This window comes from Microtus oregoni, unplaced genomic scaffold, assembly GCF_018167655.1.
Source record: "Microtus oregoni isolate MIOR12 unplaced genomic scaffold, Mior012 000005F_ref0000423, whole genome shotgun sequence".
In the NCBI taxonomy this organism is placed as follows: domain Eukaryota; kingdom Metazoa; phylum Chordata; class Mammalia; order Rodentia; family Cricetidae; genus Microtus; species Microtus oregoni.
Genome location: NW_024543064.1, coordinates 12,198,623 through 12,337,261, shown reverse-complemented (window position 1 = coordinate 12,337,261; position 138,639 = coordinate 12,198,623). Strand labels below are relative to the sequence as shown.

Genomic DNA, 138,639 nt, shown 5'->3' with positions numbered 1-138,639 from the left:
CGTGCATGGCGGTGGGGCAGGGCTGCTGGTTTGTTGGAGAAACGTCAGGGGCTTGGGGCTTCTGGCCCAGAGGGGCCTCCACAAGCACCTGATGGATTTGCTTGCTGTACTCTTCCTCCCTCCACCTTGCTGACAGAGGCAGAGGCCTCCAGGTGCCGAGAGCCCAGCGGGAGACTTGGGAAACTTGGAAAAGCAGCGTGGACTATGCTGATTTCAGTCTCTGTCTTCCGCCCTGTTCCTTTTATAATTTGTCAGAAACATGACTGCCATGCCTGCCAGTTGTCAGGAAAGCTTGGCTGCTAGCAGTTTTCAACTGTAAAGTTTAAGTTTGGGGGGCTGGGCTAATAGAGCTTTGGGGGTTAGCGAGACAAGCAGGCATTAGCAGGAGTCTATCATTTTCTGTTCATTTGTAGCTGGGCCTCAGGTTGCTTTTGAAAATGAACCATTAAGGGGACAAGTTCAGAGCCCCAGTGTTCTATTAGAAAAGTGTTCACAGGAGACCCCACCCCATCCCCCGCTTAAAACTCACTAACACTTCAGACTTGCCGTCTGTCCGGCCTGAGTGCACCCCTCACTTAGGAGCTTCAGGAGCTCAACCTCTGAAGGGTTGGATCCAGGCACCCACGCTCTGAGTGCCTGAGTCTTAAAGTTGTACCCAGACAGAAATAAATAATACCCAGGGCGGGAGACACAGCTCCGTTGGTAGAGCGCTTGCTTGCCTTGCACAGAAAGCCTTGGATTCAATCCCTAGGGCTACTTAAACTGAGTTGTGGCGACAACCTGTAAACCAGAGGCAGGTGGATCTCTGTGAGTTCAAGGCCAGGCTGGTCTACCAAGGCCAAGGCCACCACACAGAGTAACCCTGCCTTGAAAAAACAAACAAAAGAAGAGGCAAGGCGTTAGATTTCCAAGGCAGCTAAAGAGACAGAAGATAGACTGAAACTGGCCTCCACAGCCTGGACTGTTTGTTCAAATGGTGGGGGGCAGACACAACAGGGAAAGGGGTGTCTGCAAAGGGGATGCTTGGGGTTTATACAGGAAGTTCGGGGAATGGGGAGTTAGTGCAACTTCTGAGGCTACATGCAAAACCCAGACAAGGCGGTTTTCTATTTAGACTCTGTCTCGACCTTGCTATCAGGATGTAGGTCACAGTGGGCAACTGAGTTGGGCAATGGCAGTGAGGGGAAGGGGATGGAGTTTCAACACAGGGCTTTGGTCTGGGTCGGGCAGGGTTTGTTTAAGGTTTATTCCAGCACAAAATCCTGCTGTTGTGTGGATCTCAGGCACAGGCTGATCAGGGCTCCCGGCTCTTCTAGCTCCGTGTTCGTTGGTATGTGCAGGTGCCCTCATGGCTGTAGAAGTTCAAAGCCTCGTGTAAATACTGCACGCCATCCACGAAGACGAAGCTGCCCCACGGCATTTGAACAAGAGCTTGAGCTTGAAAGACCCCAGTGCTGGGCAGTCTTTCAGGCTGAGGAGACCCTCCCAAGGAGCAGCGAGTCACTCTTCGGATGCAAATAGCAAGAGGCTTTATTAAGTACTTAAGTACACAGGTACCTGGGGCGACTTAGTCTTTCGGAAGACAAGCGCGCCTGCAGACTGGGGGAAGGTCTTTTTATAGGAAAGAGGGCAGCAGAAGCAGATTACAGAAGCAAATGCATCGTTAGTGGTCAGTTGGAATGGGGCCAGGGGCACAGGGGGTTTTTCCTTTCCCAGCACAGATGTATGGGAACAGACATCCTGTTAATTGATGTCCTGTCCTAATCTATGGATATAAAGATCCTGTTTTGCAGCCAGGGACCCTGACCTTACTCTGCACTTATAGTCGTACGTCAAAAGCTTTGTGAAATGACGTTACAGCAGATAAGCTGGGATCTTTCATAGGGGGAGTTGTCTCTTCTGTGAATTACTGATATTCTAAATTGGGCACGTATACTGACTATAGGCATCCTGTTTCCCTAAGCAACCGGGATGTTCTCATTAGAGCAGGCCAGCTGCGGGTTCCTTATCGCTTGGGGCCAGATGGCTGACCGGCTGACCGCGGATATCTTGCCTGGCTTTTCCACCCTTGCTTTCAAGTCGAACTTCCCTGCTCTAATTACTTGCGTTGCTCCAAAGTTTAAGCCTTGCAAAATGGCATTACTGCTGCTTAGTGAGTGGGGGTCTTTCATTCCCCCCTTTTTTTTTTTTTTTTTTGGATTTAATCATAAATTTATGTGTTCAAAGACCTCTACGTCATTCTGCTTTAATATCTGATATTGCTGGGAGAGTACCATGGTTTGGATAACTGAAAGTCTGTCTTTTATAAATTGCACCAGGCGATTTAAAATGTAAGGGCCGATTGTAAAGATAAGAAGTAAAATAAGTAGGGGCCCAGCTATAATGGAAATTAAGGCTTTTAACCATGGTGATTTATTAAACCATCCTTTAAAATATCCTTGTTGAGAAGATAGTAGAACATCTCTAGGGTTTGCAGAATAGCTCTTAGCAAAACTATCTGAATGAGGCTTGAAAGTAACTACATGGTAGACATTGTGAACCACTGTAGACCCGAGAATAGCACCCAACATTGTGCTGGCAATAATAGTCTATTGACTACAAAGAGCTTAACTCAGCCCTAAGAAACACATGGATGCCTTTTCCTAAGAGGCAAGTTTAGTATTATGAAGACAAATCTCTTTTGCTGTAGACACCGGGAGTGTTGTTCCTCAGCTCCAGAGAATGTGCCGGAGAAGTCAGTTTCGGTCCAGCTGGCACCACATGGCATTTACGAGTTTCCATTGCATCCCGTAGCATCAGCTTTATCCAAATGTACAGGGTTGTGTCCATTGTGAGAACTTTAACAAACAATGAGAGAAAATGCAATACAGGATGACAAATGTTTAAAACAAAACAGAAAGCCCTAAAGCCAGAGGACAGCCAATGAGGACATAAATATCTTTTTGAGACTGACCTTACCCAGGCTTCACATTTGTAAGTACAGCATCAAAAAGTTTTAACATCCCATTGATATCTATTTTATTATATATTAAATTACATCTGTTTACCTTTTGAAAGTCATATCATTTTATAACCCCATAGATTAAAACAAGATTTTCCTGTAGAAAAACAAAACCTGTCAAGAGGTAAGGAGGCTTTAGGTGTGTTTGCTTCTCTCTGCAGTTATCTGCACAAAACGGTCTGATCTGGAAAAGTCTCAAACTGTACTAAATAATTCCTGTCAATAGGTCCCAGACACACAAAGGAGGAACAGAACAGAATTGTCTTTTGCTTCTGCTGTCTGATATTATGCTTTAAAAGACATTAAAAATGAGCAGAGCCCTGTGGGTTTCTGACTTTAGGAAAGAAGAGCCTTAAAGGTGATGTAAGCCCATCTTACAGCAGATGTGCCTGCCCTGTGCAAGCCTTGAGCTCAGGATTCCATCATCAAGGTCAACCATTGCCGGCAGATACATGAGCAGCAGCTAACTAGCCAGGCAACAGAGCTAGTGGCAACGATGCCGGGGTGTTTTGAACCCAGAACAGGACAGGAGGGAGGGAGGTCTGTCCAGTCATTTTTGCTGGTCTCCAGGGCCAATTATATCAATTTGTTTTTTTAGAATCTTACTTATCCTATCTATCTGACCTGAGCTTTGAGGTTGGTAAGCTTAAGTTCCAATTGATCCCCAATGTCTTGGCCACACCCTAACTTGCCTGGGCAACAAAGGCAGGCCTATTATGGGACATGATTATCTTGGCCATCCCAAACCTTAGGATGATTTTTTTTTTTTTTTGATCTTCTTAGCCATTACATTGGGTGTCTCAATCTTGGTCAATGTATGATGGCTATCTTCTTTGGCAAATGCGTGGCCTCCTGGAGGCTCAAAATTTCCGCAGATGTCAACAGTCCTTTTTGTCTGTATATTGCTTTATATATATATATATATATATAGGTGAGGGCAAAAGCATACCTGCTGTTAGTATAGACGTTCCCTCTGCCATCTGTAGAGCTTGTATCAAAGCCACAAGTTCAGCGTTCTGGTCGGGCCACCATCCCTGAAGGGAGGCTACTGGCCCAGATCATTTGCTTCCTGTCCACCAATGTTGCCCCCGCCTTCCGCTTACCTTCGGTCTTCTGTACCTGCTTAGCTCGGACCGCCAGCCTTGTACCCCTGGCAAGCTTCACCCTCATTTTCGGCTCTGCCTGGCACAGCTTAGCCTGCCATTTTGCCATTCGCCTGTCCTTTAGGCAGATGCTGGTAGGATCCATAGTCCATCGACGTCAGCCCAGCACAGGAGCAGTAGTCTGGCACAGGAGGGCACCTGTGGTAGCATGGTGACTGCTGTATCGCAGTCTGACATGGGTGAGGGGAGCAAGACTGTAGAGTGAGCAGTCAGGGCTCATGCAGGCTTTAGAGCAAGCACAGCATCAAGGCAGTTGCTAGGAGGTGAGGATTTCTTCAGCGGTGAAGGCAGGAGAGGTGGTCGTCCTGGTGAGGAGGGCGTGGTAGAGACAGAGGCAGACAAGCAGCCTGTGTCTCCTGCAGAACTGAAAACAGCAGCGAAAGCAAAAGTCCCTCGTTTGGTCAACAAAAGGCTTTGGTCATACATTCAGAAGTGACCAGGGAGGAACGAGTCATTTATTTATCTTTTTCCCAAATTTATAGTTCGTAAGGTGTCCAGTTTGTATTCTTTACTCAGTTCCAGTGTCCCTCTTTATCTGTCTTTGATCTTCTGTTGCCCAGGCTCCTAATCTGTCTGAGTCCTATCTTTCTTTTGCTTCCCGCCTCTCTCTCTCTCTCTCTCTCTCTCTCTCTCTTTTTTTTTTCTCTTTCTCTCTCTCTCTTTCTCTCTCTCTCTCTTTTTCTCTTTCTCTTTTTTTTTTTCTTTCTCTCTCTCTCTTTTTTTTGGCTACTGCTGTCTGCTGACCTTCAGAGGTTGGGTAAAATGCCTGTAAACTTTCATTAATCATTTAAGGAACACAGATTTTAACTGGCCCCTGGAGAACCTCTCTTATCTCGGCCGAATTAGTGGGGTGCCTTGCAGCCCCCGCCTGAGATTTGCCATGAGCCCAGCATTTTGACTGTCAGTTTCTCCCTTTAGAAGAATGAAGATAGATCCATATTTTTCTCTATGCACAAAACTGAAATCCAAACAAATTAAAGACCTTAACATAAAACCAACAATATTGAACCTTTTATAGAAGGAAAAAAGTTTAAAATTTATTTTAGCAAAGGATATAATCAACAGAACGTAATATCAACCTGTAGAATGGGGAGGTATCATGAGACATATAAGGAACTTAAGAACTTAATCCTCATTAGTACAATTACGTCACAGACCAAAACTGTAAATTCTCAACAAATGAACTTGAAGTGACTGAAAGATATTTAAAATTTGTTTAAATACAACATCCTTAATCATCAGGGAAGTGCAAATTAAACAATTTTGAGATTTTATCTTATTCTTGTAAAACTGACCAAGATTAAAAATATCATTTGACAATTTATGCTTACAGCTACTTTGAACATTAGCATGGTGGACTTTCAAAATTAGATAACATATTACCTTAAAAACTTAGCGACATCCTTTATATTATCATTGACAGAATCTGAAAACAACTCAAAATGCACCTTTTTTATATTAATAATAAATGAGAATCTTCGCCATGTTTTTTTTTTTAATAGCCATAAACATTATAAAGAGTCAAAAGGACCATTTTAACTCAACCTCATCATTTAGTAACACCCCCTTTGCCATTGTAGTGGGGTGAGAGGCTTTAGCAGATCTTTGTCTTGTGGGGCAACTCAGGGCCCCCACCTTATCACAAGCATTGTGAGCAGACAAGTGTTAAATTCAGATCTAAACATGGGCTGGCTTAGAAGCTCAGCTGGGCTGTTCATATGGCCCCGGCCCTGTGCCAGGCCTTCTACAGCAATAGTTCTTGAAGACAGTGTAGTCCTGCATCCATCTAAACAGAACTGGGAATTTACTTTTCTTCTAGACACACTGCATAGTAGTTTTTTTTTTTTTATCACAAGCATATTATTTTAAAGTGACTTAATTTAATTTTCCCAATTTTTAAACCAGAGGCTTTTACCTGGATGCAGCACATGATGACTGGTATAGAGCATCCCCAGAAGACAGATGTTATTAGGGCTGGCAGGCCCTTTTAATGTCAGCTTATTTCATTAGCTACTACTCCTGAATCCACATTTATCATTTATCAACAGCCACAGGGAAATTTACTTGCAATCTCTTGCCCTACTGCCAAAATGGAAAGGTCCAGGTTCTTTAGGGGACCTTTGCTTTTTAATAGGGTATCCGACCCCAGAGAAATAGCCTACTGCAGGTTCCCAGGCTTAGTTCTGTGACCCTGGCGCTAGCACCAGCTATTTCCCCTGGGCAAGGGCCACAGATCTTTAGTACAAGGTTTTACATGGCATTTGCAGATGGGGGGCTGCCATTCAGTCTCTAGCACCTTATTTTCTAAGGAAAACAAGCCTTCTCCACAGGGAACCCCACTGGGGATCCTCCCAGGACCTGGCTTCAGCCTCAGCTCTGTCCACAGTGAGCTCCTAGTTGTATAGCACAAGCTTCCCACATCCCATCTCTATACTCACAGCAATCTAGCAGCTTTTCTCTGAATGGGATTCCAGAGGCCCCAGGAGGCATTCCCTCCAGGGAACTTGTGAGGTCAGGATTGGTCCACTCAGTTCCTCTTAGCCCTCACACTGCCAGTAGCAGCTGGGAAGGCCTTTGCATTGGCTGTAGGGGGAGGGAACACCTTGGACTGTCTAAGGCAGCCCTCCTCCCCCAGTCCTCCCGTGCGGTGCTGGTGGACTTCAGGTCAGCAAGGGAGGACGTCATTTTCAGCACAGGGATTTCAGGGGGGCCACGGCTGCCCCCTTCTCTGGCTCGGGCCAGGGTTGCTGCCATGCCCCGCCCTGCGTCCTGCTGAGAGGTTTGCTCAGAGCTGGAGCCAGTTGCCCCGCCTAGGCCTGGCTCCAGGCTGTGCCTCAGGAGATCACAGTCCTGTTCCCTCCCCCCTCGCGACAGCAAGCAGGGCAGTTCAGCAGCAGAGCCTAGAGAAGTAAAGGAAGGGCAGACTGTCTGCATTTCTTTTGGATTTTCCTAGAGTTAGGGTCAAAGAGATGGTTATTTACTGCCCCATGGTACCAGATTTAGACTCGAGTACAAACAGATATACAAAACAAAGAACATATTAAGCACAAAAATACACAGACAATACAGATGCGCTGGCGCGGTTTCGGCATAATGCCGAAAGCAAAATTTCAGACGGAGACTCTGAGGATCCGGATTCCTCGTCTCCCAGAAGAATCACGTACCCTTAGGACTGTGGGGGTGCCCCGAACAATCCTATTCGGTAAGGATTCACAGAGTTACCGATGGGCCAGGCACCACATCCGGCCCCCAGATGCCTCTGAGACGTCTCCCAGGGCTACGGTCGGGAGTGAGAGCCCGTCGGCTCCTCCGCGGTCCGCCCGATACAGATCTAGTCAGCCAACTAGTACAGAGTCAGTCGCAAGCGCAAACACAGAAACACCGAAGCACAGACATTCACGGAAAACAATCGCTGGCCAGCTTACCTCCCGGTGGTGGGTCGGTGATCCCTGGGCAGGGGTCTCCAGATCTCGGTGGAACCTCCAAATGAAAGACCCCAGTGCTGGGCAGTCTTTCAGGCTGAGGAGACCCTCCCAAGGAGCAGCGAGTCACTCTTCGGATGCAAATAGCAAGAGGCTTTATTAAGTACTTAAGTACACAGGTACCTGGGGCGACTTAGTCTTTCGGAAGACAAGCGCGCCTGCAGACTGGGGGAAGGTCTTTTTATAGGAAAGAGGGCAGCAGAAGCAGATTACAGAAGCAAATGCATCGTTAGTGGTCAGTTGGAATGGGGCCAGGGGCACAGGGGGTTTTTCCTTTCCCAGCACAGATGTATGGGAACAGACATCCTGTTAATTGATGTCCTGTCCTAATCTATGGATATAAAGATCCTGTTTTGCAGCCAGGGACCCTGACCTTACTCTGCACTTATAGTCGTACGTCAAAAGCTTTGTGAAATGACGTTACAGCAGATAAGCTGGGATCTTTCATAGGGGGAGTTGTCTCTTCTGTGAATTACTGATATTCTAAATTGGGCACGTATACTGACTATAGGCATCCTGTTTCCCTAAGCAACCGGGATGTTCTCATTAGAGCAGGCCAGCTGCGGGTTCCTTATCGCTTGGGGCCAGATGGCTGACCGGCTGACCGCGGATATCTTGCCTGGCTTTTCCACCCTTGCTTTCAAGTCGAACTTCCCTGCTCTAATTACTTGCGTTGCTCCAAAGTTTAAGCCTTGCAAAATGGCATTACTGCTGCTTAGTGAGTGGGGGTCTTTCAAGCTCAGTCTGACGTGGGTCAACCTGAACTGATCCCTGTGGACGGGGAGTTTCCGAGCACCCGTTTGCTTAGTCCTGAGTCACTGTTCACCCTGACCTTATTGCTAGGGTGAGAGGAAGTGGCAAGGGCCCTGAAGGTCAGAGAATCTGGTACAGCCCAGCCACGCTCTGAGGACGCGTGGCAGGGCAGCGGAGTCCCAGGGGAGCTACACAGGACCCGCTGAAGTCGAGCCAACGCCTCCCCAGCTACTTGGGTCCCGACCTCTGATTGTCCCTCTGTGACCCCTGTGAGAAACAGAGACACACACCCCACAGTGACCCCTGTGAGAAACAGAGACACACACAGCCCCACACTCTGTAACAAGAGCCCTGGACCGCAGGCTAGCAGAAGCCAGGCAGTTTAGCTCACAGCTTTGCCAAGGCCAGAAGCCCAGGCGGCAGGTGCAGGATTGACAGCAGAGAAAGTATTTAAACCCTGAGGCCAGCACCACCCCCACACACACTTTCCTCATTAGCTGGGTAATCAGGGGGCACAACCTTATGGGGCCACCTGAGTCTCTGCCACTTAAGTTTGTGTTTTCAGCAAGGACTGGGCTGACTTCAGTCTCTGTTTATTTTATGGTTTGTCAGGTGCATGACTGTCATGTCTGCCGGTTATTAGGCAAGCTCGGGTACTAACAATTTTCTACTGTAAAGTTTAAGTTGTGGGGGTCTAGGCTAATAGAGCCTTTGGGGGATATCTAGGTTAGCAGGCATTAGCAGGATTCTCTAGTATTTTCTGTTCATTGGTAGCTGGGCATCAAAAGTCATTTTTGAAAATGAACCATTGGGGCCGGCATAATGGTGCACGCCTATAATGCATGTGCCAGAAGAGGCAGTCGGGTCTCTGTAAGTTCAAGGGCAGCCTGATCTACAAAGAGAGTTTTAGGATAGCCCAGTCGGGCTACACAGAGAGACCATATCATTCACATACACACACACACACACACACACACACACACACCACCAACAACAACAACAACAACAACAACAACACACACACACACCAACAACAACAACAGACAAAAATAAACAAAAACTACTGTCCCTTCACTCTGCTAGAGAGACTCCGGAGAGGTAACGGGGACACCAGCTAAGCTGGAGTCTCTCTGGAATGCAGGCAGAGTGACAGGTGTGTGCCCCCTCCTTCCCTCTCCCCCAGCGCTGCCTGGATTGGAACCGTGACATCCTCAAGAAGGAGCTGGCACTGACTGAGAGGGACATCATTGACCTGCCTGCTCTGTTCAAGATGGATGAAGACCGCCAGGCCAGAGCTTTCTTCCCTAACATGGTGAGACCCTCCGGCCCCAGCCCCTCATGCTATGCCCAGCCCAGCCGGGCACAGCCGGTCCAGAAAGGCCCAGTTGAGTTGCTGTGTGATCCCACCTCTGCCACTTGTCCTCTCTGAGGCCCTCCCTTCTCTGCTAGGGATGGTAGGCTTAACCTTGCTTTCTCACTAAGTGTCCCCAGACCCTTTAACAGATAGGCAAGTTCTTTGCAGAAGGTCACAGCACAAACAAGGTTTAGCTCAATCTGGGCCTCAGTTTCCCACTTCTAAAGGAGGATCCTGATAACACCTCCTATGTAGGTCAGTAACAGGGATCTGGGGTCTTGACCCCTGCAGGCAAACAGCGGCTGCTCCCTAAACACTCCCTCCCTCCCAGGTAAACATGATCGTGCTGGACAAGGAACTGGGCATCCCCAAACCTTTCGGGCCCCAGGTGGAGGAGGAGTGCTGCTTGGAGACACATGTTCGAAGTTTGCTGGAGCCCCTGGGCCTTGCCTGCACTTTCATTGATGACATCTCTGCCTACCACAAGTTCCTGGGGGAGGTGCACTGTGGCACCAACGTCCGCAGGAAGCCCTTCACCTTTAAGTGGTGGCACATGGTGCCCTGACTGGCAGGGGCCCTGGCCTACCCTCCTCCCCTGTAATCACCAGGTCCTTCCTGTGCCCCCAAGTCCTTCCCTTTCAAGAAGTGGGTGGGATTGGGGGTACTTGTGCCTTGCTGTCCCTGGAAAGGGCCTCGGTGTCCACTGGAGTTTCCCCCCAGTAAGCCCAACCATCCCCCCTGAAAATTGCTGGACACATGGCTGGTGTGCAGAGCTCTGGCAGGGAAAACCAGATTTCAGCAAATCGTGTAGCCAGACCGTTCCTCAAGAATCCTCAGCCTCTACTCTAGATGAGAATGAAGGGAGAGAGAAAGGAGACCCTGGGGTGATTGGCTTTCCCAGCACCTGCTCTTCTGTTCAAGGTAGACCCCAAGGACGGGACCAGGGTCCTGGTATACCTTGAATGGCACCCTCACTTCACGTTCGCCTCCCTCGGGGCTTCGTGGTGGCTCCCTCCAACCACTCATTCCTCACCATCTTCCTGCACACGCAGAGTCCCCCGCCGCCTGAGGGTCCAACCATTCTGCTTAGAATCTTCTGGAAATAAGTCTTAGCCGAAGAGAGTTCTTCACTCACTGTGGATGCAGGCTGCCCTCCCCAGACTAGCATCCGTGGTCCAAAGTTCAGTATGTAAAGATGCTCTCCCCTGTTTCTCTTGCCTGGTCCTCAATTCTCTGACCAGTCCATGGGCCCCTCTTCCCACCATTCTGCCTATTCTGGACCCTGTCCCCTCCAGACAGCTACATAGTTTCTTCACCACCAGCCAGATGTAGGCCTCCCTGGAGCTTAAGAAATGACCTATCCCTCCTCTCGAAGGTTGGCCTCAATGTCTAAGGATGCTGGTCAGGCTCCAGCCTCAGCCATGGGTTCTCGGCCAGCTACTGCTCTGGAGGTAGAATTCTCCAGCACACTTTCCAAAGTCCTTCCATCCAGACACAGGCAAATGTATCCCCTCTGCTTCAGTTAGAAAAGCCCCAGGAGCTGGAGAGGCCCACAATCAAGAGTGCTTGCTGCTCTTGGAAAGGACCCAAGTTCGGTTCCCAGAACACATAACTGTCTGTAACTCCAGATCCAATGGACACAGTAGCCTTTCTGGCCCCTGAGGGGCACTGCACACCTGTGCACAAACTCATATACATACATAAAAATAAGATTTGTAGGGTCTGGAGAGAGGGCCCAGTGGTTAAGAGCACTGGCTGCTCTTGCAGAGGACCTGGGTTCAGTTCTCAGCACCCACAATGGTGCCTCTCAACCACCTCTTAACTCTGGTTCCAGGGGATCTAATGCTCTCTTCTGACCTCCATGTACTTCTGCACACTCAGGCACACACACATATGAGTAAAATAAATAATATTTAAAAATGAAAAATAAATTATTTAAATAAAGAAGGTCCTTTAGGGCCAGGAATATAAGAAATATTAGTTCTACTTTGAAGGGTTAAACAGCCCCATGTTATAACCGAAGAAAGGGTTACCGTCTTGCATTTTTAGGGGAACAGGATTTTTACCTTGGATTACTTCCTCAGCTATGCAACCAACATGGGTTGCATGCTACTGAGCAACAGGCACAGACTTGGGCTCCGACAGCACAAACTAGCTATAGACTTGGTGTGTCCCCTTCAAACAAAATACACCTTTGCTGTGGTGTGCTCTTTAGAAACACTTCCCCATGTACTGAAGAAGCACCCAGGACACCAGTCACTGCCTTGAAGAAATAAGGGTGTCTTCTGTAAACAGAGCCCCCTTTCCGTCCAGCTGGGCCTACAGCACCATGTCAGGTCAGGCCCCACAGCCGCCAAAGCTGGGGTCAGTGGTCCCTGCCTTTGAAACACATGCCCTTCTGAGGGAGCTGATCTGGGCAAGTGGAGTTTGTCATGTGTGGTGTTCAGTTAGAGGGCTTTGTGGCTTTTATTTTTATCTATGGTAAGGGGAAGTGAGTGCCTCCCTCGTGGAGGCCGCTTGTCTTTGTAGATTGTGCTATGATTCTCCCTGGCAGCCATGGCTGTTTCAGAACTTTCTGGAACTCCTGGACTGAGACACTGCCTGTCCTATGACACTTACCCACCCAGTGTGACTCCCCCCTCAGTGTGACTCCCCCCAGTGTGACCCCCCCAGTGTGATGCTCCCCTGTGGACCCCTTGCTCTTCCCCACCCCCACTTTAACATAGGCCTAGATGCCTCTGGGCTGTACCAGTTCCTGTTTCAGGGTTGATTTTGAAATATTCTGTGGGGGGCAGAGGGATGGCATGAAGATGGCAAGAACTAGGCAGTTTCAACTTCTTGGAAAAGAAGCCAAGATGGAGGCTGCAAAGTATTTGGGAAGGAGCCAAAATAAAGAGCAACAAAATGATCCATCCACGACTCTGGGTGTGGTGTGCTTTTCGACTTCCTAGGCACGGTCACAAGTGAGCCGAATCACAGGCCTCCCCTCACGGTCATAAAACTCCTACTGTCCAGGTCTGTGAGTCACAGGGCCACTACTCAAGGTCATGACCAATATCCACAGTGCTATCATCATGTTTTAAAGGCGAGTTTAAAGATGCAGATATAAGATGAGCATTTGGGAGCCAACAGTTTGATAGGAAGATGTCTCTGGGAGAAACGGGTCCAGGAACTGGGGAAACAGAGCATTGGAAGGGAAGAAGCCAGCAAGGATGTAATTTCAGGGGCTAGTTCATCCCAGTATCCCCCCCCCCCCCACGCTGTGAGCTCTAGTGTGCCCATGGCCCCTAGAAGCTGATCTCCATGGAGCCCAAGTCCCTCTGCATCTGACCCACAGGGCACTAACTCTGATACCTTTGGTACTTGATGAGCAAAGCCACCAGCAGCCCACAGAAATATCTGAAAAAGGTTGTGTCTGCGGCATTAAGAACAGAGTGGGGGAGGGGGATGGCTGGAAAGATGGCTCAGTAGTTAAAAATCACTTGCTACTCTTCCAGAAGACCCGGGTTCAATTCTTAGCACCCACATAAGGTGGCTTACTACCACTTTTGGCCTCTATAGGCACCTACATGCACATGTGTATGTGCAAATAAATTATAATATAATGTACAATAATACATTCATGTTTAAAAAGAGCAAAGTGAGACCCGTGAGATAACTCACCAAGTAAAGGTGCTTACTGCAAGCCTGGCAACCTGAATTTTGTCTCTGAAACTACCATAAAGATGGAAGGACGGAATTTAGTATACAAAACTGTCCTCTGACCTCCACATGCATGCTGTGGCACCTGAGTCTAACATACACAGTAATAATAATAAAGATTTGGCTGGGTAGTGGTGGTACATGCCTTTAATCCCAGCACTTGGGAGGCAGAGGCAGGCAGATCTTGTGAGTTCAAGGCCAGCCTGGTCTGTGTCGCAAATTAGTTCCAGACCAACCAGGGCTAACCAGCAAGCCCCTATCTTGAATAAAAATAAATAAATAAATAATGCATCAATGAACAAAGTCCCCACACTTAAGTGCTCACTGGCTACAAGTGTCTATATTGGAAGGCATGTTTCTAGAATCTTCTCTGCCAGGTTTAGCCCTAATTATGGAAAAATGTACTTTTATCAAATCCCTAGAGTCCATGGCTGTAACACAGAAAAGAGATGCGCAGAATGAACATCAGCCCTTTTCCTTCCAGAAAGTCTTCTTGCCCTAAACCCTGGCTATCACCGTGTCAGCAGGGCCAGCTTCTCTCTCAGAAAGGCTGAGGAGGGATGTGTGCGTCAGTTATGTCCCTGGTACCCTCTATCAGGATGGAACTCCCACCATCTTGTGGAAAGACAATCATGACCCTCACCTCTGCCCTCTTTCTCCTCGTATGCCCAGAATAACTTGATTCTGTATTTTAACGTCAAAGGTTGTCTTGCAGGGAAGAGGAGGCACTTGTTCTCAGTCTTCTTTCTCATCACCGTTTGCATGGGTGTTTTGTCTGCATGTATGTCTGTGCACCACATGCACGCGTGGTGCCTGCAGAGGCAAGAAGAGGGAGCTGGTCCCCTGGAACTGAGTTACAGTGGTGAGCTGCCATGTTGGGTGCTGGGAATCTAACCCAGGTCTTCTGGAAGAGCAGCCCTCTCTCCGGCCCCAAGGCCATTTTTATTACAACCCTGGTCGAGACCCAAGAGATTCTCAACAGTCTCAGGCCCACACGTCAAGACCCACCCCTTCCACAAGCTACTGCTCAGGGAAAGTGGATTGGATGTCTTTGCCTTTCTGTTTCCTATGGGTGGCTATTCCGGGCATTTGGTCTGTGCTCACAAAATACATCGGAACGAAACTGAATCATCTGTTCAGATGCCCACAGAAGAGGGAAGGTCAGTTTCTTCCCTTTCTAGAGTTTATCTCAAAGATGCAAGGAGAAAGACCACTGACCTAACTAATCATGGCCAAATTAGCTGGAGCAAGCAATTAATTGAAGCAAGCTTTTTTAAAAAATGTGTATACATGGGCTGTTTCCCTCTAAGGTGGGGTTCAAGAGGTCGTCACTGGACATGAGGAAGATGGAGTTTTTATAGCTCAGGAGTAAGGATTTCCAAATGGGGGAAATAGGCTGGGTTACAGGAGCAGGACATAGCATAATAAACTGATCACAACAACCTCTGAAACAAAGACATGACTGCAAGGAGGTCGTAACAAGGTGATCCTAAAAAGGTAGTCACGACAGAGAGTAGTCATGAAAACCTTTTGAACACAGGTAGTTTTGCAAGATGGTCATTACAGCTTTTTGAAACATAGGCATAGCCACTTCCTGGAACAGGCAGCCCAGTACCTTTCGTAGTTAAGGTTACAGGTGAGGCACAGCCCAGTCCTTGAGAGACAGAGGTTCAATCACAAACAGGAATGAACCTAGTTTGTCTTTACCATAAGATGGTTTTTAACCCTAATATGCAGGCAGGCTGGTTTTCATCACTTATTTTCTGCATATATATATATATAATTATATATATATATATAATTTATTTCTACAGACCAAGCACAGATTTATCAGGGAAAGTGAAAAAGAACTCTCTAAAGTGGGAGGAGTTCTAAGTGAGAAATATGCTTTATTGTCTTCTTTTCCTTTTTGGTATTGGAGATCGAAATTTAGGTTTCAACATTCTAGGCAAGGGCTCTACTCTACCACTAAGTGACACCCCCTCCAACTAACTTCCCCTTTTTTCTTCTTTTTCTTTTCCTATCTTTTGCTTCTAAGATAGGGTCTCTAACCCAGACTAGCCTTAAGCTCCCTATGCAGCCAAGAATGATCTTGAACTTCTGATCCTCCCGCCTCCAGCTCTCAGGAACTGAAATTACAGACATGTACCACCATGCCCAGCTTATGCAATGCTGAGACCTGAACCCCAGACTTCATGCATGCGAGTCACATCCCCAACCCCAAACACTTCTTAAACACGTTTTCTTCTTGAGTCAGGGTCTCACTATGTAGCCCAGGCTGGCCTCAAACTTTCAGTCCTCCTCCCTCAACGTCTCAATACATACATACATGCATACATATAAACATATGTATGCATGTATGTATGTACTCCTGTATGTGCAGGTGCCTGTGCACGTGTGCACATAAAGGTGAGAGGTCAACCTCAGTGTTGCTTCCTAGCAAGTGCCCACCAGCTTTTTGAATGAAGCAGGGTCTCTCACCAGGACCTGAGATCAAGTAGGCTAGGCTAGCTGGCCAATCAGCCCCAGGGATCTACCCGTTTCTGCCTCCCCAGAGTGCTAGGATTCTAAGCATGTGCCACCACGTGCTGAGGGTCAAACATGACAAAGCCCCAAGGCCCAGCAAGGAACAGAAAGGTGACAGGCTACCCAGTGTGCAAACTGCCATGGCTTCTGTGGAAGCATACATTTGCATTGTGCACTGGTGACAGCAGCCACCTCTGGAAAAAGAAATGTGACCAAGGGGATTTAAACTTTGTCTATATTGCTTGGATTTCCTTACACATCAGGAACTGAATGATGTGTGTTTCGGGTTTGTACGGCGTTTTGTGCCGGTGTCCTTACCCATGTGTGTGTGTTGCAGGTCAGAGGTTGATGTCAGGTCTTCCTCAGTCAGTTCTTGACTTTTTTTTTTTTTTTTTTTTGGTTTTTTTCAAGACAGGGTTTCTCTGTGGCTTTGGAGCCTGTCCTGGAACTAGCTCTGTAGACCAGGCTGGTCTCGAACTCACAGAGATCCGCCTGCCTCTGACCTTTTTTAATTGCATTTATTTATTCCTTTTGTGTGTGTAGGTGTGTGGTTGCGAGGGTCAGAGGACAACCTCCGTTGGAACTCAGGTCTTCAGACTTGGCACCAAGCACCTTTATACTCTGAACCATCTTGTTGATCTTCCAATTTACTTTTGAGACAGTCTCTCACTGACCCGGGAGGGGCTGCTTCTGCTGGACTGTCTTCCCAGCACCCCAAGGTCTGCCGGCCTCAGTCCTCCCCAGTGCTAGGATTACAGGTGAGTGGGCACAACCAGTCCCTGCTTCTGTGAGTACTGGGTATCAGAACTCAAGTCCTTATGCTTACATACCCTGCCCACTGATCACCGCCCCCCGCCCCCCCTACTGTTATATGTACTTTTTAATGATTGCTATAACTGGCTGAATTCCACAGCGTATTTTTTCCATTCAAATCTCCCCCCCGCCCCAGCATCATCCACTTCTCCTAATGATACGTAGCTCTCTTTTCTTTCCTCCGCTCAGCTGGCTTTCCCAGCCACCAGTGCAAATCGAGAATTCCTTTAGGAGTCCAATCCTCCTCCTTGGCTGGGGACTGATCATCACCATTCATTTCACTAATGCACAGAGAGATTTAGCGGCTTACTCGAGGGCACAGAGTTGGTGGTCGGTGGAACAGCTTGAGCTCCCAGACCTACACTCCTAGTCTCCCTAAAAGGCAGATTTGCCCTTGACACTCTCATGGGCTTGTTCTGCTTCTGACATCCAGCCACCATGCGTGGCTCACCATCCTTCATGTTTACATTTCACTTGCAGGGCTCGGTCTCTGATTTTTAAGACCCTTTGAAACTTCAGGTTCAAACGGAAGGAGGTGGATGCAGCGCAGTGTGAAAGTTTGCGTTTATCTGGAAGATCAAATAAACTGCTGATCGGAGAGTATACTGGAGCAGCGGCAGGCAGGTGGGAGGGGCTGCAGAGGCGGCAGGCAGGTGGGAGGGGCTGGAGAGGTGGGAGGGGCTGGGAGGTTGCAGGCAGGTGGGAGGGGCGGGAAGGCACAGAGTGGATGGGTTCTAAATGTTTGTGTGTACTTGGTGCTTGGTGGGGGGACAGTCCCCCCAGAAGTCCCTGGGCCACTTGCTAAGTCCCAGCAGCTGAGCTGACCTAAGCTGTGTGAATTGCAGGTCCAGCTGGAGCAGGGGTGGCTCGTGACTCTTTGCTCCAGGAAATTAATTCCATAGAGACAGCTCGTGAAATGGGAGACGCTTGTAGCCCTATTGCCTCACTCCCACTCGAAGAGCATATTTTGAGAAGTCTAATTATATGGTAGGGTTTGTACAGGATGAAAGAAAGGGGGTTAGATAAAGCCTTTTCTAAGGGCAAGTTGGCAACAGCTGTTAGAGTGCTGGGCAGTGCTGTGGGCCGGGGGTGCCCCCTGGAGGTGGAACACAGTGACTGCAGCCACCACTTTGCCTCCATGGACCCTGAGCTCACAGTCCAGACACAGAGACTCGGGATATGCTGCCCATCCAAGCTGTGTGACCTGGGTAAGTAATTGACCTTTTGTTGAGGCTCAGTAGCCTCAGAAACAAATGAAGACCCGTCACTCTCACCTTGTGGGCTTGTCGTAATGCTTATGAAGCAAACAGAGCCGAAGCGTTTGCTTAGAGATCAGCACCCAGGAAATCCTGCAAGTGTGGATGCTGTCAGTAGAGGCAGCCTCCCAGTACCAGCATCGTGAGCCGGGCAGCGCCGCCACCCAGTGGCTAGGAGAAGGGAAAGGGCTTCTCTGAGAGCCTGGCAAAGGAGGGAAAGGATCAGGACAGGAGGTGGGGGAGCTGACATTTGCTCTGCTGTGTCACCTCTGGTTCTGGACCTGCCAGCTATCATCTCAGCTTGTATGAGTGCGCCCTAGAAGTAAAATAGCCCAGACAGAGAGCAGACACTTTCCTGAAAGAGTCAGCCTCTTGCCAAGCTCAGAATCCACAGGCCTGCTTGGATAATTGAGCCAGAGATAGAGCTTTCCCTGATGTAGCCAGAGGGAGGCTCCAGGGTTGAGGGGACTCAGGCCCAGCCTCTCCACAAGGAGTACCCTGCTTAATGGGGTGTGGGAGCAGGGCATGGATTGAATCAGATGGAGACCTGCGTGTTGATCACACAGACTTCCTTTTTCTCCATCCCTGACCCATCCAGGCTCTCCTTCCTTCTATTCTGTTTCCCAAAGAGGCACCCGATGCCCTGATGTACCGTGAAGTTCCTCAACACTCTTTCAAGAGCTAAGCGGCTAAGATGCAAAGGAGTCAGGGAGAGGCTTGGGTTGTCGCTCACTGTAGAGCCTGGCCTGCCACAAATTTAGATTTATTTACTTAATTTTTATGTGTGTGAATGTTGTGCCTGCATATATGTATCTACATCACATGCATGCCTGGTGCCCCTGGAGATGAGAAAAAGGCATCAGATCTCCTGGACTTTGAATTATAGATGATAGTGAGCCACCAAGTAGGTGCTGAGAGCTAAACCCAAGTCCTCTGAAAACGGAGCAAGTGTTCCTAACTGCTGAGCTGTCACTCCAGCCCCTTGTTTTGTTTAGTTTGAGACAAGAGTTTCTCTGTGTAGCCCTGGTTGTCCTGGAACTCACTCTATAGTCCAGGCTGGCCTCACACAGATCTGCCTGTCTCTGCCTCCCTAGCGCTGGGATTAAAGGTGTGCACCACCACTACCACCCGGTTATAATGAACTTTGGAAACCATCATTAACTAGGGGAAACCCCACCCTAGTCATCGCACTGCAAACTGTGGTGCCCAAGTCTCCACATGGCTTCCTGCTTTCCTAAACACCCAACCTGCCCCCTCAGTCTCTCTGCTCACTGCTACAAGAAAGCAGCTCACTTCTCCTATTCCTCATCCCTTTGTTCAGCCAACCCGCTCAGCTGCACACCTACTGCGTTCTGCATCCCCAGCCAGGCACTTTGGAATTGAAGACAAATTTGTTCATTCCTTGTTTGTTAGCCAGCTGCTGCCGTGCTGGCCACTGAGCCGGGCTCTAGACATGACCGTGAACAAGAGACACAGCCTCACCTAGCCTGAAAACTTCTTGCAATCAACACAGTCATAAAGAATTCAAAAGCCAAAGAGAATCTAAAACAGATACTATGATCCTCTGCTAACAAAGAAGGGGATCCTAAGTTTGAGGTCAGCTTATACAGCCAGACCCTGACCCCAGACAAAACAAATAAAGAACAAACTCAAAACAGGCTTGGAGATAGCAATAAATTGGGTGAAGAAAACAAAATAGAACAAAGAGGCCAGGCCTTTACAATGTCCCCAGCTGGGTGTACAGATACAGAGGTAGGACATTACCAAACCAGGTATAAGCTGGGCTGGTGGTCTGTGGATAGGATATTTTGTTGGGAGTGGTCAAGGAGTTATTATCTAAGGAAGGACCAAGTTGGATCTGAATTTTCCCCATGACTGAGAAGGAGGAAGGATCAGGCAGGTGGCCCACATCTGTAACCCCAGCACTTGGGAGGCTTGAGAATTCTGGGCCAGCCTGGGCTAATAAAGAGACTTTGTCGATAGATATATAGTCAAGGAAATAGGACACTCCAGATCCAAGCTAAGGAGCTTCAAAGAGAAACAGAGGTGACTACAATAGATATATAGTCAAGGAAATAGGACACTCCAGATCCAAGCTAGGGAGCTTCACAGAGAAACAGAGGTGACTAGCAAGGAAGGGTGGACAGATGTGACTAGAGGGGCCACAGGGGCCGGAGGCTGTGGTGCAATGGATGATTGCTGGGATGTGGAAGGAAAAGTGGGACCAAGGATGATGCCAGCTTTTCACCACGGATGCTGACAGAGGGTGGTACTGATCAGAGTGGGTGTGGGCATCTTGGGCGATGGGGGGGAGTGAATCATTTAATGCTGAGTTTAAAGGGGATGGGGACTCCCTTCTTCCTTTCTTTTCTTTTTGTTTTGTTTTGTTTTGTTTCTTCAAAACAGTTTCTCTGTGTAGCCAGAACCCACTCTGTAAACCAGGCTGGCCTCAAACACAGAGATCCACCTGCCTTTCCCTCACGACTGCTGGGATTAAAGACATGCACCACTACCAACTGGCCCCCTTTTTCTTTTCGGAGGGTTGGGGAACAGGTTCTCACTATGTAGTCCAGGTTGATCTGGAACTAGCAATCCTCCTGCCTCTGCCTCTTGAGAACTTAGAATGCAGTCGTAAGCTATCAAAACCCAGCTTGGCATTTACGTTTGCTTCTGGACTCAATTTCTAGCCCTGGAGGAGGAGAGAGTTCCTCAAACAGAAGTTCCTCCCTAGGCTGCCCCCATTTCCTCTTATTCGGAGACTGTCTGAAATGGGGGCAGTCATTCTCACCCCACTGGGTTGTCAGGAGAGCCAGAGGAGACTGTTGATGTAAACACATTTGCAGGCGATGAGGTGAGGTTCTGTGTAAGCCCGGGGCGCCCATCAGAATGACTGATGAAAAGCAATAGATCACCCTCCAAATGGATGGCAACCAACCAGCCCCCAAGCCCTATGCTCTTGTGGCAAGGACAACTTGGGAACATAAGTCAGAAGTGGACCACGAAGACCTTTAAGTCCTGTAGCACATGTGCCTTTCCGGAAGCCCAAAGCTCAGGGCGGAGGTAGAGCCGCCCAGGAATTTATTATCCCTCCATAACACTGAGCTTCCCAAATCCCCATGAAGCCCAGGAATGATGTGCCTGTAGAGTGTGTGGGCACACTGGCACCAAGAGCCCCTCCATAAATCAAGGTCTCACATTTGTTGGCCCCAGACTGCTTTTGCCAAGGTGACCTGGGCAAAGTGAAAGGATAGCCACTCATGTATGGGTGGTGTCTGTCTTTGACATGATGGCTGAAAATGGCTAAGGGGGGCCAGTTCTCTAGAAACATCGCCTTTGACGCTCTGGAGGACTTGCAAAGAAAGGGACGGGTTTTCTACAACCCCAGCCAATTTGGGTGACCCAAAGGTCCTCTGGGGTAGCCTATCCCAGTGCTGAGCCAGCTCCCTGGATAGTCAAGGTGACCTCCACCTTGCCGTCCTCTGCACAAGACAGCCACATCAATCTTGGAACCTTAAATCAGCTAATTCAGGCCAGGACAGAGGTGGAGAAGGACTTGTCCAAGGTCACATAGGCTTAAGGGAAGCAGTTAAGGCAACCTCCTGGAGCTCAGACCTCACCACACCCCCTTTGAGGAGGCCACCTGGCAGAGAAGCCAGGTTCAGGTAAAGGTCTCAGAAACTTGGCCCCATGTAGCCATTCCTTCTGCCATCTTAATTTCTCCAGTGGCATCTAAATGAGCTGGAGTGAAGAAATCAAAGACTATAAACAGCGCTCTTCCTTTGCCAAAAGTGAGCGGGGAGAAATGAAATCATTCCTTCTGGAAACGGGACCAGCAAAGTCACTGGATGGCTGAAGAGATCAAGTGACTTGGACACCAAGATCACACCTGCCCAAGGAAGTCAAATCCCAAGTCAGAGCGACTCTGAAAGAATCCATAGAAGATGCTCGATAAACGGTTCAGATGAGTAAAGGAAACTTAGAAAACAAACTCCGGGCAGTGCTCAGGGGCGAGCATGTGCAACCAGGCGTGATGGCACTTGTCTGGAAGGCCAGCACTCTCTGAAGTTCAAGGTCATTCTCCTGAGTGGACACCCTAGGCCACATCACCCAGCTTTTCTACTGTCATTGTTATCCAGGAATTAGGTGAGTGCCTGGCTCATCCTAGAGCCAGGCCCCAGCTACATCGCCTTACTTACTTACTTTTTGGTTTTTGTTTGTTTTGCTTTTCGATACAGGGTTTCTTTGTGTAACCTCGTAGGCTCTCCTGGAACTCCCTTTTTAGAACAGGTTGGATTCGAACTGAGATCTGCCTGCCTCTGCCTCCGAAGTGCTGGGATTATCACTACCAGGTGCCCCTTACTTTCTGATTGCTTTGGTTCTGTTTTTGAGTGTTTTTTTTTAATATTTATTTATTATGTATACAATATTCTGTCTGCAAGTATGCCTCCAGACCAGAAGAGGGCACCAGGCCTCATTACAGATGGTTGTGAGCCACCACATTTGAACTCAGGACCTTCGGAAGAGCAGGCAATGCTCTTAACCGCTGAGCCATCTCTCCAGCCCTGTTTTTGAGTGTTTTGAGGCATGGTCCCATGTATCCCAGGCTGGCCTCGACCGACCTCGCTACGGCAGCCAAAGACAATCCGGATGCTCCTCCTGCTTCCACTTGCCAATTGCTAGGATTCCAATCATGCGGGTTATGTACATATTTATGGATAAATGGATGAGTGACACCTTGTTGAGCTGGCCTCGAACTCACAGAAATCTACCTGCCTCTGCCTCCCTACTGCTGGGATTGCGCCACCTTCGCCGGGTTGAAATCACCACCTTGAACAAAATTGGAAGTCTCCGCCCCATCCAGGCCACCGTCCCTCCGGCCCCTTGGACTGATAAGGTCACCCTAGGAACCCGAGGCCCAGAGGACGAGCTGCCCGCTGACCGCTACTGCGCACGCGCGCTTTCCGTCGGCTCGCCCGGGACACCGGAAGCCGCCTCCCATTCGTCGGCTCTTCGGCGGCTAGCGGGCCTCGGGGTGAGATGCCGGATTCCACCGCGGTGTTCGACGGGATGCCGGAGGCTAAGGGGTGGGGCTGACGTCACGAGCAAAGATGGCGGCTGCGGTCGGGGTCTCCTTGAAGCGCGGCTTCCCGGCTACGGCTTTCGGCCGAGTCGGCCTGCAGGTGAGCCCCGGGGCTGTGGTTCACTGGGGAACCGTGCCCGTCACCGAAGCTGCCCTGAGTGGAGAGGCCACGGGGAGGCGGAGGGAGCCCGGGGCCGGGCCTCGGGGGAGGGCGGCTTACCTACGCCCTGCCCCGGAGCATCCTGTCAGATCTCCGTCTGGCGCCGAGTTGCTGCGCTGCCGGAGGGTCGGGGCAGGGCACAGGGTGGATTAAGTCGGCGGAAAGGGAGGTCAGGGAGGGCATCTCAAGGTCATATGACCAGCGCCCGGTTGTTGGTCTCCTACTTCAAATCCAGAAATTAGGACTTGCTCAGCCCTGTGTGTAAGGGGGGCCTGGGGTGGCACCCGGGAGGCCAGGTCGCGCTGCCAGGGTAGGCTGGTCTGGGTCGGTAAGGCTGGGGAGCCACGCTCCAGACCCTCGGGACAGGAGAGGTGGAAGAAACGACCCAGCCCTGGAAAGGCTCGGAGCCCGGCCTGTGGAAGCCTGCTGCAGGCGAGACCCGGTTCCATAAAGTGTGTGTAGCGGCTCTGATGTCACACCGTTGGCACGGGGTGACACAGGCAGAGCCCGGGGCTGCTTCTGCTACTGTAGTAGCTGTCACAGGTTGGCCCGCACGCCCTGTATCCTCGGGGAGCTGCACCCTGCAGGCGTGCTTTCTCAGTGGGAGCGTTTAGAAGGGCCAGCCAAGCGGCCTCTGCTTCCAGAAGGAGCTAAAGATTGGCGAATCCCGTCCAGTCTGTTGGCTCCTCTGGGCTCCCGGACAGAGCCCTTTAAAGGTGGGCAGCCGGAACTCTGAGCTTCTTAGAGATTTGAAAACCGAGGCTCCCCATCAGCTTATCCAGGGCAGTTTTTGTTTTGTTTTGTTTTTAAGTTTGGTGTATGAGTGTCTGCTATGTGCCTATCTGGTATCCAGGGAGATCAGGACCTAAGTTACAGGTGGTTATGAGCCACCATGTGAGCAGGACCCCTGCCCCTCTCCCAGCCGCTGAGACACATATCCAGCCTTGTTGTTGGTTTGGTTTGGTTTTGGACAGGGTCTCTAAGCAGCCCTGGACGCCCTACAGTCCTAGAACTCAGAAATCCCTCTGCTTCAGCCTCCCCCATGCTGGAATTCAAGGTGTATACCACCATACCTGGCCCTGCAACAGAACCCTGGTGTGTGGTCAGCATATAGAAGTATTAGTTCCTTCTCTTGACTTTGCTGATCTCTCTCTGTCTTCTTAAGTGCCTGCTGTGGCAGCAGGACACAGTCCATACTCCACCCTCTTGGAAGCCCGGCTCTCTGCAACCTACTGGATGTGACCCTAACAAGCATTCATTCTGCATTTCTCTTTCTTGTTTGTTTGGAGACAGTTTCTCTGTGTAGCCCTGGGTGTCCTGGAACTGGCCTTGAACTCAGAGATTCCCCCTGCCTCTACCTGCCAAGTGCTGGGAATCAAAGGCGTGTGCCCCCCCACTGCCCACCTCTTCATCTCTTCCTGAGTAGGAAGGGTCCGGAGTCAGGTGCACTGGCACACACCTGCCATCCAGCACTCAGGAGCCTGGGGCAGCAAGATCAAGAGCTTAAGGACATCCTCGGCCGCGTGTGGAGTGCAAGGCTAACCTGGGCTACTTGGGACCCTGTCTCAAAGAACAGTAAAACAGTGCCTGCCAGAGCCTCAGGCTGATGTCCTGGGGATTCAGTTAATGATTCTGTGTCTGTGGTTGAGAATCTCATACATGAGTACTATGTTTACATCATTCCCACCCCTCCCTCTCCTCCCATGCTCCCTGCTCCCTCTCACATGCATGGCTTTAATTGTCGTTGCTAAGCATATGCAGAGACACATACACGATCTCTTGAGTCCATGTAGTGTTGCTTATACATACGTGTGTTTAGTGTTGACAACATGGGATTGGACAGCACCAGTTCACATGCCAGCATAAATAGGGGAAATTTCACGCGGCCTCTTCTCTAGTTGAAGAGCTGTAGGCAATCCGTCTGCTGAGAAGGGGTGCATCCGTTTTCTCAAGGAAGGAGAGGCTCCTGATGGGTTTTCCAGTTAATGATTCCCGGTGACCTTGTTCACCAGCCTCTTTCCGAGTTGCTGAGGCATCTGTTAAGTTGTGAGAGCCCCACCACTAGGAGCAAGTTCTAAGAGGGGCTTCCTAGAAGGAACTGTAGAAAACGGTCGGTGATAGGGTTTCAGGAGAGGCCTTTTCCCACCTTCCCCAGGACAGTGAGAAAGAGAGGTGTCCTCCCTGTGGGAAGGTATATTTATTCATATTCCCGAGGACCCCACTCAGCTTGCTGTGTTGCTTTGGGCTCGTGTTCTGAACCTCTGTGTGTGGCCTGCACCCCCAGACTGCAGTTCTGCCTGCAAGTGTTTAACTGTGATGGGTTAATAGCGCTCCTATTTCTTCATCTGGACTGTGGACTCCAGGAGGGCAAAGCTCTGCTTCTTTGCTCCTGGGATCAGTAAGGTTTAGAATGCCCATCTGCCAGTCAGAATAATCCTAGGCCTGAAAATGCTGCCAGTGTTGAAAGGCAGAGACCGTCTCCTGAGCTCTGCCAGGAGTTTGACTTGCTCCTAGTGAAGTAGGTATCAGTCCCACCCTCCCCTTTGTGAAGGAGGAATGGGGTAGATTAGCTAAGTAATTCTCTGAAGAGCACACAGCTCAAAGGTGACAGGGCACATTTCAGATACAAGCCTGCACCTTCAGTCTGTCCAGGCCTGGTGTCCTTCCTAGCCTCACCCACCTTCCCTCTTGTAGCCGTGTAATTTGTCTAGTTTCAAGCCTGCCCCTTAGGAAGCCAGAGGAATAGCAATAGCCCTTCCATGTGGCTGCAGTTCTCCCTTCTCGTCTGTCTGTCCGGTCACTCATTACCTTGCTGCAGTCCTGGGCTGTGACGTTCATCTCCTCCAGGACTGTCTAGAACATTCTTCCTGTGTTGCACACCCACTAGAGACAAAGACTGAGTTGCAGATGTGTTCGCAGTCACTACTCCCATGGGAGACTTGGTGCTTTGGCCCACCTCCCTGTCCACGCAGTCTTCTTTAAAAGCAATGGCGGAATTTATTAGGAAGAGCTCTAAGAGCTGAGGAGAAGGTTTGCTGCGTGAAAATGCTCGTTATTCAAGCCTGATGACCTGAGTTCGTCCCCAGAACTCACATGAAGGTGGAAAGAGGGAACTTACTACACAGAGCATTCCTGACCACCACACGAGAGCACATCCTCACCACCAACTTCACACACACAACCATAATAAAGAAAAGGTTTTTGTTTTTTTTTTTAAAAAAAAAAGCTTTATTATAGATTTAGACATCCACATTAGGGGAGAAAAAGGCTAAAAAAAAAACACTTTGAGTGGACACAGGCTTCTCGAGAGAGTCACCGTCTTCTCTTTCCTATTACTGGGGATTCAGAGTGGGGCTAACAAGACACCAAATGTGCTGATGTCCATCCTGTTCTTTCTCACTTGTTCACCAGACCCTCTGCTAATTCTCCCCTCATCCATACACAGTTGATTTGTCCTCTGCCAACATCATTGTGCTCAGTGCACGAGCATGTGTAATTTATCCTATCTTTCTGAAAACCACAACTCCAGGACTAGAGGTGGCTCAGCTGTCAAAAACACTTACAGTTCATTTCCCAGTGTGCATGTTCTGTCACTCAGAGCCACCTGTCACTCACAGCTACCTACCTGTAATTTCAGCTTTCACAGGTCCATTGCCCTCTTCTGGCCCCCACAGGCACCATGTGACACACACGCTGCATACACATGAATAAATATGAAATAGACTAGCATGGTGGCGCACACCTTTAATCCCAGCACTCAGAAGGCAGAAGCAGGCAGATCTCTGTGAGTTCAAAGCCAGCCTGGTCTACTAGCAAGTTCCAGGACAGCCAGGTCTAGATGTGAGACCCTGTCTCAAAACAACAGGATTCTTGCTGATTCATAGCCATGGGTGGTGACCCACTTGGAATGTGGAGACTGGAAGATCAGGGGTTTAAGGTCCTTGTCTACATAGTAAATTTGAGGCGTGTCTGGGCTATGTGAAGCCTTATCTAAAGGGAAAAAAAAAAGGCTAAATAAATCTAAAAACCCTATATCAATTTCAGTCTAAACCTAGTCCCTTTTGAAAAGTGTACCTGATCAAATGTCTTTGTAGAAACAAGTATTTAAATAGGAGAAAGGTGACGTGAGGCTCCATTGCAGGTAACCTGTCATCCCAGCAGGCCTGGAGGGAATCAGCTGAGCATGGGGGCTCTTACCACCCTCTGAGGGTACTGGAGAATTCGCCTTCCATACTGTGGGACCATAACTTGGTGTGTAGTATTGTCTTAGCACTCAGGAGCAAAAGCTAGAGGCTTGCCACATGTTCAAGGCCAGCCTGGGCTGCACTGGAGCGTGTTATCTCAAAAAGACACACACATAAAAACCAACAACAAGCAACCAAAGCCAGGGATGGTAATGCCCACCTTGATCCCTTAACTTGGGAGGTGAATGCCGGAGAGTAGGAACACTAGGTTATTCTCAGCTGTATGGTGAGTGTGGGCCAGTCTAAGTGTAAAACAAAAACAGCCGGCCCCTGCATTAGGCAGTTACGTTTCTATAATGCCGAGGTTCACCTCAAACTGACTGTAGGGCCAGCAGATGGTGGTCCCTGGGTGCTACAGAGTGAGGATGGCGAAGTGGCTGTGGTAGAACGGACATCCAGGTGTTTCCATCAGGAAAGAAGCTCAGTGCTGTTACAGATGCGTGTGGTCTATAATTTTTCCAAACTAAAAAATCGTCATGTGTTCTCTATTTTGTGTATGGGGGTCCACACGTGTCTAGGTGTGCATGTGGGGATCAGAGGACAACCTGTAGGAGTCAGTTCTCTCCACCATTATGTGAATTCTAGGCGTATAACTCAGGTTGTCAGGATGGTGATAAGTACAATCTTACTGACCTGTTTTTACTTGTATTTTTAGTTATGTATATATGTGTGTGTGAGTGTAGTTGCCTGTGGAGTCCAGAAGAGGGCGCAGAAGCCCCTAGAAATGGAATTACAGGTTGTGAGCAGTTTAACCCTCCGGTCCCCCAGGGGTGTGTGTGTGTGTGTTTGGGGCAGAGTCTTACATTGTATCTCCGGCCATCCTGGTTGGCCTCCAACTCACAGAAGTCCACCTGCCTCTGCGTATAGAGCGTTGGGATTAAAGGTGTGCTTTTATATATATATATATCTCAGAGGACATTAGCCAAGAGTGACTTGCAGCTGCAGCGAATGGGTGGAATGGGGCTGGGGTTTCTTCCCAGGAGAAAACTTCCCTTGGTGCTTATGCAGATTGATAGGGAGGTGAGATGTAATTTTCATGTTTACTTTCTTTTTTTTTTTAAGATTTTTTTATATTTTTTTAATTAAAAAAATTTGCTTTTCATTTTATATATTAACCCGCTTCCCCTCCCCCCCACTTTCTTTTTCTTAGGGGTGGTGGTGTTGAAACAGTATCGTGTAGCCCAGGTTGGCCCTGAACTCCTGATCTTTCTGCCTCCACCTCCTAAGCTTCAGGCCCCTAAATGTATTTTAAGCCTCAGGTAGGGGAGCATTTTTTAACCTGCAAACCATAAATGCCCTAGCCACCTTGAGACATGTCTTGTATCATTCTGTAGACAAATTGAGACTTGGTTTATAATTGATATTGGCTCCATCAAAGTCCTTGTCCCCTCCCAGTAGCAGGACCACAGAAAGCTTGTGGACTCTGCCTCGTTTCACCTGCTGATAGGGGACAGGGCTTCAGGGAGTGCAGTCAGCGTCTCGGGTGATTGACACAGTCTGCACTGCAGCAGCCTGTGTGACTAAATAACACCGTTTAATGAGCCAGCTTGGGTGTCGTGTACTGTTTAGCGTTGGCTCAGTCCTTGCTAAGCCTGTGTCAGAAGCTGTCTGTGCACAGAGGCCTGCACAAGGTGTACTGAGAGGTGTAAATGTAACCTGCCCACCTCCAGGGGTGTGTCATGTGAGGAGAGGACAAGGCTAGGGATGGAGCTCAGTTCTTACCAAGCATGAGGTTCTGAGTTCTCGTCCCAGCTCCTCAGACAACCGCAAAGGTCCACACCTACAGTTTAAGCACTCTGAAGTGCAAGGTCATCCTCAGCTACACAGTGTGTTCAGAGCCACTTGAAAACCCCTTTCTAAAACTAAAGGGGTCAGGGAGATGGCTCATTGGTAAGAACACTTTATAAGCCTTATGACCTGAATTTGGCTCCCCAGAAACCACATAAAAGCTGGGTGTAATGATGCGTGTCTGTCAGTCCACAGCACCACATGAACTGGGCATTGTGGGGCATGCCTGCACTCCCAACAAGAGGAGTAGATCCAAGGCCCTGTGGCAGAGGTTTCATTCTGCTGAGGTGGTAGGGCCATCACGGGGCAGAACTTGTTTGTTCCCTAAGTTTATTATGTGTTCGGGCATTCTTTATCTTGTTCTCCTTACCAAGTTTTTTGGTTTTTTTTCAGTATGAGTTTTCCCTGGGTTTAGGAGGGATGCTTTCTTTTCTGCTTCTTTCTTATTTATTTATTGGTTTTTCAGACTAGGTCACTCTGTGCAGTATTTCAGACACGTTTTTGTCTCACTGTCACCTTAAAATAAGTTCCTTGGAAACAAGGCTTTGTTTTACTAAATTCTGTGTCTCTATGCCCTGAGCCATGGCTGGCATAGCAGCGTGCTTCACCCAGTAACACATTTATCATGCCAGCTAAGTGGAAAGAAGTATCTTGCATTTTTAAATGTTTTTCTTTCTTCTTTTTCTGGGCTTTTCAAGTTTCAGGCCTGCCGAGGGGCACAGACAGCTGCTGCTGCAGCTCCCCGAGTCAAAAAATTTGCCATTTACCGATGGGACCCAGACAAGACTGGAGATAAACCCCGAATGCAGACTTACGAAGTTGATCTGAATAAGTAAGTGTCTGTGCCAGCCAGGTGCTTGGTAAGGGAAGGTATGCGTGGTTCATGGTCGGGTCTGGTTTGTGGTGCCAGAACTGAACCCAGGACCTCATGTATGTTACGTTTTACCACTGAGCTATGCCCCCTCTCTAAAGGGGAACTCATAATTTGATATAGGGACATACTTTTCAGGATCTAAGAGTCATAAAAACCTGATTTTCTAATGTTTTGGAATCTGTCTTCTGTTTTTAAAGTCAGGTAGATGTCTATTTGAGAAAGATAAACACCAGATACCAACCACTGAAAAATTCCTTCCTTGTGTTTCTTTCTTTTTCTTTCTTTCTTCCTTTCTTTCTTTTTCTTTTTCTGTTTTTTATTTTGAGAGAGTCTTACAGCCCAGGCTGGTCTTGAACTCATGTTATAATTAAGGAAAGCCTTGAACTTACGATCTTCCACCCTCTACCTACGAAATTCTAAGATTATAGTTGTGAGGTACTGGGGTTTAAACCCATAGCTTCATGCATGCTATAGAAGCCCTCTGCCAACTGAACTACATCCTCAGCCCCAAATCACACTCATAGGTAACTGTTTTATTAAGGAAAAAAAAATATTGCCAAATAATTAGAGATAAACCGTACAAATCAAAACTCAGTAAACCAGACCAGACATGGTGGTGCACACCCAGCATTCAGGAGACAGAGACGAGAGAGAGACAGAGAGAGAGAGATACAAACAACAAAACAAAGTAAAAAGTTTGATTCCAGTCTGGTCTGCATGAGCCACAGGACAGCCAGAGCTACATAGTGGGACCCTGTCTCAAGTAAAATAGATAGAGACAGACAGACAGACAACAAAACAAAACAAAAAAAAAACCCACCTCAGTATGTGGCTAGTTAGGCATTACTGCGTTTCCTTTCATCAGACTGACCCCAGGGAGCAGGTAGGAATGACCTGAAGGCACTGGGAAGTGACCAGCAGTAAACAAAAATATTGGGAGAATGTGGACTCCACTATGAGCTGCATAGTTTTCCTCCATGAGGTCAGGCCCCAGCGTGCGTGCGTAGCAACAGAAAGATTAAAACTAGGGGAAGCAGGAGACATGGAAAGTGCGGGGACCCTGGAAAGAAGTGAAGAGGAATCTCAAATTCTGTGTGCAGCCTCTTTCCAGTGCTTGGACCTGCTGTGTTGGTCACCTGCTAAAAACAATGAGACATTAATTAACACTCCTCAGTAAAATCTGGTGGGATCTAGGATTGCTAATTATATAAAAAAAAACAGTGAAGGAAGCAGACTGGCTAGGTATGGACCCAGACCCATAATCCCATCACTTGGCCAGTAGAAGCAGACCAGGAATTAAGGTTATCCTCAGCTACATCGCAAATTCAAGGCCAGCCAGGGCTACCTGAGACCTTGTCTTAAATGAACAAATAAAAACAGACTTAGAAGCTGTGAAGATGGAGACTCACAGATCGATGCTGTCAGGGAGACTCATGCAGGGCCAGAGATGTTAGATTCCCTGGAGCTGAGTCACAGGCAGTTATGAGCTACCCAACATGGGCGCTGGGAACTGAACTCAGGTCCTCTGAAAGAATGGCATGTGCTCTTAACTGCTTAGTCATCTCTAGACTGTTTCATTTTCTTTTATTATCTTTACCATATTTCTTGTGGTGGTTCTGTATTATTTTAACTACCAAATCAAGATCTTGATTTCAAGGCCAGCCTGGACTACCTAGTGAGACACCATCTCAAAAAAACAGAACAAGAGAAGAGCAGGCTGAGGAAATGGCTGAGTGGGTAAGAGTGGTAGCTGTGCAAGCATGAGTCTGGGTCCCAGCACCCATGGAGAAAGCCAGGCGATGCTTTCCTCTATTTCCTGGGGGAGCAGACCCAGGCTGGTCCAGGTCTGGGGATTGCTGACCATCGGCCTAGCTGAAAAGCAGCCGCTCCAGGTTCATTGAAAGGTCCTGTCTCAAGGGAATAAAGTAGAGCATTAGAGAGAGACTCTAAACAGCATCCTCTGGCTTCCACATGCATACACTACACACACACACACACACAAAAGAATAAAAAAAATAACTGCAGTAATTAAACCTTTAAACAAGTAAGAAATAAAACTGTAGGAAGGGGGCTGGAGAGATGGCTCAGTGGTTAAGAGCATTGCCTGCTCTTCCAAAGGTCCTGAGTTCAATTCCCAGCAACCACATGGTGGCTCACAACCATCTGTAAAGAGGTCTGGCGCCCTCTTCTGGCCTTCAGGCATACAGACAGAATATTGTATACATAATAAATAAATAAATATTAAAAAAAAAACTGTAGGAAAAAAATCTGGTGCTGATGTGGTACTGAATGGGTCGTGCATCTAGGTGTTCTGATCATTGTACAGTAGCGAAGGATGCTACCTTTGTGAATGCAGCTGAGGCCTTTTCTCTATCAGGTGTGGACCTATGGTGTTGGATGCTCTAATCAAGATTAAGAATGAAATAGATTCCACTCTGACTTTCCGAAGATCATGTAGAGAAGGTGAGCATAACTTTCGTTATCGCTAGACCGTGGCTGGGATTCTGACTCCGGAGAGTCTTGGCTGCCACTGCTGGGGACAGCCTGGAGAGCAATTGCAGCACAGTGAGATAACTCGCTGCTGAGACTAGTACAGCTTTAGGGGTTGCCCGAGTGGGCAGCAAGGGGATAGAGGATATGTACAGAGATGCTGTACATCACCTTCTTTTTCCTGGGAAATGGCTTCCAAAGTTTGAACTGTGATGCAAGTTCTGATTTCCCCTTGAGATCTTTGTCTCGAGGTTCCTCTGTCTCGTGGTTCCTGTTAGCTGCCATGAGCTCACTGGCAGCAGTGAAGACAGGCTAGCTGGCATTTTCACTATGAGCTCTTTGTTTAGCAAGAGGTGAGATTTTCTTGCTTGAGGCTCCTTGACTCTCTCTTGTCACGGGGTGACGTGCTGGAGCTGCTATTGAGACTGAAAGACAACGTCCTACTCTAACAGCTCTGCATTAGTCTGTGTATCTGAAAATATGTAGCTGAGGGTGTGGAACACTGGACTGGCAGAGTCGGGAAAATCTCTGAGTCTTTGAGATTAAGTTCAGGGCCAGCTAAGGCTACATAGTGAGACCCTGTCTCAAAAGAGGGAAAGAGAAAAGCCAGGCTGTGGTGGACACACCTTTATTCCCAGCACTCAGGAGGCAGAGAGAGGCAGATCTGTGAGTTCCAGGCCAGCCTGGTCTACAAGAGCTAGTTCCAGGACAGCCAAAGCTAAAGCTACACAGAGAAATCCTGTCATGGAAAAAGAGAGGGAGGGAGGAGTAATTGCTAGTGATAATGCAACAAAAGTAAAAATGTTTTAAAATATGATTTTAGGCAAAAATAAAATTAATTTAATAACAATAATTAAAAAGAAAAAACACAAAGGGCAAAAATCACATGGTACCTTGAGGTCCATGTGGCCCTGTGGCTGTGAAGCCCGTCTGTGAGCCAGAGCTGTTGTGTCTTCATGTGAGATGGGTAGGTGACTACATGAACTTAATATACAGGGGAGGGGGAAATGGGCCTGTGGAGTTACGGGACTCTGCAAGGACCTGTAGCAGGGTGGACACCAGAAGTCAGCCACAGAGGCCGTTTCCCTGTCTGTGCTATGCTGCTCACTAGCCGTGGAAACCTGGGGTAATCAAAGATGGAAGAAGCCAGCTGGGGCTTCAAGGAACTGAGGGTTTAGCTTAGTGGGTAGAGCGCATGGCCTGGTTCAAGTTTGAGGTCCAGGCAGGAAAGAGAAGGGAGAAAAGACATCCTGTTAGCGCAACTACTAATGGTGGTCAGTGTGGCCCAGAAGAAAGGATTGGGAGCCTGAGGTCACCTGGTGTCTCTCTCAGGGATCTGTGGCTCTTGTGCTATGAACATCAACGGAGGCAACACTCTGGCGTGCACTCGTAGGATCGACACGGACCTCAACAAAGTCTCAAAAATTTACCCTCTTCCGCATATGTATGTGATCAAGGATCTAGTCCCTGTGAGTGTCTGTGGCTCTCCCACCTGTTGGGGGTGGTGCAGGTGTGTCTTGCAGGGGTGGTGCTAGCATGGCCTGCCCTCTGTTCTCCAGAGCAGGCTAGGTCCAGGTGTCCCTAGCTACTGTGGTATATGTTACAATCAGACACTCCCTGTGTTCATGGCAAGGGGAATTCCACAGTATCCCCAGAGACATTAGGAACCCCCTTCCCAGGTCCACACCAGTGTGACCCATGTGTGTTTGAAGAATCTAAATGAGAGGTGACATGCCTGGAAATCAGTCCTTCTGAAGCTCAGAGTGTGGGCTTGTTTGATAGGGGTTTAGAACCCCAGAATTGAACTAGCCCTGGAAATAGAGGACTTGGCCTTAAGTGCAGAGACTTTGTGTGGAAGATCAGCAGGAAAGCAGCAGTAGTGGTCTTTGCGCTGAGCTCCCCTCTCTCTGCTGGCTTCCCTGACTTGGGGCAGCAGGGGAAAGGACTGCAGTTGCCATGTCTTCAGCTGGTGTGGCTAACACTGACCATGTCCCCTTCTAGAACCTTGATTTATCTCAGCCTCTGAGAGTTTGGTTTCTGACTATCATAGGGAGGGAAAGTGCAGTGTCTGAACTGACAGCAAGCTGACGGCCCTCCCTGGTAGAAGCTGACCTCTCTCCTACTGCCCTCTCCTTTCCCTCAGGACCTGAGTAACTTCTACGCACAGTACAAATCCATTGAGCCCTATCTGAAGAAGAAGGATGAGTCCCAGGAAGGCAAGCAGCAGTATCTGCAGTCCATCGAGGATCGGGAGAAGCTGGTCATTACTTAAACCTACTGTCATGGTTGGCGAGGGTGCTTTCCGGACGACAGTAGAGCAGTAGGGTGGAGGGCAGTTGTAGGATAGAGGCCCCAGTGGAAACTTGAGGCCTGCTCAGCAGTCTTCTCTGAGACACGGGGCAGGCTGCCAAGGAACTTAAGTGACCTCTGTGCTGCAGACTGCATGCTGGTTGGGAACCTGAACTTGTTCATGACTCTTAGGTCTGTGAGGGGTTATTGATTATCAAATCTATATGCACTGTTGTTGGATGCAAGGGCCCTGAACTCTGATCTAGCAGAGGTTTGCATTTCATTACAAGGTATTTTTTTATGAATCTATTACACTGCCACAAACCACCCTTTCACCAGAAAGCACACCACAGGCTGGTACTTTGTCGTGTGTTGATCCCTGGTCTCTGACTTCCTTTCTCTCCACACAGGATGGACTGTATGAATGCATCCTGTGTGCCTGCTGCAGTACCAGCTGCCCCAGCTACTGGTGGAATGGAGACAAGTACCTGGGACCTGCAGTTCTCATGCAGGTACAATGCTCCCTAACTCAAGCAGCCACAAGTCCTTAAGGATGGTGGCCTGCAGGCAGCTGTCTGTAGAGGGATGGTGTCCAGTGACATGCAGTACATCCAATGCCTTGCTCAGGTGGCTCTCAGCAAATCTGAGGTTTCATCTTACTACACCTTTGTAGCAAGGAGGACCATCCCAAAGGGAGGGACCAACTGGACAACCGGTGTGAACTGGATCCCTGGGCTGGGGCTGTGAGGCAAGGAAAGCATCTTGAGGGGCAGCTGCTCATCAGAAGGCAGGAAGGAAGCCTGCCTTTCAGATTTGTGGTCAGTGCTTTGAGAGACTGAAGCAAGTCGAAAGACAACTTCATGCTTCTCATTTTCCCATTAAAAAGGAAGTTAAAGGCTGTGTGACCACAGAATAGTGTTGACCATGCCATGTGCAGTCAGATACACTCAACTGTGCCGCTCGCTCGCTGTCCAGGATCTGAGTTGTTGGAAAGCACATAGGTCTCGGTAACACAGCTGGAACAGGTCCAGGCTGTGGTGAGCCATTGTGAGTTCGCTCATCTCAGGGGATGTGTTGATTGGTGGAAAATGACAAGCTGTCCATGATGGCTATGATAGCTCATTATGCCTGTAGTCCATGATGGCTATGATAGCTCATTATGCCTGTAGTCCATGATGGCTATGATAGCTCATTATGCCTGTAGTCCATGATGGCTATGATAGCTCATTATGCCTGTAGTCCATGATGGCTATGATAGCTCATTATGCCTGTAGTCCATGATGGCTATGATAGCTCATTATGCCTGTAGTCCATGATGGCTATGATAGCTCATTATGCCTGTAGTCCAAAGCCCTTGAGAGGTTGAAGCAAGAAGATGATGAGTTCAAGGCCAGGCTGGGAGCCTTAAAATAACAAACCAGCCAGGCGTCCTGAGGCATCCCTGTCAATCCAGCACTCAGGAGGCAGAGGCAGACAGATCTCTGAGTTCTCTAGGCCAGCTAGGGCTATACAGTGAGACCCTTGTCCCAAACAAAGCATCCATTTATTTGGTGGCAGGTTCTAGCACAGGCAGGTGCTATAAGGAGAGGGAAAAGCGTTTAGCGCAGCCTACCCTCACTAATTAGAACCTGGGACTGTGAAATGAGCCAATGCCGGTACCATGTCATTACGCACCGAGGTACCAAGCACAGGGTGGATCAAAGGCTCATGATGATCATGAACACACCGAGTTAGGAAAGAGTTCGGAGCCTTCCTGCATGGTGGGCAAGAACTACAGGGCAATGGCAAGGCTCCTACACTCCTGAGCCGAGCCCGTCCAGGCCAGCAGCTGACTCAGCTACCATCCCCCTGCCATGCTTTCCCAGGCCTATCGCTGGATGATCGACTCCAGAGACGACTTCACAGAGGAGCGCCTGGCCAAACTGCAGGATCCCTTCTCTCTCTACCGCTGCCACACTATCATGAACTGTACCCGGACCTGCCCCAAGGTATGGGTCGGAGTGGCACAGTCGCTGGAGGTGGAGAGGGACTGGAATCCCTGTTTACTCAGTTGGGACTTGAATGGCTCTTAGTCACATACACTCTACCAGGTCCCAAGAGGGGCAGCAGGTCTTACTTGTAGATGACAGAGATGTAGGGGACAAGAATGCTGCCAGAAATCAGTGCTGTGAGAAACAGAGCCAGGGTCCCTCAGCAGTATCACACCTCTGGCCACTGATCTGCTTGAGCCAGTGTGACAGTCTATCTCTTCTGCAGAGCTGCTCTGGGACTCATGGGACTCTGAGCTTTGGCCTCCCTGGTCACCCTCTTTCCTCATATGCTGTGCTTTCAGCCTTCCCAGCTTAGACCCCAGCACCTTCAGATCTCACATTTCTTTTGTTGTTGTTTTGTCTTGTTTTGAGACAGGGTATCTCTGGGAGTCTAGGGCAGTCAGGGAATGCTGTCTGCCATGGGCGTGTTTGCCTGCTGGAGTGAGCCATGCCAGGAGTCAGTGTAACAGACCCCTGTAAACATCAGAAGGGGGGGCAGGGCTGCCCTTGTGGGCTTGCTGGCTTTCGAAGACTGGATCTGCATGCCACCCCTCCTGAGAAGGGACTTGGCCAGCTCTGTTCCCTCCGTCACACCTTACTGACAGTCTTCTCTTTTCTCCAGGGTCTAAATCCAGGGAAAGCCATTGCTGAAATCAAGAAGATGATGGCGACCTACAAGGAGAAGAGGGCACTGGCTTAACCCTCACCGTGCTGAATGTGCCTGTCAGCTCCAACTTCAAACACCTGGATTCTCCAGGAAAACAGCATGTATAATAAACATTTTAAGAAATAAGTAGGTGTTACTCTACATCATTAGAAAAAGCAATCCTGTTCCTTTGCCTTGTGCCAGGGGCATCTTTGTTCTTACAGAGGACTCCAGACCTAAGCTCTGGTGAGGATAAGGGACCAGGGCTGGGGCATTGCACTCACGCTGCCCTTCTGTGAGATGGGACTAGTAGCTGCCCGCCTCGCCTGCCGTGGATTCCTGGTCTCGGTGGTGTTAGCTAGCAGGCATGTGCAGCACCCATCTTCAGTCTTCAGGACTACCTACTGGTCAGTTTCTCCTTGCCTTGGAGGCAAGGCTTGAGGTTTGTTGAAATAGGAGCGGCGGGGCTGCGTCCCCGGCACCCGGCCGCCTGCACGGCTAGCTTTACCCGAAATTATTACACAGAAACTATTCTTTTAAACACCGCTTGGCCCATTTCTATCTAGCCTCTTCTAGGCTAACTCTCACACCTGGACTAGCCCATTTCTAATAATCTGCTGTAGCCCACGAGCTGGCTTACCAGGAATGATCTTAACCTGCGTCTGCCTGGAGTGGGAGAGTCATGGCGACTCCTGACTCAGCTTCTTTCTCCCAGCATTCTGTTCTGTTTACTCCTCCCACCTATGTTTTAACCTATCAGGGCCAAAGCAGTTTTCTTTATTGCTTAACCAATGAAATCAACAGATTGATATATGACACTCCCACATCAGAGGTTCTTCCAGCACACAGCAGTGACCCTGACCAGCTTCAAGCTCACTGGTTCCACAAATAACCTTGAGAGACCTTGAGCTGCAAACCTGAGTTCCAAGCAGCAGTTGCCCTGGCCCTGCTGTTTACTACACGGGTCTTAGCATGCTGGGCAAACAATACAAAATGGATGGAAAGCACATCAGTAAAGGCAGGATTATAAGTTTGAGGCCAACCTGGGCTACATAGCAAGTTCTAGACCAGCCTGAGCTTCTTAGTGAGATCAAGGAAAAAAAGAAGGAAAAGTAAAAAGCCTTCAAATGCCCCTTGTCTTGTGTTCTGAGCTTGATTCCTAATGTGCACTCTCTAAAACCCCTTAAAGCCAGGTATGTTAGCTTTCTTACCCTATGACAGGTGATGATAATTCCATACGGCGTGTGTCGGTGAGCACATATGTGTGGCATTACCTTCCACCCCAACATTCACAACCACGGAATAACAGATGTAACCATTTTCGTGTTAAAAGTTACAGGACCCCATTACTTTTTGACTACGTTTCTTCACTGAGCCCCAGCAGACCAGACTAGAGATCAAAATAGAGTAGCTGGTGTCAGAGTTCCACGACACCTACCAGACAGGCCACAGAGACAGTGGTTCATTTCCCAGGCAGGCCAGTTTCAAGTGGCACAGTCAGTGGTAATCCTGACTGTAGTGATATCGGCTGGTGTTCTCCAGGCAGCCCCTTTCCATTGCTCTGTCTCCTGGTCCCACCTTACAAGAATGGTAACCTGACTGATCCAACAGAGGAGAGATCTTCAACTCCAAAAGGAACTCCTGCTCGGCCCAGGGGTGCATTACTCCCTGTGGAGTGAAGCAGCACTCGGTTCTAGAATCTAAAAGCTACCAGGCATGGTGGCCTGTGCCTAGGAGTCCCGCACATAGGAGGAAGAGGCAGGAAGATCTTGAGGTCTAGGCCAGCCTGGGTGAGACCCTGACCCAAAACCAAAAGGGCTGGAGTACAATTAATTCAGTGGTGGTATACTTCCAGGCTCCAGGTCCCACCCTAACAGTAAAAGGGAAAGGATACTCCAGGGCTGCGTTTTAAGCAGTAGCTGTAGACTCAGACCATCCCAGAACAAAGGCTTTTTTATATCATGAGGCAGGCAGCTAAGAAAATGTCTGACACTCCAGAGAAAGAGCCTTAGAGTATTTCTGAGCTGGGTGTGGGGCATGCGTCTAATCCTAGCCATTAGAGGCAGAGGCTGGAGGATTCTGAGTTCCATGAGTTTTGTACTAGCCTGGGCTACATAATTCTAGGCCAGCCTGAGCAACCAGAGACCTTGCTTTAAAAAAAAAACAAAGCAAGTGCTTATAATCCCAGCACATGGGGGAGTTCCAGGCCACCCTGGGCTCCATGAGATCTTGTCTCAAAAAAACAAAACGGGGGTGGGAACAAGAACCAAGCTTGGTGGTGGAACAAACCCTCTACCTGCTGAGGCAGGAGGTGAAGGCCAGCCTGGGTTTCTTAGTTCTAGGTCAGCTCCAGCTACACAGTGAGACCCTGTCTTTAAGAGAAAGGGATAGCCCAGTGGTGGTAGTGCATGCTTTTAAAATTCCAGCGGCAGGGTAAACCCACTTGCCCTGTCTGTGGACAGAGATCAGTTCAACCCTAATGGCCCTCTAACCCAGCTGGGAAGGTCACATTCCGGAGGCTCATGGGGATATCTGGATCTGCAGGGAAAGTGGTGCGGGAGGGTGAACTCTGTAGCCTGGCTGCTTCTAAGAGTTGAATCCCAAGGGTGAGGTGGCTCAGAAGGTCTGAAGATGTTTGTGTAAATGCTGCTTAGTCTGCCACTAGGTCGGAGGGAAATTTACATTTCACTGGTTGTGAAGGCCTTGAGCTGGTGGGGGCTGTGGTGGTGGGTGTGGTGGCAGTGGCTATTGTGGCTGTGGTGGTGGGTGTGGTGGCAGTGGCTATTGTGGCTGTGGTGGTGGTGGTAGTTGGTAGCTGTGGCGGCAGCTTTGGTGGTGGCGGTTTGAGACAGGGCCTGAGACTGACTCAGACTGACCTGGAGTTCACGCTGCAGCCTCTGCTTTTTACTTCCCCAGTCACAGGATTGCAAGCATACGCCCCCATGCCAAATCAGACTTTTCTTTGGTGCCTGTCCTGGAACTAGCTCTGGTCCCGAACGAGTGCTGGGATTAAAAGCTTGCGCCACCACCACCCAGCCCAGACTCTTTAGTGTATTTTTTAATGTGTGTGTATTTGTGCACACGTGTCTGTCTGTGTCCGTGCACATGTATGCACAGTGCCTGGGGAGGTCAGAAATTAGGCAGACTCCCCTGCAGCTGGACTTACACGAGTGTAACCTGAGTCTTGTGTGCAGCCCAGAGCAGGTGCTGGGCACCACACTCCAGCATTCTCCAAAAGCAGCAAACTGCCGCGCCATCTTTCTGAGCCCTTCTCTTTGATATTTTGAGATGAGTCTGGCTGTGTAGCTCAGGATGGCCATGAACGCACAATCCTCTAGCTTCGTATTTCTAAGAGTTGAGATTGTGCCCAGCCACAAGGACTTTCTTGTTTGTTGTTGGCTTTTTGAGACAGGGTTTCTCTGGGCAGCAGCTCTGACTGTCCTGGAACTTGCTTTGTAGACCAGGCTGGCCTCGAACACACAGATATCCTCCTGCCTCCAGAGTGCTGGGACTAAAAGCATGCACAGTCACCACCACCACCATCTCCCAGCAAGACTTTTAATTAAACTTAAGTCCCAAGCAGTATTTTGTCGTGTGTGTGTGTGTGTGTGTGTGTATAAAATTTACAAAGCAATACTATGGAAAGCTTCAAGTTTCCTTGGGACCCACCTAGCTCTTCTCAGCTTATCTTTGGACAGTTGTTGACCAACTGTGCCTCTGTTTTGCTATCTGTAAAATGGGATGGGTGGTATTCAGAATGCGACTGGGGTCTAAGAATAAGCAACAGGCATCTTGCTTTCCAGTAACACAAACACACCATACTCAGTGTAGCTGACTGGTCTGAACCATATATGGAACCCTGTAAGCTCTGCCAAGGCGCTTTAAACCCTTGCAGCCATATTTCTCATGGGATTGCTCACCTTAGAGCTTTTTGTCTCTGAGTTACTTTTTTTTTTCTTTTTGCGATACAGACTTCAAACTCACGACAGCTGAGAATAACCTTGAACTCCTGAGCCTCTTGCCTACCTCAGGTGGCAGGTGTGTTCTACCACACCTGGTTTCTGCTGTGCTAAAGATCAAACTATCTGCTTACGTGTGCTAAACAAGCACTGTACCAACCAAGCTGCACCCCCAGCCTAGTTTTTTTTGCAACAGGATCTTACTATGTAGCCCAGGCTGGACTCAATTCTCCCACTTCAGCCTCCTGAGTGCTAGAATTACCGGGCTTGAGGCACCTGAGCTCGGCTTCAAATTTCTGTCTTTGTTTGCAAAGCTAAGAATGTCCTCCTCCCTCCCCTTTCATTGACTGTTGAGGGTCCCAGGGACTCCTCTGTTCATCTCACTTCAGGGATGTCACTAGTTGAGAAAACACCCCTTTGTGGCAAAAAAAAAAAAAAAATCGAAACTAAAGAAATGGAGAAGTGAGGCTGTGCTCTGGGGTAAACTGGTCAGTGTCACTGGTTTCTCAGACTTCTGCAATGTGAACCAGGCATGGGACATCCCCCATGAGGGCCCCTGAAGAACAGTGGCCCCGGATGGAAGCTGTTGAATCAGGCCTGGCCCATGTGACTGGAAACTTAGCTGTGCTTATCTGGGAAGAGAGCCTTGCCCACAGGCCACCAGAGAGGCCGCACAGTGAGAGCCACTTCCCAACAAGGTGACTGGCGGGTGAGCAGGGACTGCCACATCCTCTGTGGTTTAGAGAAGTGCATTCCCTGGCACCTACCCTAGCAAGGAGAAGGCTAAGCTGCCACCAGCTTGACTTTTTTCCAGACAATTTGGGATGGAGCTGGGTAGTGTCAAGTGACTTCTCATGGTGTGTGACAGACAACCGGCAAAGGCCCGTCTGTCCCCACAGCCCCTAAACCTCCAAAGCTTCTAACCCAACTTGAGGATCTCATGAATGTACCTTGGCTCTCAGGAGAGTCTCAGAGAGGGAAAACGACTTTTATCCCAGCCTTTGGAAAAACGGGGCAGACAGATCTCTAGCAGTCCAAGGGCAATCAAGACTACATAGCTAGCTCTTGTCTCCATAAATAAGAAATGTTCACACAGCTAGACAGCAGCTGATGCACCAGGTCTTTCTCTGGCCCCAGGCCAGCCACTTTTATCACATGGCCACTCTCTGCAAGGGCATCTGGGCCAGCCAGGTCCAAACCTATACCACCACCCAGGCTACCCAGGCATCCAGATTCCCTGGAAATGTTACCTGCTGGGCATCAGGGGGCTGGGGTGAGGGACACACAGGCTCTGCATGATCACACAGCTGGTCCCTACTGGCAGTGTCATCTGCTAATAAAGTCTCACCTGACCTAGTAATGCCAGTCCCATGTCCCACATGGCCAGTAGGAATGCCCCCCAACCTGCTCCACCAGCAGCCTGCCCCCAGCTCAGTAAATGACGCCACTGTCCCCCAGCTGTTGAAGCCATACCTCTGGGCATGTCTGAGTCTCACCTTTCCACACCCACATATCTGGCCAACAAGTCCCGCCCACACAGCCAGTGTTCACTGTCATAGCTCCCTGCTGTCCCCACAAAAGCCCCTCCCACATCATAGCTTTGTACTCTTCTAGCATGTTCTGCAGTCACTTGTTTTGCTTGGCTGCCCTCGTGTTGATTTCTAGAAGTCCTCGGTGGACAGGGCCTGTTCCAGCTCCTAGAGCTCTCCTTGGCTTTCCATGAGTTCACAGGGACAAGTGGCTGATGCTGCAGCCCCAGGACTATTCTGGCCCCAACTTTCCCTGGCTTATCCCAGGCCTCTGACACACAACCTCTACCTCTGTGACTCCTGTTCAGAGGTCATTGACCCCAGGACCAGGGGACACTTTAGCTGTGTCTGTCACTCTGGAACAGTGTAAATGCTGTAGACAAGTCTCTCATCTGTCCCACCTGTGCAGGGATGCATGCAGGTCATACTTCCGGGCTCTTGGGCTGGGCCCTACGATCTCTTTGGCTTTCCAAAGGCCTGCTGTGCATCATCACTGCCAGCCTGTGTGTGGCACCTGTGTGGCCATACCTGATCACGGGAGTCTAAGTGTATCTGTCCTGTTCTGTCCTGTCCTGTCATTTCTCCCGGAGGATCAGGCTCTGTCTGAAGGGCTTCAGATGAGTGTTCTTATACACTACTAACAAGCAAGTATTGCTGCTACTGGTCATTTTACAGGTCAGAAGAAGCGGTCCAAGCCTAGTGATTTGGCTCAGGGGGCAAAGACACTTGCTTTTCTTCACATGGGTACTGTAGCACAAACATGACCCCCCCCCCAAATGCATACACAAGATGCACATTAATAAATGTGATGTTTTTAAGAAAAGAAAAAGAGACCCAGGGAGGTTAACTGATAAATCCGCTGTCACACAGCCTAGACGAGAAGGAGGCAAGCTTGACTCTTCATGAGTAAGGCTTAATTAACTATTATGGTGTGCACCTGGGGCTGTGTGTTTGCGGATGACTTCCCCTCAGTCTAGTCTCTTTCTGCTTGTCCGTTTTCCATTCATCTGCTTTGTCTCCGGTCTGTTCCACCTGTGTCTCCCAGCATGCCCCTCTGCCTGCCCACCTGCCTGTCTGTCTTTTTATCTATTCTGTTTCCCAGAATATTGGTTTTCTGTTTATCTGTTCTGTCTGGGTACCGTCCCACCTGTATCTCCCAGCTTCCCACGCTGCCTGCCTGCCTATCTGTAAGTCTGTCTCTCCACCTGACTGTTTTACTGTATGGTTGTTCTATCTAGGGGCTCTGCCTCTGTTGTCTGCCTGCCTGCGAGTCTCCCAGCCTGTCTTATTTCTCTCTATTTGTTATATCTAGGGGCTGTCGGTCCCACCTGTGTCTCCCAGCGCCTCCTTCCCCATCCACCGTTTGCCTGCGTGTCTACATGCCTATCTCTCAGCCTGTCCGTTTCTGTCCATCTGTTGTTGTCTAAAGACTGCGTCCTCTACCTTTCCCACTTCTCTCCGCCCCCTCATCCCCGCTCCCCATCCCCCTACACCCGCCTCCACCCACGCTGTTCCCAACATCCGGACCTCAGGCGAGCCAGACTGGGAACTACAAGTCCCGGCAGCCTGCGCGGCTGTGGCGGACGTGGGCGCCGTAGGGGGGCGGGGCTTGACGGCCGCAGGCTGACTGCGGTACAGTTCGAGCCTTCGTCGCGTCGTGCAGGTGCTGCCCAGCTCGGCCCTTCTGCAACCCGCCGCAGCGGGCGCCCCCGACAGTGCCCCGGGGCCTCGCACGCCGAGCCCAGGCCGCGGGCCGTAGCGGCCGGCGATGAGCGCGAGGAACCGAAATGAGCGCAGGTGAGCGGCTGCCCGGCCCTCCATTCGGGTCTCGTCCCCAGGCCCCCAGAGAGCCAGATTGAGGATGCCGCTGCGCACACCCTGGGCCAGAGGGTCTTTAGGACCGGGGGGCTACCCTCCCCACCCCCTTTGAATGCATTCGACCCCGAGTGACAGGTCCAGGTGAGGGACGCGATATGCACCGCCCTTGGGCCTCTGAGCAGTCACTCTTGTGTGCTGCATGAACAGCGTTAGGGAAGCAAGCTTTCTGCAGGGCCTGGATGGGAGACCTAAGGCACAGAGGCGTTCCTGACCCCCCAACCTCAGGTTCCCAGAGAAAGCTTGTCAGTGGCCAGGTCCAAGGACCACACCCTGCATGGTCCCCATGCCAGGCTGAGTGAGAAGGCTGGAACCAAAATCCCACCTGACGCAGTTAAGGCTTCCAGACCCCTGCTACCCGCTAGGTGCTAGCTATCGTGCCCAGCCCCCAGTCTCTGTCTTTCCCAGCACTGGCCCAGTGCACAGCCCCCCATCCTACAGGGAGGGAGGGAGAAGAATGGGGGGGGGGTGGCGAGCGGGCAGCTTGTGATAAGAACGCCTGCCCATCATGCACCAGTGTCTGCATCTGAGCAAAGTCTCTCTAGATTCCAGACGCTAGCCAAAGACCTCCCAGGTGCACACCCTCCCAGCCTGATGGAGGCTAGGAGCTCCTAGCCATGGGGGAGCCACCAGAAGTAGATGCTGGTGCCCTGGGTCACTGGCAGATTCGCAGCAGGAAGCTGAGTCTTCCGCAGGAAATAAGAGGTTCCCAGATGGCTTTGACTCTGGCCCCTCTGCCCTACAGTGCGGGTGTGACTTTGTATATGCTGTCTGTCGGTCTCTCTTGGGCTGCCTAAACTTGGGCTTTGTGGTTTGGTGCTGGGTATCAAGCCCAGGCTTGTGCTCTACTCTTGAACTAAATTGCAATCTTTGGGTCTTATTTTATTTTTTTATCCTTCAGAGATTTATTTTTAAAAATTTTAATAGTGTGGGGGAGGAGTGGTTACAGAAGGTTGTGAGCAGACTATACTCTTAACTGCTGAGCCACCTCTCCAGCCCCTTTTTTGAGATTGGGGTCTCACGTAGCCCAGACTGGCCTTAGAGGTGAAACATAGTCAAGGGTGACCTTGAACTCCTTGATCCTCCTGCCTCCACCTGTCTCTTCAGTGCTGGGATTACAATCATGGGCTACTAAATGTAGCTCTTGTTTTAAATATTTTATAAATTTTCTATTATCCTGTGTATATGTGCACCCACATGTGCTACAGTCCTTGTGTCCGGCTAGGGGACTTTTCCGCCATGGATTCCAGGCTGTCAGGCTGCCTTTACCTGCTGAACCTTCGCCACCCCTGCCCCTCCCCCATTTTTAATGAGACTCCCAATCTATGCTTTTCCTGCCGCAGCTGGCAGTGAGGGTGAATTAAAGGCCCAGTTGGTCACAGCCAGTCATTCCTGCGTCCTCACTTGAGGCCATGTGATTCTAAGCCTGAATCTCAACAGCTCTGTTCCTCGGTTTCCCCATCTTTGAGGGGAGCATTTCAACAGTCCCTGCCCCAGAGGGCTGAGGTGAACTGCTACGTTGCCACTGCTGCCAGGAGGCCCTCGGGCTGCCTTGGCTGATGAGGCAGCCGCAGAAGGACAGTTTAGAGAACACAGAGCCTGCGCAAGCCAGCTCGAGGCTGCCTGACTGGTGAGCTCTGGGACACCTTACAGGTGAGCTGTGCCTGAGCCTGGCCAAGTGCTTTGAAGCTGTCCTGTGTTCCTGCCAGACAGTGCACTGGGCGTGGCCCTTTCGGGCACTCTGGGGCTTTTCCTCAGATGTGACTTCCTCCTTCGGCAAGTTGCTTTCCCTCCTTTCCGAGCATCCTTGTGAAATGGTGTGTGTGTGTGTGTGTGTGTGTGTGTGTGTGTGTGTGTGTGTGTGAGAGAGAGAGAGAGAGAGAGAGAGAGACTAGAAAGGAACCTTCCAGATTAGATTCTGGGGACCAATGGTAAGGGCTCTCTCTAAGGAAGAGGCTGGTGTGGGGGAGGGCGCTAGGGGGAGGGCGCTAGGAGACTAACCCACCTCCCTGCTCTGTAGTGCGTGGGCGGAGTCCATCCATCCATTCATTCTCTCAGTCTCTTTGAGTGCTGGCCGCAGCAGTGTCTGCGTAGTCCAGAAACCAGTGAGGGAGGGTGATCGTGGGGACGGAGGAAGACTGGCCCATTTCTTCTCCTGACAAGCCCTTGGCAAGAGGGCATGTGGGAGGCCCTGCACTTCCATTTGTGAACCGCATCAAAGGCCGGCCATCCCTCAGCACTCGGTGGGTGGATTCAGGTCAGATGATCCACTCAGTGTTGGCTCTGTGACTTCTTTATCAGTCTGAGCCCCGTGCAGCTGGTGCCCCAAGGGCCTCAAGTCGCAGGAAGGAGCTGACATTCCCGGGCCAGGTTTCTGGCTTGGTGATGGGGGTCAGAGGAGACCACACCCTGGTGGGAAGCTTCCTGCCTACACCAGCCTCCTCCTGGTCTCCTCGCTCTCCCTCTGTGGCCAGCTGCACAGTACGTCGCTGCTCATGCTATCACTTAGAGACTGGAAATGGAAGCCCAGAGAGGCTGGGGCACCTGCTTTGTGAGTCACAGCTTGGCAGGGTGCAGTTGATAATAGAGACAGTAAATATGGCTTTTGGGCAGCGTGCCTCCATACACCTGTTTCCCGGCCGTCGCATAGAGATGAAAGTTGTGCCTGTTTGATGGTGTGTGTGGGAATAAGCAGGTGATTGTATCCTTGATAGGCCCTGTAGCCACTGTGGCCGAGGACCTGAAAGCCTCCTGCTGACCCTCCTGTCCTGAGTTCAGGTCCCCTCTGTGAGAGCCAGGCTGCTCCTTGGGGCCAAGGGACAGAAATGATGTTCTTCTTGGCTGGCTCCACCCTTATGCCAGGGTCTGTCTGTCCATCCCAGAGGTCAGTCCCTTGCTGGAGCACACCGCATCATCATCCATTGGTTTTCTGTGGAAGGTGGGAGAGGGCCCACTGGCGAGCCTCTGGTGTAGCTGTTTTCTGGGTCCTCGGTTTAAAGAGGACTTAGGTGGCACGGCACACATTGGTTCCTGGCTGTTGCTTGTTGGTGTGAAAGCCCAGGACTCAGGCCTCCTGACCCAACCGGCCTTTGTGCCCTGTTCCCATTCCTACGGTCCTGAGTGGGTATCCATCCAGGAGGATCAAGACCAGCTCTGGGGGCTGGAGAGATGGCTCAGCGGTTAAGAGCATTGCCTGCTCTTCCAAAGGTCCTGAGTTCAATTCCCAGCAACCACATGGTGGCTCACAACCATCTGTAATGAGATCTTGTGCCCTCTTCTGGCCTTCGGCATACACACAGATAGACTATTGTATACATAATAAATAAATATTTAAAAAAAAAAAAAGACCAGCTCTGGCACATGGGAAATGAACTCTTCCTTCAGCCCTGGTTGCCTTACCAAGATCTGTCTTTGTATGAGACCAATACATCCATTGTTTAATTATAAAAACAATTCCACTCTGAAGCCAGCCTGCCTGGGCATGCCTCCTGGCGCTCCCAGGTTCTTGCTGTGTGATCTTGGATGAGTTACTTCACCTCTCCCTTTCCTTTAAAATGGAGAAAGGAGGCCGGGAAGATGGCTCAGTAGGTAAATGCTTGCTCTGTAGGCTTGAGGCTCAGAGTTTGGATTCCCACACCACCGTAAAAGCTGGACACAGTGGCACACAACTGGAGGTGCCCTCTGGCCAGCCGGCCTAGACTAATTGAAGAGCTCTAAGTTCATCTCAGGGAGAGACCCTGTCTCAGATGAAGTCAGAGGAAGAATAATGGAGTAAGATTCCCAGTGTCAACTTCTCGAGTGTGTGTGTGTGTGTGTGCGTGTGCGCGTGCGCGCGTGTTTGTGCATGAGAGCGAGAAACAGTACAGCTGAGCATGTATGTGCACACACAACACACCTACACACAAATAATGAAAAATAGAATGGAGCTACACCTGCCAGAATTATTATATGATAGCCATGGGAAAATGGCTGGGAGCAGAGGCCCACACGTGATTAGCCACCAAGCCTCAAGCACAGGACACCTGCCGCCTGCCTCTGAACCACAAACCCAGCCTGATGGGTCAGAATTTTTTGTATTGTTTGGTTTGGTTTGGTTTGGTTTGGTTTGGGTTTTTTCGAGACAGGATTTCTCTATGTAGTATTGGAGTTTGCCCTGGAACTCATTCTGTAAACCTGCCTGCCTGGCCTTGAACTACTCACAGAGATCCTTCTGCCTCTGCCTGGGATTAAAGGCGTGTGCCACCTCCGCCCAGCCAGGTCAGGATTCTTTAAAGGTCTGGGAGAAACTGCAGAAGCCTCAGCCTACAGGGACCAAGCTGCCAAGAGACTGTGGACACTGTAGCTATAGCTGTTGGGAAAGGAAAAGGTCGACTGGTTTGGGTAGAAACATCTAGAAAGACTAGAAAGAAAGACTCCTGCCTTGCTGGGACCACAGCCTCGTAGGTAGGGAGTTAGACGGGAAGGAGGCTTCACCCCAGCAGCCTGGTGCCAGTCCCTATGTCTGACACAATCAGTGTGGACTTGATTCTATAGGGGCTCTGGACTCTAGGCCTGAGCTGGGCACAGGAATGAATGAGAACCCAGTCCCTACCCACAGGTGGCAGTGCGGAAGGGAATGTGGGTGAAATGTCATGCCCGACCGAGCAGCAGCAGGATACAGGCGTGTGGGGTAACTATGTGCCTCTCTCCAGCTCTGACTGGACACACGAGGGAGCGAGACACTCTTAAGAACCAACGGGCCAGCCAGGCGGTGGTGGCACATGCCTTTAATCCCAGCACTCAGGAGGCAGAGGCAGGTGGATCTCTGTGAGTTCGAGGCCAAACCTGGTCTACAAGAGCTAGTTCCAGGACAGGCTCCAAAGCTACAGAGAAACCCTGTCTCAAAAAAACAAAAACAATGCACCAGTCGGTTTACAGTGTATAGAGGTACAGAGTGACCGGAAGGAAGGAAGTCCTGGGGGTGTGGCCTGGTGCTGGAGTGGCTCACCTAGCCCTGAGAGGGCCAGGTTCCATTGCCAGCACTGAAAACCAGGAAAAGCAAAGAGTCCTCACTTCTGTTACTTTTCTCCTTCCTGTCCACAGACAGCAGCCCGCTCGTGGGCAGCACGCCCCCCAGCTATGGGACCCTGATGACAGGGACATCAATCGATCCCCTCAGCTCCTCAGTTTCATCCGTGGTAGGTAGCAGTGGTGGAGGAGGGGTACTCCAGTCTCCCACCGGTGTCCTGGCTTCTGTTCTACCCCCTCCTGCCCCCTGCTTCATCGGCTCTGTCGCCCCATCCACAGAGGCTCAGCGGCTACTGTGGCAGTCCATGGAGGGCCATCGGCTATCACGCCGCCATCTGGATGCTGGCCGGGATCCCTTGGCTGGTATTCCGCTGGAAGCCCTTGTGGGGCGTGCGCCTGCGCCTGAGGCCGTGCAGCCTGGCCCACGCAGAAACACTCGTTATAGAAATAAGAGACAAAGAGGTGAGCGGGACCAAGAAAGGGTAGCGCAATGCTGGGGTGCCTGGGGGCGGGGGGGGGGGGGAGCAAGCCTTCATCTTCCTGTTTGCACCTCTGCACCCCATGTGGGCAGTGGACAGAGGCAACCCTGGTGTGGTTCACTGGGTTCCCTTATGATCCTGTAGCTTTTTTTTTTCCCCTTTAGAAAATAACTTTGATAGTTTCCATAATCAACCCCACAAAAACAAGACCTTACCTAGAGCTGGAGAAGGCTCTAAATGGGAGCTTTAGTCAGGGTTTCTCCTGCTGTGAAAATCACCGTGACCCAAAAGCAAGGAGGACAAGGTTTATCTCCCTTCCTCTTCACATCACAGTTCACTATCAAAGAAAGCCAGGTCAGAGACTCAGGGAAGGAACCTGGAGCCCAAGCCCTGGAGGAACCCCGCTTGCTGGCTTGCTCAGCTCAGTCTGTTCTCTAGTACCATCAGGGACCACAGGCATAGGGAGGTCCTTCCCCCATTGGGCTGGGCCCTCTCATGCAGTCACCAAGCCAGTCTCATGGGGGCATTTTTCCCAGCGGAGGTGCCCCCACCTCAAATGACTCTAGCTCACGTCAACTCGACAGAAGACTAACTGGAATAGTGAATAAGGGCAATTCCTGTTTAAGCACTAGGACCTGAGTTCAAATCTCTAGCCCTCGTGTAAAAAGCTGGGTATGGGGGCCCAAGTGATTTTTACCTTCATGTCAGGGGTGAGGGAGCAAAGACAGCAAGATCTCTGGGGCTTGCTGACCTCCAGGGTCCAGGAGTGACCCTGTCTCAAGGAAGTGAGACAGAAAGCAGCAGGGCAAGGTACCTGATAGCCTACTCTGGTGTCTGTGAGCACACAGGTGCACTGCCACGCACGTGTATCTACGCCGCGCTCGGATGCAGAAAGACCATTGGATGTGATGTGCTGTCTCTCTAAATGGAGAGCCCTGTGTCTTTGGCCTTCTGCCCTGAAAGGGTCGGGGTGGGCTTTCTCGAGGCTGAAGTCACATCTCTGTGTTCCAGGGTAGCTCCAGGCAGCTCTTCACAGTCCAGGTGCAGACCGAGGCTCTTGGCGAGGGCAGGTGAGAATGCAGGGGTCCCACCCATCCCTTCCTGGGGAGGGGAGGTTTGGGCAACCCTTGGAGTCGCAGAGTAACTCCCAACCCTCCCCAGCCTGGAGCTGCCCCGACAGGCCCAGGCAGAAGATGGCCGAAGTCAGACAGCTGTGGGAGTGGTACCCGAGGACACATGGGAGGACACCACCCAGCTCCACGGGCAGAAAGAGGCAGTAAGTGGCCAGCTGGGCTTGACCTGGCCTTGCCCTTCTCTGGGCATCTGGGTCACACTGTGTGGGAGGACTGGGCTCAGGGTTCTCTGTATCCCTCTGGCTCTCTGTGGTCCCAAAGTTCTGGGATGCTATCAGACTCCCAAGTTTTCTCTCCCGTGATGCTGTCCCTGTACCCTCCCCACCTGCCTGTGGCTGCTCCTTGATGCTGGGCCACCTCCCACTGGCCTCTCCTCTCCCACTCAGAAACAGGTACTGCGCTATTACCTTCTCCAAGGCCAACGTTACGTCTGGATAGAGACCCAGCAAGCCTTCTGCCAAGTCAGGTAGAGGTCCCAGGGCATGATAGGGCTGGTCTATCCCAGGCTACTCTTGTCTGCCCTGAAACCTTGGGCGGTTCACTAAGCCCATCTCAGCTGGGAGCTGCTTCCTGTAAATGGGGGAGGGGGTGAGGGTACGTGTCATCTCATAGGGTCATTTTGGAGGGTCCACACCCCAGGCTCTGACTCCCATGGTGTGCTGAGGTTGAACCCTTAGAAGCGAGTTCCAGATAAGGGTGAGGAAGGCACTGATCTAGAAGGTGACCCCGGACATCCCTGGGGAAGTGACAGTGGAGGGTACCAGACCTTGTTACCACCAGGAATGCCAGGGATACCCTTGAGCAGTGTGGAGCACACACTTCAGGGGTGACAGACACGACCCTTCAGCTCCCAGCTAGGAAGGGTGTGAACTGCTCCTGGGGAGGTGGAGTCAGCCACACTTGGGTCTTTTTGCCCCGTACATCCTGTGCTCACACAGCCAGGACAATCCTTGGGTAAACTCAGGTGTTTGCAGGGGAAAACAGGCTCGACCAGCCTCTTTTGTAAGGTAGTGACAGGAACAGAACTCACTGGCATGTTCAGCATTACCGTCTCAGCCACCCACAGCCCGAAGAGGTGGCTGTGTCTACTGTCCCTGCTTTGCAGATGAGGAAACAGCACAGAAAGATTAAGTGACTTGCCTGAGGGTATCCTTGATGTCAATAATAGTTTTGTCACTGACCATAGAATGCCCATCCCCATTGCTAGTCTTCCTCAGGGAAGTGGTTTGTGGCCCAGTCATAGGATTTCAAGCTCTCCTCAGGGTTTAGGGTGACTGACAGGCCCTGACAGCCCTGGAGCCCCAACTTCTCAGCCTACAGAGGACAAGGTCCAGAGCGCAGGCCCTGTCACCCACACAGTGTCCCCTCCCCACCCTCACCAGCCTACTGGATCATGGCCGCACCTGTGATGACATTCACCATTCCCGCTCCGGCCTCAGCCTCCAGGACCAAGCCGTGAGGTGTGTGCTGCCCTCGCCCTGGGGCCCCACCTGTTCCCCTTTCCCACACTGCTGTCATCCAGTTGGACCTTCTCGGGACCTTGGCTTCCTTTGTGGAAAGTGGGGTCGTCGACACCCTGAGACAACTCGGTGGCTTCTCTTCTTACAGAAAGACTATTTACGGCCCCAATGTGATCGGTATTCCCGTCAAGTCCTACCTGCAGCTGCTGGTGGATGAGGTAAGGGGCCTGGGGTCCAGTTTATCCTTATCTGAGAAGGGGTCCGTGACAGGCAGTCCCAGACTCTAGTCTGCTCAGCCTGAGAGTTGAGGCTGGGGAGGGTCGATGCAGAGTGAGGCCTGCAGAGGGCTATAGCCGAGCCACAGAGTCGAGCACAGACTCAGGCCAGGAGGCCAGCGTTAGAGCTGGTCCTGCCCCAGGGCCCAGTTCCAGTCTGTCGTCTTGCTTTTTGTCAGCCCTGTGAATAAGGATAAAGACTATACAGTATGTCCTCCCAGAAGGAACCCCGGCCTCAGGACAGGACAGGGCACAGACATGGTCACACATAGCCGAAAGGACCACCTCTACTTGGAAGTCATGTCCTAACCTTCTACAAGCTGCAGCCTGATGCTCATGCGCTGTGTGGCTTTAGGCCACTGACTTAACCCTCAGTGTCTGTCCCTGCTTCCGGTGGTGGCTCCACCTTGTGGATTGTCCTCGCCTTTATGTGGCACTTAGAAAGCCTAGCAGGGATCTGACATGTCTGGGGACAAATGCCCTGTGCTCCTCGCTGCAGCTTGGGGAATGTCATAGGAACTGGGAGTGGGGCTCAGCAGGGGACTGGCTTGGCACTGCTTGGGGCAGCCACCCAGAGCTATCTGTGGGCTTCCCAGGGATGCAGTGTTTGTGTCTCTCTGCCCTCCAGGCACTGAACCCCTACTACGGATTCCAAGCCTTCAGCATCGCGCTTTGGTTGGCCGACCACTACTACTGGTATGCCCTCTGCATCTTCCTCATCTCGGCCATCTCCATCTGCCTGGCTCTGTACAAAACCAGAAAGGTGAGAGTGAGCGGCCCGGCAGGACCGAGCAGGGTAAACCCAAGGGGCTGCCATGCACTTGACTCTTCCCATCCCTCTGTCCTACAGCAAAGTGTGACTCTGAGGGACATGGTCAGGCTGTCTGTGCGGGTGCAGGTGTGCCGGCCTGGAGGAGGTGAGGAGCAGCCAGGAGGGAGGCTGGGCCTAGGAGGCAGCAGGGAGGCTGGGCAGCTGACCCTTACTGAACCCCGTCTCCCCACAGAGGAGGAATGGGTGGACTCCAGCGAGCTGGTGCCCGGAGACTGCCTGGTGCTGCCCCAGGAAGGTGGCGTGATGCCATGCGATGCCGCTCTGGTGGCGGGCGAGTGTGTGGTCAACGAGAGCTCCTTGACTGGTGAGTCCAGCTTCCCCAGGCCCAGAGCCCTTCCCTTCCATCCAGCCCTCTGTCTCACCAGCCTTAGAAGTAACAGTCCTGGCTTCAGCACTTGCTAACCATATGCCTTTAAACACTCAGGGCCTCAGTTTCCCTACCTGACAAACGTGGTTGTCAGTCACTTTGGGATAGGGTGTGGGTAAACTCTGTGTCAGCATCTGCTAGATGGTTGAGACTCTAAACCCTGCAGGAGAGTGTGGCACATGAGCCAGGGTCCCTGCTTGTGTCCCGTGTCCCTTCCACACACTCACACCACCACCACAGTATCTTCAGCTGTGTACACGGGCTCGTGATCCTGTTTACTTGTTTGTTTTTTTTTTTATATTTTTCGAGACAGGGTTTCTCTGTAGCTTTGGAGCCTGTCCTGGAACTAGCTCTTGTAGACCAGGCTGGCCTCGAACTCACAGAGATCCACCTGTCTCTGCCTCCTGAGTGCTGGGACTAAAGGCGTGCGCCGCCACCACCCGGTGATCCTGTTCAGTTCTGTTCCATGTGTCCTGGGTGATTGTTCACATGTGTGTAGCCCTCCGCACACTGCCTAGGAAGGATGGTGACTGATCTGCCCTGAGATGCCAACCAGTGCAGATGGCACTGCCAAGAGCAGCCTTACCTGTGCTTCTCTCAGTATCTATGAGATTCATGCAAGAGCCTGTCACAGGGGTTCACACTGTGATCCCAGCACTCAAGAGGTTGAGGCAGGAGGATGACTAGGTCCAGACCAGCCTGAGTTAAAAGTATGAGAGTGGATGGTTGTTTCCGAGAAAAGCTCTGGCCTAAGGTTGCCTGTCGTTCCTGTTTTTGTTGATGGTATATGGTGCCAACTGTTGAGTCCAGGACCTTACTTTGCCCTGTATCTTAATCTTAGTTACTTTTGGTTTTGTTTCATTCTATTTTTTTGTTGTTGTTGTTTTGTTTTGGCTTAGTTTTTGCTTTTTGAGATGGGGTTTCTTTGTGTGGCATTGGCTGCCCTAGTACTCTCTCTGTAGACCAGGCTGGCCTTGAACTTAGAGATCTACCTGCCTCTGCCTCCCAAGTGTTGGGATTTAGGGCATCTGCTCCTTCACCTTACTCTTTTAGCTATGTCTCTGGCATTGTGACAAAACACCATGACCAAGCCAATAGAACCTTGCTGAAGGAAGAAGTGTGCAATTGAGCGTATGGTTCCAGAGGGTTGGAGTCTATCAGAGGCTATGGAATGGAACAAAGGCATGGCGGCAAGAACATGAGTGCTTTTTGTTTTGTTTTTGCAAAGATTTATTTATTATGTGTACAGTGTTCTGCCTGCATGCTTGCACACCAGAAGAGGGCACCAGATCTCATCACAGATTGGGGGGGGGGGGGAGAACTAGAACAGTACACTGGCAATGGCTGGAGGCTTTTGAAGCCTGGAAGCCTACCTTTAGTGACTCGCCTCCTCCAACAAGGCCACACCCCGAGCTAATGGAGGCCATTCTCATTCAAAACACCACCACAGGTTCCGCTATAGTCTACCCCTGAGCTACACTCCCTCTACTTTATTATACTTAGTTTTCAAGTCAGAGCGTCACCAACTTGCCCAGGCTGGCTTTGAATTCACTCTATAGTCCCAGCAGGCTTAAAACTTGTAATCCTCTGAAAAGCTAGTGTTACAGCACTACACCCCTAGGTCCAGCTTTGGGCTTCATCTGTATAATAAACTAATGAAAGCAAACACAGTTGTAATCCCAGCACTCGGCGTACAGAAGCAGGGTCACCCCAAGTTAGAGTCCAGCCAGAGCTACACAGTGAGACTCCATCTCAAAACAATGACAACAACTACAAAATCCTCAACAAACTAACAAAAAAGCAAAAGGTGCCATGCCTTTAATTCCAGCACTGGGGAGGCAGAGGCAGGCAGATCTCTGTGAGTTTGAGCCCAGCCTGGTCTACAGAGAGAGTTCTAGGACAGCTCGGGCTACACAGAGAAACCCTGTCTCAAAATAAAACAAAGAGCAGAAGGACTAGGCACGGTGGCACAGACCAGTGACCCCAGCACTTGGGAAGTTGAAGTAGGGGAGATCAGGAGTTTAAAGTCATTGACTACATAGTAAGTTTGAGACTAGCCTGGGCTACATGAGAACATGTATTTTTAAAAAAGTCTGGCCCTCCATGGACTATCCCACACCTGCCTCATCTTAGGGACACAGTGAGCTTGGGCTGCTCTTGAGTTCCCCTAGAAATATGCCTGCTGTAGATACCGATGATCCTATCCTCACAGGAGCTCAACAATGGAGTCTCCTTTGCCAGGCAGCCTGCCCAGAGCTTTGTAGAGGTGACAGACACCCCCATGCAAATATCCTTAACAATTATATGTGAACTGGTTGTGACGGTGCTTACCTTTAATGCCAGCGCTCAGGAAGCAGAGGCAGGTAGATCTCTCTGAGTTCGAGGCCAGCCTGGTCTATGTGCGGAGACCTTGTCTCAAATCAAAACAACACAAAAAGTAAGATGTAACCAGCTGTGGTGGCTCACCCAGTAATTCCCAGGACTCATAAAGTTTGAGGCCAGCCTCATTATAATAGCAAGATCTCTCTAAAATCCACAAAAATATGTGGTAAACTAACTCCACACAGTCTTCCCAAACCCTGTCCCCCAACATGCATACATGCTGGCACTGGCTGGCCCAGCTCTCCAAAGCAGGCTCCCGATAACTGACTGTCTTCCCTCGGGATCGCCTCATGCCTCACAGTCCCAAGTCCTCCTGTCTGGCCTGCTTCCCTCTTGTTCCCCACCCAGTTACAGAGTTAAGTGTGGCTTCTGAGGAGTTGCAGGCAGCTCTTCCCGCTGTCGGCTTCAGTGGGAGGGAGGGCCCCTAATGGACCTCACACCATGTCCCCCCCAGGGGAAAGCATCCCAGTGCTGAAGACAGCCCTGCCAGAGGGGCCCAAGCCCTACTGCCCAGAGACCCATCGGCGGCACACACTCTTCTGTGGGACCCTCATTCTGCAGGCCCGGGCCTACCTGGGACCCCGTGTCCTAGCAGTGGTGACCCGGACAGGTACCTATCTGGAGGTGGGGAGGAGTGCTAAGCCCAGCACACAGAGGAGCAGTGACACAGGACAGGACAGGACCTGGAGCCCTGGGCCCCACCACCACCTCTGCCACTGTGATTCTGACTAGCCCACCCAGTCTGGCCTTTTGTCCCATCTTTGTCTTTAATTCTTAATTTTACATGTGTGGGTGTTTTGCTTTATGTTTGTCTGTACATATGCATGCCTGGTGCCTGCAGAGGGCATTGGAGCCCCTGGAACTGAAGTTACAGATGGTTGTGAGCTGCCATGTGGGTGCTAGAAAATGAACTTGGGTCCTTTGGAAGATCAGCAAGTGCTCTTAACCACTGAGCCATCTCTCCAGCCCTCAGTCCTTAACAGAAGTTGGGGCAGACTAATAAGCAAGCTTTGCAGTGTCTGTAGGAGACAGCAGGGGTCCTCCTGTGGGAGGGGAAGGGACTTGGTCCTCTCAGCACTGCTGGAATGAAACCACCCCCTTGAGAGGCTGTCCACTAATGCCACTTTTAAAATCCCTATGGGGCCCCAGTGGCCTGATGGCTCGCCTTTAATCCCAGCACTGGAATGGCAGAAGCAGGTGGATCTCTGTGAGTTTGAGGCCAACCTGGTCTGCTGAGCAATTTCCAGGCCAGCAGGGGCTAAATGGTGAAACCCTGCCTAAAATAAACTCCTGTGGAGGCTGTGCACTTAAAATCCTGGCCAGTGGGGAGGTGGAGGCTGAAGAATCACAAATTGGGGTCTAGCCTGGGCAATTTAGTGAGACCCTCAGTCAGAATAAAAGTAAAAAGAGGGCTGCAGGAAAATAAAAAGGTACACAGAGCACTGGCCTCGTGGGTGAGGCTTCAGTTCCCAGAACCACAGGAAGAAGATAATAATTAAAAAAACTATGGGGGCTGGGCAAGCCTTGTGAGTTGTCATCTGTGACCCCGATCCAGATGATGGCTGGCCCTGTGACTGTCATCACCCAGGATGCTGGTGGTGTGTGAGGGGTGGGAGGAGCTTGCCCTGACCCCTCTCCCTCCCTTGACTTCCTGCCCCCAGGGTTCTGCACAGCCAAAGGGGGCCTGGTGAGCTCCATCCTCCACCCAAGGCCCATCAGCTTCAAGTTCTACAAACACAGCATGAAGTTTGTGGCCGCGCTCTCTGTGCTGGGTGAGTGGGCTGCATACCTCACTCTGCTGACAGCCTCAGCCTAGGACTGGAATCCCGCTTACCCCTTGCTGTCTCCCCAGCTCTGCTTGGCACGGTCTACAGCATCTTCATACTCTACCGCAACCGGGTAAGCCAGGGGCCGGGTGGAGCTGTCCGCATGCAGGGCCCAGCCAGCCGGGCTCTGTGTTCACAGTGCCTCCTGCCAGGTGCCCGTGAACGAGATCGTGATCCGCGCTCTGGACTTGGTGACGGTGGTGGTACCACCTGCCCTGCCAGCCGCCATGACCGTGTGCACACTCTATGCCCAGAGTCGGCTGCGCACACAGGGCATCTTCTGCATTCACCCGCTGCGCATCAACTTGGGGGGCAAGCTGCGGCTTGTGTGCTTTGACAAGGTGGGGGCCTGGCTGGCAAGATCTGGGGAACTGGGCACTCCAGCAGACAGCCTGCTGAACCTAAACCTGATTCACACATGGGAGCATTTAGGGACCTCCCTCCACAACCATCTCATGCTTGACAGATCAAATGCCTGAAATCATATTTTTTAATTGTTTAAGAACCATTTTGGCCCTGCTGTGCTGTGCAAGTACACAGCCCTGGAGGTCAGTAGGGACCAGCACAGAGGCACTGTTGTGTGTGTTGTGTCCTCAGCAAGTGAGTCCACCGGCAGCACACGGTGCACAGTGGGTATCAGGGGAGCCCAGAGCCACCATGATGGGGCATGACCAGTTTCTCCCTCTGAGCACTCCCATGGCGAGGGAGGGCAGATAGGATGGGAGGAACAAGCGCATGGACACTGAGCAGTGGTGATCACAGGAAAGGACCAGGGGGCAGCGGGTGTTGACCCACCAGGGCCATGACCTGAGGGGAGGGACAATGGTCAGACTCCATAGGGGTATAGAGCAGGGACACAGGGTCTGGTTCCTATGGGACTTGCCCAGCTGGGGTGTGGGGACCAGCTCAGCAAGTGCTGACTCACCCGAGCACTCGGCACTGTCCCCCTGCAGACAGGCACCCTCACGGAGGATGGCTTGGACGTAATGGGGGTGGTGCCCCTAAAGGGACAGATGTTGCTACCACTGGTCCCAGAGCCCCGCCACCTGCCCCTGGGGCCCCTTCTCCGAGCACTGGCCACCTGCCATGCCCTCAGCCAGCTACGTGACACCCCAGTGGGCGACCCTATGGATCTCAAGATGGTGGAGTCTACAGGCTGGGTGAGGAGGCCAAGCAGGCTAGGCCCCTGCCGCAGGATAGTGGGGCCTGAGGAATGCTATCTCGAACTCCCTAGTGGTCTCTGTCACACCTGCGTCACTATCGGGCCTGGGAGAACCTTGTGTGCTTGCTATGTCCTGGCACCCCACTGCGTCCACCTTTTCTTGCTCACTATTGCCCTAGCATAAACTTGAAACCTGCTTCACGGAGATTTTACTAACTCCCAAGATCTCCCAGCAGCGCACCAGTGGGACAACCAGAGTGTAGAGTGGAGCCTGCACAGCTCCAAAGGCCATGTTAACTTTTCCCCCTCCAGTCATGAAGTACACCCTCAGTCTAGTCCTACTGTGTCCCGCCCCTCGACAAGGCCCTGGTTCCCAACCTCCTCTGTTTGCTCCCTAACCAGGTCCTGGAGGAGGGTCCAGCTGCAGGCTCAGCACCTGGGACCCAGGTCTTGGCAGTAATGAGACCCCCACCCGGGGGACCCCAGCAACAGGGAACGGTAAGCTGCAGGGTGAGGTGAGTGAGGCTTGGGACCTCAGGAGTGAGCCCTACAGCCAGCCCCTCAGCTCTTCCCCCACCCACAGGAAGAGCCCCTGGAGCCCATCAGCGTCCTCTGCCGCTTCCCCTTCTCGTCTGCCCTGCAGCGTATGGACGTGGTAGTGGCCTGGCCAGGGGCCACCCAGCCTGAGGCCTATGTCAAAGGCTCCCCAGAGCTTGTGGCCAGCCTCTGCAGCCCTGAGACAGGTGAAAGGGGGCAGGCCCAGCGTCCACTGTGGGGGTGGGTTCCAGCCTCTGATGGCCCCCCTGTGCCCTGATAACATTCCCTATCCCCACAGTACCCAGTGACTTTACCCAGGTGCTGCAGAGCTACACAGCTGCTGGCTACCGAGTTGTGGCCCTGGCTGGCAAGCCACTGCCCATTGCACCCAGCCTTGAGGCCGCTCAGCAGCTGACAAGGTGAATCCATCCCTGGGCTGTGTGGAGGGAGGTGCTAAGCCCAGACAAGTGCCCCATCCAGACACTGGGAGGGGGCATTGATTCCTGCCTGACCTCTGACCCAGAGCCTAACCCTGTAGGGACACTGTGGAGCAGGAGCTGAGCCTCCTGGGGCTGCTGGTCATGCGGAACCTGCTGAAGCCACAGACGACCCCAGTTATACAGACTCTGAGGAAGACAGGCATCCGTACCATTATGGTGACAGGTATTATGGCCTAGGGGACCTGTCCTGGGCAAAAAAAAAAGTTTCCCAGCATCCCCTGCTGCAGCATCTTTTCATAGTATCCATCACATGTCATTGTCACCCATGTTTGACAGATGAGGACAAATGAGTTCCTAAAAGCCAGGTGGGGTGTCAACCTGGGTTATAGCCCAGCCTGTCACCTGTTGGATCACCAGGAGGTCACCACTCTGGGTGTCAGGCTAGAAGGCTGTGACAACCTCACAAAGCAAGTAGGATTCCCATTGGAGTAACAGGGTCTTGGCTGACGGTCTGTCTGTCTCACACACCCCAGTCATGCAGTAGCTCCTCTGACACTGAAGGAACAAGTCTGGGGACGTGGCCAGATTGACCAGCCCAGCCATAGTCGACAGGTCCACCCGTAAGGATCAGGATGACAAGGCCCCTGGACAGTTTGACTCTGACCGTGCCTCATACTCCTAGGGGACAACCTGCAGACAGCAGTCACAGTGGCCCGAGGCTGTGGCATGGTGGGCACCCAGGAGCACCTGGTTATCATCCATGCCACCCACCCTGAGCAGGGCCAGCCTGCCTCCCTTGAGTTCCTGCCACCAGAGTTCTCTGCAGTCATGAACGGGGCTAAGGTGAGGCAGACTACCAACCCTGGCTGCACCATACCCAACGAGCCCATTCCATGTCACCTGACTGGGCCCAGCTTTCTGAGGAAGGAAAGCCTTACTGAGTTTCCTGATCCCTAGGACCCCGGCCAGGCCACAGGCTATCCCGTGGAGCTGGAACCCCAATCTCGTCACTTGGCCCTCAGTGGGCCCACTTTTGCTGTTCTTCAGAAGCACTTCCCCAAGCTGCTGCCCAAGGTAGAACTGCTCAGGGAGGGGCTTTGTGCTGCCCGCCTCTGCATGCCAGGCTATTCTTCAGTCCTTCCCTCTCGTACCCCAGGTCCTGGTGCAGGCCACTGTCTTTGCACGCATGGCCCCGGAGCAGAAGACAGAGCTTGTGTGTGAGCTGCAGAAGCTTCAGTGAGTACCATGTGGTGGTGTACCAAAGGGCCAGTGGGTGTGAGCGCGTCCATCTGTCTGTCCTGGTCCCCTCCTCGGGCATTAGCAACCCTTCACCTTCCAGAAGCATCCAGGAGCCAGGCATGCTGGCATTGGCTGTAATCCCAGCACTTGGAAAGCAGAGGCAGGAGGATTGCTACTAGTTCAAGGCCAGTGTGGAATATGTAGGGAGACTGTCTCAAGCAAGTAAAAACACCAGGGCTGATGTAGTTTAGTGAGTTCCAGGCCAGCCAGGGTACCCCGCAAGGCCCTGTCTCAATAATAAACAAGTAAATAGTAAATAGCACCTAGGTTGGGCTAGAAGTGTGGTAGAGTGCCCACCTGGCATTTAAGAGACCCTGGGGTCTATCCCAAGCATGGTAAAAAAACAGAGGTACCCAAGCAGGCTCCTCTGCCATGCCAAAAATAATTATGTCTGTTTACCAAACACCAGTTGGTTACTAGGCTGGACTCCCCGGGGTGTGGAGTAGTTCCACCGGCTCGATCTGCTCACCTCTTTCTGTCAGGTACTGTGTGGGCATGTGCGGAGACGGAGCCAATGACTGTGGGGCCCTGAAGGCAGCTGACGTGGGCATCTCATTATCCCAAGCAGAGGCTTCAGTGGTCTCTCCCTTCACCTCCAGCATGGCCAGTATCGAGTGTGTGCCCACTGTCATCAGGTAAGGCAGGCAGGGCTGTGGATGAAGGTGAGGTGGGGCCTGCCAGCAGCCTGAGCCTCCATGTCTGTCTTTGCCTCCTAGGGAGGGCCGCTGTTCTCTGGACACTTCGTTCAGCGTCTTCAAGTACATGGCCCTGTACAGCCTGACCCAGTTCATCTCAGTCCTGATTCTCTACACAGTGAGCAAGCGTCAGCAGAGCCCCAGACCCCAGGCCTGCACTCCACCCGTGTCAGGGAGAAGTCAGGGCGGTGTGGCTGTCTTTGCCTGCCATGGCTTAGGCAGTGTAGCTCATACAGTTGAAAACCCCTAGACGTGGGTCCCTGAAAGTGGAACCACTGGTGTATGCTAGTAGCTGTCTCTAAGCCCTGAAGCTCCCAGTCTGCAGGGGAGAATAAGGCAGAACCCAGGCAGGAGTGACACAGAGCCAAAGCCCGCCCCTCCCCTGCTCACAACATGCCCTGTATGCCCCCCACTGACTACAGAGGCACAATGGGCCAGATCCAGGTCACCTCAGTTTCTCTGGAGCAGAGACAGTGTGACCCCACAGGGCAGCCCCTCTGCTCCACCAGGCTGGGGTTTTGCTGTATGTAAAAATTCCACAGAACTTTAGACCCCAATGTCTAAAGGGGGCAGGACAGCTGCTTGTGTATCAGACTGGGCAGTAGATCGTTGGGAGCATCTTGGCCTGAGGTCCACCAGTGTCAGCTAAGGATGCTAGGCAAGAAGGATGGGACACCCTGGGGCTCGTCCTCAGCGTCTCTGCCCTCTTGCCTGCCACAGGTCAACACCAACCTGGGAGACCTACAGTTCTTGGCCATCGACCTTGTCATCACCACCACGATTGCTGTGCTCATGAGCCGCACAGGCCCTGCCCTGACGTTAGTGCGAGCACGGCCACCGGGGGCGCTGCTGAGCGTGCCTGTCCTTGGCAGTTTGCTGTTGCAGGTGGCCTTGGTGGCTGGCATCCAGCTGGGGGGCTACTTTTTGGTCATAACCCAGCCTTGGTAAGGAGCAGAATCCCTTGCAGCAGCGCGGCCCCTGCCTCTGACACCCCTCCCGCTTAACTTAACCCCACCACCCTGGTCCCTAGGTTCGTGCCTCTGAACAGAACGGTGCCCGCACCCGAAAACCTGCCCAACTACGAGAACACAGTGGTCTTCTCTTTATCTAGCTTCCAGTACCTCATCCTGGCTGCAGCCGTGTCAAAGGGGGCACCCTTCCGCCAGCCGCTCTACACCAACGGTGCTGCCGCGTGGTGGGGTGGGGCGTTGGGTTGAGGGGTGGCAGCTGGAATGCAGAAGGGACCCTGAGTAGAGTGTGCATTGGTGTGTGATTGTGTGTGTGTGTGCATGCGTCCCAGGGCGCAGCGCCATTGCTGACAGACTCCCCCACCCCCAGTGCCCTTCCTGGTGGCCCTGGCGCTCTTGGGCTCTGTCCTGGTGGGCCTCATCCTGGTCCCCGGCCTCCTGCAGGGGCCACTAGGACTGAGGAACATTGCGGACAGCTCTTTCAAGTTGCTGCTGCTGGGCCTGGTCGCCTTCAACTTTGTGGGAGCCTTCATGCTGGAGGTAGGGCCCACACGGGTGGATGCTAGAGAGGGATGTGGAGGACCCAGGTCCAGCTGTCTCTCTACACCATTCCCTTGCCCTCTGCAGAGCGTGCTGGACCAGTGCCTCCCGGCCTGCCTGCAGTGGTTCCGGCCTAAACAGGCCTCCAAGAAGCAGTTCAAGCGGCTAGAACGGGAACTTGCTGAACAGCCCTGGCCCACACTGCCCATCAGCTCTGTGAGGTAGTGAAGGCCTGGAGGGCATGCTGGACACTGGATCCCCCTGCCCCTGAGCTGAAACTGGACCCATTATCACCTCCCACAGCTCCCGAGTTGGCTGTTGTCACATTCCTGCCCAGACACTGCCTGGGGAAGTGTTCATTGTTGCCCCCACTTTAGACCATGCTGTGTAGAGATAGCAGTCACCAACTCCAGCTAGAGGCTGCTGTCAGTGTAGCAAATAAAGTGATTTTCCTGCCTTGGCTACACTGGTCTTCTATCTGGGCACTGTGGTATGTCCCACTGTCCAAGTCCCATGCTCATTGTTCTGGTCACACTGGACACCTGAGTGTCCATCTCATCTGACAGTCGGCCTCCCGGGATAGGTGGGATACGTGATGCATACAGACAGCTTAGCCTCTTATTCGTGCCATCTTGTACCCCACAATTGCAGAGTCAACCCCATTTTATAGATGGTGATAGATAAACTGAGGCTTGAGGTCACAGTAGTGGTCACAACTGGGCCTGACTTCAAGTTCACTATTTCTCACCCTCTTACCTCTGCAGAAGAGAGGTGCCACAGGCTTGCCTCAAGTTGGGGCCTATCTTCTCTGCCTGCCACTCCCACATCCTCGGATGTGTTTGTGATCTGGTTCCTCAGATAAAGCCAGGCTCTAAGCCCAGGTCTCCCAGCCAGAACCACAAGCCCTATCCCCTGGGAAGGGCGGATGCATCTGACTTCACCCCACCAGTGGGCTGCTGGCCAGGCTGCTCCGCTCTAGAAATGCAAGTTGGCTTGACTCATGGGCAGGAAGACAGGAAAGAAGGGCTGGTTCCTCTTCCTAAGCCTCCTCCAGCCTTGTTACTAGGAACCTGGTGCCATCCTCAGGCCGCACACAGCTCATGGAGTGTTGGGTCAGGCAGCAGTGAAAAGGTCAGGCATACACTGGCACCTGGATGTGGCTGGACAGAGGGCTGTGACGGTGGACAGAGCCAGTGTCTTGGTGTTCTTTGGCTGTGAAGAGACACCGTGACCATGGCAAATCGGGGCTGGCTTACAGGTTCAGAGATGTAGTCCATTATGGCCGGAAGCAGGCAGGCAGACATGGTGCTGGAGAAGGAGCTGAGAGGTCGGTATCTGGATGGCAAGCAACAGGAAGAGCACCTCTGGGCCTGGTTTGAGCTTCGGAAACCTCAAAGCCCATGCTCAGTGACTCCAACAAGGTCACACCTCCTTATACTGCCACTCCCTTTGGGCCTATGGGGACCATTTTCATTTGAACCACTGCAGTCAGGATGGCAAGGCTGGATAGTTTACTGACGCTCCATGGATCTACTGGGCAGGCAAATGCCAGGCCTAAGGGCCAAGCAGAGGAAGGGTGAAGCCAGCCTCACCCGCATCCTCAGGGCCAGGGGAAGAGAGGAAAAGCCACAGATCCTGGCCAGAACTTTGGAGTAGCTTGTCTGTGGGGCCTCTGTTTCCCCTTTTGTCAAGTATAGCGGCAGCATTTCTGCCAGAGGGGTTCCCTTCCTACCCAAATGGGATTAAGCTTGACAGTAAGGGACAGCTGGCCAACCACAGGGTTCACCGGTTTGTGGGTGACAAAAGTCCCTGCTACCCTGCAATAGACACACAGAGCAAGGCAATGCAGTTCACTCAGACCAGGTTAGACCAGGTACAAGAAATACACAGCACAGACTTAGTCCCGTGGGAGCTGAACTTGAACTCCCAAGATAAGAATTAGTGCCAGAAAAATGTCTCAATGGTTGGGATCCCCGGCTCTCTTCCAGATAGGATCTAGGTTCAATTCCCAGCACCCATATGGTGGCTCACCACTGTCTGTAACTCCAGTTACAGGGAATCTGGTGTCCTCACAGACATACATGCAGATAAAACACCAATGAACATAAAGTTTTAAAAAATCTTCAAAAAAACTCAGTGTTGGAAATGGGACACTAAAAGCAGAGAGAGACTAAGGGAAGAATGTTGGGGCTCCCCTGAACTGAGGCCAACTCCTGGGGTCAAATCAGCGTTGGGGAGCTGTGAAATTGGACTTGTGCATTCGTTGAATTTTATCTGCTCTAAGGTCATGCCTGACGTGCCAGGAGGAAAGGAAGGAGAGAGATGGAAGGGCGAAGAAAAGAAAGGAGAGAGAGGGCAGGAAGCAAGTCAGACTTTGTTTCCAGCCCAGTGACCTCTGGACTCCGGGTGGAGGGACTGGGATCCCTCTTAATTGGGGTGACCAGCCTGCTGGCTCATCTAGTACCAGGCCCAGAATCAGCGGCATTGGGGAAGGGCTGGAGCCTCGAGGGTGCGGCGTGGCGGCGGCGCTCTCTAGGACCCAGAGACTCCGGGCTAGGGGCGGGCGTGGGCCTTGGGGGCCGTAGGGGGCTCTGGCTGCGGGGCAGCGGGCGGGCACTCTCAGCCGCACTAGAGCACCGCACAAGGGCCCCAACAGGTAGGCGCGGGCTGGGCACGCCCAGGGGTGTCGGGGGCGCCATGCTCCACACTCCGTTCTTGCTGGGGAGGGGGAGGATTGTGGAGACCCTGGCCCCGGCGTACCGAGTAGATACTAAGGGGGCACCTGGCAAGTGGTGGGGCGCAAGATAGGATAGACCCAGAGCTGGAACTTAGGGGTCGTCAGAGATGGGAGTGCTGGGGGACAGGGCCGCTGTCCCCCAAGTGTTTGGGATGTGGAGGGCGGGGCAGGGGTCGGACACAGAGACAAAGAGAGACCGAAGAGGAGAGCCAGCTAGTGCCTCAGTAAGTTTCCGCCGCCGGCTGATTGTTCCCAGCTGTACAGCAGTGCTGCAGCATCTGGTGGGGCCCCCTTCGGGTCTGAGCCAGTGAGGGGGCTCCCAGTCCTCGCCCCCCAGAATCGAGGAGCCAAGGGGCTTAAGAAGGCCGAAGTAGTGGAAAGGGCCAGAGGTGGGGGTGGATCAGCCATCCCAACAGCTCCTGGCCTGCCTAACACGTCCCAAAGTCAACTTTTGAAGAACTTGCCTGGGAGCAATTCATTATTCTCTTCTTCATGCCGGGGGGGGGGGGGGGGGGGGGGGAGGGGGGGGGCGGGGGGGGCTAGCCAATGAACCCCATTCCCTGCCATATGCCCGGGCCCGAGTGCGAGTGTTGGAGAAAGGCTCGGATACACATTGGCAGCCATCCGATGCTTCCTAATGCCCAGGGCCTCGGGTGAATCAACAGCCTGTATGGAGCTGGTGGCCCCCCAACCACAAGGCTGTCCAGATTTTAAAAAGCGGGAATGTGAGGAGCCTGAGCCATGGTCCCTATGGGAAAGGATATATACTAGCAAGGGCCTCTGGCCCCCACCAAGGGCCACTTGAGCGAGATGTCCGAGATGGGCAAGGTATCAAGAAACCTCAGGGTTGGGGAAACTGAGGTCAGATACCCTGCTTCTGTCTTTCACTTGCTCTCTCCCCAGATTCCTACGGGGACCTACATCAAAGTTGGGATTCAAGCTGTGTGGAAGAACGTCCCATGGTGGGGTAGGGAGCCCTCTGGATGATTAGCCTGTGGGCAGCATCTAGAAGTCACTCTCCACTGACTAAGACAGGGCATAGCAAGCTGACTCTGTAGCCAGCACTGGAGGCTGGACTCACCCGGGAGTCCCTGGGTATTAGGGACTTTGTGCAAGCCCTGGACCAGTGCCCTCACCAAAGCTACACTCTTGTCATCCAGGGTCATGTCAAGGGTTCTGAATCCCTGGGCCACGCGACTTCGCCTCACCCAGTTAGCATGCTGGGAGCCAGAGATGCCCTCACCTCCTCTGGCTCTCCTCCCCAGGCTTCCTGCTGTTGCAGACAAATAGGCCTCAGTCTCGTGCGTGTGTGCGCGTCTGTAATGAAGACAGCCAGGTCTTGGGAGGCCTGGAGCTGGCAGGCATCTTCTTGGAGCTGGGAGTCCTGCCCAGCCCTGGCCGCTCTGGGGGCTCCTGGGGCCTGTATGCATGTGGTTTTCCTGCTGAGCGGCCTGCTCAGGGCCCAGGGGCTAATTGGGAGCAGGTGGCAGGCCTGGCAAATGCTGCTGAACTAGTGACTGTGGTGTTGGCTGGGCAGGGCTGGTACCCTAAGGATGTGCCTGAGGTCACTGAAATTCACACGGAACATCAGAACTCAGGGAGGTGATGGGCTTGAGGTGGGTAAACTCAGGGTGGGGTAAGTGTCCATCCATTTGTTAAGGGTTTCTTCCACTGCATAGTAAGTTGAAGCTAGCCTGGGCTACATGAGCAGTCTTTAGGAAACCAAGTCAGCCCTGGAACCTGATATAAAGCCTTCACCTTCACCCAAGCAGGGACTGTAGATGTCCCTCTCCACCTCCAGACACCTGGCTCTGTCTGTCCCCTGCAGACTGAGCTCATGGACAGAAATGTGCCATCCTGAGCTAGCTGGCCAGCATGCAGCTAGCTGTCCTTTCCTCCCCTCTAGCTGTCCTCAACGCCACCACAGCCTCCTCCCTCCATGGCCATGAGAGCCACCTGCCTCTTCCTGCTGTTCCTGCCTGGTAAGCGGCTGCTGGGCCAGGGGCTCTCATGTGGGACTTGGTCAAAACTCTGCTGTCCGGCTCCGAGTCCTGCTTCAGGCCTGCATCTCACGGCAGTGGCAGGAGTCCAGGCTCTGGTGCTAGATCCACGTGGGGCTCCATGGGTCTGTACAGACTTAGTCTTAGCCTTTGAGGGGTACTTATCCATCACATGAGGAGGTGCCAGACCTAGGAGTTTCATCCATTCCCTGACGTCTACTATAAGCTAAGTACTGGAGATGAAGCTGTGAATTAGGCAGACGCACCCGGCCCCCACCACATGGCCAGGTTAGAGAAGAGGCAAATACTGGTAACTTTCAGATGGTGTTGAGTGCTATGATAGAAATCCATAGCAGGGAAGGTGGGGCAGGGCTAGCCCCGGGAGAGCTGAAATGGTAGTTGAGGCCTGGAGAAGGCCTGGGGAGTCCTATGGAAAGCTCTGAGGCAAGCAGGAGCATGGGAATTCCTGGAGCAGCCATGAGGCCACCCAGGGCAGAGGGGCTAGGCAAGGGCAGGGAACTGACCCAGGACTTTTTGAATTTTGTTGAGCCTAAGCCTGGTTGTAGGTCCCTGGCCTAATAGGACTGCCACCTGCTTTCTCTCTGTCCTTCCTCTGTGGGGTGCCCACACATGACCCCTCCCCTCAGCAGGCCTGCTGGCGCAGGGCCAATATGACCTGGATCCTCTCCCCCCATTCCCGGACCATGTCCAGTACAACCACTATGGCGACCAGATTGGTAAGACAGTCCTCGCAGTGCCCGGTGCTGCCCTCCCATATACATGCATCAGCCAGACACCCATTTCGGTGGGGTGGTAGGAATCCCAGAGGCAGGTCCCTGGTGCCCCACTCTTCTGGGACCATGGCTTAACCTGACCCCCTCCCCTATCATGTTTCCTTTTCACTTACAGACAACTACTATGACTACCAAGGTAAGAGTCTGGGGTAGGATGGGCAGAACCAGCAACCCCGGTGGGGGTCTGTAGGGAAAGTGAGCAGATGCCTTGCCACCCACCCACCCACCCCACCCCACCCCACCCCACCCCACCCCCGCAGAAGTGAGTCCTCGACCTCCTGAGGAACAGTTCCAGTCCCAGCAGCAAGTCCCGCAGGAAGTCATCCCAGCCCCTACCCCAGGTAATGCTGTCTCCCTTAGTCCAGCTACTTGTATGCCTCAGGATGGGGGTACTGGCTTGCCCTGAATACCCCTGGCTGTCTTTCCTACACCAGAACCGCCAGTTCTAGGAGACCTGGAGACTGAACCCACGGAGCCTGGGCCTCTTGGTAAGAACCTTCCAGAAGCTGGAGAAAGCAGGCACGGCTTCAGAAAGAGGGCCTTTTGGTGGGATTTGCAGGGTTAAGCAACAGGGTGCTAGGTGAGGAAGCTGACAGACATGTCCCTGAGCAGCTGTGGGATAGTCCTCCCTGCATGCCCACTAGCATCTGGCCAGCAGAGCTTAGGGAGGGGCCAGCACTGTGCTGGGGCTACAGCCTGAACTGGGTGGTGCCCATGGCCAGGTGAAGAGGGGCCAGCAAGCCCAGCCCAGCTGAGTGCTACCTAGCTGAGAGCCTGAGAGGAGGGACCCGGAGAAGCCCAGCCTGTGTGTTGACTTGGTTACATAGTGGGTTACAGGGCAGCTTGTGAGCTACTGTGATGTCCCAGAGACCAAGATGGGTAGCTGGGAATTTTTGTTTCCAAATGGGAGTGACTTTGTATGTGGTATAAAGTTGGGCAATCCTGTGCTACCTGGGTGCTGGATTTGTGTGGTGACCTGGGCAGGGCCTGAGGGTGAACCTGCACTTGAGTGAGCCTCCACCTGTCCCCAGACTGCCGTGAGGAACAGTACCCGTGCACTCGTCTCTACTCCATCCACAAGCCTTGTAAACAGTGTCTCAATGAGGTTTGCTTCTACAGGTGAGGGTGAGGGAGGACTCGGGGGCCACTCCTACCAGGGAAGGTGTGAGTTGGGATAGGCAGTGAAGAGGGTGGGCCTGGGCCTGGACCCCTGGGCTCGCCCTATGGGAGTAGGTGAGGGTGTGGCTGAAAGCATGCCTGGCCCATCCCCCAGCCTTCGCCGGGTGTATGTCGTCAACAAGGAAATATGTGTCCGCACAGTCTGTGCCCATGAGGAACTCCTCCGAGGTAGGAAAACCACCACCCCTTGTCCTGGCAGCATCCACTACCCACTTCATTACCTGGCCATGTCCCACCTGCAAGGTTTAGCATGGAATATGTGCCCAGGCCCACTTGTAAGATGCTGCAAGACCCCTCCCTCCATCCTCACTAGTTCTGGGTGGGGAGTTCCCACCTGACTGCACCTCCCTCCAACAGCTGACCTGTGCCGGGACAAGTTCTCCAAGTGTGGCGTGATGGCCGTCAGTGGCCTGTGCCAATCTGTGGCTGCCTCCTGTGCCAGGAGCTGTGGGGGCTGCTAGGGTGGAGCTGGTGTAGGATCCGAGCCCCGGACCCAGCTCGGATCCACTTCAGGCCCCGCCTGACCTGGTGCTTTCTCCCATCCTGCCTTCCCTTTCATCCTGGACATCAGTGGGCTGCTGCCCTGGGGAGTGGGGCCACCCCTGAGCATTTGGGGCTGCTGACTGTCCAGTCTCCACCCCCTAGGTGGGGTTCATTCAAGGCCTCTTTTGGGGGTCTGGGAATCTCAATGTGCCTTCTCAGTGCCTTGGGGGCATTCCTCCCTTTTCAGTCTCCTCAGGTAGGCTGTGCCCCTCACCCAGCTGGTCTGCTTGGATTTCCTATGCCCCCAGGCATGGGCCACCTTTGTTTTATACAAAATAATAAAGTTTTTACAAAAGACACAGAGTCACTTTTGGGGCTGAGGAGAACTTAAGTGCCACCAATATTGCTGGTTCCTAACAAAAGGCTACTCAACTCCTTAGAAAGCAGTGTCATATGGCTCTATTCTGTACCCCACCCCTACCTACTCCAGCCCTAGCTTCATCTGTGACCCACCCAGAGCAAGGGGCCCGACACTCCCTCCAAAGGTGCAACTCTTCAGGTGCATGCAGAAACAAACAGGTCATTTTGGTTCTTCTGAGTGAGCAGCATAGCGAGCTGTACAGTGCTCCCCATGCTGTCCTGGTTAGTTCTCCTGACAGGTCTACACAGCGGGTAAATCACTGTCCTCAAATGACAGTGACCATCCAGAGGCCCACAGTAGTGGGTGTCAGGGAGGGCCAAGCCTGGCTACGGGACTTTGAGAGAAGGTAATGAGTAGAGCGGTCTTGGGATGCTGAGCACTCCATGAGCCCCACTGTCACACCATGATTTTTGTTCCACTTCACACAAGAGCACACACAGACCCTGCCACATGAAGCAGCACTCCCAGCCAGCGTCACTCAACAGAGCCATGGCAACACTGTCCACTCCTGGCCCTGCCTGTTACCAGGATGTCTATGAGCCCTGGCACTATACAGAGGGGAGCCCGAGCTTATGTGGTGGGCACAGCACCATCTGCTAGCAGCTAGATGGAGAGAGAGGTCCATCGCGCCCTGTGAGGTTGCTAAGCTCAGCTAGCAAGACTGCCCCCGCTCTCCCAAGCAACTCCCAGGCAGAGGAAGCATGTGTGTGTACAGACGATTCTAGAAAACAAGTCATGTTACAAAAAGCACAACAGTTCTCCACAGTTAACTTTAGAAAAGGTACAAAAATACAAGGGCTCTAGGCTCACTAAGGAGCTTCCTGACACCAGGAACCAATCTGGCTTAGGCATTGCTTCCTGGGGAAACCCTGCTCTGTTACTGGTGGAAACAAGCGCTCTCCCTGACCCCTGGCTGGCTCAGTCGAAGAGCCTTGGCCGTCAGAGGATCTTCTAGGAAAGGGGCCTGGAGTGGTATATGTGGTACAGCCACAGTGCCACCCTCATCTGTCACCCCAGCTCCCTCCCACCACTCTGATGTCCAGGTCCTGGTCTATGTTACTAAGGGCCTTCTCCTGCCTAGACGACTGTGCTCAGGACGCTGGCTAGAAGGGACTCACTGCTCTGGGGTGCCAGAGGGTGGGGAGACAGGTGCTGAGCTCCTGCGAAGCTCCTTCTTCAGCTGTGCCTTCAGCATGGACACCTGGAGAGGAGAAGGGCCCGACAGCTCGGGCCACAGCTGACTTCAGAGAACGGGAGCTGATGGGAGCAGCCACCTGCTGCTGCCTAAGACTGGGAGAGTCTCTGCTTCTCATTTTGCCGCTCATGGTGGCTAAGTGTATGTTTGGCATCCTTACCCCTTCAGAGGCTCGGTCATGAGAAGCAGCTCTGCTCAGCATCACTCCACAGAGCAAGGCCCTGTGTCCTCCCAGCCCCCCTGTTACCGTCTATGAGCACTGGCACTATCCACAGGGGGACCCTGTCCCAAGAAGGGCCAGAGAGAGGCATGGAAGACCTGACTGGGTCTACTAGCAGAGTGTTTGTGTGACCAGGTTGGACCTATCTAAGCAGCTAAGCGCTGATCTAGGCACAGACAGAAGAGAAACAAGTGACCTCACTGGCCAGGAAGAGCCATTTCTTGGGCTCTTACTAGTATTTCTAGGAAAGAGCCCTTTCTCCACTGGGATCCCAGGTTGCTGGCAGAGCCTAAAGCTGGAGCTGCTAAGGGAACCATGCTATGTAGGGAGAGGGTCTGATGGCTTGAGGCAGAGTGAGGCCTAGGCCAGGAGCTACTGAGACCAAGCAGTACCACCCCACCCATGCTGGTACCAGCACTGATCTACTTGGCCCTTTCCAAGTTATAAAGCTCATGAGCAGTCCTCTCCCCCAGCCCCACACTTCCATCCCAGCTCCATCTTCTCCCAGGGGAGGCCCTTGTACCTGCTCCTCCAGTCCTGACACTCTCTGGCGGTGGGCCTGCTCCCGTGCCTCCAGTGTGCGCTCTGTCTGTACTTGGGCACTGCGCAGGCGCTCAACCTCCTGTTGCAGCTCCAGTCGCTGCTCATCTGCCTCCAGCTGAACCGGATTGTGGTTCTGCTCCAGGGCTACCACCTGTGCCTACAGACAGGAGCTGCCAATCAGGGTTCTAACCCAATGTGCACACAGTGCATGGGCTTATCCCTAACAGTGTACCTTCCAATCCCAGGTCAGGGTCCCCAGTGAAGCCCACTCAGACAGGCATGCAAACACAAAAATACTCAAACAGTGTCTGGCCTACACACGCCCAGGAACAAAAGCAAGCCTATTTGTACAGAAGCACACACGGGCACAAAAGCACAGCAGCCTAACATCTGCACGTGTGAAAACATTTACATGGATTCACCCCACAGGCCACATGAGGTTCATGCTATACCGGTGAGCAAGCTTCCATACATGCACAGCACAGGAATCACCACTGGCTTGAATGCCAATGAGCCTCAGTGTTTCTTCCCACCACGGGAAGTGTTTCTTCCCACCCAGCTCTATAGTCCAATGAGGACACCCTCCCAAAGGCTCTGGGCTCCTATGTTGGCTCAGCCATAGGCCCCCTAGGACATCTCGAACTCAGTATGGGAATAGCACTGGGGACTAGGCCAGGGGAGGGGGAGGGCTGACCTCCAACTGCTGGATCTGCTGTTGGGCCTCAGCCAGGTCCAGCTCAGTCCCTGTGAGTGTGCGGTCCAGGCGGCCCTTCTCTGCATTCAACCTCAGTGTATCCTCATGGCTTCGAAGCTTCTCCCGCTCCACCTGGGTAGAAATGGACCGGAAGGGGCTCACAGGGGGTTCACAGGAGCCCCTGTAGAATAATCTGACATCAGCAGAAGCAGCACACTGAAGAGACACAAAACCTAGGCAGGCCCCAGCAGAGCAGGCCACCTTATCCAGTGTCTTCCTGAGAGCCACACGGTCCTTGTCGAGTCGCAGTGCTGACCGTTCCACCTCACGTTTCTCAGCTTCCAGCTGGGCCAGAGCTTGCTGCAGACTGCCCAGGTGTTCCTGCAGCAGCCGCCGCTCTTCCTGCAGCTTCTGGACAGAGCGCAGAGCTGTGGCCTCGCCTTCCTGCCGCTGTCGGAGCACCTGCAGACAAGCCAGCAGTCCCTCATCCCACTGCACCTCAGGATGGCCATCTGAAACTTGGGAGCAAAGGTGCTGGCCCACTGTTCCCAACTGCAAGACCCACATAGGGAAACACCTGAGGCCAAATGACTCTCTCTGGGTATAATGGGAGTGTGGGCCAGATGAACCATGGTTCTGCACAGGTGGCTGGGTCAACTGGGGTGAAGCTGAGTGGGTTCCCCACCCCATGCCAAGAACCACATGGGGCATCCCTATAGACAGAAGCCCTCCAGGCCTCACCTGCTGCAGCTGCTGCAGCTGGCCTTCAGCATCGCCCTGCTGCAGCTCCACGTTGGCTAGCTCGCCCCGCAAAGTCTGCACCTGCTCAGCCAGGGAGCTGCTTTGCCTTCGTGCTTCAGACAATGCCTGTCTGGCAGCATCCAGCCGTTCCTGGAGGACAGAGGCTGATGGTGCCAAGCCAGACTGCCAGCCTGTGCAAAAGGCTTCCCTTTGGGTGAAAAGCCTAACTGGTCCGGCCTGTTGCCAGTCCTGTCCCTGGACCTGTGCTGAAGGTGACAGTCACTCATATCCCAAACTGCACATAGGTGCCATACTAGCAGGCTTCTGCTCTCACTAGACAGCATCCCCCTCTAAGCCTCATGACTGGCTAGTTTTGTTGACCCCACTCCCACCTCAAGACCTATTCTCACTGGCTCTCCAGAATTCCTGACTGACAGCCCCACGGCTATCACCTCCCTCCACATCTGCTGTTCTCGGCTAACTCTCTCACTGAACTCTTTCCTGATGGAAGAGAGAAATATGCCAGACCCTGGAAGCCTCCCACCCCAGACCTGAAGCACTTGGCGGTCATGTTCACAAGTACTCAAGGTCTTCTGTAGATGCAGATTCTTGTCCTGGGTGCTTGAGAGGCTGGCATTGCTCTGGGCCAGGGCATCTGTCAGGCTCTGCACCTTGCTCCGCAGGGTCCCCTCGCTCTCCTCCACCTTGGCCAGTGCCCCATTCAGCCTGTCCACTGTTAGCTGCAAGGTCCCTGCCTTCACCTCACTGTCTGCCACCTGCAGGAAGGTAGAGGAAGGTCAAGGGCTCCCTTTCCATTGGGATCTCCACTAGGAGTGCTAACCAGCTCAGCTCCCCTTATCCATATCCCTGTTGGCTTGTTCTCTCACTGGCTCAGCCTGCTGTGGTCTGCCCTCACCCCACTGTGGGTTAACCACCCGGTCCAGAGTCGTGGCAACCTAGCTATGTGACAGGCAAGGACACTGCCATTCTGAGAGTCTACTGTCCACCTTGAAACCTGATGGTGAAGACTTACTTCACAGAATTGGCAGTTGCACAATGCCTGAACAGAGAGCCTGGCACAGGGCATGCAGGTGACCAGGAGGGAGAAGGGCCCACCTGTCTCTGCAGGGAGTCGACCCGATCCTGGAGAGCCTGAGCATGGGCTTCCCGGTCGCCCAGACCTAGGCGGCTGCGCTGCAGCTCGCCCTCAAGAGCTCGCCGCTGCAGCTCAAGCTTGACGGAGCGACTCTCGGAGGCGTCCAGCACCTCCTTCAGCCGCCGCTTGTCACTCTCCAGCTTCGCCTCGGTCGCCTTCATCTTGCTGACTTTCTCCTGTGGGTAACAAGGCTCAGCCCCATGCCTGTCCACCTCTCCCCAAACCCCTCTGCACCACCACGACAAAGCAGGGTCAGCCTCAAGGACTGTATGACCTGGGACCAGCCTGTGACTGCTGGGGCCTCAGTTTCCCCATTTGTTACATACTGAGTAGCTATGAGGTGCCCAGAGCTGTCTTGTTCAAGCTGATTAACATGTTATATGAGACAAGATGCCCCTTCCCCACTCTGGCTGTTTCATGTTTGTCCTGGGAGGACTGTTCCAGAGGTGCCGCTATCTGATCCCTGGGAGGGGGCTGCAGAATGTAGACACTGGACCCTCCCCTGCTCTACAAAAAGGCTTCCAGAAATGGCTGAAAGCACAAATGAAACCGGAGCTGAACCTGGCAGCTGCTCCTCAGAGCAGGGCACCGCTGCAGTTCTAATGGCTGCCTCTTCTCCCCTGTTCAGGACTCAGATGATGAAGGGGTTTGCAGAGTGGACACAGGGTAGGAAGAACTTGGGACCATTCGATACACAGGGCCCCAGAGTCAGTGGGTTCTGGGTGTCACTACAGCCTCCCTGCTTCAAGCTTCATCTTCAAGCCTCTCCCTGCCCTGTCTGGGAGAGTGGGCCCCCACTCTGGCTCCCACCCAGCATTGTTCCTGGCCTCCTCCCAGGCCCCAGGGGCTTCTGGGCCCAAAGCCAGAGCTGAAGCTGCAGACACAACAATCCTGCTCCAGCTTGGTCCCAGACAGAGGTGGTGGGGGTGACAGCAGCTGGAGAAAGGGCAGGGGGCTTCAGTTCAGAGGCTGGGCTGTCATCACCCAAGGCTTGGGCTTCCTGTCCCAGACACAGAGACATGTGGAAACCTACACATCAAACACTGCATCGCCATTCATGCAGATATTCAGAGACAGAGGCTCCAGCCAAAAGCTTACAGGACTGACTCAACGTGGCAATTACAGGTGACCCCCCACCCAAAGGGCAACTGTTGGACAGCAGGCTGTTTCAGGCCAATTCTGAACTCCTCTGTCTGACTCAGGCCAAGCCCTTCCCCCTGAAGCACATGAACACCCAACAGTGGACTAAAATTTGCCCAATGGAAAGAGCCACAGGCCACCCCTATAGGCTGTGTCTTGGGCAGAGGACCACAGAGAACCCTGGGGCCTGCTCCCATGGGCCCTCCACTCCTGCCCACCTGGCTGGCCCGGAGCTCGCTCTCAGTGGCCTGCAGGCTCCTCTCCAGCACTGCCATCTGGTCCAGCGTGGCCCTGCATTCCCGCTTGCTACGTCGCACACTCTCTTCCTGCAGTGCCAGCTCTGCCTGGGCCCCGCTCAGTCGCCTGTCTGCACTGCGCCAGGCTGCGACCACCACCCAGTCCCATCAGTTTCATGCCGAGCCCAGCCCCTGAACCAGGCTATGAGGTCCAACCTGTACCCCATCCTCTCCAAGCCCTGCCTGGACCATTAGAGGGTCTGTAGATTTGGGCCCCTTGGAGCTGCCCAGGGAAGGTAGGCCAGGACTGGACATAAAGAGCCACTGACACCAGTTCCCCAGCCTCCCACCTCAGTTGCTAAGAACATAAGAGGGCAGAGGGGCCCTCACCTTCCTCACTCTCAGCTACCGCCTTCTGCAGCTGCTTGGCCCTTGAGGTTGCATGGTCTCTCTCTGCTTCCATCTCAGCCAGCTGTTGACTGAGGGTGCTAGTCTGGATCTTAAGTTCATCCTGTAGCCCCAACAGAGGAAAGTGGAAGACCCCAGCTCTGGCCACCACAGTTTTTCTCTTGGATCCCGGGTTCCCCTCCCAGCCATCTCCACCAGCCTCACCCGCTCCCGTTGGGTACTCCGAAGCTCTTGCAGAAAGTCTCGGAGGGCATCACGCACCACCTCTGGGTCTAAGTCTGAAGGTGCTGGGGAGGCAGTGGGCCCTGGAGATGGTGGCTGGGAATGAGGGCTATATTCCAAAGGACTGGGGCTGCTAAGACCATCCCCACTTCCTGGAAGGGAAGATATAGTCAAGGACATGGCAGCCAGGTTATCTTCCTGCCTAAAACCCCTTGCCAGATCTACTCACATTCCTCAACCAAGCATAGCTTCTTTATTTTTTTTTAAAAATAAAGTAGTTCTTTTTATTTATTTTGAAATAGGTTCTATTATTATAGTTCAGGCTGTTCTAAAATTCACCACGTAGACCAAGCTGACCTTAAACTCACAGAGATCTGCCTCCCCATTGCTGAGACTAAAAGCATGTGCCACCACACCTAGCTTATTTTTTTATGATGTATATGGGTGTTTTGCCTGCATGTATGTGTGTGCACCACAAGTGTGCCTGTGCCCATGGAGCCAGAAGAAGGCATTAGACCCCTGGAACTGGAACTAAGGACAGTTGAGACTTGTCCTGTGAGTGCTGGAAACTGAATTCAGGTCCTCTGCAACATCTTTCCCTCCCCACTTCCCTCTACTTCTGGGATGCACTGGTCCCCACATCAGCCCTAATTCCTTTTCATTGATGTTTTGCTTTTTGTTTTGGACAAAATATATATTATTTGAAATATGCCACTTTAATCTTTTTGCTCTAGAGGTACTATGGGTGAGCCCAGGGTCTTGGCCATGGTAGATAAGCACCTTGCCACTAAGATCCACAAACTCCTCCTTTTTGAGACAGGGACAGGGCTCACTATGTAGGCTGGACCTGACTCACAATCTTCCTGCCTCAGTCTTCTGAGTGCGAGGACTACAGGTATGCACCACCATGTCCAATTTTATGCAGTACTAGGGATCAAATCCAGACCTCTGAACAGAGTGGGCAAGTGCTATACCAACTGAACCACGTTCCCACGCACCTTAACTATTTTTAAAGACATGATCTGGCGGCATGAATTACATTTATGCTATTGTACATTGGTCACCTCAAATCTTTTTCATCAGTCGTGTATCTCCCCAAATTCCCCATGTTGAGCATGACTTTATTTGGAAACAGGTGGCCATCACGCTGAAATGGTGACCCCAACCCCACTATTGCTATCCTTATAAAAAGGAGAAACACAGATACCATGTGACCACTAGAGTTGTGAAGCTATGTACACATCCCACCCAGTACCTTCAGAGGGGGTGTGGCCCTCAGATTTCTAGCCTTTGAGACAAACACACGTTTCTGCTTGTTAAGCCTCCAAGCATGTGACAGCTGGCCCGCTGGCCCTAAACAATCTACCAGGTGCATCAAATGCAGAGGAAAATATTTCTAACAGCCAGGCATGGTGGCATAAGCCTGTGGGCCTAGCATTTGGGAAGCTGAGACAGGAAGATGGCCCTGAGTACAAGGCCAGCTTAGGCTGCACAGCGAGTTCCAGGATAGCTTAGAGTGAGACCCCAGTCTAAAAACTGAGGCAAAACAACGCGATCACTGAACCTGTACTGAGCGTGTGCAGACTTTCCCCGTGAGTATTCTCCAAGGAGAATGTCCATATATGTTTTTTTTTTTTAAAGATTTTTATTTTTATGTATACAGGGTTCTTCCTGCATGTATCCTTCCTACAGTACAGAAGAGGGCACCAGATCTTATTACAGATGGTTGTGAGCCACCATGTGGTTGCTGGGAATTGAACTCAGGACCTCTGGAAGAGTAGCCAGTGTTCTTTACCTCTGAGCCATCTCTCCAGCCGCCTGTCCACATGGTTTGTATGTGCATTAGCTATCACAGTGCTCCAGAGACTGAGGATGTCTAGGTAGCTGTGTGCAGGTTACACAAACACAGCAATTACACAAAGCAACCAAAAGCATCCTGGGATATGGGGAGACAGAGTCTGCATTCTTCCATGGCTACTGAAGGACCACAGTTCCTTCACAGAACAGTCCTGGCCAACTAAGATAACCAGACAGAAACTTATTTTTGAAACACAGCTCTCACTGTCTCCTCTCTAGATCTAGGTAACCTTGAACCTGCTTGCTGAGTCTATGTTTTTTTTTGTGTTTTTTTTGTTTTTTTGTTTTGGATTTTCGAGACAGGGTTTCTCCGTAGCTTTTTGGTTCCTGTCCTGGAACTAGCTCTTGTAGACCAGGCTGGCCTCGAACTCACAGAGATCTGCCTGCCTCTGCCTCCCGAGTGCTGGGATTAAAGGCGTGCGCCACCACCGCCCGGCCTGAGTCTATGTTCTTGTCTGTACTAGAACTCACTGATGTTTGCCTTCCTATGCCTGCCTTACTCAACGAGTAGAATGTTTCAGAGCTGACCTGCGTTGTGGCATACGTAAGAGTACCATTCCTTTCAATGGCTGAATGCTACTCCACAGGATGGATACACCATATTTCTGTTTATCTAGTCATGTTGATAGATACTTGGGACGTCACTGCCATTTGGCTATTATAAACAAGGTTACAACAGACTTTGCTATAGAAGTGCCTACCACATGCCTGTTTGTAGTCCTTTTAGCTATATACTGAGGAGGAGGAATGTTGGATCTCCTGTCACTAACAATTCTATTTTCAGCTGGGCAGTGGTGGCACATGCCTTTAATCCCAGCACTTGGGAAGCAGAGACAAGTGGATATCTGTGAGTTCGAGGCCAGCCTGGTCTACAGAGGAAGTTCCAGGACAGGCTCCAAAGCTACAGAGAAACCATGTCCCAGGGGAAAAAAAAAAAAAAAAAAAGAGGAAGGCTTGGGAGGGTGGAGAGATGGCTCAGTAGTTAAGAGCACCTACTCTTGCAGAGAACCTGGATTTGATTCCCAGCACCTACATGGCAGTTCACAAACATGTTAACTCCAGCTTCAGGGGATCTAATTCTCTCTTCTGGCCTTCTCCAGCACCAGGCAAGATATGATGTAAGTGATGCACATACAGATATGCAGACACTCTCACAAACACATAAAATAAAACAAAGACGATGGGGTTCAAAGATTCAGAAAAGGCAAAAAAACCTTAAGAGTCCCTCCTTAACAAAGTTACCCAGGAGCCCAGAGCAGCCAGGGGGTGTCACCCTCCAAGGAGTGTGGCTTCACTCACCTCCCGCGGGTGCTTCCCGCGCTGGGGACATGGACACTCGGCCCAGGCCCAGGCCCCGACGCAGGGCAGAGCGCAGACCACCCAGCTGGGCCTCTGCCACCCGCCGCTGTGACTCCACGCGGGCAAGCTCGGCCTCCAGGCCTTGCGCCCGGCCCTCAGCTGCGCTCAACCGCAGCCCCAGCTCAGAGGTCTCAGCCCGCACTGCCTCCAGCCTCAGCTCCAGGCCCCGGGCCACATCCAGCTGCCTCTTCTCGGTGCCACGCGCCTCCTCCAGGGAGCCCAGCAGGCCTCGCTCACGCGCCCGGAACTCAGCCTCTTGCTCCTGCAGCTTCCTCTGGGATCCCTGGAGCTGGGGCAGAGGTGAGGCCAGGAGACCGAGTCACAAGGCAGCCCCCAGTCCCCACTTGGTGCTTGCCACCTGTACCTTTAGTGGCCCCCACTCTGTTAGGAGGGAAAGAACATCCGAAGAGGGAGGGGTAATTTGAATTTGCTTCTTTGTCCTTGCTGTTCATGTGTAATGTGCAGTTGGTGAAGAGAGGAACGTGCACATAGTGCCCGGCAGAAATTACTTTCCCAAAGACCCCAAGCTGCTCTAAGAGTCACAGTTCTTCCACCAATGATGAGACTGTGGGGCAGCCATGATAAACCAAGTCTGGGCAGGTTACCCAAAGGAAGTTCTTTACTTCCAACCATTATCACCTGCCAGAGCAGAACTCGACCATCAATAAATCTAATAAGAGGCCTGGGTCTCAATAGTTTACCCTGACGCAATGCCTGGTTGCAGGAGGAACCACAAGCTGAGATTACCCAACCTCCACCCAAGAAAAGACCATTCAAAGGAAATGCCTGGCATTCCAACTGCTGTAGATAGGAACACCTGCCAAAACACACTCAGCAGGACACCCCTAGACAAATGTCAGCCAATGGGGGGGGGTCCTAAACCTCAGAGATCCCTCACCCCCACCTTTACTACTATAAAACCCTATTCTAATTGAGCTCGTGGCTCTCTGTTTATTCCAGTATGTTGGACGTGCAGAGAGACAACATTTGCAAACTTGATTAAAATAAAGGCTCTTTGCTTTTACATATGGGTCTCCTCGTAGGCTTTTGTGGGGACTTCGCGGATTTGGGCATAACAAAACAAAGAGACAGGGACAGAGAAGTTAAGTGATTTGTCCAAGGCCACACAGGGAGAAGCCATCCATTACAGACTTGCAACACACAGAAAGATGCCCTCTGGTAAAGAGAAGGGGCCACCTCTGACAGTCGTTAGTTCATAGGAAAGCTCCTCCACAGAGCACTAGGACACCAGGCCCTGCACCAGCCCCTCTACAGGACACCAGGCCCTGCACCAGCCCCTCCTCTACAGGACACCAGGCCCTGCACCAGCCCCTCCTCTACAGGACACCAGGCCCTGCACCAGCTCTTCCTCTCACCCCATCTTCCCTGGGTGTAAATGAGCACTTTGAAACACAGAGAGAGTGTCTAAGTCAAAGTCACACTGTGTGACATTGGGTAGATGTCTTGACCTTTCTGAGCCTGCATGGTTCTCCTAGTGAAATGGGGTTTCCATTACCTGTCTCATGAGCAGGCCGTGGGAAATCAACTTTCCATGACCTTTTGGTGTCTGCACACATTAGGCCTACAGATTCTTTTGCTTGTTAGTATTAATACAACTGAGGGAGGGTCCCAAAGTAGCAGGCTCAGCACACTCCTCCACAGGAAAGACACAGGCAGACAGTAGCCCACCCTCCCCTGGCCAACCCACCCCCCTGCCCAGTTACCTCCTGCTTCAAGGCCTCCAGGCTGCTCTCACGTTTTAGCAACTTCTGCCGCAAGCCCAGAACCTCTCGCCGGCTCTCCTTCTCTGCCCGCTCACCCAGGGTCAAGCGGCTCTGCAGGTCTGCCAGCTCCCGGCCCAGCCTGGCATTATCACTGTCCAGCACCTTCATCTGTGAACCAGAGCACACAGGGAGGTCAGCTGGGCCCTACAGTTCTGCCCAATCCTGGCCCAGGAGGCTCTCGGAATAGACTGACCTAGGATGTAGGCCTCAACTTTAATATTCCGAGTCCATAGGGGCTCACTGAACTCAGCTCATGCCAGGCACCTTGCCCCAGTGGCTTGTATGTCACTTGATGGGGGTTGGATGTGAGGGTGACAGCAGGGAAGAGGTTGACATCCAACCAAGCTAGCAACTACAGCTGGAAACCACAACACCCAAGGTCTCTGTAAACCAGAGTGCTTCTTGTTCTAAGCACTTACACCAACTGAATTTACCGTCAATTGTCCCTGTATGTTTAACCCTGATTTCACTGAAGAGAAGACAGGCCAGAGCACGGAATGACTAGCCTACTACACAGCCCACAAGCAGCAGACTGGTATATGATCCCAGGCAAGGGGTGCATTCTAAGCCTGTTTCTTCCCAGGAGCAGGTGGGGCAAGGACCACCCACCCCACAGGACTAGAGTAGGCCTGACAGATCAGCATTCAGCATGCTCCCCACAGAGCCCAGCACATGACACCAGCCACTTGGCTGCTGACTTGAGGGGCTTGGAGGGTCTGAGGTGAGAAGGCATTATATCTTAGAGCGTCGGTCTTTAGCTATGACACTATGTCTCCACTGTAGCTATCAAGGCTGTTTCCTGTTCCCTCCCCTTAAGGGGGGAAAGCTTGACGTTCCAGTGCGCTGGCCATGCCCAGCAAACAGCAGACACTTGATCAGTGCTTGCTGGTGATGGGGTAGGGATCTAGTCCGAATCAGCACCCTACAGCCTGCAGACAAGTTCAGCCACCTCCTGCTTCTACTAAGGCAAGGACAGCTCTTCCATTTTCAAACAACAGAAAATGGCTCAAAACTAAAACACAATGAAACAAAACCACAGAGGAAAACAGTGTTTCCTGACACGTGATAATTAGATGAGGTTCAATCTGTGTTCACAAAGGTGGACTGGAGCACACTCCGTGTTCATGTTCCAGCAGAGGACGTGTGTGTGTGTGCACATCTCCCATCTTGTACTGGAGAGCAAACACAGGCTTTGGGCGTGTGGGGCAAGCACCCTGCCACAGAGCTACACACTCAACCTCTTATGGATATTTTCATTTTTAAAAAATTTTATACCGGGTATGGTGGCACACACCTTTAATGCCAGCACTTGGGACGCAGAGACGGACAGATCTCTGAGTTTGAGGCCAACCTGGTCTATAAAGCAAGTTCCAGGACAGCTAAGGTTGTTATACAGAGAAACCCTGTCTTGGAAAAAAAATATTTTTCACTTATTTATTTTTATATGTATAAATGCTTTGTCCCTGTATGTCTGTTTATGTACCTTATATCCCTGTGGAGGCCAAGAAGAGGGTATTAATACCCTGGGACTAGATTTACAGATAGTTATGATCTGCCATGTAGGTGATGGGAATCGAACCCAGGTCTTCTGCAAGAACAGTCAGTGCTCTTAACTGCTGAGCCACCTCTCCAGGACCTACTTTTATTTCTTGGCAGTACAGGGCAGTGAACGCAGAACTTCACGCATCTGGCAAGCATTCTCACTGAGTTAGTAATGTATAGCCTTGCTATTTTTACCTTTTATTTTGAACAGGGCCTCAGTAAGTCAAGACATTCCTTGAACAGACCTTGCAGCCCAGGCAGGCCTTGAACCCATGCCCCTCTGGCCTCAGTCTCCACAGTAGCTGGGAAGTTGCGGCTGCTTTCTTACAGCAGTAAGTAAAGAGGGTGGAAGCAGAGCCCCGTGGCCTATAAAAGTGGAAGCACGCAGCAGCTCTCGGCTCACTGCCGTCTGCTAGCTGGGCCTGCTTCCCCGGAGCTAATCCTTTATTGCTCAGGTTCCTCTTGAACTGGACAAGATGCTGGGCCTCCCTGTGGGGACGCCTGAGTCTGAATGGGACACAGGGCACACAGCGTCTCCACAGTTCACAGGTAGAAGGCCCCTGAAAGCCCTTCTGCTCTACAGCAGCTTCCTCTGAACTAAAACTCTCTCTGTGAGGGAGGGGAGGCTCCTGAGACCCAGGAGGTAAACACAGACTTTCAGGAGGGAATGGAAATCTGAAAAATACTCAAAAGCCCATCCCCAGCCTTACAGATGCATAAACAACCAATGAGGGAGGGGATTCCCTGTCCAGCTGCAGCCTTCAGGAGTAACTGCCTGTGTCAGGGTTGGTGTTTATGTGATGTGGCCAGTTTTGCATCATCCCTGCTCCTGTAAGTGATTCCTCACCCACACTCCTGCAACTACTATAAAAATTCACTGATTCATCAACGTGGACTTTGGGGCAACCATTACTTTGGTCTGTTGTGTGTTCTCTTCTGGGGTGAGTAGGGGTATGTTCTCTCACAAAACCCCATCCATGAATGGCAAGGTCAAGTGAAAGGCTTGCTACAGCCCAGGCCTTGATTTTACAGTGGACCTAGCCTCCTGAGATGGCCGCTGCTGGCCAGAGCATGTGGAAGGGCAGGAGCCAGGACCGCACCTGTCGCCTAAGCTCCTGCAGCTCTCGGCGAGCCTCCAGCCTGGACCGCTCCACCTCCTGCAGCGAGGCCCGCAGTTCTCCAGCCTCCTTGCCTATGGATACTCGAGCCTCCTCCAGGAGAGCCAGCTTCTGTTCCTTGTCTTCATTGGCAAGCTTCAGACTGGAGAGAACAGAAGGTAGAGGCTGAGTCCTGGTACAGTCATCTGCATCTCGGTACACAAGACTCTCTCCTGGCTCCTAGTGGGTCCGGCCCTATCTTGCCACAGGGTAGCCTAAGCGCTGCCTGCCCACGTGGCTGCCCTTGCACTGACCCAGCACAGCTGGGGGAAAACCCTTGGCAGGGAGAGGGACATGAGGGAATCCAGGAGGGAGCTTAGTTTCCAAGGTTATTGACACAGGTGAAGCCTCAGAGTGACCCAACCCTCTCTGCTGTCACGTGTTCATTTTCTGCCACAGACAAGCCACCGAAGTGACACTAGGCTGTGCTTACATACATACCAACACTCACCATGTATATGGTTCCCTGAGCCTTGGTTCAGTTGGGTTCTTAACTGCTAGAGGATGGGGTGTGGTCAGCAAGGCCGCCCTCTGCACCTCTCACCTGATGCGCTCGCTCTCAGCCTTCTTCACGGCAGTCCTCAGCTCCTCGTTGGAGCGCCGCAGGGCCTCACGCTCCTTGGTACCCTCACTCAGACTGCGCCGCAGCTCACTGGCCTCCTGGCGCTGGGCCTCACAGCCCTCCTGGCTGTCCCGAACCTTGCGCTGAGCCTCCAGCAGCTCTCGCCGCAGCCCATCACGGGTGTCCTCCAGTAGGCGTAGCTGACTCCTCAGCTCTTCTGCCTGTGGGTCCAGAATAAGGTCAGGACCCCCCAGACTAAGGCCCTGGCAGAAAAGGCTTATATGCCACTCCCTTCCCTGGCTAGGGGATATCACAGTCCCAACACTGCCCCATTAATCTGAGGTGGGTGGCTGATCTCAGTTATGGTATGGGACAAGGAACACTGGACTCAGCAGCAGTACAGGAACCTGAAAACAGTCCCCATTAGGACTGTCCAGTGAATGAGTCCCACAACCCCCCTCTGCAAACACCAGGTGCTTAATAAATGTCTACTGCCTTCTATTTGGGTTAGCCACTGTCTATCCTCACTGCAGGACTCACGGGATCAACCCCAGCACTCCACATGCAGCCAGGACAGTGTCAGCTCACCTCTCGCATGCTGGACTCCCGCTGCCTGCCCAGGTTCCCAGTCTGCTCCTGGAGTTCTTTCACCTGCTGGGCATGGGCCGCAGTGGCCTCCTCCAGCTGGGCCCGGAGGTCTCGAAGCTCAGATGTGAGGGCATTCACTGTGTTCTGAGGCAGTCAGGATCCTCACACTTAGTCCTGATGTGGCCCCCCAACCCCACTGCACTGCCCTATCCCTCTGGCTAAAATGCAGTCCCTCCTTGGGGGCCACCACAGCTTGATCATTCTTCAGTTGTGTGGAGGGAGAGGGGATGAGGGGGTGAGGGGAAGCTGGCCTCTCTACACTTGTGGTCTTACCAAGGTGGAGTTATTAGCTACTTCCCTCAGCTGGGTCTTGAAGGAAGGGCTGGACCTTCCCCACAACCTGGAAGCATCCCCAAGACAAGACCAGGCCTTCCCACAGATGGGCCCCTCCAGGCAAGCTGCTTTTCCCTTGGATAAAGGCCTGGGTGCCGACTTACCCGGTCCTGCTCCTGTCGGCTCTGGGCATCTCGCTTCTGACGTTCCATCTCCAGAGAGATGGCAGCCAGACTGTGCCGGGTTCCCATCAACTTCTCAGACAGTGCTGTCTTCTCGGATTCCTTCAGGGACAAGGCCTAGGCAGAGGCAAGGAAGACAAGGCTTAGTGGGTGGCTAGTTATTTCTCTTAGCCTCCCACTGGTATTCAGTAGCAGCACTGGCCCAGGAAGTGAACATGATCTACAGAAAAACTAATGCCTCAACTACCCCAGGGCAAAGACTTTCGGGATTCCCATGTTACAGAAGAGAAAACAATGGCTCAGGGAGAATGTCACTTGCCAGGGTGACACAGCAGACAGCTGCAGTCTGCCATGCTCTATTACCTTACGGAAACCAAGAATTAACTATTGGAAGGGTCAGCAAGCACCTGTGGGCACCCTCCACAGGCATGCAGCTTGTGAGGCAGCTTGCCTCGTGTCTACTGTCACTGCCACTGTGTGCTAGGCCTCCAATTCTCCTACCCTGCAGGTGAGAAAACTGAGGCCCAGGAAGAAACTGGCTGATTGCTGGGCTCCAGCTGTTGTGTGGGGACTTGCTGGACAGAGCCAGGAGAGCCGCAGAGGCCACTCAGACTCAAACCTGCTGCTTCTCGCTCTCGGCCAGGAGCAGGCCTTCATCCCGCTCCTGCTGCAGCGCGGCGATCTCCTCACTCAGTTCCTCCTTCTCTGCCTCCATCCGTGCCAGCAGCTCCTCCCGCTCCTGCTGCAGCTGGCCCTGCAGCTGAGTCCGCTCTGCCTGCAGTTCCCGCCATGCAGCCTCCTGAGAGCCAGAGCCAGGCCGTGTGACATGCAAGGAAGAGCCCAGGAAGCCCCTTGCATACTTCAGGTCAGAAAAAGGCCCAAGTACCCCGCCCCCCCAGCTAAGAGGCAGGATGGGTGACCAAGTCACATCAGGTCCTTGAATGCAGCAGGAGGCACAGCAACCTGGGCTGGGGATAAGAACGCTCCCTGGTGAAGACAAAGCAGCAGCCATCCAGAAAGAAGAGAACTAGGCCAGAATGTAGCCTGGAGGCTTTGAGGGAAGAACAGGCTGGAACCTCAGGAATCCTCAGGGACATGGTAACAATGGGTCAAAGCCATAGGCACAGTCACTGGGTTACACCAGGACAATAGGGACCCTCAGCCCCAAGGTGACAAAGTCAATCTGAATTTTATTTTTTAAACTTTCTTTTAGATTTATTTATTTTCTGTGTATGGGTGTTTTGTCTGCATGATGTCTATGTACCCTGTGCATTCCTGATGCCTCTAAAAGTTAGATGATGGCGCTGGATTCCCTGGAACTGAAGTTACAGAAAAGTTAGGGATGATTGTGAGCTGTCATGTGGGTGCTAGGAACTTAACCTAGAAGAGCAGCAATTGCTGTACCCTCTCTCCCACTCTGTGCAAGCGGCTAGAGGGTTGTGCAGAGTAGGGCTGCTTACAAGAGTGGCAGAGCTCCAGGGACCAAACTGGCAGAGAAGCTGGAGAGAAGACAGACTTGGGAGCACTGATGAGGTCAAGACAGACAGGACCAGGGATCAGAGCATGGCTCCCTGAACATGGTACAGTCCATGACAAAGGACAGCTTTCTCCGGGTGTTCTGTTCCCTAGAACTTTCTGAAGGATAGTAGGTGAGACCTTCTTCAGGTGATACCCTGACACCTACAGACCATATGTGGTAATTTCCACCTTAATTGAAGGAGGTTCAGGGGGCATCTCTCACACCACTGCCCTGCAAGTAGAATATGAAATATGAAACTGTTGGAGGCAGCCCTGACCAGGCTCAGTTTCTAGAGGCCCCTGTCCTGCGGACAACTCTGGAGAGCACCCCAAAAACAGGAATTGACAGGAAATTTACTAAGTAATGGTCACTAGGCTAACTCCTTTACATACAAGACCCCATAGCAATCTATCCCCACTTCTATGGGTGGAAAACTGAAGGAACAAAATCTTAAACAGCATCAGTGGAGTGAAACCAAGATCAGACACAGACTCAGGAAATGTAAGCATAGAATCAGTGTTCAAGTGACTTCCTTGGCATGCCCTGCCTTGTCATTCTTGAACTTTAGCAAATGAATGTAGCTTTTTACTGTATGTTTTGTTTTGAGACAAGGTCTCACCATATAGCCCTGGCTGTTCTGGAACTATGTTGACCAGGCTAGCCTCAAACTCTCAAAGATCTGCCTGCTTCTGCCTTCTCAATGATAGTATTAAAGGTATGTACCACCACAACCAGCCTCTTTCTGCTATATACTATACTGACCTTGTTTTGGTATGGTTGTGGGTTTCCATCAGGTTCACTACAATTGGAGTTAATTTGGGGTCTGGAACTCTACATAGCTGATAAGGACAACTTACTCCCACAGATCTCCCAGCTGTCCCCAGGACTTCTATGGCAGACATGAAGTCCTGTTACACGGATGTAGAGACGGAGGCAGAGCAAGACAGCTGCCTCCCCAGAGCTCAGAGACAGTAAAGCTCAGAGTCCTGCCTACTCCTCCCCAGCTGACCAAACCTTCTCACGCTGGAGTCTCTCAAGGTCTTCCTCGTGAGCTGCTCGCTGCTCCCGCAGAGAGGCCTGGGCCTCCCGCTCAGCCTGCACCAGCTTCTGGGTCATCAGCTCTTTGTCCAAGGCTGCTTTCTCTTCGGTGGCTGTAACCTGCTGCCGCAGGCCTGCCAGCTCCCCTGCACAAGGATAGCAGGAAGACAGGGCTGAGTCACAATCTTCCTCTGGGACAAGAGACTCGGGCCAGATGAGCCACATGGGCAAAACTAGAGGGAAGAGAGCTTGCCTGGCACCTACACTGGGTTTCTTGGAGAAGTAGCTCACCCCCTCTGGATACCAGTTTCCCACTTGCCGTATGGGCTCACTGGCTCTGTTCCCCTCATATACAAGGGGTAAAATGCCCAATGAGAAGTGCTACATAGAGGGGAAGGTTATCAAAACTGCAGTGACACCCATTATTGGCATGCTTGCTGGGTCATGCAGCTGGTAATACTCCATACATCCCAGCATGTCACTGCATTTAAATGATGTGCCTTGTTATTTAAATGACAGCCTCATCCTTGTCAAAGACGATGCTCTAAGACCAGAAACCAAGAAAAGTTGTCTAGCTTTATGGAGTGTCTCCATCAGTGGCAATGCCAGCACCTCACGGAGGGGTCTCGAGTGGAAGGTGTGTCCCACCTGGTCAGCATGTGCACTGCCCTCCTCGGGTCTGTCTGAGTCAGGAAAGTCAATTCCCACGACCCAAGCGGGTACTTAGCTAGCTGAGCTTTACATTCGCTGAGCTGGAAGGATTGAATTTAGAGAGTGGGAAGCTGGAAGGATTGAATTTAGAGAGTGGGAAGCATGTGGGCACCATGGGCTGGGGCCATGGGGCTGATTCATGGAAGCAGCTGATGGTTCTATAGGGACCTTAGAACTCTCCAGCCTCCCTGATGACGAAGACACAGCAGCCACAGTTGGCTGAGTCAGGCACTTTGCCAAGGCCTTCCTTCACGAGCTCCTTCACCTCATCCTGGCAACAGGTTAGGCAGGTGGGTATTCCCCCTCCCTACCTCTGATGTCAGAGGAACCTACAGCTCAGAGAAGGAAGGGCTTATTCAGGGACCCAGGTCTGCCACACACCTCACCGAGGACTCCTAACCTCTAGTATGGAGCCAGATATTCCTCAGGACCCAGACCCTCGTACCCGTCAGGGTTTCCTTGGCCAGCAGCAGGGCTTGACTGTCAGCTTCTAACTGCTCCCGGCGGGCTTCAAGCTGAGCCAGCTGCTTCTGCACGTCAAACAGGCTGCTCTCCAGGGCTTCCTTCTCCAAGCTGTAGCACACATTCCCCAAGGCCTTGGGACTCAGCCTCCCTGCCCCAGGAGTGTGGGCCTCGGGGTATAGCCAGTATGGGCCAAATGCCAGTCTACCTGCCCAGCTAGAACCCAGGTTCCCCCAGGAAGACTGCACCTGATCTAGGCTGCGTTGGTAAGCATGGCTCCTAAGTAACTGCTCCTCTGGGTTAACCCCAGGGCGGGGCTGGTCAGGAAGTGTCCCCAGGGATGCCCCCTGCTGGGAGTTGGGCAAAGCCCGTGCCTTACCGTAGTCTAAGGGCCTCCTCTGACAGGGTCCGGCTCTCACGCTCTGCTGCCGCCAGCTGCACAGCCAGGCCAGCCCGCTCCTTGGCCAGTGCCTCCTTCTCCCGGGTCGTGCGCTCCAGTGCCTCCACCTGCCGCTGTGACTCCCGCAGGGCCTGCTCCAGCTCCTGGTCCCGTCCATTCAGCTGCCGGGAGAGCTGGCCAATCCAGGGATAGTGAGCCCTGGCTGGTTCACTGTGCAGCACTTTAATGTCGGGGTCTAGTCCAGTGCTGGCCCGGTAGCAGAAGATTAAGGGGTTGAGCACTGACTCTATACTGGTGTGCTGTGTGTGCCCAGGGCAAACCCTAGCCTTGTCTACACCTGCAAATGCACACATGTGGAAAAACAAGGGCCCTTGTCACTCACTCAGCCCTGTGCCCAAAAATTTCTAAGAAGCTGAACAGAGCAAGGCAAGGAAAGCAGCTGTGCAAGCTGCAGGGAAGAGCTGGAGCTGTACCTTCCTCACAGGACCCCCTGGACCCCAGAACACAGGCTGCATCACAGGCCCCGGAGGCCTGGAACCCTAAGCTGCCTTCCAGCCATGTGGCTCCAGTTCCCTGAATCTCTACTTTCTTCGTATGACAGATCTTCACCACGCACGGTTCAGAGCCAGCACATCCTCTAAGTGACAGAATCTTAGCCTCAGAGACAAATGGGATGGCAGAGACATGTAGGATACAGTTCAAGGCCCTTAGCTAGAAGAGGTGAGGTACATATACACCCAGAGGCAAGCACCTAAGCCTATGGCTTATGGCTTATCCCAGAGTAGCACACGAGTGGCCAGAAACCCTACCCACACATGTGATTGGGGCTCAGCCCACCTGGGTCAACTGCTCCTGCAGATGACTGCGTTCACTGCGCAATGCAAGGAGCTGCTGCTCCAGCGCCTCCCGGACCTGCTCAGCGGCACAGAGAGAGCCCTCCAGGCCCTGCCGCTCCACCTCCTGCTCCAGTCTCAGCTGCTCCAATCGTTCCTGCTCCTCTAGAGCCAATGTAGTAGCATGTTCTGCCTGCTGCTGTTGGCCCAGGAGTGCCGCCTTTTCTTCCTCTAGCTGTGGGATATGGATAAAGGTCTGGGGGAGGAAGGGAACCGTACCAGGACCAGGGATGCCCCTCCATTCCCACCAATGGTCACAGCCAGCCCAGGGAAGGCTCCCTAGGCTGAAGGAAGAATGTCCACAGTGTGGAGTACAAAGCACCAAAATACAGCAGGGCCCTCTATGATGCACAAAACAGACAAAGAAAGACAAACAGGATGAGAGGTGGATAGCAGGACAGACAGGTAGGGTGTAGAAGCCCCAGCATGCTTGACAGAGGAGACAGGTGGCTGGTGCACAGTATACCTGGGCCATGAGGCGGTTTAACTCCAGCTTGTCCTGGGCGAGGCTCTCATTGAGGGCACTCAACTTGGACAGGGAGTCTCGCAGGGAGGCCTCCTCTGCCCTCAGCTTGGTCAGGGAAAGCTCTAGCTGTGCACGGCCAGCCTCAGCCTACGGTGGGAACAGGGAAGCAGATGTCAGAGAGAAACCCAGGCAAGCAGACGCTGACAAACTGGGTCGGGGCCAAGGCGGCAGGGTTGAGAGGAGTCAAGTAATCCCATCAAAGAAGGCCACAGACTGGGACGCTGTCTCAAAGACACCTCATACCCTAGAGCTGCTCAAGAAAGGACCATAAGGCAGAGCCAGAGGTCAGAAGAGACTACAGCTGCAGTCTAGGGGCCATCATGTAGACCTAGGCCACCAGAAGTGGGTCAAGCACCTTCTGAGGACTCTTAGGACAATGGCCCCAACTTCCTCAGTCCCAGGACCCATCTCCACAGAGAGGTACAGGTGACCCTAAGCTTCAGGCTCCAGTCCCAAGAGCCTCTGAAGAAGAGGGATCTATGCCCTGGGTCAAAAGTCTGTCTGTGGAGGTAGGGAGATGGCTTAGTGGGTAAAATGCTTGCTGCTCAAGCATAAAGACATGAGTTCAAATCTCCAGAATCCACATACAAGCTGTATGCCTAAGTTAACAAGTATAATGCCAGCATTCCTACAGCATGATGGGGAAAAGACAGGAGAGTCCCCAGAAGTTCAAGATCCAGCTAGTGTACAAAGCAGGGAACAAGGATGGGCCATAAATAAGTTGGAAGGCATGGATGGACACCAATGCTATCCTGACTTCCAGGCAACTGCCACAGCACACACTTGCACCCCACCACACACACAGCATGGGGGGGGGGGGTCTGTGGATTTAAAGCACAGTAACAAATAAATAGATAAAAAATAAAAGGTCAGTCTGACTCAGTGACATGCTCAGACAGTGGCCCGAGAGGGGTCAGTCTGTGGCCAGTGGACAAATCCTGAGTTGTGCAGCTGGCTGGACTCACCTTGGTCAGTGCCTCGGCCACCTCTGCCTTCTCTGTCTGCAGCACATCCCTCTGCAATATGGCGCTGTTCAGTGCCTCCCGCACCTCCACCAGCTCCTTAGCCAGTCCTGAGCGCTTCACTTCTAGCTGCTCCAGCTGCCTGTGACTGTGCGAAAGAGGACTGTTATAGAATATTCCTTTACACTGTGTGAAGTTGTGCCACTGTGATTGGTTTAATAAAAAGCTAAATGGTCAATAGTTAGGCAGGAGGTATAGCAGGGACTTCTGGATAGAGAGAGCTCTGGGAAGAAGAAAGGCAGAGTCACCAGTCAGATGAGGAATAACCAGGAAGGGCAAAATGGAGACGAGTTAGATAGCAAGCACATGGAAGAATGTAGACTAAACAATATGGGTTATAGCACTCGGGATGCAGAGACAGGAGGATCTCTGTGAGTTCAAGGCCAGCCTGGTCTACAGAACAAGTTCCAGGACAGGCTCCAAAAACTTAAAAAATATATATGGGTTAAGTTACAAGACCTAGTTAGAAACAAGACTAAGCTAAGGTCGAGCTTTCATAATTAATAATGTCTCCATGTCACTTTTTAAATTTTTATTTTACATGCACTGGTGTTTTTCCTGTGTGCATGTCTTTATGAGGGTGTCAGAACCCCTGGAAGAAGAGATACAGACAGTTTTGAGCTGCCATGTGGGTGCTAGGAATTGAACCTGGGTCCTCTGGAAGAGTAGTAAGTGCTCTTAACTGCTCAGTCATCTCTCCACCCCCTCCGTGAGCTGGCGGTCCAAAAAGAAAAGTCCACCTACATATGGCATCTGGCCACATAGATCCACATAAGGTGTGAGAAAACTTAAAAAAGTTCAGAACCATAGAGACAAATGTGTCTTCCTGGCACATCTTCCTGGTGACCAAAGTCTTCAGGGGTAAGCTCGGCAGCATACAGACTGCCAAGCTCCAGTGCCATTAACTAAACTACACTTCAGCTGTATAGTTTAAGATTTGTCTCATACCATCAGAATATACTGCAGATGCTTAGTAAAGTCACGTCCAGACACAGAAAACCTCTAAGAGGCAGTGTTTTAAAGTGTGCTTAGATGCTGGAAAGAAAATGGGTATAGATAGTAATAGAAAAAATAGTTTATAAATAATAAAGTCTTTTAAAATGTAAGGATTATTATAACACAGAGAGTTGACCTTTATATGGTGCTTTGCTAATTCTGCATTTTTGAATGCTAATGAACAGAGAGTGACAGCTGCTAAGAGACACTGGGTTGTGGAAGGGACTGCTGAATTAAGCCACCCTAGATACTTTAGGAAAGCCTTAACTTTAAAATGGAAGTCAGAAAATGTATTGTTTTGGGGAAGAGGTTATGCTTTTGTTTCCACAGGAAACAAAAGACTGTACTGGCTACATAAAATAAACCTAGAAAACTACAAGGCAGATGACTTATATTTTACCTGCTCAAGAATAAAACAAAAAATCATCTTTGCCTGGCCTATGTATAATACCCAGTCCATATGCTTGTGTTAATATAGATATGTATGTTACCTTTGAAAGTTTGTGTGTTTTCAGAGCAGGGGGACCAGACATCAATGAAAACAGGTGGCCCAGGTGATCCAGTCTCTCAGAATGCCTCTGTCACAGTTTCCTCAGAATTCAGAGGAAACTGAACAGCTTGCTGGCTGAGATGGTCCAGCCTCACAGACTACTCCAGCCAGAGATTTTCCTATCACACCGAGACTGGACAACAGCTAGCTCTCCCAGGATTGGGTCCTCTAAAGATGATGTCGTCCCCAGACAACAGCAAGCAGTCTAGAGAATATGATGCACACATTCCCAAGAGGTGCACTGAAGGACCCTCGGTGAGCAGGGACCCACCTGCGCTCCAGCTCTCTGCGGGCCCGGGCCCCCTCCTGCACTGTGTCTTCTTGCTTGTCCTCCAGCTGGGTATGCTGGCGCCTCAGGTCCTCCTGGGCAGCCTGAAGCTTTTCCAGCTCCTGGCGTAGCTCCTCGGCCTGCTGCTGAGTCACCTGCAGGTTGTGGGCCAGGCTGCCCTTCTCCCTGTAGGACACACAAGGAGAGGAGAGGGCATTTTGAGGCTGCTGTCTACCAGAGAAAATGGTTGAACTGACTATTCCGACTACAACCTCTGTCCTCCAGGACACTGCCTCCAGGAAGCCTTCCCTGATGCCTCTCACAGTTGACTCATCTCATACCACCTGGCACTGAGAATGGCTCTCTCCCCAGTTTGCAGACCTAGAGGCCAGAGGAACGGGTAAAGACGCTGCTGTCAGCTGCAAGTACTCTAGCAAGTGGGAGAGGCCAGAACAGGCTCCTGGGACACACAGGCACCTCGGATACCAGTTCTCAGCTGCATGGCCAGGAACACCCACCATCTATCATCCTCCAAACAGAACTGATCTGTCTGGATCCCAGAGTTTCACACTGCACGGAGCAGAAGTATGTACACACAGGAAGGAGGGAGCCACTGAGAATGTCTTCCCCAACTCCAGTGGTCCTGCGCTGGGGGCTGGACCTTGTCAGACTGGGGGCTCCCTTGTCAGCTGGGGCCTGGAGATCAGGCTAAGAGGTATCTACCTCTTTTATATTTTTAAAGATTTGTTTATTAATTATATATACAGTGTTCTGTCTGCATGCATGCTGTAGGTCAGAAGAGGGCACCAGATCTCATTACAGATGGTTTTGAGCCACCATGTGGAGGGGAATTGAACTCAGGACCTCTGGAAGAGCAGCCAGTGCTCTTAACCTCTGAGCCATCTCTCCAGCTGCTACTCACTTCTTTACTACAGAGTGGCAACCCCCAAATATACTAAATACCAAACTGAAAACAGCTTGTGGTATGATATTAAGACAGGGGGCTGGAGAGATGGCTCAGAGGCTAAGAGCACTGACTGCTCTTCCAGAGGTCCTGAGTTCAATTCCCAGCAACCACATGGTGGCTCACAGCCATCTACAAAGAGATCCAATGCCCTCTTGTGGCATGAAAGCAAACATACAGGCAGAACACTGTATATATGATAAATAATAATAAATAAATAAGTAATAAATAAAGACAGCAGAATGTTCCAGGCAGTGATGACGCATGTCTTTAATCCTGACATTTGGGAGTAGTGACAGGCAGATCTCTGAGAGCTTTGTCTACAGAAGGAGTTCTAGGACAGGCTCCAAAGTTACAGAGAAACCTGTCCCAAAAAACCAAAAAAATAAAAAAAAAATAAAAAAACACTGCAGAATGCAAAATGGGTTTCTCACCAAAGATATTACCATTTATTTTTTTTTAAATATTTATTTATTATGTATACAATATTCTGTGTGTAAGCCTGCAGGCCAGAAGAAGGCACCAGACCCCATTATAGATGGTTGTGAGCCTCCATGTGGTTGCTGGGAATTGAACTCAGGACCTTTGGAAGAGCAGGCAATGCTCTTAACCTCTGAGCCATCTCTCCAGCCCGATATTACCATTTAAAAGGCCCAGTTTCTTCCCACAAAAGGAAGCCAAAGGCCTGGCCCCAGATAAGCCACTGTCACCTCCACCCACACTCAGAATTGAGTCTAGAAAGTCTTTCACGAGCTGTATGAAGACAGCTCTGACGGATTCACATGAATTTGAGGTACCACGGGTGCAGCACTTGCCACACATCCTGGAACACAGTAGGTATACAAATGCACACATGCACATCTACTGTGCTTCCATATTGCCAGGACTATGGAAGGCAAAAGCAGAACTCAGGGTTAAGATGAACAGGTGAGGCAGGCGGGAGTGAGGGTGGGAGTTGGGGGATCGCACTTTGAGTTTACCTTTTCTCTCTCTCTTTCTGTTTTGTTTTTGTTTTCCTAGATAGGGTATTTCTGTATAGCTCTGGAACTCGCTTAGCAGATCAGGCTGGTCTTACTATGTGGCCCCGGCTGGTTTGGAACTGTTATACAGCCTAGGATGACCTCATTCTTGGGACAATCTTCCTGCCTCAGTGTCCTAAGTGCTGGACTGCAGATGTGAGCTACCAGTCCTTGCTTGTCTTAGAGACTTGGTGTTTGTTTGTTTGTTTAAGACAGGTTTCACTATGTAACCCTGACTGGCCTGGAGCTTCCTACATAGACCCAGCTGGCCTAGAACTCACAGAGATCTGCCTGCCTCTGCCTCCAGAATATAGGAATTAAAGGTATCCATCACCGTGCCTAGTTTTGGTGTTTTTATTTAGAAAAAGAAAATGAAAAAGCAACAACACCAAAAATAAATAAATAAGTAAGTAAAATCCAAAATCTACCAGGCAGCCAAGAGGATAACGTGTGTCTCTTTAAAAAAATTTTTATAACATCTTTAATTTTGTTGTTGTTCTGTCTGTGAAGGTGTGTGTGTAACAAGGCACATGAATGGAGATCAGAGGATAACATTCCTGAATCAGTTCTTTTGAGTACATCCCACTGTTGCAGAGGACCAGTTTGGTTCTCAGCATCCACCCTGGGTAGCTCATAGTCACCTCAAACTCCAGATCCACAGGGATCTAGCTGGTAGCTCTGGTTTCTAGGAGAGCACATACCCACATACAACTCATCATCACCATCATCATCACCACCATCATCATCATCATTTTAAAAGTCTCGGGACTGGAGAAATGGCTCAGAGGTTAAGAGTACTGGTTGCTCTTCCAGAGGTCCTGAGTTCAATTCCCAGCAACCACATGGTGGCTCACAACCATCTGTAATGAGATATGGTGCCCTCTTCTGGCAGGCAGGCATACATACAGAATACTAAGAATACTGTATACATAATAAATAAATAAATCTAAAAAAAATCTGAATTAAAAAAAAAAGTCTCTACCAGGGCTGGGCATAGTGGTGCACACCTTTAATCCCAGCACTAGGAAGGCAGGGGCAGGCAGATCTCTGGAATTTTCAAGGCCAGTCTGGTCTACTTTGGGAGGTCGAGGCCAGCGAGGGCTACCTAGTGAGATCCTGTCTCAAAAACAAACAAACAAGTCTCTAAGAAAAGCAGGAACCACTAGCTCACATCCGCAATCCAGCACTTAGGACACTGAGGCCGGAGGATTGCCCCAAGTGTAAGGTCAGCTCAGGCTATATAGCAGCTCTAGGTGCCAGCCAGGGCTGCCTAGTGAAGCTCTGTCTCAAAAATATAAAACTCAGATAAATAATAAAAAATAAACAGGGCTGGAGAGATGGCTCAGTGGTTAAGTGCACTGATGGCACTTTCCAAGGTCCTGAGTTCAATTCCCAGCAACCACATGGAGGCTCACAACCATCTGTAATGGTGCTGGTGCCCTCTTCTGGCCTGCAGGCATACACACAGACAGGATATTGTACACATAATAAATAAATATTAAAAAATAAAAATAAATAAACAACAAAAAACTGCTTTTAGTTTGGCTGGGATGTAGCTCAGTGAGAGTACTTCCCTGACTTGCACCGGGCTTGGGTCCATTCCCAGCAGGAGGCAACTAACCAACAGGAAACAGTTCAGAAGAGCACTGAGAGCAGAATTCTAGAATGTTCTATAGCCACATGTGGCAATGGGGGGGTACTTGAAATGTGGCTAGAATAACAAGAACTGACTTTTTACTTCCTTGAAAACTGTCAATTTTTTTTCACCTGGACGGTGGGGAGGAACCCTCTAGCTGAAAGGCCTGGCTAGCTAGACCCAACGCCTCCCTGGCCTGGAGGCCCCGCACCTGCTCAGGAGCTCGTTGGCACTGCGCAGGCGCTGGGCCTCGCGCAGTGCATCCTCTTGGGCCTGGGCTGTGACTGCTGTCTGGTCCTGCAGGCGCTGCAGCTGCTCCTCCAGGCCCCTCCGCTCTCCCTCGCTGTCACTGAGCTGCTTGCGCACGGTGCCCAGTAGCTCCTGGCTGGCTTCATAGCGCCCACGCATATCCTGGAGTATGGGGGTGACAGGGTCTGGAGGAACCCATTCACTCCCTCCTAACAGCTCCATAGCGTTGGACGTGTCTGAGGCAGCATAGGGGATGCCTCCACTGTGCCCTCCCCTCTCTGCCAACGGGGCAACTCCAATTAGCGCCCCCAGGGTCAGACAAGGGAAACTGTCCCTTAGATACTGACCCCACCCACAAGGGCCCAGGCCCCGCCCCCTCGTTTCCTCCCCCGCAACCCCGCCTCTGGTTCCCAGACTTCCCTTGTCCTAGGCTCAGATTCTCTGTTCAGGATTTGTCTTAGGATCCTGGCCCCAAGCTTTATCTCCATTTCTGAGAGCTCCAGCCCCTTTTCCGACGCACTCACAGCCATCCAGGCACTCCTGGCTCAGATTCTATCTAGAACCCTCCATCAGCAGTCGTTTCTCAGGGCCCCAGCCCCGCCCCCATAGTCCCTGGCTGTGTGAGGGATGCTCAGGCCCAGTTTATACCTGGACCTGCAGCTGGCGTTTGTGCAGGGCGGAGTGGATCAGCGTGAGCATGGAGGAGTCAGAGGAGGCTGGGGACAGGCCTCTGCGCGGGGAACGACCTCGACCCGGGGAGGAGTGCCGTGGTGGGGTGGGGGTCCGTGGGCCAGAGAGCCCCCGCAGGCTACCATCAGAGGTGTCTGCAGTGTGCCCTGAGCTGCTGAGCTGGACACCACTCTCTGTGTCCGATAGGGCAGCCTTGCAGGGAAGGAGAAAAGGGGAGTGGGGGGTTAACTAGTCACAGGTATAAGCGAGGCAATGTGACATTTCCCACATGCCCCTTCTCCCAAGAAGTCTTTCAGAGTCCACCTCTGCCACAGTGCAGCCCTCGATGCAAGGCCTACCATTCACTGTCCTCCAGTGTCCTCACAGTTCTCACAGGGGCTCCACAGGGCAAGGCTGGGTGAGCCAGCAGAGGTGACAGCAGCCAGGGTGAATAGGCCCCACCCACTTCCAGTACATCCCAAAGCTCCCAAGGGGTGTGGCAGGGGCTCAGGATTGGCCCCCCTTGTGGGCTGTAGCATACCTGTGCCAAGTCCCTCAGTGTCTGCTGCAGTCCCTCTCCATCCTCAGTGTCCAGAGCTGCCTGCTCCTGGACCCGCAGAGACTCCTAGCGACAAGAAAGGCTGGTCACAGTTCTGACGAGGGATGAAGTCACTTCTTCCTGCCCCTCTGGAGAAGCAGTTATGACCATACCCACAGGCCAGCTGCTCTCACTGAACAGATGAGGCCCAGAAAAGTACAGTGCCCTGTCCCAGTCACATGACCTAGTGAAGCGCCCAAACCCTGCTCCACAAAGGGGTGTGGAGCTCAGGCAGTGCCCTGGAGGTATGCTTCTGGTGGGGAGGCAGTGGCATTCCCCTGGGAGCCTAAAAAGGGTCCAAGTCCTGACTCCCCACCTATTGAATTGGAGACCCCTGGGCTTTGGCTTCCTCAACTGTGTAATGGCTTGCTGCGGGAGGGTGGAAGGGCACAGAGATGGTGAATGTCACTGTGTAAAGCCTGGCATGCACTGTGAGGACAGCAGTCTGGATGAGACATTCAACATGTTCCCAGCAGCCTGGCCCTCAGCCAATAGCCATAGACATCTCACCAGGGCCGCCAACTTATCAGAAAGAGTCCTGTTGACTTGATCCTTCTCTGTGTTCTGGTTCTGAAGCTGCTCCACAGACAGGGCCAGCTCTGTCACTCTGGAGGAAGGAGCAAAAGAGGTGAGTGGGGGAGCTGCCTCAGTTTCTCAAATTTACCAGCATATGTCCTCTGCGTTTCCCAAAACTGAACAAGGACCCTAGGATCCACCTCCCCAGGTATGGGACCTGGAGTAAGTCACTTCTTACCTGGGGGCCTCTGATTTCTCAGCTGCAAAATGGGAATGAGGGTGCAGCTGGCTGTATCTCATGAGAGAGCAGTGGGGGCAGGAGTTGCGGTCATTCAAGTCATCAGAGGTTTAACTGCCTATATGTCTAGACCCCAGTTCTCTGAACCTCAAACACAGTGCCTGGGAAGCCCAGCCAGGCTCACCTGGGGAAGGCCCAGCCCTGGTGAACACACTCCTCTCTGAGTCTCCAGGGGAACCCTCTGCAGGAAGGGAGTTGGTCACAGATGGGCCTGCTGCCACCCACCTGGCACTAAGGTCAGCCTTGTCCAGGTCACTCTGCACCTGCAGCTGGGCCAGGTCCTTCTCCCGGAGCAGCTTGGCCCGTAGCTGCTCCTCTAGTTGGGCCTGCAGCAGTGTTTGCTTCTCCAGAGCCGCCTCAGCCTGGCTCTCAGCCCGCTGAAGGCTGGCACTCAGTCCCAGGCCCACCTCCTGGATAGCCCGGGATGTCCGGACTAGCTCCCCTCCCAGCTGCAATAGGTCCCTAGAAGAGAGCAGAATAAGGGGGTGTGGAGGTGGCTTCCAAGTACAAATCAAAACTACACTGGCACTATCTGTCACCATCAGATTATAGAAACAAAGTCACATTATGCCCAATATGGGTGAGGTCACAGGGGAACTGGACGTCCCCTATACAGCTGATGAAGGGCAAGTGGGCAGAACCACCGGGGAAGGCAATTAGGAAAAGCCCTGAAAGGTATGAACACCTGGGTCCTTTGCACCTAAGAGTGCATCTTCCAGACTGGCTCATCTCAAAGCAATGACAGATGACTATGGTAGCATAGCACGTGTGGAAATCCTGGAAATACCAAAACACTCATAAAAAGGGAGATCACAAGTAAATAAACGATGGGAAGTTCAGTCAGTGGATCCCACAGCCAAGAAAAACCAATAGGGAAGCTACTCCTGATGTGTACCTCTCCCAGGAAAATGGTCAGATGAGGAAGGGTTCTTCCAAAGCAGCAAAGTTAGCTGAGCAGTGGTGATGCACGCCTTTAATCCCAGCACTCGGGAGGCAGAGGCAGACAGATCTCTGTGAGTTTGAGACCAGCCTGGTCTACAATTCAAGCTCAAGGTCACACAGGGCAATATAATGAGACCCTTTCTCAAATTAATTAAAAATAAGGCCCCAATGTGGGCTCACTCACTCTCTGTATGAACTGCAGTACTGAACATCCAACAGCAGGGGGCGGGGAGTGCCTCATAGAATTCTAGGTAACACATAGTAGGTCAAGCATAGTATCAAACTTCTTTTTTTTAAAAAAAAACTTTTTATTTTTTTAAATATTTATTTATTTATTATGTAAACAATATTCTGTATGTATGCCTGAAGGCCAGAAGAGGGCACCAGACCCCATTACAGATGGTTGTGAGCCACCATGTGGTTGCTGGGAATTGAACTCAGGACCTTTGGAAGAGCAGGCAATGCTCTTAACCTCTGAGCCATCTCTCCAGCCCCTAGTATCAAACTTCTAATAGTTTTCATCCTGCCGTTAAGCCAGAAATACCATCACAGGCTGAAGACACCTGCCCCAGGCCAAAGGTCCTCCTGTGGGGGAACACTACACTCCTGGGGTCCCGGTCTTGCCAAGGAAATAGCAATCTGCAGCTCTAGCTGTGCAGGCTTATGAAACACGAGACAGCAAAAAGCTAGACTACAGGAATCCCTGAGGAAAGCCGGTTATTCCTTGAACAAATAAGAGACTTAAGGGTCCAATAGAAGAAAAAAGTTTAGCCAGGTGTGCTGGCAACACAGACCTGTATTCCTAGTACTAGGAAGAAAAAGATCCAAGTACTGGGCTAGGATCTTGGCTCAACTTAGACAAGTGCTTGCCTAATATATGCAGAGCCCTAGGTTCAATCCCTAGCAACACAAAAACCTGGCATGGTAGCACATGCCCGCAATTCAAGCACACAAGTAGAAAGAGGAGGATCAGAAGTTCAAGGCCATCATCCTGTACAGTGAGTTCCAGGATAGCCTGGGATACATGACTCTAAGAAAGAAAAAGGATTTAAAAAATTAAAAATCTCATGGGCATAGTAATGCATGCCTTTAATCCCAGCACTCAGGAGGCAGAGGCAGCAGAATCTCTGAACTGGAGGCCAGTCAGAGTTGCATAATGAGATGCTGTCTCAGAAAAAAAAAAGATTCACATTTTGTGAGTATCTGTGACTCCTGAGTCAAACCAACTATAAAGACAAAAAGGGAGGCAGGCTCCAAATCCAAACTCAGCTATGTTGAAGAATATTTGTTTACACTGTGTGAAGATGTGTCACTGTGAGTGGTCTCCAAAGGGCTGACTGGCCAATAGCTAGTCAGAAGAGAACAGGCGGGACTTCTGGGCAGAGAGAGGAACTCAGGATGAATCTAGGTACAAGAGAGATGCCAGCTAGACACTGAAGAAGTTGAACATATGGTATAGAGGAGAGGTAACGGTGCCACATGGCAGAATGTAGATTAACAGAAACAGGTTAATTTAAATTGTAAGAGCTAGTGGGACAAGCCTAAGCTAAAGGCCAAGCTTTCATAATTAATAAGAAGTCTCCATGTCATTCTTTGTGAGCAGTCCGACACCACAGCTACTCTGTGGTGTGTGATCTGAGAGGGTCACTCGGTCCCTCTGCTCTTTGGTGTGAGATGAGCAGGATAATTCTCATCACGAGATCACAGAAGAGTGTAGTTCAGCTGAGCCCCAGCAAAGCTGACTACCTCTCTTCCTGCAAGCTGCCCCCTGCATTCCCAGAGGCGGCCCTTGGAAAGATGCATCCCATGCTCCCCAGGAGCCAGCCCTCACCTCTCTGTGCCCATCTTCACCTCGCTGACCAGCCGTCGGAGCCCCATGACCTGCCTCCAGAGGAGGAGCAGGCGGCTGTGCTCTCTGCTGAAGTAGGCGTTGAAGGACTATGGAGACAGACACAAGAGGCACTGGGGACACGGCTGCATTCCTGCCCCAGTGCCCCGCCAGCATGGCCTAAAGAAGGACCAGAGTTTCCCCAAGGGACAGAGAGTACTCAGGGCCTGGACTGGCCTCCCAGTGGGCAGGGTCATGTGACCATGACCATGGGCTGGTCACTTAACTTTCCATATGACACAATGACAGCACCACACGTCATGAGAAATAGAAGAAACTGTGAACCTGGCCCAGGGCTTAAGTAAACAAAGCCAGCACTCCCTTGATGACATTGACTACTGCTCTTGTGCTCACATGGTCAGGTACCCAGTCCCTCTGCAGGTCCCCCCACTGTCAAGCTATCCCGCTGGTACCCTTCTCACCTCTTCCTCGCGCCTCCATGCTGCCTCCCTCTGCTCCAGCTCCTTGCAGCTGCGGGTCCAGTCACTGGTCACTTTGCGAATGTCCTCGCTCAGACTCTGGTTGGCCAAGTTTGCCTGGTCCAGCTGCTCTCTCAGCATGGCATTCACCTGGGCCAGGCTGGCACTTCTGGGAGAGGCATATGGGGGTCAGTGAGCACTTGCTCATTGTCCAGGAAGTCACCCATTGACTGTGCCCCACCCTCACCTCTGCTGCTCCTCCTCCAGGCGCAAAACGGCGCTGTCCAGGTCCTGGCTGTGTTCTGTGTCCTAGGTGAGGAAGAGAGGAGTAAGGACAGGCAGGAGGAGGGAGGCCTGTGCCTGCCCCACCTGGCACCCACCCTCTGACGCTGCTGCTCCAGCTCAGTGGACTTCTCCAGCAGCTGCTTCTCCAGCTCTGAGCACTGTTTCTTATACTGCAGAATCTGGCAATGAGCAGGAAGCCGTGTGAGCCCAGGGATGAGGGCTGAGTGAAGAAGAGGGCAGGGATAGGGGTGGGCAGCCCTGACCTTGGCCTGCAGCCGCTGCACTAGCTGGGCTTGCCGCTGCTGGCCCTCCTGGTAGGCCTGCAGCTTGCGCCGGTAGGAGGCCTGCTCCTCCTGCAGTTGCCTCCGAAGCTCCACGCTCTGCCGCACCAGCCCCTTGGGCTCCTGGGCCTCTAGCTCCCCAGTCTCCAGCCGCACAGCCTGCTCCAGCTGCAGGGAAGGGCCCTGGGTGAGAGTCCTGTGCTTCAAGCAGGCCCAGGCCTCTGCAGGAGACACCAGCTCAGACCACAATGCCTTGCAAGTTGATAGCACTCCAAGGAGCAGTCACAAGCAGGTATAGCCAGGATGTAGTACATATGTGCATGATACATGAGAATACAGATGGGAGTTTGCATGAGCATACAGATAAGCAGGAATGGACACACAGACAGGGCAATGTATAGGCACACAGAGCATGGCACGCAGATGGGGGATTCTTGAAAACACAGGGCAAGAATGGGCTGGTGTTGGCACACAGATGGGACAAGCTTGGACACTTAAGACAGGGCAGGCATGGGCACACAGATAGGACATGCTTAGACACACAGGGCAGACATGAACACATAGATGGGACATGCTTAGACACAAAGGGCAGGCATGGGCACTCAGATGGAGCATGCTTGAACACCCAGACAGGGCAGGCATGGGCACTCAGATGGGGCATGCTTGGACACTTAGATAAAGCAGGCATGGGCACAAAGACAGGACATGCTTGGATACACAGGGCAGGCATGGGTACAGAAATGGAACATGCTTGGACACTTAAGACAGGGCAGAAATGGGTACATAAATGGAACATGCTTGGGCACTTAAGACAGGGCAGAAATGGGCACACAGATGGAGCATGCTTGGTCACTTAGATGGGGCAGGAATGGGCACATAGATAGGACATGCTTGGATACACAGGACAGGCACACAGTACCTTATAATATATGTGGGGGTGGGCATGGCCACAAAGATGGGACATGCTTGGTCACACAGGACAGGAATGGGCACATAGATGGAACATGCTCAGACACACAAGAAAGGAATGGGTACACAGACAGGACATGCTTGGACACACAAGACAGGAATGGGCACACAGATGGGACATGCTTGAATACACAGGACAGACACAGGCACACAATGCAGACATGGAAATATATGTGGGGTGGGCATGGGCATACAGATAGAGCAGGTATGGGCACACAGGCACACAGAAGAGGCAGGCATGTACATGTGCAGGTACCTGGAGGCAGACCGCAGAAGTAGCCACCCTGCTCCATGTATTCTCTGTCATCCCTTCAGAACACTGAGCCTACCCCACTATAGCTTATGCCTTAGTCTGCTGCCATGTCTCCCCAACCCTCTTCGCTCCCCAAAGCAAGCTCAGGAAAGCCTGGATTTTTGTTCCCTATTGGATTTGAATATATAGGACACTGACTATGGGGTGTCCTGACTCATACCCAGGGAATATCGAGACTAACAACACGAGTGCACAGTGAATCTATTCAGAACAAATGTGTCACTAAGCGTAAGATCCAAGCTTACCGAGAGCACACAAAGTGCACAAAGGCAGTCTCAGAGGTCCCAGGGTGATATATAACACACAGCCTTCAGATCTGGATGTACCCCATCTAGCACTGCTTTGCCCCCTCTTACCCTGGCCTCTCCCTCACCTCACAGGACCCTCTCCCGTCCAGCTTCCTCCTCTCCAGGTATTGTGTAGTGTGCCACCCTCAGACCCCATGGGCACACAGAGGAGGCCTGTCCAATAGCCCTCTCAACCCTGTTCAGGTGCCTGGTTGTCCTGGCTACTTTTCCTAGGGTTCCTCAGCTTCTGGCTGTCAGGGAAACAGGTTGAGGGAGGAAGGACTGACTTAAGGTCATGAACACACAGGGTCTGAGGACAACCAATGGATGATCCCAGTCTAGCTGACTGATGTCAACGCACACTTACCATCCATCTCCCAAGCACCCAGGCTGACCAGCAAGGTCCTCAAACACACACACACACAAGTGTAGGACTACCAGTCATAGGGAAGCCAACAGGAGGGGAGACTTTTCTTACCCACACTAACCTGGGGTCCAGGCCAGATCAGTGGCACTCCAGGACTGCACTAGCTTAGTGTACTTGGAAGCTGCTCTGAGAGCCACTCTCAGCAATGCTGGTGGGTAGTGCAACTATGCCGATTGGGATGACACCAGCAGGGAGGAGTCAGCACAGCCGCATGGGGGCTGTACTGTGAGTTGAAGAACACAGGCTAAGGTTGCTAAGGGAGTGGCAATAGGAACATTCTCTGAGTCTGTGGCAAATGGCTACATAAAGCCCAAGCAAGCAGAGAGGTGAACAGAGCCTACATGTCACATAGCCCATGCATCAGAGTGGGTTGTGGTTAGCCATGTCTCCACACGGAACCCCGCTTGCTCTGAATGCACTGGGTGCATCTGGACATGGTCTATGGGGTGGTGCTGGCATTATGCCCATCTGTATGTACCAGGACATGTGCTTGTGTGTCTGAGTATGCCAGGGAGGTGTGGGCATGATGTAAATTGGGGGCCTGGGGAAGAGTCTGGGCTCCTTGGGTCACAGGTAATGGTAGTGGCTAGTGCATGTGTGAGTGTCTTTGTGGGCTGACGGTTGGCCCTTGCTGGCTTCTGTCCTTTTGCTGTCTATGTGCAGCCAGGGGATGCATATAGTGCACTGTGCGGTTGATCACTATATGCAGAGGTGGTGGGATTGTCCACCAGGGTGTTGCTCTGTGCCAGGGCAGGACAGTGTGGTGTCTGGCTACATATAGACCATGAGTCTGAGTGTATCCATAGGATGGGTTTGTTTCTATGTGCTGTGTTCTATGTGGGGTTGATTTGTGGCTTGCATTGTATGTGCTTTGCACATTCGAGTGACCCCAGTGCTATTGGCTCCTGGTGTGGAGGGGCTCTAGCCAGTTACTAGGGACTCCACCCGTTTCCCCAGTGCTTAGTGCCAGCTACTGCAGGCCATACCTCACCTCTCTCCACAGCTCTGCCCTCTACAAAATAGCCTTTCAGTGTGACTTGCAATTTCAATGGAAAGGAGGCTGCCACAAGAACGGATGAAAGTAGTTTATTGTCTCCCTTAGCAACTGCTGCTCTCCTGCCCCATTAATGACTAAGCCCAGGTTGCCATGGACACTGAGGAAACTCAGGGAATCTGTTCTGTAGAGCCAAGGGATAATGCCACTGCCTCTTTCCCACCTACCTCGCTGTACCCGTTTCTTGGGAATACTGAGGTACACTATACTCAGGAGGTAGCCTCTGGTAGTCCTGCCTCAGTTTCTCCACAGGACATCCAAAGAACAGAGCATGAATCCTGACTTGTTCCACTCCCTACCCCAGGGAGGATGTGGGGTTTGAAGGATGAGAACAACTTCACCTAAATGTCCCCAACCTAGTCTACCTTGCTAGTGTGGCCACAGGGCACCTGTCACCTGTAGGCACAGGTTGAAGTGAGTATCAGGGAATGTGTCATACAACCACATCCATATCCCTGGACCAGTGGTCCCTGTCCAGCTTTACCACTGACCTTGGCTGTAGCATGATCCTCTGTGGACTTCAGTTTCTCCATCTGTAATAAGGTGATCACTGGGTTCTTATCCACTCAGGACCCTCCCCCTCCATGAAAGGCCTTCAAGGTCATTTTTTATTCAATCTCTGCCTCCAGGTAGGTTCTCACCCAAACTCTCTCAGACACAGAACAATTAAAAAATCCAGGCAATTTGTGCCAATATATGAGGGCACAACTCCTCAGCCCCCACTACAGACACCGCCCCCCCAATAGCTATGTCTCACCCACCTCTCCTTCCCTTCCTTGTCAATCAGGGAGCAGTGTGAGCTTCAGTTGTTGAAATTGGCACCTGAGAGGCAGTCCCCAGGGGACTGGCACTGTACCCTGGGCCAAGAAGGGTCTAACCAGCAGGAGGCTGATTCTGGCGCATCAACAGTACCAACCTAGTACTCCTGCTACCCTGTCTCTGAACCCCCTGCAGACTCCAAGAAATGGATTATGTAGTGTCCTCAAAGCTAGGGGACCACAATAGGGCCCCCACTTGGCTACTTGGCAAGCCCCAACAAGTCAGAGGCTTGTCTGAGCAGGCAGTACCAAGACATGGGCACACTCCATAACAAGAGGGTGTGCAGAATTCAGTACAGAACACACACAAGACAACACATAGGGCTCCATACAGACAGGGCTTCCCACTAGCACACAATGGATGCTACAGGAGCTGGCAGGCTCTCTGCACAGCTCCTAAACAAAGGCAATATATAGTCCTAGCCTGGGAGCCAGGACACTGGAAGTCTTAACTGGCTGTGTGTCACAAGGCATGGGGCTTTCTCTCTCTCTCCTCTAGGATAAATGGATATTTCTCCTAGGTTAAATGGTTATTATAATGCTACAAACTTTGGTATACTAAATATAAAGGACTCAGCATATTTTTGGAATATAGTAGGCATTCCATAAATGATAGCTATCTTTTTATTTATTTTGTTTGTCTGTTTTTCAAGACAGGTTTCTCTGTGTATCCCTGGCTGTTCTGGAACTCGCTTTGTAGACCAGGCTGGCCTCAAACTCACTGAGATCCACTGCCCTGCCTCCTGAGTGCCGGGATTAAAGGTGTGTACCACCACACTCGGCCCATGGTGGCTACTATTACAACCATTGTCCTCATCATCTGCACTCACACTTCATCCTTCACTCAACTCCTCTCAACCTTCCACCATCAGCTCCCCCAGGGCACCAGGAGCTCATGGCCATTCCAGCTGGCACAGCTGCAGTCTGAACCAGATGCCCATCCTTACATGGTCAGTGGGCCTGGTCAGGACATCCCCCTACCCACCCAAGCCTGGCCCCAGGAGCACCCACCCTCTCACTGACGGCATTGTACTTGATAGCAAGTTCATCACGCTCAGCACGACTCTGGGCCAGCAGGTCCTCCACACGAGACAGCTCCTGCTGCAGCAGCTGGTTCTCCTCCTGCAGTGACAGCAGGGAAGCCATCTCTGGGACCTGGAGAGGGGCTGACCAAGGACAAGGAGTTGAGGTTGATTTCTGTCTAGTGCGGAGGGGCACCAACCCCAATGGGTGTTCTACTCATTTCTGGGACAAGATGATGGGCCAGAGCCCTGGGAGGACCCTGTGTGTGTGTGTATGTGGCTGCAGCAGCTGGGGTCCAAGAGAGCTGAGGAACGGGAAGGTTAGCAAGAGACATCAAGAGCTAGAGTTGTATAGAAACAGTTACAGCCAGTGTGGCCACTTCCCCAGAACATGCAGGAGGAAGGCTCTAGCTAGGAGTCAAAAGAAAGTTTTCCTATACCCACGCTGGGGACATAAAGCTCTGATTTTTTTTTTTCCCGAGACAGGGGTTCTCTGTAGCTTTGGAGCCTGTCCTGGAACTCACTTGGTAGACCAGGCTGGCTTCGAACTCACGGAGATCCACCTGTCTCTGCTTCCCAGGTGCTGGGATTAAAGGCGTGTGCCACCATTACCCAGCCAAAGCTCTGAATTCTTGCTCCCTCCTTTTCTGAGGACTATTCTCCTCAGAACCTCAATTTTATTCATCTGTTAAATGGGTAGAACAGTGATCCAATCATGCCAGGAAAGTGGTCAAGCCTTACTCGAAGTCAGGGCTTCTCATAACTTTGCTTTATTTTCTTGTTTTTTGAAGTAACACAGCCTACGCAGCCTAGGCTGCCGTGGAACCCTCTGCCCCTCTAGTGCTAGATTTCAGATGAGTTCCATCATGCCCAGTTTCTCATACTCAGAGTTTAAGACAGTAGAGGTTAGCTTGGGAAGAGGAAGCAGAGAGAAATAAAGGCCAGAGCAGAACACCCCTCCCTGTGTGCTCTACTTTGACCCTGAAAACATGGACACACACTGCAGGCCTTCTAGTTTTGGGGTGGTTTGTTAAGTCTCCCCTATTCTGGGGAGTCTCAGCATCCCTGTTCCACTCAAGGAGATAGCCCAACCCTGACCTGGAATCAAAACCAGATTGTAGCCGGGCGGTGGTGGCGCACGCCTTTAATCCCAGCACTTGGGAGGCAGAGGCAGGCGGATCTCTGTGAGTTCGAGACCAGCCTGGTCTACAAGAGCTAGTTCCAGGACAGGCTCCAAAACCACAGAGAAACCCTGTCTCGAAAAAAACAAACAAAAAAACAAAACAAAAACAAACAAACAAACAAAAAAAAACCAGATTGTAGCAGGGACCCAAAAATCACCAGCAGAACAGCTGCCAGTGCCCCACACCACCTACTAAGTGGCTAACCTCAAGGCCAGGCACTCAGGCAGGCTACATAATTAGGTCATGCATGCCACATACCAGGACCAACTGCGGCCATCAGCTTTTGTGCTCAAGCCATCAGGCCTTTGCAGGAACTTGGTCTGAACTGAGTTGCCTCCCCATGTAATCTCAGCCTCAGACAGCTCACACCATTCCTGATAGGAAATACAGTATTTGGTGTTCAAATCTGAAGCAGGGAGCAGGGAGGGTGTGCCCCTCCTTCTCCCCTAGCTGTGCCACATGGGGAATAAATAAAGTAAGTCTGGGTGCATTGCATCTCAGCCTCCATTTCCTCCTCTGTGAAGTAGATCCATCCATCACAGGGCTGTGCCTAACCCCCTATGTGTATTCAAGAAGTAGGGAGAGGACTGGGGACATGGCTCAGTCCTTACTACACAAGATTGAGTATCTAAGTTCAAATCCCAGCACCCATGCACAAAGCTGGGTTCGGCCGCTCAAGTACCTGTAATCCAAGAGCTATGTGGGGAAGAGACAGGAGAATCAGCAGGATTTACTGGCTGCCAGCCTAGCTTCAGGCTGAGTGAGAGACCCTGCTGGAATAGGTGGAGAGTGATACTGCAGGAACCCAGTGCCCTCCTTTGATGTCCTTGTGCTCATAGGAAACACATCTGCACATGTGTGCATGTGCCACACACAGAGAGAGAGAAAGAGAGAGAGAGAGAGAGAAAGAGAGAGAGAGAGAGAGAGAGAGAAAGAGAGAGAGAGCTATCTATCAATTGCTAATGAGGAAGACAGCGAGAGAAGGAACCCTAGACAGGGTAGGGAGTGGCACCTGGGCTCTCAGGCTGAGAAAGGTTGCGGGTGATGATCTCCCTGATACAGACTGGCAGGATGGCACCCTGGGAGTCCTGGGCTGGGTTCTGCACACTCAGGCTCTTCTCTTGGTCTGGTCTCAGGCTACAGCTCTCCAGAGTCTGTGGGAGGACAGTGTTTGGACAAGTCCTATGGCCCAAGTCCTAGAGAACTCAGGAGATGAAGCTGATGCCTGAAGGGTAAACTGAAAAGAGCTCCTGCTGGGAGTCTCACCTAGGTCTGTGCTCTAGGCAGGACCCTTCAGGTAAACCAAGCCCACAGTAACTCAGACACCACACTGGAGGCAGCACAGGCTGTTGGGGGGGTTTCAGCCCAGTTCCCACCATAGGTAAGGAGGATCTAGCTGTGCCAGAGGCCAGTAATCCCTAAAATCCATGAGAGGCCCTTCCCCCCACTACTGTGCACTAGGATTAGGGAATCCTAGCAGTTGGCCTATGCGGCCCCTGGGAGCTGCAAATTGCGGCTCCTGTATACCAGCGCCACACCTCCCTCAGCTCACCCACCTCTCACTGCTCCTAGTAGGTCAGTTATCCTGCTCTGTCCTGCTCTAGACAGGGTAGACACAGCACTTAGGACCCACCTGGATCACAATCTCCAATGCCAGTTGGGGCTGCAGGGATTCTGCCAGCCCTAGGTTCATGGAGGGGGGGTCTGTGGGTATCCCACAGCCCCCCTCCCCAAAGTACCAAGATCAGCTCAGCTACTAACAACACACTAACAATGCCAGGCTGCTGGGCTGAGCGCCTGGCAGATTAAGCTTAAATCCGCCGCTGCCCCCACGTGACCATGTAGGGGGTGGGGAGGGGCTCAGATGGGAGAGAAGGAGAGCTGAGAGAAGCAGAGATACAGGAGAAGAGTGGGCAGAAGCAGCCCTGAAGCCCAGCCAGCACAGAGGCAAGAAGAGAGCAGAGCAAAGAGGGAAAGAGGAATGGAAGGTGAAAAGAAAGAGGACATTACTTCTCGCTACCTCCACTCTCCCCAGGCTGTGGGTTCTGTAGCCTTCCAAGCCCAGCTGCTGGAGGTGGGAAAGGCCAGAGTCCCCAGTCTATAGAGCATCTTCCATGACCCGGAACGGACTCACATGGCTTGCTCAGAACACATCCACAGCTCGCTGGGCAGATGTTTGTGCACTACAGGTTAGAAACAAAGAAAGCAAGGGCTCGGACAACACTAGGAACAGAGCCCCTCCAAGTCCCACCCCCAGCTGTATCCTAGCATCCTCCTGTGTAAGAGCCGATACTATTGGTGCTTGCCTCTTGAGCTGTCTGGAGCAAAATGTCTGCCCATCAGCAGCACACAGCAGGGCAACCAGTTCACACCCTGAACACTGGGTAAGCACTGTTTTCATTTTTTGGAAAACTCAACATGCACACTGTGGGCCTAAGTCTGAGCAGTTTCCCTCCCTACAGCAAGGAGTCTGTGTGGCACCATGGTTAGAGCCTGGAGTTGCTGGCACTATGTGTTAGCAGTATATCCCTGGATAAATTACCTCTCCTTGGCTGTCCCCTCCTCTGTAAACAGGAAGAGGGTCACTGTGGGGATTAAAATGTGCTGGAAGCAGGGAGGCGAGGGAAGGCAAGCTCACAGCTCACATTAACACCATCTGCCAGTTCCTGCTCTCCAGGTCCCTTGGTTTTAGGGCAAGTCCACTTGAGCTCATCAAATCCTCACATCAGCCCATTTCCAGATGAGCAAAATGAGGCTCAGAGGGGTGGGTGCATGGGTGTCTCACCTATTCAAGGTGGCACACTGTGCAGAAGTATAAGTCTGAAGACCACCCCACTTAGACCAAGCAACCTCCCCAAATACCTAAAGGGCAATGCCAGGCTTCTTGCACCTCAAGACCTGGGGCTGTATCCAGGTCAGACCCAGGGATGCAGCAGGTATTGCATATATGCACATTAATCCAAACTGGATCTCTCCTTTCCAAATACAGAATTTGTCCTGCAAATGAAAATGCAGGAAGCAAGGTACACCACACCAAGAAGGTTTAAGTGTCACCAAGCTGCTATGACAGAAATCCATATTTCAGCAAACCTACACCCATGAGCACAGAGCTGCCACTCAGCCCTGCCCTCCTTCCGAAGAACTACCACAGAACTCCTCCAGGCTGCATCACCCAGCCAAAGGGCGCCTCGGTCACCCTGGGCCAGGATGCCCAGCTCAGCACAGATGAGATCACAGATATGCTTGAAGAATGGAACAGAATTATTCTGTGTCTCCCACAAGCTGCTGTCCTAAGAGATTGAGTGAAAGGGGCAGGATGCCAGACCCTGGACACTAGGTAATACCAACCCTTGGCTCTCCCAAAAATTCTCCCCCACAGATCCTGAGACAGCATTGATAAATTCTGTGGATATGCTCTGCCCTGATAGTTGCAGCTTCCTTCCAAGTCTCAGGTAGGTAGCCAAGGGAGGAAGGGAGGAAGAAGGGAAGAAAGAAGGAAGGAAAGAGGGAAGGAGGAAGGAAGGCCCACCAAATTGGTCATAGGAATCTAATTGCTACAGCATCACCTGCTGCAGTTCTAATGTGGTTTGTCCCCTCCCAAACTCATGGTGAAATCTGGTTCCCAGTGTTAAGAGTTGAGAGGTGATGGGACCTTTAAGAGAGGATTAGGTCAGAGGGATTAATGTTTTCTCAACACTGTAGTTTACTTATATCACAAGTGTGAGTTGAGGCCAGACGTGGTGGTTTAAGTTAGTAATCTCAGCACTTTGGAAGTAAAGGCTGAAGAATCTTGTGTGTGAGGCCAATCTGGACTACATTAAGAGGTGGTGCAGTGGTTAAAAACACTGGCTGTTCTTCCAAAGGACCCATGTTCAATTCCCAGAACACACCTAACTACAGTTCCCGGGGGGGATCTGATGCCTTCTGGCTTCTGAAGGCACCAGGCAAGCATATGTTATGCAGACATGCATGCAAACACTCATACACATGAAATAAAATAAATAAATCTAAAGGAGGTGCTTCAGTAGACAAAGCACTTTCCACAAGAGCCTGGTGCTCTGATTCCTGGCACCTATGTGAATACAGGGTAGGTGTGCTGACTAGTTTTATGTCAACTTGACACAAGCTACAGTTATCTGAAAGAAGAAAACTTCCACTGGGAACATGTCAGCTAATTGGGAGTTCTGAATCTTAGAAATCCCTCACCCCTAGCTTTGCTACTACAAAAACCCAACCCCAACTGAGCTCAGGGCATTCCGATCACTCCAATATTTAGACAGATGGAGAGACCAAGTTTGCAAACTGGTTTAAGAATAAAGGATCTTTGATTTTACATACTTTACATACAGGACTCTGTCTTCTAGTTAGTTCTGAGGGGAGTCCGTGATCTGGGCATAGCACCCTCTCTACCCAGAGCACTGTACATTACCACCTCCACCGAGCCTAGTGCCCAAAGCTCTACAAACAGTTGTTAATGAATGAACACCGAGATGAGCAACTCTAATGTGAAAATCTAAAACTTCTGAGTCAATGCCACAAGTGACCCATGCCTAACTTCCTGTGACTAATCACAGTACACGAAAAATGTATAAAGCTACTACCGGCGATGTGGGCAATTGAAGTAGGAAGCAAGAGTGCATTATGTTTTGATATGGGGCCTGTCCCCTCAAACCATTTTTTTTTTTTTTTTTTTTTTTTTTTTTTGGTTTTTCGAGACAGGGTTTCTCTGTGGCTTTGGAACCTGTCCTGGAACTAGCTCTGTAGACCAGGCTGGTCGCGAACTCACAGAGATCCGCCTGCCTCTGCCTCCCGAGTGCTGGGATTAAAGGCGTGCGCCACCACCACCCGGCTCAAACCTTTTTTTTTTTTTAAATCTTTATTTATTTATTATGTATACAATGTTCTGTCTGTGTGTATGCCTGCAGGCCAGAAGAGGGCACCATGTGGTTGCTGGGAATTGAACTCAGGACCTTTGGAAGAGCAGGCAATGCTCTTAACCTCTGAGCCATCTCTCCAGCCCCAAACCTTTTTATGTATATGTAAATCTCTAAAAATTTTTGGGTTGGTTGTTTTTTTGTTTCGTTTTGTTTTTGAGACAGGATTTCTCTGCATATCCCTGGCTGTCCTAGAACTCTCTCTGTAGACCAGGCTGGTCTCAAACTCAACAGAGATCCACCTGCCTCTGCCTCCCAAGTGCTGGAACAAAAGGCGTGAACCACAACCATCCTGCTCTAAAAAATTGTCTTAAATGAAGTAATTTTGAGATACCCTAAAAAGAAAACTAAACGGGGGTGGGGGAGTAGAATAATCTCCTTAACTTTGGTTGGGTGTTGCATAAATCTCAGTCATGCTACACAGCTGGGAAATCACAAGACAGCAGGGAACCCAGGTCCAGACACCCGGGGTCCAGAAATCCTACCCTCAGAAGACACCCCCCCCCCCCCCGCCCCGCAGGACTTACGCCTGGAGGGGATGGGGGCTGCAAATGACAAGAATTATTTGTGAGCTCAACCAGAAAACAGGAAATTGGAAGAAGACAGCGGGTACTTCCAACGCCTCTCCCTAAGGGTCCTAACTCTCCAGACAAGTCGGGTCCCCAGGGAGCTGGGCAGATGTGGGGTGGGGAAGAACAGACATTCCTTCAGATTTGAGTTCGCAAAAAACCTGAGAGGTCTCTCCAAATGCCAGTTCCAGAGCCACTGGCTGGACCCATCCTGAGAACCCCTAAATGGAAGCCCCAATCTCTCCGCACAGGCTTCTGGGGCCTCACCATGCTGGACCGCCCAGGGACTGCGCCGGGCCCCAGTTTGCTCGTGTGCACTATGGAGAGCCTTTCCCCCGAGATCGGCTAAAAAGAGAAAGCTCCCACGGAGGTGCGTGGGGCCGGGCCTGGCACTAGGGAGACCGCGAGCATCGGCGTGAGGCTTTGGGTGACCGTCGTCGTCGACGGCTGCGCCCAGCGGAGCGAGAAGACCCGGTGAGAGGCTGCTGGGCCGTAGGCCCCGGGCCCCTGGCGGGAGACTCCGGTGGGTACGCACCTCCGTTGCCTTCCCTTCCCGCCCAGACCTGGTCCAGCCCAGCCCGGCGGGGTCGCCCGTGGAGCTTAGAGACCCCAGGACACCCACACAACTCCAGCCCGCCTCCTTAGCCGGGCGCACCCGCCCCGTCCCCGCCCCGCGCACGCGCGGCGCGAGCTCCTACCTTCGCGCGCTGCCGCCGAGGCCGAGCGGCCACAGCCGAGGGGCGGGGCGTGCGCTCCGGGGGCGTGGAAGAGGCGTGGCTACGTAGGGGGCGGAGTTAGAAAGGCGGGAGGGCCCCAGCCAAAGAGAAGGAGCTCCGTGGCGCGGGGGCGGGGTCTTAGGGTGCGCCAACGGGCAAGGGCGGGGTGAGCGCCTCCTGGTGGAGAGAGGCGCTCTGCGGCGGAGCAGAGGCGAGGCTAAGACGGAGCAGGCGCTCTTCGGTGGGGAACGACTCCGCCGAAGGGGCGTGTCTGAGGGGAAGCAAAGCGCCCGCTCGGTGGAAAACGACGCTACGCGGCAGGGCCGTGACCAGGAGGCGTGGCTCAGGCAGGGGCGGGGCCAAGGCGGAGCGAGTTGCGAAGAAAGAATCCCTGCTACCCTACCGGCGAGCTCTGTCGGGCGGAATAAGGTCCGGCTCCAGCTTCTTCCTGGCCATCGCCATTGTTGCTCTGGACCGTCCTGCACTCGGGTGCAAGTGTCCCAGCTGCAGAGGTTCACTGTCTTACCGAGGTTCACTGTCCTACCGACCGGCGCGAAACCTCTGCGTTCTGCCCGAAGATAACCAGGCTGTGGGGTTGAGGGGTGTGGCCGAGGCTTTAATGAGGTGATAACCTTTAGGAGAGACTGCTCTCCCGATGATGGAGCGGTCCTGCTGAGCAGTCTGCCCTCACCTGTAAAGTGGTAGTGCCGGACTGGAACGTTGGTTAGTGATTACGAACGCTTGTTGCTCTTTCGATGTCCTGGATTTTATTCCCAGCACCCACATGCATACAGGCAAACCACAAACATATAAAATAATAAATCTTTAAAAAAAAAAAAGATAGTGCCTGTTATGCCCAAATCCATGAAGTCCCCGCAATAGCCAACAAGGAAACAAGTCCCATTCGTAAAAGCAAAGAGCCTTTATTTTAATCTAGTTTGCAAACTCGGTCTCTCAGCATGTCCAAGGTATTGGGATAACTGGAGGGCCCGAAGCTCATTTAGAATAGTTTTATAGTAGTAAAGGTGGGGATGAAGGGTTTTTGAGGTTTTAAGAGCCCCGATTGGCTGACAGTTGTCTAGGGGTATCCTGGTAAATGTTCACTGGCAGGTGTCTCTATCTGTAGCGCTTAGAATGCCAGGTATTTCCTTTGAATGGTCTGTTCTTGGGTGGAGGTTGGGTAATCTCAGCTTGTGGTTCCTCCTGCAACCAGGCATTGCCTCAGGGCAAACTACTGAGACTCAAGCATCTATTAAATTTAGGGATGGCCGAGTTCTACTCTGACAGGTGATAATGGTTGGAAGTAAAGAACCTCCTTTGGGTAACCTGCCCATACTTAGCTTATCATGGCTGGCCCCCACATTTCCCCCTTCACAAGCACCTATGACAGGATCCAGTCTTGGGTCCTGCTTGCCCCTGGTTTTAAGGAGGCGTGGAACTACTTAAATTAATTGACAACCCTGGACCTAGTATATTAACAGGCACTATAGGTAGTTGTCCTGTCCCCATTCCAGGGAGTTTCCCCTTGTATCAGCCTTTTAACCTATTTTGGGCAGTGGTCATGGGACAACATGTTCCTTTTCGCAACTACTTCAAGCTGACATTGGGGCATTGTTATCCGGGCCCAAGTATGTTGAAAGGCTAGCCAAAGATAGGGAGGAAATTTGGGCAATGGGGCACTCATCAGACTCCATTGAAGGCACAGGGAGCATTTATGTTCATATGAGCCAGACTGGTCCACACCAGCTTTCAGGAAGTCTAGGGCTCGCCACCATTCAGAGTAGGTTGTAGTCAGCAACTGATGCTTAGATGTGTCTGCCAGCCAAGTGGAGGCCTATTGGGATAAGTTTAAACTTTATTAAAATTTATTTAAAGAAATACCCATATTGTAGAAAAAGAGCAGGTAATGGGCATCTGTAAACAGAAGGAATAGACTCATACCTCTGGGCCCTAGCAAAAACTACAGATTTTGATTAGAAGCATGTATATTTTCCTGGTGTCCAGAGAACCATGTATGGTTTGAACAGAGATGTCTTTAACCAGAATAGATCCAAAATCTTGAGCTTGTGACCCACACAGTAAATAGTCATTGCTCTATTAGCTTATTAGAACTATCATAGAGTGGAGGAGGAAATTAGAAACATTTTTATATCTTAATCTGTATCTATGTCTTAAGTTATTTTTTAGACCCTTAAGGCTTATGAACTTTTATATTCTCAGACCTTAATATATTTTTTAATGAGCTAACAAGTTGGCTATAGCTTTGTGGAAGAATCTGGATACCTTTTGCTGCTAAGCTTACATTATAACTGTCCTAGCTGTTAATACTATCAGAGATCTCAGAAGGATAAATAAAGTATATCTGAGTACAGACCAAATAGTTGTTAAATCCATTAAAAATTACAGGGATCAGAGTCCATATACAGATAGTCATACCCAGGTCTCCATGGTATTGGAGGCAGAAATATCCAGAACAGCAGTCTTACTGTCTCAGCCAGGCCCACAAGGTGAACTTTTCTCTTTTTTTGTGCCATAGCATCCTGAAAGCTCATCTGAGTCTCCTAAATGGAATGAAACTAAGAGAGATCCAGACCTTCTAACCAGCTGATTGCAGGTCTCCTGCCATGTCTTCAAAATAGTACCTTGGCTCTACCTTGACTATAGAGTTGAGGGACAGAGTTTTTGGCTTGAAAAGCATCTTTATGGATTGGCATCTGGAAAACAAGTATTCAGAAGCCTGTTTTCCAAATGCACACACACTCAGGAGGCAAAGGCAGGCAGATCTCTGAGGCCAACCTAATTCTACATAGTGAGTTCCAGAACAGCCAGGGTTCTGTAGAGAAACCCAGTCTCAAAAAACTCCAAAGAAAATAAGAGCCAACATTACATACAACAGCCCAGTAGAGAACACCTAAATCCCAGCACTTAGGAGGTGGAGACTACAGAGTGAGTTTGAGGCCAACCTGGGCTACATGAGAAGCTGTGACACAGAAAAAGATGACACTACCATGTTGACTAGAGCCGGAGAGGGCTCAAGGGTTAGGAGAGCATGCTGTGCAATCATGAGTTTGGGAGTTCGTATCCCAGCACCCACAGAACAAGCCTGCTGCAGGAACACCCTGATAACTCCAGCTCTTCTAGCCTAGAATCATGCAGCATGATGACATTCCAGAACCGTTAAGGGTCATGAAATCCAGTAATTTAGTGGACACAGAGGCACAGAATGTCATGCAAAAAGAGGCAGAGACTAGCATTGTACTGTCACAAACCAAGGAGTGCTTGGGGCCAGCAGAAGCTGCTTGCAGCAAGGATTCAGCCCTTGAAGCCTACCTAGACCTCTGGGAAGGATGAATGCAAGGCTGGCTTTCTACCGTTGTTTGTGGATCACTACTTTGTAAGTTTACCCCTAATAAATAAACCTTTATTATACTCCATTCTGGGCGTGGAACTATTTAATACCGCAACATTCACCTCCTGAGTACTGAACTACAAGTAGGTATCACCACACTTGGCAGACTTCTAGTTGAAGGAACCCTTTAAGTCTCCACATTCCGACGTTCAGCCTCCACACACACAGAGGGTGTTCACTCAGATGGGCACCGGTGTGATGCAGTCTTCTTGTGTTTTCAGGGTGCACGATTTGTTAACTTTTTTTTCTTGCCTGGCCTCTGTGTACACGTACCCTTTCACACTTGGACTTGTGTGGTGTGTCTACAAAGTTATCCACAGCTTTGTCCACCGAAGGTCTATGACACAGCTGGTCTCCACCAGTGACTCCAGCTGCCACAAGGATGGGAAAAGACTCCTCCTGACATGCTAAGAGATGTGCTACCCTTAGAGCAGGAGGACTAGGTTCTCCTCTGGATTAAATGATACCCTGGCACCCGAGAGCTGAGCAGCCACACAGCCAAAAACACATCCATCTGACAGACACTACAGAAGTCAAAATTTTTATTTTTCTTTCCCATCTTTAAAACTCTGGTCCCACAAGGTCAAAACTTCTTTCAGTTCATGGTCTTGACCCTTCAAAAAAGAAACCTTTCAATTGAAGGTAAGGTTAAGTCTATAAAGAAACGTCAGAGAGGCACTGAGGAGATAATGGCTTCTTAAAAACCACCACTGATGGCCCAGGCTTCCAGCTGACAGAGCTCCTCTGTCACAGTCTCTGAAGGGAGAAAAGGATAGGCTATCTACAGACATGTCCCTCCAGAAGCCACCAGGGAAGGACCAGTCATGCCATGACCCTGTGAGCTCAGAGCAGAGGCAGAAGACAGGCAGGCCAGCCCGGTCGGTGATGCTCCAACTTCCTCAGAGCACTGCTCAGCAGGCTCCCAGAGCCTGCCCCACCTGAGGGGCGACTGCTTGAAGACATGGAAACCAGGTACACAGGATGACTCCCGTAGCCGCCTCTGGGGCTTAGGGCAGGGAGGAGGGTGTGTGAGAGGACCCAGCCATGAGCCATGGTGGGTCCCTCGCAAGGGCACATTAGTGCTGGTCAGCATATTAGCAGAGCAATGTATTAACATTTTCAAGAAGCTGCTTAATCCTTCCAGTGTCCCTGGACAGCACACTCAAGCTGCAGCTCAAAGATGTGCTAGCAATCAGGAAGATCCTCTGGAACACCCGACAATGTCTACAATGGACAGAATGCAGGGAATCCCCTGTCCAACAGTGAATCTGGGACACTTGCCAACCTGAGGGGCAGAGCTGAACCCAGGCCACAAACTCAACCCATTCTGTGCTTTAGGGGCTGTGTTTAATAAGGATCACTTCATGGAAGAAGGCAGTTCTGGGTCCCTCCTGTAAAGAAGGATGAGCTGGGGGCCTGGAGTGTTTGCCCCTGTAGTCTGGCTGTGTAGCACCTGCACCCCAGCAAGTGAGGCATTTTACTGCCAATTTACTGTTTCTTGTTGCTCAGGCTGTCAAGAGAGCCAGGCAAAGAGAAGAGAGTGATGCTCCAGGGTCCAGCCAGGGAGCGCTTCGCCTCCTTCTGTGGGCCTGATGAGGCAGCTTCTTCCCAGAAGTTGTGAAGAAAAAGTTGTGCATCAAAACTGGACCCAGCCAGTGCCTGGCTGAGATTGGCTGGAGGGCGGCCTGTGAAGGGAAAACAGGAGGTGGCAATATCCAGCTGTTGGAGAGCAGACACAGGGGCATATTTTTGGGCAGATGGAGCACTGAGGAGGCAGTCCCCAAAGGGCCTAGAGCAGCAGGCAGCAGACGTGGCTTAAGGATCCAATCTGGCCCGTGTGTGGATCTGAGCTGTCCATTCCTTTACAGAAGACAGACCAGCTCTGACAGCTCCAAAGTCTCCCATATACCCTGAGGATAGGAATCTGGCATCTTTCCACACTGACCCAAGGGCAGGCCCTAAAGCTCAGGAGATGCCTTGCCTCAGAGGTCCTGTAAAGATAGTCCAGGCCTAAAATCTGGGTCTTGATTCCCGACCCAAGGCAACAATTGGTGAGAATCAGACAAGTTTGCAAAAGGAGGTCTCAGGCAGTGGGGAACAGTGAAAAGCTTTTACAGAGGTAAAGAGGGCAGTGTGCCACCCAAGGCAGGGGTTCTGTCCCATGGCTACCATGAAAATGTCCAACCAGAGCTAGTCTCCCAGCAGGTTGAACCAGCAATTCCAAGAAACTCAGGGAAATAGCTCTGGCCCCACCCAGCCCGGAAAGCTCCCCTCCTTACCCTGTGGATTTGGTGAAGTCGCCCCAGACATCAGCAGTCGTGGCGGCAGCAGGCTTAGACTGTGGCCAGGGTTCTGTGGCACCACCTAGTGATGCCCCCAAATCCAATGAGAGAACAAAGAAATAGGGAAGTCAGATATCTTTCTGGTAGTCTCAGTTACTAAATTTTTAAATCTGGGGACCAGTATCCCACAGGGAGACATGTTCTGGGGACAAACGACTCCAGAAAGAGCCACATTTCCACCACCTTATTCATGGGTCCTTGGTAGCCCCTAGAGAGAAAACAGGAGCCACATACAAGGTGGAGGGAGTGGTGCCAGGGATCATGAGTCACACGTGTGTCCTGTTCTGACTTCTGGAGTGGGAATGCTTCCTGAAACCCCAGAGCCTGTCCAGAAAGCCTGCAGTACCGTGTGCATCAACTGGCTAGAGCCACAGGCCACACACTACCAGGGAGAGCCTTCCAGTCGAGGCCACACAGAAGCTGCCGCACACCTCTTCTGGGAGCAAGCCTACTCCTGGCTTCCTGGCGCCTTTCCTATGCTGCCCAACGGCCACACTGCCATTTCTCAACTGCCCTGGACTGGAAAACCAGATAAAACCAAGGTCCCCATCAGGGACACCTCACAGTTCACTGAGTGCTAAGCATGCATTACCTCATTTGAACCTCACCACAGTGCCTAGGGGAGGAGGTCAGGCTGGGATTAGCTGTGTGACTGTGCAGGTCATTTGAGTTTCACTTTTCTTATCTCTCATTCGGCTGACAGGACAATTTCACAGGGCAGAATGAGCTCCTAGATCCGGCATGCTCAGCTCAGGCCCAGAACACAGTGTCACTAAAATGCCAATGAGTGAACCCAGGCCAGCACTCAGAGAGAGTTCACAGTGGTCAGCATACTACTCCGAGTGTAGCACAAGGCTTAGCTCAAGTGTCTTCACTATAAACATCATCAGTATCTCATTCTACAGATGGGAAAACAGACGCACAGAGACGTAGGCCATTAGGAGCTCAAAACAAAGAGCTAGTCTAAATTCTGCACCGTGGTTCCAGAGCAGACAGCATCAGCAGATGGCAGCTGGCGACTCTCTGACACCACCTTGTGTGTAAACGTGTGTACTGCAGGCTGTGAGTACTAGGCCGGAAGCCGGAGAGCTAGGACTCCATGCTGTACAAAAGATCCTGACTTCACGACGCTGCATTTGTTTTTTTCAGCTTTATTATGGCTTATGAAAATGTTAAATGCATGTTCTACCTGTTTATCAGAATGTTACTGCAGCCATCCCAAGTTAAGGAACACTTGTCCTACGGTATCTCCAGGGCCTAATCCTCCACATCCACCGAGAGACCAGGGATGGCTGAGACATACACAGAATGTTCTAAGCATTCAGAAGCTGCTCCTGTCTCTGGCGATGCCACAGCCAGCAACCTGTGAGCACACTCTGAACATAATGCCAGAAAGATTTCCTGATGCCAGGCAGAGGCTGGATTCAACTCTGGCACTCTCATGGCCAACCTCACACTGCTGAGGTTGAAACCTGACCTCCAGAGAGGGGAGACAATGTCAGACTCTACACAAACCTGTGGACAGTGCTGTGGAAAGGGTGGTGACAATCTCTGCCTGGTGGGGAGGTGGAGGAAGAGGGCTCCCCAGCACTGCCCCCGGGAGAAGCCTCTTAGCTTCCCAGCTCCTGGTGGTGCACCAACAAGCCCACGTCACATCTCCCCATGGTGTCTCCTGCCAAAGTACCACACTAACAGCTGTATCCACCTCTCTCAGACAATGCTTCTCAAAATCTCAACCTCTGCCTGCTCTTCTTTCTACCTAGAATGTCAGCACCCCTGCCTCAGAGGCCTTCCTTCATAGTTCAAGCTCCTCCGGAAAGCCCCCCACAGAGAATGCTGCTGGCCCTAGTGATTCGGTACATTTTGCCTGTGCACCTGTGGTTCACCTTGCCCATGACACCTGAGTACAGACCACACGGAGGCCCAGGCATACCGATAACTTCACAGCCACTGCCTACCAGGACAGGACAGGTGCCCTGAAGGGCCAGGGAACAGAGGAACCAAAAGGGTATGCAAGACACCCTGGTGCCACCATCTAGTCATACACACACACACACACACACACACACACACGAGGCACAAAGTAAGTGTAAGAAAGGGAAGCCACGGGATCACTTCTGGGGACAAAGCTGCCAGGTATGGACGCAATGGTCAACCTGGCACTCACCTGAACCAGAAACAACTGCTGGCTGGACTGGAGAGCCCCCCACAGACAACTGCTCTCCAGGGGGAGGGATGAGGGTGGCGGTCTTGCCCCCTGGAGGAGGGGGAAGCAGGCTCAGCCCTCCTGTGCTGGCAGGCCTGGTTCTTGGGGTCCCAGCTGTTCCTTCCTTCTTTCTCATGTTCTAAAGAGAAGAGCAGAATGCAAATCAGTCATTATGCTACCACTGTGTACTGGAAAAAAATCTATGGAGATCTCCAGTCCTCAACATCTGCACAGCAAACGACAGTCCCCCACAGCATCAACATGAGCTACAGCCAAGTCATCCCAATTTTCCATCTAGGACCAAAGCGGCCAGTGTTAAACCCAGCACCTGACCTCACTTCTCATAAGGAAAGGACACACCAATTACAGCCATACACCACTCCGCCCCATGAAAACAGCCCGGATATTGACTGCAGAGTACTGATGAGGGCAGAGCAGCCAGAACATGCATGCTCGGTGAGGCAAGGGAAGCCAGCCTTAGCGCTCTGCTGAAGCATCCACAGGATTCTGTGGTCTCCTCCTTAGACGTATGCGCAACAAAAACATGAGCTTGGATATTCACAGAAGCTCCATCTGGAGCTGACCAGATGGCATCCCCCAGTGTCCACCCTCAGGGAAACAGATGAACCAGGAACACACGCACAATAGCATGTTCCACCACAGAGGACAAACAACCACAGGCAACATAGGAGTCACTCTTACAACATGACACGGAATGAGGGGTCATAGATGAAAGGGATTGAGTCTCCCATACAATGCACAAAAGCGAAGCACAGACCCAGTCCTAGGTATTTGAAGTCAGTGCAGGAAGCTACTGGAAGTGGGCAGGAGAAGGACTCCCAAAGGGAGTCTACTTCTACTTCTTGACCTAGGTTGACCTAGGGAAGTCCCATGCTCTTAAGTAGTGTGTGTGTGTGTGTGTGTGTGTGTGTGTGTGTGTGTGTGTGTGTACACGCACGCAGGCATGCTCATATATGTGACCAAGGATGCAGGTGAGTATGCGGGCCAGGTCAACCCTGAGTGCCATCTTCAGAAACACCACCCACCTCCTTGACCTGGAGCTCACCACTTAGGGGAGGATGGCTGGCCAGTGAGCAGCAGGAACCCTCCTGTCTGTCTCCCTGGCACTGGGCTACAAGCATGAGTTACCCACATTCAGCTTCTGTTTTAATGTGGGTCTTAGGTCTTGAATTCAGGTTCTCAAGCTTGCGAGGCAAACACTTTACCAACAGGCCTTTTGTCCCAGCCCTTGTTTGGTCTTGAGAAAGTTACTCTGTTCTACACTTATAATCTGGGACTTTTCTGTATGTGACACTTCTATACAACATAACAGAGCAGCGAGCACCAAGCATAAGCCGGAAAACAGCACAAGCCACACTGATGAAGACAGCAGTCTGCGTGTGAGCACAGCAGCGGCAGAGGTGGAAGGGCCAGCATCCTCCACGTGCATCCAGTTGGGCCGGCTGTTTCTGTTCCTATCGTGGCTAAGTCCACCTAACCCCCATCTCTGTGCCTCAATTTTCATCGGTTCCAAAGGGAGATCCTGAAGTCATATGAGAAATGCCTGAAACACTACCTGGCCCACAGCTGATGCTCATTAAATGTTAGTTTCTTCCAAGCAAGAGAAAGAATCACAGTGCCACCAGCCCACTGGATTGGACTTGCATTTTCTCTCAAGGGCCAGCTGGCCAACGTCAAGGTCCCAAAGCATCATCAGCATGAAGCAGGAAAGAGAAAGAAACGGTGAGTAAAGAGGAAAGCGTTATTTCAGAGTCACAGGCTTTCTCTACACAGAATCCTTTGTCCTCGGTTCCCCCAAATGCTTCCCAGCTCCACCATCCCTCCACTCCAGCAGCCAGGGAGAAACCGTGTCTGGGCACCCAGTCCTGCTTGACTTGCTTCTATTCAACAAGACCTGGCAGGGGAGGTTGGATGCAAAACCACACAGGAAGAAGACTCAAGGACCCAGGACACCACCACCAGCAGAAGCTGCCCAGGACTCCCAGAATCCTCCTTGATGCCTGAGAGCCCAGGGTGTTCCCAAACCTTCCTCACTCAGGCATGAGGCCAAGATACAGCTGAGATGAGCACACTAAGCTCCCGACCCGCTCCAACCAGGACAGAAACACTGGGAACACTGGTACTGACCACACATGCCCGCCACAGGTCACTTTCCAAGAAGCCTTCCATGGGCTCCTGCATTATAGGCCATCTGTTTTTCCCCCAGAAGCCCTAGCACCAGGATTGCTCTAGAAGCAGTCTCTCCTGCCACTCTGCAGTCACATCTGCACATGGTCAGCTCAACCTGAAGAGCCTAGCAGCAGAGGCCTGGTACCCTGGGGTGAACCTGGCATGAAGTCAAGATGCTGGATCCACTGTGGCTACATGGATAGAACTGAACTATGAAGGGTTGGGGGATGGGGAGGCTTTGGGCTGGGTGGTTTCAGAGTCACAAAACCACGGCCCAGAGTGTCAAGTGAGGGTGGGACTCACTGCGATGTTGATCTTGATGGTCTGGCCCTCCTTGAAGCCCAGGTCCAGTTTGGGGCCTTCATCTGGGTTCTGGGCTTGCTTTGCAAACTCACTCTGCTGTTTCACCCACCTGGGGAGGATCAGGAAGAGTGGTGAGGCAGGAATGGCGCATCCACACTCAATGCCTGAGTCCAGGAGGCCCTTGCTGAGGCCGACTTCCCAACCAGTAAGTAGTTCAGACCCCAGCTCTGCAACTCTTAAGCACCTCCATGGTTTAGACCTGTGGTTCTCAACCTGGGGGTCAAATGACCCTTTCCCAGGGGCCGCATTCAGATATTTGCATTACTATTCATAAAAGTGGCAAATTTAGTTATGAAGTAGCAATAAAAACAGAAGATTGGGGTCACAGCATGAGGAACTGCATTAAAGGGTTGCACCTGCAGCATAGAAAGGCTGAGACAATGGTTTAGACTCTAAGGTCTTTTTTTTTTTTTTTTTTTTTTGGTTTTTCGAGACAGGGTTTCTCTGTGGCTTTGGAGCCTGTCCTGGAACTAGCTCTGTAGACCAGGCTGGTCTCGAACTCACAGAGATCCGCCTACCTCTGCCTCCCGAGTGCTGGGATTAAAGGCGTGCGCCACCATCGCCCGGCTAGACTCTAAGGTCTTAACACTGCTGAGAACTGGATGAGCTGAGCCTGCACTTTCCCTCCAGACCCTGGTGCAGTTTGTACCTCTGGCTCCACCTGAACACTCCTATATATTCACAGACAGTATAGATACCTAAAAGGAAAGGACAGCACAATCGTGGAGGCCCAAAAATGTGAGCCTATTTCCACCTTGTCTGAAGGTCAGAGAGTTTGGAGGTTGCCTGAAATTGTTGACAACAACCAGGGATACTCATCTTGACTTAGGGTGTGGTTACTTGGGTCTTTTGACATTAAGGTAGCTCAAAACAAGTAGATCCATTCCATCCTGACAGATGGTCAGGATATGCAAGCGTACTTCTGCTACTTCCTTTGTAACAAGAGGTGACCTGGGGGATGGTTGCCTTCAGGATATTTGGTCTAGTGTTGCTTCACTGCCTAAACAACAGAATGCTGATGACTTGATGTCTCAAAGTGTTAAAGCAATTAGCTGTTCAAGTTGTCCTTTGTATCATGTTAAAGAAGTCTTTTAGCCGGGCGGTGGTGGCGCACGAGCCGGGCGGTGGTGGCGCACGCCTTTAATCCCAGCACTCGGGAGGCAGAGGCAGGCGGATCTCTGTGAGTTCGAGACCAGCCTGGTCTACAAGAGCTAGTTCCAGGACAGGCTCCAAAACCACAGAGAAACCCTGTCTCGAAAAACCAAAAAAAAAAAAGAAGTCTTTTGTTGCCTTCTTCCCCCTTTTGTATTGGGGCATAAAAGTGTATGGAAAATTAAAGGCCAGAGACTTCAGTATTCACTGGAACTCCCTCCCAGTACTATTCTGTTTTTCCGTTTTATTATTTTCGAGTCTTCATACTCTTTGCTTATATTTCTAATCCCCACGCCCCTACCCTGGCGAGTGTATTTTTGTCGAGGCTGGTCCCCAACCCACAATGCTGTCTACCCTCCACAATGCTACTTGCAGCCATCTGGGACAAGGTTGTCCACACAAATGCCCAGGCACTACCCAGTTACCATCAGGGAGAGGCCTGAGGACGCCCTGTCCTTTCACAAAGAACACCAAAGCATCTGCAAGATATCTACACCTGGAAATGCTAGGCCCTCTTGTGACATTATAAAGAAGCAGACCCTTAGAGTCACAGGGACTCTGGCAGCTCAGGAGCTACTGAGGAAGAGCTGGGACACTGAAAAGGCTAGGCCAGCTCACACAGGTGGAACACCATCTTGGGGACCATCAAAGCAGAGAAGGCAGCCTAGAGGAGGATTGCCAGGCTGCTGACAAAGCAGTCACTGATTTGCACAACCAGGAAGAATGCTTCTGTCCTGAAAAGAAGGGAAGAGAAGCAGGAGACAAGAATACATGTCCAAAAAGGTACTCACTTGAAATGGTCTTGTAACGCGACATTAAAGTCAAAGGCGTCCCCTCGGTCCCCAAAGCCAATCCCAATAAAAGCACGTCGCCCTGGGGTGGGGGGAAGTGACAGCCATCAATTTCATGTTTCCAGAGGCAAGGATTTTGCTCAGAAGAACCCCCCAGACCCGCACATACCATTTCCATCTTCAATGCGGACCACAAAGTACCTGCTGGAGTCAGTCACGCTCTCCACGGCTGAGCCAGGAAACTGGTCCACTGGGGCCTGTGCAAAGAGCTCCCCTGTAAGTACAGGGGGAGGGAGGTGAGTCGGGGAGCTCTCCAGCCTAGTGCTGCTGTGCACTGGGGCTTTCCTGATGTGAATCACACCAGGACAGCTAGACAGGTGGGCACTGCTCTAGGATTCAGTCAAACCTATTCCTGCTGAAGGGACAGTGCCAGCATGAAATGAAGAGAAAAGCAGAGTTGATGGAGAAAGGTCATTGGCTAATAAAGGAACTGCCTTGGCCCATTTTATTGGTTAGAGGATAGGTGGGAGGAGAAAACAGAACAGAACGCTGGGAGGAAGAGGAAGTGAGCTCAGTCTCGACAGCTCTCCTCTTGGGAGCAGACGCCTGAGAGAGACGCCATGCCCGCTCCCAGGATGAAGCTCCGACCCAGGATGGACATAGGCTAGAATCTTCCTGGTAAGCGCACCTTGGGGTGCCATACACAGATGATTAGAAATGGGCTAAGTTAATATGTGAGAATTAGCCTAGAAGAGAATGGGCCAAGCAGTGTTTAAAAGAATACAGTTTCCGTGTAATTATTTCGGGGCATAAGCTAGCAGAGCAGGCAGCCGGGGTGCTGGGGACGCAGCCCCGCCGCCCTTATTACTACACAGAGTGACAAGTGGCTTACTGGTCACATCTGCTCATAGTGTCAACAGTTTTTAATTAAGTGACAAATATTTCAAAATCAGACTGCTTTAAAACATCCATTTGTGGAATTTTTGCGAGGTGGGGGTGTTGAGATAGTCTCACTATGTAGCTCTGGCTGTTCCAGAACTCATAGACCAGGATGGCCTCACACTCACAGAAATTCACCTGCCTTTGCCTCTGGGATGGGCTTAAAGGCATGCGCACAATGCCCGGCCTTGATTTTCACGAAGATGAAAAGTTCCACCCGTGCTGGGTCTCCATCCCCACACAGTCACTCCAGGGTGGAGCTGCCACCAGCCAGCCCAGCAGCTTCTTCTCTTTGTATGGTCCCAGTGCAAGTGTCACACCTCAGAAAGGCCTGACCGCAAGAAGGACTGTTAGAGGAGCCAGCAAGCCCGGCAGAAAGCAGAGAAGTTATGACCCCACAGAACAGTCTAAAACACACTCAGTTCAGTCTCGGAGACTAGGCCAAAGGATGGCAGGTCTAACACTGCACTCCAGGCTGGATATGGAGCTCAGTGTAAGGGCTTCATTCGCAAGCCTGGGTCAGTTTCCCAGCAGGGCATGAAGCAGGCGTGGTGGGGCATGCCTATAATCTCTATACTTTGGAGATAGAGGCTCAGAAGTTCAAGGTTATCCTTGGCTACACAGTGAGTTCCTTAGTAGCCTGGGCTACATGAGACTGTCTCAAAAGGAAAGAAAAGGCACCCTTGTGTTGTGTCCCCTTGTGGACTCTGGGTTCCACAGCAGCAGCGATGACCACAAACCCAAAAGCCTCTATGTTGCTCCAAGCTCAAAGGTACTCTTATCGGTGCCCTCAGTGTCTGATCAAACACACCATTGTTTTGTTGCTTGAGAAAAGATCTCCCCATGTCCTGGATTAAAGGCATGACCACAAGCGTTGGCTATGCCTGGTGCTTTAGAAGCAGCTAGGTCACCAACAGTGACCTAGATAAAAACTGATGGCTCTGGAGCCTGCAGCTTGTCAACTTAGTCCACCCACTTCAGCATTTAGATGCACCTAAAGGCCTTTATCTTGCAGCAATGGTTCTATCATGGCCTTGAGCAGCCTTGGCCAGGGCAATCTCTCTCTTCCACCTATGTCCTGTGCCTTTACCTGAAGTCCTGTCTTCCAGCTTGATGTAGGCCACCTTCCCTTTTGCAGTGATCCGTAGCCGGCCACTCCACGATGGCTGGTCTAGCTGCCATTCTGAGGCCCTGTGAGGACAAGAAAAGCACTGAGCCTCCTGCTCCATTCCTCCAGTGCTGGAGAAGAGGACCGGTAGGGTTGCCTTGTTCAAGAACACGGCTGGCAAACATTTTCTGTAAAAGCAAGGATAGTAACTAATGTCTCCGAAGGTCACACACTTCAGCTGGGCAACTGTACCATTCTGATGATGCAGTGGCAAACAGCTGAGCAATGGGAGTACAAGCTGATACTGTGTCACATACAGGGCTGCCGAGACGGCTCAGCAGGTAAGGGCAACCACCGCCAAGCCTGACAACCTGCTTTTGACCCCTGGCACTCCCCATGGCAAGAGAGAGCCAACTCCCACAAATTGTCCCGACTGTCACTGGTAAGCAGCACATGTGCACAGACAGATACACAAGGATAAATATAATAAAACAATGCATTCTGAGATGGGGGGTCTCAGTGTGTAGCCCTGCCCAGCCTGGAGTTCCCTTTGTAGACCAGGCTGGCCTTAAATTCAGAGATCCACCTGCCTCTGCTTCCTGAGTGCTGGGATTAAAGGTGTGTGCTATCATGAGACACACATGGTAGATGAAGAGAACTAATTCCTCCATGTTGTTGTCTGACCTCCACATACATGCTGTGACAGGCATGTACCCACACACATACACACAATACATAAGCAGATAAACTTAAAAATTTTTATTACAAGGGCTTGAAAGATGGTTCAGTGGGTAAGAGCACTAGTTACTCTATTTGAGGACCCAAGTTGAATTCCCAGCACCCACATGGCAGCTCAAAGGGTCTGTAACTTGAATCCTAAGGGATCCCTTCTGGCCTCTCAGGCACACGTGTGGCATTCAGACATACATGCAGACAAAATACCCATACACATACAAAAAGTAAATTTAAAAATAAAACTGAGAGGTGGTGGCCTGTAAAACTACACTGGTTTCAGTCTGCGCTCTACTTGCTACGCACTATGGGAACTAGGCTGAAAATTTAAAAACACACACACACAAACAGAGCCACGGGGACATTCTTGCAACAAAAATGCCCACTTTATTGTGCTCAGGAGCAGCTTATATAGGGCTCTGGCCACACGCCAGCTCTCGGGATCTTTCAGCTCCAGACTCATCAGAACCCACTCCCCTATCATCAGGGTCTCGTGCTCGGAGCAGCTGCAGGCTGCTGAGAGCAGAGGAAAACAAGTTGTTTACAGGAAATTCAGGGTCTGGTGGTCCGCAGTCCCCAACAGTGACTTAATCCACACCTTTAATCCCAGCACTTGGGAGACAGACACAGGTGGACCTCTGTGAGTTCAAGGCCTGCCTGGTCTAAGGAACAAGTGCCAGGACAGGCTCCAAAGCTACAGAGAAACCCTGTCTCAAAAAACCATAGATAGATAGATAGATAGATACTATAACAGCTATATTAAAAGCTATTTTTAGCAAGTATCTTCTGAATATGGCTGCATCTCAGTAACTACACAAACACTGAAATCTGGAACTCATTTTTTACATCATGAGTCTTCAAAATCTCCAATCATTTGAAGTTGTAAAAAATATTTTTAGCTGTGGGCATTCAAAACCACAGGCCCCTGTAGCTTGCTGGCCCACTCCATTGACCACAGACCTTTTCCCAAATGGAATTTCCTTCCCAGCTTCCTTTCCACAGAGGAAGCAGCTAGGGGCCTATTGTTTCTGGGAAGACACAGTGATGCCAAGCTGACCAGCCGGGACCCGGAGACAATGTTGGAAGAAGTACAGAGGGGCACAATCTCTGGTAGAAAGAGCTTAAAAGTGCATGGGTGTGTATACAGGGGAGAAATGGGGTAGTTAGGGAGCATATTCTCAAATGTATTCCAGGCAGGAAGAAACACAAGGGAACAAGGACCCTCATCATTGCCCTACGTGAGAGGCAGAGGCAGGCGGATCTCTGTAAGTTCAAGGCCAGCCTGGTCTATAGAGCAGATGCCAGGACAGCCTGGGCTGTCTCAAAAAAAAAAAAAAAAAAAAACCACACACACAAAAAAAGCAGTAGTATAGCCAGGAGGTGGTGGTGCACACTTTTAATCCCAGCACTCACGAGGCCTGCCTAGTCTATAGGATGAGCTCCAGGACAGCCAGGGCTACACAGGGAAACCCTGTCTTGGGGAGAAAAAAAAAAAAAAAAAAAGTAATAGTGTTAACATTTTAGTTGCAGAAGCACAGAAAAGCCCCTAAACAGCAAGCACCACGGGTATTTCCAGAAGGCTTTTCTGTTAAGTTCCTAAGCAAATATCATCTCTCTGGAACTCTCAATGGCAGCTGCTGCAGGGCTACACAAATGCAGATCCGCAGCTAACGGCACAGCAGGCTCAGTTTCTGTTCCTCTTACTGGCGCAGCGGGGTTTAGATCCTGCTAAGAAGAGCACTAAAGGTTAGGTGCAAGGCGGGCAGTTTCTTCTCTATCAAACCAGCCTGGCCGGATACTTGGTGACCCTGCCCTCTGCCTTCAAGAGGAGTTAACCCTCACTTACTGAGTGAAGCCACCACTGCTTTGGGGGCAAGTCTCCAGTTTAATAATAGAAAGGGAACGGAGAAGGCTGGGGAGATGGTTCAGTGAGGAAAAGCGTGTGCTGAGCAAACTCGAGGAGCTGAGTTTGGATCTCCAGAACCTAAAAGCCTGGAAGCCTTCCTCTGAGTGGGGGCGGGGCAGAGACATGAGGATGGCTGGGGCTTGTTGAGCAGCTCGTCTAGATGAAACAGCAAACGCTAGCTTCAGCGAGAGCCCATCTCAAGGGAAAAACAGAGAAAGCAAGATGCTGGCTGGTCCTCCTGTGGCTTCTGCACGCATGCACATTGGCGCGCACACATCACGCCAACACACAAAGAAAGCACAGACAGCTGTTGCTTGCTGACCTCCGTTCCTGTTATTTCCATACCACTTTAAAGCCATCTAACGGAAACAGTAAGTGTTCAGTGAGATACCCGATCAGAAAGTGTGCTGTGTGCCTGTGTTACCCAAGTGCAAAGGACAGATAAGTCGACGGCACTCCAACACACTTGTGGTAGAACTACTTTCTATTTCCAAATAAATTAGATACACGGTCCCTTCGAGAGCCACCCTTGTCAGGTAGTGGTGGCACACGCCTTTAATCCCAGCACTTGAGAGGCAGACGCAAGCGCTCTCTTTGAGTTCGAGGCCAGCCTCATCTACAGAGAGTTCCAGGACAGACTGGGCTATTCAGAGAAACCCTGTCTAGGAAGGAAAAAAAAGCCATCCTTCCTAAGTAGCAAGACCCCACCCATCACAGGGCACGCCATTTATATCAGCAATGACTTTTTTTTAAAGTATCTTTCATCTTGTTTGGATTGGTAATGCCAAGAGTACGGGAGGTATGTAACAATAACAATGTCTGTACAACTCTGGGTCTCCCCCTCCTAGAGTGGAGTCCTGGGTTCCCTTCCGGAGACACGCCATATGTTCACAGGCACTTGTGTTGATTTGCCTCAGGTGACGCTTACTCAAGACAAAGGCAGTTGGGTCCTCCCAGCTGCAGCTTGTTGTGATCGGGGAGTGAAACAGGGACCAAGAAAGCCGGAGACAGGGACGGGTCCCTCGGATGGAATCGGGTTACCTCCCGCTTGGCATTTCCGCGGATCCCTTCAAGGCTGTCGGTTAGGGCTGTGACACGATCCGTGGACCCCGCAGCCCACTCGGGTCCCCAAGAGCTGGCTGACAGCTCATGGCCAGCTACCCCTCCTGGGTCTGGCCCCAACAGGAAGCAGCCACTGGGCTCCGTCCCTTCCTTCCCTAAACGCGACAGCCCGTCCTTGACCCCCGCAGTGCATGCCAGGGTGGCAGGGGAAAGGTTAACCCAGAACGGTCACCTGTAGCCACGGTTTGTGGCCCGCGGCGGGATGCGGTAGACGTGGACCTCCGGCTTGACACAGAGAACCGACTCGTACTCGCTCTCCTCCATTGCGACTACCGGAGCTCACCCAACTTCCGGCTTCTTCCCCGCCCCCTCGGGGCCGGAACTGACGCGACTCTATGATCAGCTCTGTATAGAGCAGCGCTTCGCGGCCCTCGGTTGCTCCTCGTCGAGTGCCCTCTGCCGGTCACCTTGGGTCAGAACCCTGATGCTGCGAGCCCTGAAAAGCCAGCGAAGCCGACTAGAACCTAATCCTGAATCTGGTTGGGGTCCAAACTCCTACACCCTGGGTCAGGCCGGCTGATAGGCTAAACTGTGCCTTCTCTGCAGCCTCTCCCTCCTCCAGCCCTCGTACGTGCTTGTTCCCAGCCGAATGTCCTCCTCCCTGCTAACCCAAGAAGGTTCTCAGAGGCTTCTGGAGAAATCTTGCTCCCCCACCCTCTGAACTTTTTGTAATCTACTTTGTGTTCAAGGCCCCAGGGGCTTAGCTCAACAGGAGTCAAAATCAAACTTGTGAACTGCAAGTTCCTGAGTATTTTTGTCACTGCTCTATTGCTGTGAAGAGGCACCGTGACAGAGGAAACTCTGATATAAAAAAGCATTTAATTGGGGGCTCGCTTACAGTTTCAGAGATTTAGTCCATTATCATCATGGTGGGAAGCATGGAGCTGGGGGGACCCTCGAAGCCCCTTCCTATTATCCACCTCCAACAAGGACACCCCTCTTAATCCTTCCAATTTATCAACAGGGGACTAAGTATGCAAATATATCAGCCTTAGGGACATTCTTACCCTATTGGGGAGTGGGAGGGGGAAGCCACACCTGTATGAAACATTGGACGAGGTTGATAAGAGTGTGAAAAACTGGTTTATTTCAGGTTGGGAGCCAAATTGGTTTGGGACTATCTTGACCTTCTAAATAGCCATTCATTGCCCATCTCTGTGTGTGACCTAATATCCTTGTGACTATTAGGTAAATCTTTTTGGACTGTACCTCTAGCTTCCACCAGTGAAAAAGCTGAGACTGTCTTCAGATAGCATCTGGGGCCAATACCTGACACTTCCCAGATTTGCTGTCACCCACCTGTCTGATGTCTCCACCAATGGTTTAAAAATGCCTTGATTGGCCGGGCGATGGTGGCGCACGCCTTTAATCCCAGCACTCGGGAGGCAGAGGCAGGCGAATCTCTGTGAGTTCGAGACCAGCCTGGTCTACAAGAGCTAGTTCCAGGACAGGCTCCAAAGCCACAGAGAAACCCTGTCTCGAAAAACAAAAAAAAAACAAAACAAAACAAAAAAAAAAGCCTTGATTTATAACTTCTTCATCGCTGGGGTGGTTTGAATGAGGGTGGCCCCCACAGGCTCACATGTTTGAATGCTAGGTCATTAGGGAGTGGCACTACTTGAGAGGGACTATGAGGTGTGGCCTTGTTGGAGGAAGAGAGGCACTGGGGGTGGGTTTTGAGGTTTCAAAAGCACACACCAGTGTAACTGGCTCTCTCTTCCTGCTGCCTGCAGACCAAATGTATAACGGCTTCTCCAGCACCATGTCTGCCTGCATGCGACCAAACTCTCTGCCATGACCAAAATGGACTAAACCTCTGAAATCATAGGCAAGCCCCGATTAAATGCTCTCTTTTTAAAAGAGTTGCTGTGGCCACTGTGTCTTTTCACAGCAAGAGAACACTAGGACAGTCACCAAAAATCGGCACATACCTTTAATCCCAGTGTATCAGGCTTTCTTTTGGGCCACCAACCGGCTCATAAATAAAA

General features: G+C 51.6%; 6 protein-coding genes across 12 annotated transcripts in view; 4 read left to right on the top strand and 2 right to left on the bottom strand.

The window, feature by feature from the left end:
* The window catches only part of Padi2 (peptidyl arginine deiminase 2), a 49,186-nt gene extending 36,524 nt beyond the window's left edge, over nt 1-12,662 (top strand). Inside the window, exons 15-16 of the mRNA XM_041652864.1 lie at nt 9,583-9,711; nt 10,085-12,662. Coding sequence (XP_041508798.1) covers nt 9,583-9,711; nt 10,085-10,318 — 363 coding nt within the window. The 3' untranslated portion in view covers nt 10,319-12,662. The remainder of the gene's footprint in view (nt 1-9,582; nt 9,712-10,084) is intronic.
* A 10,409-nt stretch (nt 12,663-23,071) lies between these two features.
* Nucleotides 23,072-37,798, top strand: Sdhb (succinate dehydrogenase complex iron sulfur subunit B). The gene is made up of 8 exons (XM_041652177.1): nt 23,072-23,230; nt 30,021-30,154; nt 32,574-32,659; nt 34,019-34,155; nt 34,830-34,946; nt 35,386-35,487; nt 36,841-36,963; nt 37,628-37,798. Exons 1-8 carry the CDS (start codon nt 23,159-23,161, stop codon nt 37,703-37,705), a joined length of 849 nt encoding a protein of 282 aa, XP_041508111.1. The 5' UTR covers nt 23,072-23,158; the 3' UTR covers nt 37,706-37,798.
* A 6,937-nt stretch (nt 37,799-44,735) lies between these two features.
* Atp13a2 (ATPase cation transporting 13A2) lies at nt 44,736-64,878 on the top strand. 4 transcript variants are annotated; one of them, XM_041652158.1, is made up of 29 exons: nt 44,736-44,936; nt 50,097-50,191; nt 50,301-50,483; nt 51,512-51,570; nt 51,662-51,776; nt 52,020-52,099; nt 53,016-53,093; nt 53,242-53,311; nt 53,997-54,131; nt 54,219-54,285; nt 54,373-54,504; nt 57,404-57,559; nt 58,611-58,721; nt 58,802-58,848; nt 58,928-59,116; nt 59,729-59,935; nt 60,340-60,435; nt 60,521-60,680; nt 60,773-60,893; nt 61,013-61,137; nt 61,597-61,757; nt 61,872-61,988; nt 62,071-62,150; nt 62,696-62,848; nt 62,930-63,026; nt 63,629-63,852; nt 63,939-64,090; nt 64,321-64,416; nt 64,504-64,878. In XM_041652158.1, the coding sequence occupies exons 1-29, from the start codon at nt 44,927-44,929 to the stop codon at nt 64,551-64,553; spliced, it is 3,366 nt and encodes a 1,121-aa protein (XP_041508092.1). In that variant the 5' UTR covers nt 44,736-44,926; the 3' UTR covers nt 64,554-64,878. The 4 variants fall into 4 exon arrangements, with proteins under 4 accessions (XP_041508092.1, XP_041508090.1, XP_041508093.1 ...); XM_041652156.1 differs by having other exon boundaries at nt 64,247-64,416; XM_041652159.1 differs by lacking the exon at nt 59,729-59,935 and having other exon boundaries at nt 64,247-64,416.
* Nucleotides 64,879-66,986: 2,108 nt separating this feature from the next.
* Nucleotides 66,987-71,917, top strand: Mfap2 (microfibril associated protein 2). Of its 4 annotated transcripts, none has more exons than XM_041652762.1 (9): nt 66,987-67,072; nt 69,060-69,135; nt 69,801-69,890; nt 70,063-70,083; nt 70,208-70,288; nt 70,382-70,435; nt 70,979-71,066; nt 71,221-71,294; nt 71,484-71,917. In XM_041652762.1, the coding sequence occupies exons 2-9, from the start codon at nt 69,093-69,095 to the stop codon at nt 71,585-71,587; spliced, it is 555 nt and encodes a 184-aa protein (XP_041508696.1). In that variant the 5' UTR covers nt 66,987-67,072; nt 69,060-69,092; the 3' UTR covers nt 71,588-71,917. The 4 variants fall into 4 exon arrangements, with proteins under 4 accessions (XP_041508696.1, XP_041508698.1, XP_041508695.1 ...); XM_041652764.1 differs by lacking the exon at nt 66,987-67,072 and adding an exon at nt 68,057-68,120; XM_041652761.1 differs by lacking the exon at nt 66,987-67,072 and adding an exon at nt 68,529-68,769 and having other exon boundaries at nt 69,804-69,890.
* Nucleotides 71,918-72,749: 832 nt separating this feature from the next.
* Nucleotides 72,750-114,250, bottom strand: Crocc (ciliary rootlet coiled-coil, rootletin). Its single transcript, XM_041652955.1, has 37 exons — nt 114,193-114,250; nt 113,185-113,326; nt 110,978-111,132; nt 106,081-106,266; nt 105,913-105,996; nt 105,780-105,841; nt 105,536-105,701; nt 105,057-105,163; nt 102,509-102,745; nt 101,980-102,076; nt 101,413-101,496; nt 100,851-101,084; nt 100,165-100,364; nt 96,338-96,520; nt 94,464-94,608; nt 93,439-93,585; nt 92,917-93,147; nt 92,059-92,252; nt 91,663-91,790; nt 90,483-90,652; nt 88,569-88,748; nt 87,932-88,066; nt 87,435-87,578; nt 86,829-87,067; nt 86,228-86,387; nt 83,526-83,693; nt 81,742-82,090; nt 78,568-78,737; nt 78,346-78,466; nt 77,938-78,101; nt 76,540-76,755; nt 75,975-76,199; nt 75,424-75,573; nt 74,944-75,144; nt 74,683-74,814; nt 73,969-74,145; nt 72,750-73,231 (listed from the first exon to the last, which is right to left on the bottom strand). Exons 3-37 carry the CDS (start codon nt 111,110-111,112, stop codon nt 73,145-73,147), a joined length of 5,808 nt encoding a protein of 1,935 aa, XP_041508889.1. The 5' UTR covers nt 111,113-111,132; nt 113,185-113,326; nt 114,193-114,250; the 3' UTR covers nt 72,750-73,144.
* An 8,075-nt stretch (nt 114,251-122,325) lies between these two features.
* Nucleotides 122,326-136,956, bottom strand: Necap2 (NECAP endocytosis associated 2). The gene is made up of 8 exons (XM_041653167.1): nt 136,824-136,956; nt 132,874-132,974; nt 131,014-131,118; nt 130,845-130,926; nt 128,842-128,950; nt 126,310-126,487; nt 124,080-124,164; nt 122,326-123,485 (listed from the first exon to the last, which is right to left on the bottom strand). The coding sequence occupies exons 1-8, from the start codon at nt 136,913-136,915 to the stop codon at nt 123,437-123,439; spliced, it is 801 nt and encodes a 266-aa protein (XP_041509101.1). The 5' UTR covers nt 136,916-136,956; the 3' UTR covers nt 122,326-123,436.
* Between the last annotated feature and the right edge of the window lie 1,683 nt (nt 136,957-138,639).

Coding starts and splice junctions, on each gene's coding strand:
- Atp13a2 (XM_041652156.1), top strand. Junction 50,192..50,300: donor GCTCCTCAGTTTCATCCGTG/GTAGGTAGCAGT, acceptor CCCCATCCACAG/AGGCTCAGCGGCTACTGTGG. Junction 64,091..64,246: donor CCAGCCGCTCTACACCAACG/GTGCTGCCGCGT, acceptor CCCCACCCCCAG/TGCCCTTCCTGGTGGCCCTG.
- Sdhb (XM_041652177.1), top strand. CDS start 23,159: ATGGCGGCTGCGGTCGGGGTCTCCTTGAAGCGCGGCTTCCCGGCTACG. Junction 23,231..30,020: donor TCGGCCGAGTCGGCCTGCAG/GTGAGCCCCGGG, acceptor GGGCTTTTCAAG/TTTCAGGCCTGCCGAGGGGC. Junction 34,947..35,385: donor TCGAGGATCGGGAGAAGCTG/GTCATTACTTAA, acceptor CTCTCCACACAG/GATGGACTGTATGAATGCAT.
- Mfap2 (XM_041652760.1), top strand. CDS start 68,707: ATGTGCCTGAGGTCACTGAAATTCACACGGAACATCAGAACTCAGGGA. Junction 69,136..69,800: donor CTTCCTGCTGTTCCTGCCTG/GTAAGCGGCTGC, acceptor CCCTCCCCTCAG/CAGGCCTGCTGGCGCAGGGC. Junction 71,295..71,483: donor CCATGAGGAACTCCTCCGAG/GTAGGAAAACCA, acceptor TCCCTCCAACAG/CTGACCTGTGCCGGGACAAG.
- Crocc (XM_041652955.1), bottom strand. CDS start 111,112: ATGGCTTCCCTGCTGTCACTGCAGGAGGAGAACCAGCTGCTGCAGCAG. Junction 88,749..90,482: donor AGAGACTCCAGCGTGAGAAG/GTTTGGTCAGCT, acceptor TCTGGCTCTCAG/GAGGCTGCATGGCGGGAACT. Junction 74,815..74,943: donor TCAGGAAGACACTGGATAAG/GTGGCCTGCTCT, acceptor ATTTCTACCCAG/GTGGAGCGGGAGAAGCTTCG.
- Necap2 (XM_041653167.1), bottom strand. CDS start 136,915: ATGGAGGAGAGCGAGTACGAGTCGGTTCTCTGTGTCAAGCCGGAGGTC. Junction 128,951..130,844: donor GCGTTACAAGACCATTTCAA/GTGAGTACCTTT, acceptor GATCCTCCCCAG/GTGGGTGAAACAGCAGAGTG. Junction 123,486..124,079: donor GACTTCACCAAATCCACAGG/GTAAGGAGGGGA, acceptor TTCCCTTCACAG/GCCGCCCTCCAGCCAATCTC.